Source organism: Podarcis vaucheri, assembly GCF_965113315.1.
Source record: "Podarcis vaucheri genome assembly, chromosome: 1".
Lineage (NCBI taxonomy): Eukaryota > Metazoa > Chordata > Lepidosauria > Squamata > Lacertidae > Podarcis > Podarcis vaucheri.
The window spans coordinates 48339604-48476945 of record NC_138759.1 but is presented as its reverse complement, the minus strand read 5'-3'; the positions used below and the strand labels follow the sequence as shown (position 1 = coordinate 48476945).

Sequence of the window (137342 nt, the reverse complement as noted above, 5' to 3'; positions counted from 1 at the left end):
GTTTGCCATCGCCTTTCTCCCAAGGAGCAGGCGTCTTTTAATTTCGTGACTGCTGTCACCATCTGCACTGATCATGGAGCCCAAGAAAGTAAAATCTTTCACTGCCTCCATTTCTTCCCCATCTATTTGCCAGGAGGTGATGGGCCCAGTGGCCATGATCTTCGTTTTTTTGATGTTGAGCTTCAGACCATATTTTGCGCTCTCCTCTTTCACCCTCATTAAAAGGTTCTTTAATTCCTCTTCACTTTCTGCCATCAAGGTTGTGTCATCTGCATATCTGAGGTTGTTGATATTTCTTCCGGCAATCTTAATTCCGGCTTGGGATTCATCCAGCCCAGCCTTTCGCATGATGAATTCTGCATATAAGTTAAATAAGCAGGGAGACAATATACAACCTTGCCGTACTCCTTTCCCAATTTGGAACCAATCAGTTGTTCCATATCCAGTTCTAACTGTAGCTTCTTGTCCCACATAGAGATTTCACAGGAGACAGATGAGGTGATCAGGCACTCCCATTTCGAACTTGCCATAGTTTGCTGTGGTCAACACAGTCAAAGGCTTTTGCATAGTCAATGAAGCAGAAGTAAATGTCTTTCTGGAACTCTCTAGCTTTCTCCATAATCGAGCGCATGTTTGCAATTTGGTCTCTGGTTCCTCTGCCTCTTCTAAATCCAGCTTGCACTTCTGGGAGTTCTCGGTCCACATACTGCTTGAGCCTTCCTTGTAGAATTTTAAGCATAACCTTGCTAGCATGTGAAATGAGTGAAATTGTGCGGTAGTTGGAGCATTCTTTGGCACTGCCTTTCTTTGGAATTGGGATGTATACTGATCTTCTCCAATCCTCTGGCCACTGCTGAGTTTTCCAAACTTGCTGGCATATTGAGTGTAGCACCTTAACAGCATCATCTTTTAAAATTTTAAACAGTTCAGCTGGAATACCATCACTTCCACTGGCCTTGTTATTTGCAGTGCTTTCTAAGGCCCATTTGACTTCACTCTCCAGGATGTCTGGCTCAAGGTCAGCAACCACACTACCTGGGGTGTACGAGACATCCATATCTTTCTGGTATAATTCCTCTGTGTATTCTTGCCACCTCTTCCTGATGTCTTCTGCTTCAGTTAGATCTTTACCACTTTTGTCCTTTATTATGGTAATCTTTGTACGAAATGTTCCTTTCATATTTCCGATTTTCTTGAACAGATCTCTGGTTCTTCCCATTCTGTTGCTTTCCTCTATTTCTTTGCATTGCTCGTTTAAGAAGGCCTTCTTGTCTCTCCTTGCTATTCTTTGGAAATCTGCATTCAATTTCCTGTATCTTTCACTATCTCCCTCACATTTTGCTTGCCTTCTCTCCCCCGCTATTTGTAAGGCCTCGTTGGACAGCCACTTTGCTTTCTTGCATTTCTTTTTCATTGGGATGGTTTTAGTTGCTGCCTCCTGTATAATGTTGCGAGCCTCCACCCATAGTTCTTCAGGCACTCTGTCCAGCAAATCTAAATCCTTAAACCTGTTCCTCACTTCCACTGTGTATTCATAAGGGATTTGGTTTAGATTGTATCTTACCTGTCCAGTGGTTTTTCCTACTTTCTTCAGTTTAAGCTTGAATTTTGCTATAAGGAGCTGATGATCTGAGCCACAGTCAGCTCCAGGTCTTGTTTTTGCTGACTGTATAGAGCTTCTCCATCTTTGGCTGCAGAGAATATAATCAATCTGATTTCGACGTTGCCCATCTGGGGATGTCCATGTGTAGAGTCGTCTCTTGTGTTGTTGGAAAAGCGTGTTTGTGATGACCAGCTTGTTCTCTTGACAGAACTCTATTAGCCTTTGCCCTGCTTCGTTTTGATCTCCAAGGCCAAACTTGCCAGTTGTTCCTTTTATCTCTTGATTCCCTACTTTAGCATTCCAATCCCCTATAATGAGCAGAACATCCTTCTTTGGTGTCACTTCTATAAGGTCTTGTAAGTCTTCATAGAATTGGTCAATTTCAGTTTCTTCAGCACCAGTAGTTGGTGCATAAACTTGGATTACTGTGATGTTAAAAGGTCTGCCTTGGATTCGTATCGAGATCATTCTATCATTTTTGAGACTGCATCCCAGTACAGCTTTCTCCACTCTTTTGTTGACTATGAGGGCTACTCCATTTCTCTTACAGGTTTCTTGCCCACAGTAGTAGATATGATAGTCACCCGAACTGAATTCGCCCATTCCCGTCCATTTTAGCTCACTGATGCCCAGGATGTCAATATTTATTCTTGCCATCTCATTTTTGACCACATCCAACTTACCCAGGTTCATGGTTCTTACATTCCAGGTTCCTATGCAATATTTTTCTTTACAGCATTGGACTTTCCTTTTGCTTCCATGCATATCCACAACTGAGCGTCCTTTCGGCTTTGGCCCAGCCGCTTCATCAGCTCTGGATCTACTTGTACATAGTTGCATAGTTGGTTGCAAATCTAACCCGCCAAAAAACAAAAGGCTAACATATGCTTCTAACAGCACATTTGATTTACACTACAGAAACCAGGTTTGGGGGCATGGAAATAAGGACCAGGGGGTGATGGCGTTTCTCATGTCTGCTATATTTCAAATATGGTACTGTTGAAGAAGGGGGGGAAAAGCAGAAACTCATGAACAACAAAAAATGGCAACCTTAATTACAGAGGTGGATTGAGGAGGCACGACCGATTCGGTTGCACTGGGCACGGTGCCACTACTACGATGAATGAAAGGTGGGGCTGAAATTTGAGGCCCCAAGGTCTGCCACTCTAACTACAAGCTATTTAATCTTGAGCCCAATACTCTACAAAAATGTGCTATGGAGCCCATTGAAATCATTCCTCCTAAACTACTAGTTGGCTGGGCTTAGTTGCTTGTGATCTGACCTCTGTTCTTTTAGGGTACATTCTTGAGAGGTATTACAGTGAGATGTCTTCTCAAAAATAAGTTCCACTGAGTTAAGTTGGGTACATTCCAATATAAGTGGATATAGGACTGCAGCCTTAGAATGGATTGTCTGCTGCTTAACACCTGTAACCACTATTTTTTTCTCAAAAGTTGCACACACACTTTCCCCAGACCCAAATGCATTTCATCAAGTGTTTATAGGTTAAGGTTTCCTAATTCGTATTCATGATTATCATTCTACAGTCCAGACCCATGTTACTGAGTCAGTGTTTTTTCAGCTGTGCTTCCAGAATGGAAGGAGGTAAGCATGTGTGACACCTGCAGAGGAACAACAAGATGTAGGGGATTGCTCAGAATCTACATCAGAATTATTGGGTATGCAAATCACATCCAGTGCAGAGATAGGACTACTGATCTATGGTAGGCAGTGGTACAGTTAGGTAATTTCAGACTCTAGGTTTAATAGTCTTGGGGGTGGGAGGAAGCTTTTTAGATGGCACTGTGTCATCTCTTACTTCTGACACCAGTGTCCCATGCCATACCAATCTCTGAGCAGCAAGAGATTCCCGGGGTCCAGGTGGTTGCCCAGGGTTCCTGTTTCCTTTTGGAAATGAGGCACAGCAGAGACTGTGGTGTCTTTATGATATATGGCTTATTTGCGCGTGTGCTCACATACACACAAACACACAGCCTGAGCCTGTGATGGAGGGGCTCCCAGCATTACACTCTGGCTTCTTCCATAGCTGAAGCCTTGGATTCAAACAGACTTCAAACATGATATAAAACATTCTAAACTCTCCACTCTGTTCCATAAAGTCTCCTTTTGTCTTCTACCTGACACAAAGCTGGAAGAGAGGCCCCCTCCCATTTTTATTCTGGCACAGAGCCTTTGCCCTTTGTCGCCTTTTAATGCCCATCTCCACAGCGAATTATTTAATCAGGAAGCATAGCTGTCAACGTTTTCCCTTTTTTAAGGGAAATTCACTTATTACGAATAGAATTCCTCACAAGAAAAGGGAAAAGTTGACAGCTATGTCAGGAAGCCAGCCTGGCTTATATTTTAACATTTGCTGAGTCCAGGGGTTAAAAGATCTGGCACCTATAAGCTTATAACAATATTATAGGCCAGCCCTGCTGAGTTTGGTGGTCGTCCTGCTAATTCTGCTGACCAGGGCCCTGGGATTTTGTCCAAAGTCCTGTCCTAATTGCATCCCAACCCAGAAGAGGCTAATTGGAAGTAGGTATTACCATATCAGTGAATTATACAGGCACAGCGGGCAAGCCCATTGGTCGGTGAATACTTTGAATTCACAGAAGCCTTTCATTATTTTTAAATTTTATTTGTCATGACAGATTGTAGTTTCCTCATGGCACATAGTTTGTATTTACTGGCATAGGAAGAATACTTAGGAATGCTGCCTTCCAAACTTCAAAAGTATTTTGTAAATCATTGACCAACAAAGCTGATAGTCTAGTTCTACTTCATGATGGCAGATGAGAACGACAAAAGGGCTGGTCATTCTCAAAAACTGTCCTATCCATGTTGTCAGGGAACTGCCATCGGAGAAACAGGTGGTGGAGGGGCTCAGGGAGGAAGGAAGAGACTCAACAGCCGAAGCAGGGACCAGCAGGGGGAGGAGTGGATCTCTGAGGGAATGCGAGCAGGAGGGAGGGCTCAGAGACGCTTCCAGCGAGAACAGTGGGGAGGTATCTGAAGCTCCCATAGGGAGACCCACGCCTCGCCGGAAACTGTCACGCCGTGAGTCCAGAAGGCGGGTTTCCGTTAAGGAACTCTTATGCTGGAAACGATTCCGAAAACAACCACTGTCGGAATCTGCAAGCGATTAGAGCAGACATGTTTGAGGAGCTCTGTCACACACAGAGGTTTGTGGAGTTGCACAAACTCTGAGGGATTACAATTTTACGCACAAGCAGCTCATCATCCCATCACAGCATTCCGACAGTCTTTGTACGCTGCCTGTGCAGGAGAAGGCATCATGAGCGACCCAGCCGGAACCGAAGGAGCAGGGGTTGGAGCTGGTCCAAGCTTGGAAGAAAGGTACCGAGCGTTGGAAATCCAACTGGCGCTGCAGACGGCGAGGCTTGAGGAGAGAAGGGCTCAGGATGCAGACAAGAAGGGGAGAGCCACCCAGTTCACCAGAAAGGTACCAGGATTGGTGCAGAAGTTTGGGGGGGACCCCAAGGACTACCATGCCTTTAGGACAGAGATGCAATATGCCCTCAATGTGCAGTTTGATGAATTCCCTGACGAGGAATCGCGAGTGGCTTTCGTGATTGGGCATCTTGAGAGGGGGGCGAGGGACTGGGTTAGACCCCTGATGGCAACGCATAATGACATCCTAAAGGACACCATGAAGTTCTTTCGTGCAATGGATATCATGTTTTCCAGCGATATTGAGGAGGGAGTGGTGCGCAGACAGCTAATGGCTTGCAAGCAGGGAAGCCGATCTGTCCGTGAGTAGTGGACTGAGTTTACCATGCTGGTTCACAGATTGGGGTGGGATTTATCGGCGGCACCCATTCAGATGCTATTTGAAGAAGGTCTTTCTTCGGCTGTGAAAGACGAATTGTCCCGGAGCCCCAGGGCGGTTTCTATGGATCAGCTGACCAAATCTGCGCTGACCATAGGAGCGCGCCAGGAGGCGAGAGCCTTGGAGAGGCGGGAAGGTAAGGGGGAACGTTGGAAGGAGTTACGCATTCCAGACATTCCTGAGCCAGCTTTCCCGCCGGCAGAGCCGATGGAAATCGGAACAGCGCGCGCGCGCGCAGTTTCAAAGCCCAGCGAAGGGGGTAGGAAGGAGGGAAAAGGCGCCCGGAAATGCTATCTCTGCCAACAGTCAGGTCACTTTGTCAGAGTCTGCCCCCAGAGGAAGGAATGGCAAGGAATGGTGGGAGCTGTTGAGGGAGGAGTGGAAGAGATATCGGAGCAAGTAAAAGCCAACGCCTGGCTGCCACCGTTGGGGCACAGCAGCCAGGCCAAAGAGCAGTGAAAGTGCCCGCGCCAGAATCTCCCAAACCTGCCCTAGTGATAGAGGTGTCACTAGAGTTGCAAAACGGATACCCTCTGAAGATTAAGGCGCTGTTGGACTCAGGCAGCTCCTGCAATTTCATGAGCAAGGAGTTTGCAGCTGAACACCAGATACAGACGATCCCTTTAAGCAACCCCCTACAGGTGACCACGATCGATGGCAGGGAGCTGTTGGGAGGGGAAGTCAGCTTGCAGACCATACCAATGACAATGAAGGTGGCAAGGCACACAGAACTGATAGCGTTTAATGTGGCCACCTTGGGAGGGGCTCCCATTATTTTGGGGATGAGCTGGCTGGCGTTACATGATCCACTGGTGGGCTGGCATCAGAGAGTGGTTTCCTTCGGTTCCGCACATTGCTTAGAACACTGCAGGGAGGGAAAGGGTTCAGCAGGAGCCCAAGCTACCCTAGCAGGAACGGAAGTAACGGAGAAGGTGAAGGTACCACGACAATACGCAGATCTCAGCGACGTGTTCAGCGAAAGGGAAGCTGACCAACTACCCCCGCATAGACCCTTTGATTGTCAAATCAATTTACTGCCTGGGGCGCAGCTCCCCGCAGGCAAGTTGTATGCCATGTCAGACAGAGAAATGCAGGAGTTACGAGAATTCATTGACAAGAACCTGAAGAGGGGTTTCATCAGAGAGTCAAGGGCAGTGGGAGGTAGTCCAGTGTTTTTTGTGGATAAAAAAAACACGGACAAGCCGAGACTTGTGTGTGACTTTCGGGCCTTAAACGCAGTGTCAGAACCATTGGCCTTTCCCATGCCTAGAATAGATGACATTTTGAACAGGGTGCGGAAGGGAAAGATTTTTACCAAGCTGGACCTAAGGGGGGCGTACAATCTGATACGTATAAGGAAAGGGGACGAATGGAAAACCACCATGTTCACCCCTTTGGGGGCCTTTGAATATCTCGTTATGCCATTTGGATTACAAGCAGGCTCAGCGTGCTTTCAATCGCTGATGAACCATGTACTAGGGCCTTTGCTTTACAAGAATTGTGTGGCCTTCCTGGATGACGTGTTGGTGTATTCTGAGAATGAGGAGCAGCATGTGAGAGACGTCAGAGAAGTGTTGCGCAGGCTGCTAGACAACCGGCTGTGGGTGAAACTGGAGAAGTGTCAGTTTCATACCAAGGAGGTAGAGTTCCTGGGGTACCGCCTGTCAGACAAGGGATTGGCTATGGATCCCGGCAAGGTCCAGGCAGTGCTGGAATGGAAAACTCCCAAAACAAAGAAGGATGTGCAGAGGTTCCTAGGGTTTGGGAACTTTTACCGTAAGTTCATCCGAAACTTTGCCCACCTGACGGCGCCCATAACGGACTGTCTCAGCAGTAAGAAGAAATTTGTTTGGACTGAGGAGGCGGAGCGAGCTTTTGAGGAGCTAAAAAGGGCCTTCGCCTCTGAAGAACAACTTCTGCATGTGGATTTACAAAAAAAGATGAGAGTCGAAACAGACGCATCAGACAGAGCCATTGGGGCGGTGCTTCTCCTGCAGCCAGGGGGGGAGGAGTCAGAGTGTAGACCGTGTGCTTTTTTTTCGCGAAAACTGAACAAATCCGAGAGGAACTACACGGTGTACGATCGAGAACTTCTCGCTATTCATGAGGCTTTTCGGAGATGGAGGCACCTGCTAATTGGCGCACAACATAAGGTGCAAGTGTGCACTGACCACAAGAACCTAGAGTATTGGAGAACGGCATGAGTGCTCAACCAACGGCAGTTGAGATGGGCCCAGGAGTTCTCCAGATTTAACTTTGAGATTTGTTATGTGCCAGGCCCAGAGAACGTTAGGGCGGACGCTCTCTCACGTAAACCTGAATATTTGGAGGGGGAGGGAGCACCCGAAGAGAGACATGTCATTCCAGAGGACCGCTGGGTGTGTGGGGCGGCATTGGTGGGGCAAAGAGAACTGGTGGAGGGAACGGAGAACGATGAATACGCACAGGACAAACTCAGGGGACTCAGGAGGGAGGGAGATAAACCCGGAGGTTTTGAGGAGAGAAACGGGGCGTTGTACTACAAGGGAGCGTTATATATACCTGAAGGAGAGTTGAGGGGAAAGGTACTCAAGCAGCTGCACGATAGCCCCACAGCGGGGCATTTTGGGCAACACAGAACCATGTGGCTGGTGACCAGGGAATTTTGGTGGCCTAAGGACGTGCGGGAGTATGTGAGGAGTTGTGACCAATGCCAGCGAGCCAAAGGGGAAAGGCGGGCGCCGGCAGGGTTATTAGAACCGCTACCCACACCAGAAAGACCATGGGAAGCAGTGGCCATAGATTTCATGACTGATCTGCCAAGGTCCAGAGGGAAAACAGCCATCATGGTTGTGGTAGACCTGTTAACCAAAATGGCACACTTTATAGCCTGCTCACATGCGGTCACGGCAGAAGAAACCGCTAAATTGTTTGTAGAAAATGTGTTTAGGTTGCATGGCGCCCCCTTGAGGGTGGTTTCAGACCGGGGAAAACAATTTACTTCCAGGTTCTGGAGGAAGCTCATGAGCTTACTGCATGTGGAGGTAAATTTCTCGACTGCCCGGCATCCTGAAACCAATGGGCAGGCGGAAAGAGCCAATGGCATCCTCCAACAATATTTGAGGTGTTACGTCAATGACAGAGAGAATGATTGGGTGGAGAAGTTGGCATTGGCGGAATTTGCCTACAACAATGCGGAGAACGTGTCCACGGGGATGAGCCCCTTTTTGGCAAATTACGGGTGCCATCCCAGGGCTTTCCCAGGGGGGGAAGGGGAGAGATGGAGCGTTCCAGCTGCCGAACAGTTCGTAGAAGAAATGGAAGCTATCCATCGCCAGCTCCAACTTAACTTGGACAGGGCCAAGGAGGAATATAAGAGGCAGGCAGACAAACACAGGAGGGAAGGTGAAACCATTAGGGTGGGGGACCAAGTGTGGCTGTCAACCCAAGGGTTACCCTTCAAAGGGGGTTGTAAGAAGTTAAGACCCAAAAGACTGGGCCCATTTGAAATCACACAACAGGTCAATCCAGTGGCTTTCAGACTCCGGTTACCGAACCACAGGAAGCTGCATCCAGTTTTCCACAGGTCATTGCTGTCACTGTATAAAGGGGACAGAGAAGGGAGGGTCACTCGGGGACCAGCAATGGAGGAAAGGGAGCAAAGCTACAATGTGGCGGAGATCCTCGATTCCAGGTGGAAGGGAGATCAAGTAGAGTATTTGGTAATGTGGGAAGGGGAACCGGAGTCGGAAAACACCTGGGTCAGGGCAGAGGATGTCAATGACGAGGTTTTAATAGAAGCTTTTCATCAGAGGTTCCCACGTAAACCTCAGCCTGTAGCGAGGTTCCGGAGGGAATACTTTGCCACCACCGACGAAGAAGAGGGGTTGGAGGGGTTCACAGATTCCGAGGAGGAGGAGGATTCAGCGAGCCAGGACGGCGATCGATGGAGGGAATTGTTCGAGACGTCTGAAGATGAAGAAGATTCTTTTCGGGGTTTTACCTCCTCACCTCCCAGAGGAGAGGAAATGGGAGGGGTGAGGGGGGCCCTGGAGGGGAGGTGGATGTCAGGGAACTGCCATCGGAGAAACAGGTGGTGGAGGGGCTCAGGGAGGAAGGAAGAGACTCAACAGCCGAAGCAGGGACCAGCAGGGGGAGGAGTGGATCTCTGAGGGAATGCGAGCAGGAGGGAGGGCTCAGAGACGCTTCCAGCGAGAACAGTGGGGAGGTATCTGAAGCTCCCATAGGGAGACCCACGCCTCGCCGGAAACTGTCACGCCGTGAGTCCAGAAGGCGGGTTTCCGTTAAGGAACTCTTATGCTGGAAACGATTCCGAAAACAACCACTGTCGGAATCTGCAAGCGATTAGAGCAGACATGTTTGAGGAGCTCTGTCACACACAGAGGTTTGTGGAGTTGCACAAACTCTGAGGGATTACAATTTTACGCACAAGCAGCTCATCATCCCATCACACATGTCTACTAAGAAGTAAGTCCTGTTGAATTCAATGGGTCATGCTCTTCGGTGGAGGTGAGTAGGGATTAATCAGTGCTCATGTTTTATATTGCTTTCAAAGTGCATTGCTAGCAAAGTTTAAATTACAGGCCTCAAAAGCTACAGAAGCACCTGTAACACCTGGGCATCATCGGGAAAAACAATGTCCACCAAAGACTAATTAGAAACATCCTGGGAAGCAACACTTACTATACCTCTATGATTCTCTATGTCTGGCAACAGATCTTGGTGACTTTCTAGTTTCTGCTGATACTGATTGGAGGAAGGGGGGAAATGGTTATATCTATAGTATGTTGTCTTCTTTATTAACTTCTCTCATTCTTACCTTAAATTAAACTATACAAATATGGGGGGGGGGACTTGAGAGGAACACTCTTCTTCCCTGTATTATTTTGGCTCTCTGTCATTCTCTGTTGTGAATGGCAAGAGCACCGTATTGCATCAGAGTGGCCATATGTTACCTGCCCCAGCCCACCCATTTATCTGTAGGGATGGGAGTTGTAGTTTGACGGGCCCCAGTCTACAGCAACAGATACTAACAGTGGACTTGTGTTACAGAGTTGTTGCAAGTCATTCCCTGGTCATTTCAGTAGATAATGAGTTTCAAACAACTGCAGGGTAATTTAGTGCCTATGCATAGTAGAGGCTGTCAGACAGAAGTGCATTTAGACATAAAGGAGATGTGCCAGGGTGTTTCTGCTTTTCCATCTGGTGGCCTCAAGAAACAGCAATCTGGAGATTGCTATAGTGGTCTGCACTGCAAGGCTGTCTTTGGCCATTCTCTCTCAGCCTCAGCTCCTTGTTCTCAAATGTAGGGGAATTAGACCTTTAAAAATAGGGCACAAGCATTTCAGCATGTTTTATGACTGATTTTCATTTTATAGTATGGCCTTGCTGGCTTTTATTGGTATTATGACTACTAGTTCTATGCCTTTTATTTGTTTGTATGCTTTTTTATTGTAAGCAACTATACACTGCCCTGGGAATACTGAAGGGGGACTCTAGAAATTACTTAAATAAACCCCATCTCTCAGAATGCCCCACCCCATGATCTGCAAAAGCAGATAATAATATTGGACCGTTTATTTCTACCCAGTTTAGTAAAGGGAACATATACAGCCAAGGCTTCAAACAAACAAACAAACAAACAAACAATCAAACAGGAAATCCTTTTGTTAATCAGGAATCCCCAGCCAGAAAGACCCAGAAATGGGACTCATAAAAGGTTCGTTCAAATTTGCAATAGCAGGCCAGAGCTGGAAGATGCTACTTTAAAGGATAGTCCCCAAGATGACCTAAATGGCAGAGAAATGCAAATATATAATATAGAAATCCTTCCCCTCACCTGCACCTGGGATTTGATGTTATAATGCATTATGATATGTGGCTATGTTATGTAGTTGTGTGTATGCAGTATATGTTATTTTAGAATATTACTTGCTTCTTAAAATAAAAGCTGATGGAAGCTGGAGCTCAACAACCTCTGGATGTTCCCATCTATGTTCTGTGAAGCAGCAAAACTGCCCCCGCCCTCTGCTTAACTTTCATCTTGGTTTGTGCCCTGTTGGTCCATTTATTTCCATGGTCCTCAGTACCAGTGATATATTTTCAACGGATTTCCTAACCTTCTATGGAATATGACAAATGAATTAATCACTTTTTCCAGAAATCTAATTTGCTCCGCCAGTTCTTTGCTTTGAAGCCTTCCTCCCTGCTGTCCTTTCATGTTATTCTTTACTAGTTCTGGTTGCCTGGTAACCCCAACCTCTATCTTTCTCTCTCACTAATTTCCTTTCCTCCTCCACCCCCTGCTCCCCTCCCTGTAATACATGATAACATTCATACGCACTGTAATATGTTTCTTCACCATCTGCGCCTCTTTGACGCTATCTCTTCCAAGACTGCCAAGTGACCAGCATATGGAGCTCAGCCTGTTGTTTTGCTTTTGCAAGAGATTAGAAGCCGTTTAATGACCTTTTTTCCCACTGAGGGGAAGAAAAATTTACACAGCTGAGAAGGCAGAAGGTTTCACCCTCATGTCTTTGAGCATCACACGACATCACCCTCATGCTTCCATTTCCAAAAGGCTGTGCCTTGCAGTTTGTAGTGAGGGCCTTTCCTCACATCATGCTTCCCCTCTGTGTTTGCTCCCACACAGACAGCCTCCACACCAGGCGTAATAAGCATGTCCTTTGTTTTGAGTGTGCCCCTGTATATTCTATATCCATATGCACAGAAAAAGCATGGGGGTGGGCAGGTTGTACTGGGAGAACAAGCAGCCATAGCTTGTGGCAGAAGAGACATTGTGTCCCTGGGCTGAATCTAGACACAACAAAGAAGTGTTTCATTTTAAATTTGTAAATTTTCAGTTGTAAATTTAAACAGGGAAAACGGGTAGATAAAAATGGAACACCATGTTGCCATCTGGTGGCACAATGTTATATTACACATATGATGCATGTAAATCGCTTTTTCTTTACCAGTCTAGCCAAGTCCCTGGTTTCCATATACCTTTGTACTTCCCTTTCCCCCATTGTTATTGCATGTGGCAAGGACTGGGGGCAGACCTAACTTTTCCCTCAGGGTTTCCAGTGGCTATTTAATTGGGTTCTCCCTCCTGCTGCAATTAGTGAGAAATGGCCAGAGAAAACTGTTCCTAATTAACCCCTCCCAGCGACACTAGTCTACTACATCAAAGTGAAATTGACATTAACTGTCTTCCCTACATTTGCCTCTGGCTCTGCCATGTGAACCCGATAAAACACTCTGGTAATTTTGTGTGTAACCCTAAGGTCAGGCCAAGGCATTTTGGTGCCTGAGGAAGACAATAGAGATGCCCCTCCCCCTTTCACACCAATGAACTTGGGACACGATCCTAGCAGGATGCTATCCTGCACAAGACTTGACGAAATGTAGAATAGCACTTCTTTTTCCATTGGGGCTTCTGCAGAAGAACTTCCCTGTGGATTCTGCCTCATAGCTAGGTCTTGGAAAGGTCCCTATCTGAAACCCTGGCAAGTTGCTGCCAGTCAGTGTAGGCAGTATGGAGCTCTGCGAGTGCGGCTTTCTCCCAATTGAAGTGCAGAGTGAGGACCGGGACATTCACAGGGAAACCAAAATGCTTGTTTACAAAGCTATTGTACTACCAACCTTACTGTATGCTTGTGAAACATGGACCACTTACAAACGCCATCTCCAGCTTCTTGAAAGATTCCATCAACGGTGTCTCCGAAAAATCTTACACATCACTTGGGAAGACAGATGAACTAATATCAGTGTACTGGATGAAGCAAAGTTCACCAGTGTTGAAGCAATGATTCTTCAACATCAACTTCGTTGGACTGGTCATGTTGAGCAGATGCCTGATTATCGTCTTCCAAAGCAACTACTCTATTCCAAACTTAAAAATGGAAAGCATAATGCTGGTGGTCAACAAAAGAGGTTTAAAGACTGTCTCAAGGCAAATCTAAAAAAATGTAGTATAAACACCGACAACTGGGAAGCACTGGCCTGCAAGTGCGCCAGTTGAAGAACAGCCTTTACCAAAGGTGTCATGGACTTTGAAGACGCTCAAACTCAGAACACAAGGGAGAAACATGCTAAGACGAAGGCACGTTTGGCAATTCCACACTGTGACCAACTCCCGTCCGGAAACCAATGTCCCCACTGTGGAAGGACGTGTGGATCCAGAATTGGCCTCCACAGTCACTTACGGACTCATTGTTAAAACCGTGTTTATGGAAGACAATCTTACTCAGCTACGAGTGGTTGCCAAAGAAGAAGAAGAAGAGATGGACCAATGGTCTGGCTCATTATAAGGTAGCTTTCTATATATATATTAACCAGTTCGCATAGCATGGTCATCTCAAGCTGGGTTTGTTCTCCTCAGCAATGCAACACTGGAGTCGAAGGCATCCCTCCCAGTCAGTCTTTTTCCGCTGCTTTTTCTTCCCAGCACATCTTCCTCTAAAGACTCTTTTCCTGTCACTTCACACCCAGTTACCCTGGCAACCTTCTGTTTTGCCAGGCCCAAGAATTCCTCTCAGATGGGCTATCAATACCTTTTGTTATGTTGATCCCAGGTGAGGCCCTGGCTTAGAAAGAAAGCTGAGCCCCTCCTTTCCACCGGCCTGCAGTCTTCCTTTCAGTATTCCAAATAATCAAAATCCTACCAATTATTAATTGTTAGAACAATCTATAGCAATATAAATTCAAAAGTCAGGGATATTGTGCAGTCTTTGTTCAGTGAGGCATGATACAATACAGGGTATCCTTCAAAACCAGTGTTTCCCCAAACCTGGGTCTCCAGCTGTGTTTTTTTGGACTACAATTCCTATCATCCCTACCCACTGGTCCTGGTAGCTAGGAATGATGGGAGTTGTACTCCAAAAACATCTGGAGTCCAAAGTTTGGGAAACAAAGCCTCCAGGGCAACCTCCTTGGGACTAAGCCATAAACTAGCATAGAGGCACAAAGGCCTGGCCATATTCTATTGGGGTGGGGGAAGATACAAATATACCTGATATTCCAACAAAGAAACAATGTTCTGCACATCCTACTGAAGTACCGTACTTTTCAGTAGGTCCCCCGTCCCCTTTAAAACCATGCTTAAAAGTGGGAGTCATCTTATACATGGGTAGTGCCAGTGGCATAGCGTGGGGGATGCAAGGGGGGCCGGCCGCACCGGGCGCAACATCTGGGGGGCGCACTCGCTGCCTCCGGAGTCGCTGAAGAGCCTCGGGCGCAGGCTGTAGCAGAGCCGCATGTCTTGCGGAACCGACGAGCTGTGCACGCGTCCAGGCTGAAGGCGTCCGGCAGGCAGCAGCTCTCAGCGCTCGCGGCGGTCCCCGCGCGTCAGGGCCACGGAGGACGCGCCAGGCAGCCCCTCCTCACAGCCCCGCCTCCGCCGCTGCTGCAGCTGCTGGGCCATGTTGCATTTTCCTCGCCTCTCTGCCCCCCCCTCCTCCGGGCAAGCGGCGTCGTTTGGGCGGCAGTGCCAGCAGCAACTCGCCTAAGATCACCTGACGCGGCAGGTTAGGGGTTAGGGGGGGGCGCAAATTACTTGCCTTGCCCCGGGTTAGGGGGCGAGAATTACTTGCCTTGCCCCGGGTGCTGACAACTCACGCTATGCCGCTGGGTAGTGCATAGAGTGGACATTTGATTGGTTGCTGCTGCGGCTGTCAGCAGCAATTGTGCGTGTTATTGGTTGCTGCATCAATGGCTGGTGTCGATTGGCCGATGCTGCGGCAATTGGGCGGGCAATTGGCAGCTTCTGCTGGCGAGGAGACAGACGGGAGGCGGATTTTGCAATGCATGTAGCGCTTTTCCTTAAAAAAGCTCAACAGCTCTCAGTAATCCTCCCCCCAAAAAGCTCAACAACTTTTTGCCATCCCCTCCCCCCAATTTCTGAAATTTCAGTACCCCAAAATAGGGGGTGTCTTATATATGGGGGCGTCTTATAGATGGAAAAGTACGATAACTCGAACTCAGAATTTGTAAATCGCCTGGAAAAGGGCATGTGATTTGAAACAGGCATTTCTCTATTCTGCCCATACTGTGGAAGGCAGCTGATCCACCAAATGCAGAGCTGGTAACAATCCAGTATGAGAGGTGAGGGAAAGGCCCCTGAGATGCAGATGGGTGCTTTCCAATGCTTTGCACACATCAGTGAATTTCCATGTGGTGGAATTCTCTCTGCAGGGCCAGATGGGGCCGGTTGCTTAGCATTTAGAATAGGAATAATTCGGGGCGGGGGTGCGCGTAATTAATTAGCCTCACAGTACACGGAAAAGAAATGCGTTCCAAGTATATAACTAACCTGCTCTTATGCAAAGAGCCTAATTTGTATAATTAAAGTTCCATAGTGGCTTCCTGCTTTCCATACCAGATTAAGACTCATCCTTCTCTGTGCAATGCAATTGTTCTGCAACCTGCAGAGAATCAGTGTTTTTCTAGGAGGACGGAAGCAACGTAGCACAGAACATTACTTATTTATATAGGCAAACAACTCTCATACAGGTCAGGGTTCTCACTTCCCTATTTAAGAAACAGGAAAAAAGGGAAGGCAGAAGAAAATGGTAATTATGTTAATTAGCATCTATAAGACATCAAAGACTTAGTGCAGGCAACTCATTTGTAGAAAGCCCTCCCCAGAGAGGTTCATCTGGTCCTTTTAACACAAGGTGAAGACCTTTTTATTCCCCCCAAGCCTTTGAATTTTAGTGCATTTTAAATCCGTGACATTTACTATTTTCTCCTTTCTTGTTTTTTTATGATGGTTTTGGGTGTCTTGGGTTGGTTTCATAGCTATTTCTGTTTATTTTATGTTGCTACAGATATTATATTAACATTGCTTTAGTTTATTTTTATTGCATTCTTTATTTTTCATGGGGTTTCTTTTTGTAAAGTAACCACGGGATTTGCTTCATAGATGTATAAAATGCCATAAATAAAAATAATGCATTAGCACATTGACACTGTTTCATGTATCTCCTAAAAACAAAAGAAGAGGCTACTGGATCAGACCAGTGACCTTTTTTAGTCGAGCGTCCTGTTCACACCATGGTCAAGCAAATACTTCAGGAAAGCCCACAATCAGGACCTGAGCCCAGCAGCACTCCCCCTACCTGCAGATTCCAGCAACTGTCATTCAGAGACATACTGCAAGTCAGTACAGGGAGGTGGCGCTGTGGTCTAAACCACTGAGCCTCTTGGGCTTGCTGATCAGAAGGTCGGCGGTTCAAATCCCCGTGACGGGGTGAGCTCCCATTGGCTCTATCCCAGCTCCTGCCAACCTAGCAGTTTGAAAGCATACCAGTGCAAGTAGATAAACAGGTACTGCTGTGGCGGGAGGTTAAGCAGTATTTCCGTGAGCTCTGGTTTCCATCACGGTGTTCCATTGCGCCAGAAGCACTTTAGTCATGCTGGTCACATGACCCGGAAAGCTGTCTGTGGACAAACGCCAGCTCCCTCAACCTGAAAGCGAGATGAGCGCCGCAACCCCATAGTCGCCTTTGACTGGACTTAACCACCCAGGGACCTTTTATTATCCCTACATTGCTAATAAGACCTGAGGCAGAGAGCACCAAGCTAAGATCACCAAGTGAACTCATGGTAAAAGTGAAGTTATAACAATGGCTACCTGGTTCACAGCTTACTTTCTGAGTGACTGTGCTACACTAATTCACAACATGTTCATTATATCTTGACAATGGCATTTGGAGCTTAATAGTACTAAATTTGCAGTGCCACCTTCCAGTTTATACAATATCTCACCTCCCTCCATAGAAATCAGGGTGACATAAGTGGAAATTCCTCCCATTTCAACCTCACAACAATACCCTGTGAGGTTAGGTCCAAAGTCACCCAATGAGTTTCATTTGTGAGCCAGCATTTGAATCCAGGTCTCCGATGCCAGCAGGGCTTTCTGGGAGTGCTAATCAGTTGATCAGTGAACCCCACTGAGTAGGGATTGGCTGCGCTAGGGAGCTTCCTCTGCTGGCATCAGGGGGTGGGGCAGGGGGGCAGGGTTTGGTGGAAACTGCCAAATAGGGATCCCTGCCTTTCGGCATTTTAGCACCGCGGAACATCTGTGGCATGCATGCTCATCACTGAAGGCTGCAAAAGAGCGTTGAAATGACAAATGGCCAGATAATTTTGTAAGATTACTCACAGTGTTTCACTATTCCCAGAAATACATTATTGGCACTTTTCTCGTCTTCACGGATGCAGCCAAAGCACTCAGTCATGTCAAGCAGTTTTTGTATCCCAAGCTATAAAAAGATCTGGAGGTGAGGACATCTTTGGAAATTAGCCAAAGCAATTGGACAGGCACTAAGACACCAGAGTGGTTCAAAACACTGGACTGGAGAGTTGCATGGTGTGAGTCTCATGGAGAATTGTCTGGGTGGGAGAGAAGTACTCAACTCTTGCTCTGCCCACACTTTCCCCTCTGCACAAACTGTGAGTCTAGTTTAAAGATAAAGATAAACTGTGAGTCTAGTTTAAAAATAAAGAACTATAAGCACAAGCCTTGAAGTTGATCATCTGAGGAAGCATGAGCGCCTGGTTATTGTCTTCTCCAATATTTCTTTAGAGAGAGAGAGATTTTTACAAATAATTTCCAAAAATCATATCATATACTTTCTTATCTTATACAATGTTTTGGCCTTCTATCAACCACATCTGAAGATTTTTCAACCTTTATCACTTAATCTACATTTCTTAATTTCTCTATTATTTTTAATTATCCTTAATTATCTCTTCATAATCTTCTCTGCAATACTTTGCATAATCCTCCTTACAAAACTTCCTGAAGTCCTACTAGCGTAATCTGTTTATTACCATTGCTTTTCAAATAGTTCAGATATTTACTCCAGTCTTCTGAGAATCTCTGGTCCCACAGACCAGATCTTTCCTGTCAACTTGTCTAATTCTGCATAGTCCATTAATTTCATCTGCCATTCTTCTTTTGTTGGTAGTTCTTCTTGTTTCTATTTATGTGCCAGTAATATTCTTGCTGCCATTATTGCATATAAAAACAGTTTATTATCCTGTTTGTTAATATCCTCCCCTATAATACCAAGTAAAAATGCTATTGGTTTTTTTATAAGTGTATATATCAACATCTTTTTCATCTCATTATATATCATTTCCCAGAAGCTTTTCACTGCCTTCTCCAATATTTCTAGATTCACATCTATACATCTAAATCAGCATGTTACACAAACTCATGTGTGATTCATCTCCCTCCTTACTTTGTAGATGTGTGAGTGCCACGCTGGTGAGCTCTCTTTCTGTACTGCTCCATGTCTCTGAATCTCAGTCACTCACACATTTTGCTGTGGGGAAGCAAATTTGATGCTGTTAAGAGCTCTGAGGACCCACTTGGACAGCCCACAGCCAGGAGAACCCTCCCATTGCATTCCTTTCAATGCGCTACACCCCCCTGGAGGTTTTTATGCTCGACTTCCAGTGTGTCCTTATCCCTTTGGGGAGAGGAAGTCCAGTGTGACCGATACTTATGCTTCATTATTCATTACTTGGCACCTTTTCAGCTGCAAAGCAGGCACATCCCTCCCTTGAAGAACTTGTCTAAAAGCCTCACATGAGAATTTAAATAGAATCTGTGCGTGTTGCTATTACAGAAATCATGTGATGGAGTTGGCCGCTTGAGAAGTCCTTCCAGAACATAATTTCCAGGCATGCAGTTCAAGCTGTCAAAATACAGATCTATGCTGCTTTTCCCTGCAATATGTTTTAATAATTTGACTGCAGTGAGAGGGCAAGAGTCAGCAGAGGGACCACAAATGTGTGCTGGGGAAGGTGCAGACAAGAGCAACAATGGGAAAGATTATGATAGGGCAGAGTTCGGCTTCAGTTGTACCAACTGAACCTTGGGCCCTCCAGAACTCCAGTTGGCCATGAGTGATGGTGCTGATGGGAGCTAGCGTCTGAGACATCCAGAGGGCCACAGGTTCCCCATCTGTGATTTAAGATGTGTACATCTGGAGCTGGTACAGGTTTTTTTCGTATTGTTGCAGGAGACACTCGTGCTGTGACATATGCACCTAACTCTGTTCAGAAGTTTGAATAATGAACACATAGCAATCAGATTCAGTAGCCATGATCCTCTTCTTCCACACATTCATATCAACATGAATGAGCATGTGAATAGGGCTAAATACAGCAACACATCTTTGCAACTTACGAAGTGGATGGTTCTGTAAGACTGTTTAAAGTGTGAGATTGAATTCCTCTTGCTCTCTTTTTTACATCTTTAAAAAAGAAATAAAATTCTTTCCATATGAACCTACCCAGACCCTGAGATAATCTTCTGAGGCCCTCCTTTGTGTGTCTCCTCCTTGAGAGGTCCAGAGGGTGGCAACACGAGAACGGGGCCTTCTCTGCAGTGGCTCTCTGTCTATGAAATGCTCTCCCCAGAGAGGTTTGCCTGGCACCTTCATTAACACACCTTTAGGCGCCAGGCAAAACCGTTCCTTTGGTTGACCTGATTGACATCCTATACCCTTTTAAAATGTGGCTCTTTTTGGGGGGGTGTTATTGGGTTATTGTTCTTATTTTGATTTTATATATTGTGATCTTTTTCTGTGAACCGCCCTGAAACCTCTCGGTATAGAGTGGTATATACAGTGGTACCTTGGTTTAAGAACAGCTTAATTTATGAACTTGGATTAAGAATGCTGCAAACCTGGAAGTAGGTGTTTTGGTTTGTGAACTTTGCCTTGGAATAAGAACATGTTCTTCTTCCTGTTGAGTGTGTTCCATTTGTAAATTGAGTCCCCCGCTGCTATGGGGAAGCACGCCTTGGTTTAAGAACACTTTGGTTTAAGAACGACTTCCAAAATAGATTAAGTTCATAAACCAAGGTACCACTGTAAATTCAATAAATAAATAAAAAAATTTAAAAAAATGCATGGACATGGTAAGAATACAAAAGAAAAACAACATAAATATAAATCTTGTAGTATGTTTACAGTATACGTTTAGAGGAAAAACCAATGAATGAGCATTAACATCTAACTGTAAGGAAAAAATAAGAGGGGAAATAGGCAAGCAACCCAAGTCATAAATGGGAAAAGCAAACTGGGGAAGCGCAAATTATAGCTACTTCCAAATGAATTCATACTTTACGGGAACTATATTGAGATAGGGTTGGTTAATAAGAAACATCACAAGGGTTCACCAAATGTCCATGTAATCCTCAGGCTCCGCAATTCCCCACAGCGTTGCCTTCCTAGCTGGTCAGATCTTCTGGCAGCACAGGACTTGGTGGCAATCCCAAAAGAATTATTTGAAAGTACAAAAGAACGCACGAAACAGGGTAATAATTTGCTGATATTTTTATTGTAAAGAATGCAGGGTGCGGGAGATGTGGGGAAGTCCGGTTGGTTATGAAAAATGTTTTGAAAAGATGGATTTCTTTTTCTTTCTTTTTTCTTTTTCTGTTATCTCTTTTATATATCTGATTTATCATCTGTACCTGGAAAAAAAAGCAATAAAAATATTTTTAACAAAAAACAAAAGAATCGGCCTGAAGAACTGAATTGGGAGGAAAACATCACAGGGAGTGCCAAGGCATCTAGCCTTTCTAGTCCCTATTCCTTGGGGAGTGGGAGGTTTGTGTCAGTATTATTTTACCATCTTATTTTGAAGACGACTACGCCTGTGGGTGGAGTGGAAAGACTCCCACTTCTTGTGGGTTAAGAGATTGAAAGAAAACTTGGGTGTATCTGAATTCATACCGAGAGGATTTCCAGGTATTGTTGTGGCACTCCTTAACTAATCAAATGTCACCTTCCACAAATGACAGGACACTATGGTATGCAGAACATATCATCCTAGTCATAGGGACAGGTTGCTGGAGAAGGGAGCATAGTTGGTGTGCCTTATGGCCCACAAGGGAGGGAACCCAAGGTGAATAAAAGGTAGGCAATGCATAAGCCAAAGAGAAAATAGATTGTGTCACATAAAGGCCACAGTCCAGAGGTAATTGTGTGTGACCCTGGCAAGCAGACTGCGATACATGAAGGAAATCATGCAATATGAATGCCGGCTTGGCAATGTGCTTCTATTTCTATCCCAGTTCACTTAGTTGCAAGCACACACACACACAAATCAACCCTAATAATAGCAAAATTTTGCAACACTTCTGCAAAGAATTCAGAGATACTGTAAATTCTGACAAATCTCCAGAAGGAGGGAGCACAACTATCATAGAACAGCCATTGCAAATATCTCTGTGTGCTCCTGATATTTGAACTTGATGCTAAGAGGGTGTTCTTGGCTAATCACAGGGTTCCAATAATATTATCCATATCTATTTTGGGGAGAGTGCTCTTGAGCCCGGTCCCGTTTGTGGGTTTCCCACAGGCATCTGACCACTGTGAAAAGATGCTGGACTAGATGTGTCATTGGTCTAATCCAGCAAGCTCTTCTTATGTTCTTTTATTCTTAAGTAAGGATGCTGGAATCGTATGCTACTAAAGAGAGATCCAAGCTTGTTAAGAGGAAGGCGATGCATTCCACTGAACTGTTGAAACTTCAAGGGAAGCCCCATCCATGAGTGCCTTGCAGGAATCTGTATATTTGTCAGGGACTGGGCAGAGGATGAAACCAGCTTGACCCTTCCAGGGAGGAGGAAGATAGTTTAGATTTACAACAGGGGTTTGAGGGAGGTCACAGCTCAGAGGCAGATAAGGGGAGAAAGTTGGGAAATAATGGGAGGGGAGGAGGAAGAGGAAGCACCAGGGGAGCGACAGCTGGTGGATACAGCGTCTTTAGAAAGCACTCCAGACCCCACCCCATCCATCCCCCAGAACCCAGAGAGCCTTGAAAGTAGGAGAGCAAAGAGCTCAAAGGCAGAGGGCACGTAGCAGCCCCCGTAGGAGTGACAATGCGAATGACGAATGAGGAAGTGGGAGAGATGGGGGGGGGAGATTCACTCGGAGCAACGCCATTATCCAAGAGGCTGGATTCCATAGCCTCCTTCTGTAAATTCTGACTAAAAAGTGGACGGTAAGAAACAATACCTTGTCTTTGTCCATTCCTTGCAACCAGCTGGGAGTTGCTGGCAGCAGCCTGACAATATTAGTATATTGTATTGTATTGTATTGTATTGTGTATATATATATGTTTGTGTTTATTAGTATGTACTGGTAAATGATGTTTCCATGCGCTCTGGTTTCTGTCACAGTGTTCCATTGCGCCAGAGGTGGTTTAGTCATGCTGGCCACATGACCCAGAAAGCTATCTGTGGACAAATGCCGGCTCCCTCGGCCTGAAAGCGAGATCAGCGCCACACCCCATAGTCACCTTTGACTGGACTTAACCATCCAAGGGTCCTTTACCTTACTTTATTAGTATAAGCTATAATAAAAATTTCTGAGTTTAAAATATTCCAGCAGTCCATCCTTGAGGGTAAAATATAGCATACTGTTGTCACACTGCAACACAGATTAAATGAGAAGACAGAAAGAAAAGCATCCAGTTGAAATTGAGAGATTAAAATATGAGACGGGAAGCCACAAGAGGTGGCAAATTCAAACCATGTGTTGCCTGATTTCTTGGCACCGGGAACCTATGAGTGGCAGGTTTTAAAGACATCAAAAATGTCTTTAAATGTTTTCACAGACACCCCGTGAAGCTTAGGAGAGATATGAAAGCAATGGAATCTTGTTCTCTGCGCATCAAGAACAAGTTCTGCAAGATCTGTGATTCTAGTCTTCTATGAAGATGGGTTAGATGGGCGGCAAAGGCAGAGCACCACCGAAAGAAAAACAATGAAGGAAGCAGGGGGATATGCTGTAACAATACAAGCTCAATACACAAATTCTTGACATTGTTAATTAGATGGCTGCCATGCATCCCAGTGAGGAAGCAAGGTGAATTTCAAGTATTTGATTGTCGACTGCAGACAATGCTGTATTGTATTAATTAGATTTTGCCAGTATCAGATCTTTCTAGTAGGAACAGTGAACTTATAAAGCCTGATCTAAAAAACAACAACAAAACAACTGATCCTATCTATTCCCAGTATGAATTTAAAAAGTGGAATCTTTCTTGGAATATAAGGTAAACAGCATGACAAACTATTAATTAAAACATGAAATGAATGGTGAGAGTAGCTGATCTTAAAGTGGGGGCAATGGAGGATCCAGTCGCAACCTTCATTTTAAACAGACAAAAATGCCAAAACATTACCAGACAACCCAAAATAAGCTGTACATTGTTCAGACTGCAGCCTTCATCATTTAGAAACCAGTGTTTCTAAAGAGTTTAGTGTTTAGGCAATTGTTTAGAAATATGTATATCACATACAAAAGATTCCACTTATTTAATGCAAAATCAGCCTCCTTGTAGAGTGGTGAAATGTTGTGCTTTTTTAAATGTTACACTGGCAAATGCAGTGGCTGGGATTTGCCCCCTCTTACCTCTCTGCCCAAAGCATTGGAGTGGATCTGATACTGACCTGGGTAAATCTATACAGTACTCTTCATAGACTGGATGATGATGCCATAATGCGTAATGTATTGTGTGCATGTCTAATATTTCTCTGAATCAGGATGTCTCATTCTGAAATTGCACTGCAAGCATTCAGATGACCTAGGCAACCACTCCTTTGACAGAAACCAGGTTGCCCCCAGGTCAGAGTGAGTTGTCTCTCTCATTTAATGTGTACTTTCTAACCTACCAGTCCAAAAATATTTAGCTTAAACTTTCAGCCACAAACGCCTTCTCAGGTCTCTGCTCAAATAAACATCTACTCCACGGACTAGACTCCCCTGCTTGGTAATCTATATGCTACTTGAGTTTCAAAACCAGTGGTAACCTTAAAAAAAAGTCTCAGCCATGCCCTGGAATGTGCCTATCTCTACAATAAATACCTTGATGGACGTTTCCATTCATGTTTGGACATGGACAGACTTTTCGTCCCATTTGCATTGTGTCCTTAAAACTCTTAAAGTCAACAAACACTGTCTTTTGTGGCCATAAACATGCTGACTAAGTAGATAGTCACAGACAAGGAAAGGCTGAATATATCCTTGTCCTAGTCATCACCCAACCCCCTCAGACGTCGTCTTCTTCTTCTTCTTCTTCTTCTTCTTCTTCTTCTGTTTTGCTTTAGGAGATGTACCAATCTGTTAATTCTTTAAAACTAAGTACCGTATTTTTCGTTCTATAACACGCACCCGACCATAACATGCACATAGTTTTTAGAGGAGGAAAATCCGTAGGCATGCCACCCGTAGGCATTCCCTCCATAACACGCACAGACATTTCCCCTTACTTTTTAGGAGGAAAAAAGTGAGTGTTATGGTGCAAAAAATACGGTAATTGCAAGAAAACAACACGCTTACATGAAACTGCCTGTGCTCCCATTCATCCCTTGATACCTTTGCTTCACCCCTCCCTTTGTTCTCACCCCGGCTCCACCAGACTTTAGATTTAGGAGGAATGGTGGAGACTGCCTCCCCACCCTGACCCTTCCAGGGAGGAGGAGGAAGAAGACAGTATAAACTTACAACAGGGGTTTGAGGGAGGTCACGGGGACGCGGGTGGCGCTGTGGGTAAAACCTCAGTGCCTAGGACTTGCCGATCGTAAGGTCGGCGGTTCGAATCCCCGCGGCGGGGTGAGCTTCCGTCGTTCAGTCCCGGCTCCTGCCAACCTAGCAGTTCGAAAGCACCCTTAGGTGCAAGTAGATAAACAGGGACTGCTTTATAGCGGGAAGGTAACGGCGTTTCCGTGTGCGGTGCTGGTGCTGGCTCGCCAGACGCAGCTTCGTCACGCTGGCCACATGACCCGGAAGTGTCTCCGGACAGCGCCAGCTCCCAGCCTCTTGAGCGAGATGAGCACGCAACCCCAGAGCCGGTCACGACTGGCCTTCGGGCAGGGGTACCTTTACCTTTACCTTGAGGGAGGTCACAGCTCAGAGGCAGATGAGGGGAAAAGTTGGGAAATCATGGAAGAGCCGGAACAACACCCAGCTGACACGTTGTCATTAGAGAGCATTCCAGACCCTCCATCTCCCAGAACCTGGCGAGCCTTAAAAATAGGAGAGCTAAGAGCTCAAAGACAAAGGGCACGTAGCAGCACCTGTAGAAGTGACGAATGAGGAAGTGGGAGAGACGGGGTGGAGATTCACTCACGACAACACCATTATCCAAGAGGCTGGGTTCTGTAAAGATTGAAATTAAAAAGGACTGTACTAAACTTTCCTTTGTCTTTATACTTTCCTAGGCGACCAGCTAGGAGCCGCTGACAGCATCCTGACAGCTCCCTGAGGAAGTGGCCTGACTACTTTCTAATTATTCTCATGCTGCAAAACTCCTTGCGTGTGCATTGTTGGGTTTAAACAACAAATAAACAAAAGATCTGGATGAAGGGACTAAGGCCCTGGTGGTCAAAGAGCAACAGACAGGTTGCAATCATGTTTAAAAGAGAGTGCACATAGTGTAACGGTTAGAGTATCGGACTAGGATCTGGAGGCCAGGGTTCAAATCCCTGCTCAGCTATGAAACTCACTGGGTGACCTTGGGCCAGTCACAGTCTCCCGGCCTAACCTACCTCACAGAGTTGTTGTGAGAAAACAAACATTTTAAGTGAAGAATATTATCCCAGTCTGTAATAGATTTGAAATTATTTTTATATATAGGATTGTGTAGAGACAACGCCAGGCTAGGACAGACAAACGGTCTAACATGGAATAAGGCTCCCTCCCATCCCCATCTCTGCTAGATCCATTTTACCAACAGGAAACTAAGAGCAACTTGCCAATGGTGGATATCATGTGACTTCATGGCTGAGCCTGACTTTGGAAGCAGGGTCTCAGGTCCAAGATCAACACTTTGTTCGTTGGTCCGGCCATCATACAAAAGGAAGATACTCTACATAGTAAAACTGATGTTCTTCAGCAGCTTTTTGAGCAGAGAAAATGTTTGCTCAGTTAGACAGTACATTGTAAGACTAGCTGTGACTAACCAGAGTAGTGTGTGTGTGTGTGTGTGTGTGTGTGTTGGATGTGACATTTGTAACGAGTCTATAATGCAAAATACAGAGACTTTTATCTGGATGGTCTCTAGCCCTGCTATGCTGATGCTAAAATTCTTTATCTGTTGTTTAAGTGCTTCCACTCGCTTATTTTATCTCCTTCTCCAGGCTTTATCTGTCTAGCTTTTTCTGCACTAGTAAATCCTGCCATGTTTGAGAAAGTCTGCCTGGCACTACCATCTTCCCCTTAAGCCTTTGTAGGAACTGCTTGCCTTGTTTGTTGTGGACAATGTCAGATAAGTGTTGACACCTATTATAATGAAAGTATCGCTAACTCCCTGGGACAATTTCCTTTTCCTCCTTAGGCAAAGAGAATACTTTAAAATACAGCACTGTGCATTTTAGTGCATGGAATTCATCAAAATGCAATTAAATGCCATCAACAAAGAGACTGATTGAGTCTTTTATACCTGAACTGGAGATAATTGCCAAAAGATGACTAACGGCAGTCTAGTAGGATTTTCGTCTCTTTTACTTCTATGACACACCCACACACCATATCAGTAATTTATATGATTAAAGCTCACAGGTCCTGTCTCTGGTTTCTACCACACACACCATTATTTGTTGCAGAAACACACACGCAAACACCCCTCAAGCCTTTACTTTTTTTCAATTAACCTATATTTTCAAACAATCTATCTCACGTGTCCATGTATGCACACATATGCATATGGAAGTCCTTCATATCATTTTTGTTGTTGTTGTAGTTTGGGGACACTGCTAATCTTGAAGGGAGGGGGACAAAATTTTTCCAGCTGGGCAGTTGGGCTTTGGTAGTAGTTAATAACCATGGCATAATGAAGGGGGAAAGAAAGACATCTACTTCTGCTTCATTGACTATGCAAAAGCCTTTGACTGTGTTGACCACAGCAAACTATGGCAAGTTCTTAAAGAAATGGGAGTGCCTGATCACCTCATCTGTCTCCTGAGAAATCTCTATGTGGGACAAGAAGCTACAGTTAGAACTGGATATGGAACAACTGATTGGTTCAAAATTGGGAAAGGAGTATGACAAGGCTGTATATTGTCTCCCTGCTTATTTAACTTATATGCAGAATTCATCATGCAAAGGCTGGACTGGATGAATCCCAAGCTGGAATTAAGATCACCGGAAGAAATATCAACAACCTCAGATATGCAGATGACACAACCTTGATGGCAGAAAGTGAGGAGGAATTAAAGAACCTTTTAATGAGGGTGAAAGAGGAGAGCGCAAAATATGGTCTGAAGCTCAACATCAAAAAAACCCAAGATCATGGCCACTGGTCCCATCACCTCCTGGCAAATAGAAGGGGGAGAAATGGAGGCAGTGAGAGATTTTACTTTCTTGGGCTCCATGATCACTGCAGATGGTGACAGCAGTCACGAAATTAAAAGACGCCTGCTCCTTGGGAGAAAGGCGATGGCAAACCGAGACAGCGTCTTAAAAAGCAGAGACATCACCCTGCCAACAAAGGTCCGTATAGTTAAAGCCATGGTTTTCCCAGTAGTGATGTATGGAAGTGAGAGCTGGACCATCAAGAAGGCTGATCGCTGAAGAATTGATGCTTTTGAATTATGGTGCTGGAGGAGACTCTTGAGAGTCCCATGGACTGCAAGAAGATCAAACGTATCCATTCTTAAGGAAATCAGCCCTGAGTGCTCACTGGAAGGACAGATCGTGAAGCTGAGGCTCCAATACTTTGGCCACCTTATGAGAAGAGAAGACTCCCTGGAAAAGACCCTGATGTTGGGAAAGATTGAGGGCACAAGAAGAAGGGGACGACAGAGGACGAGATGGTTGGACAGTGTTCTCGAAGATACAGACATGAGTCTGACCAAACTGCGGGAGGCAGTGGAAGACAGGAGTGCCTGGCGTGCTCTGGTCCATGGGGTCACGAAGAGCCGGACACGACTAAACGACTAAACAACAACAACAACAAAGGGGGAACACAGGGGAGCAGAACTTTGGTACATTTTCAGAGTAGGTGCAATGACATCACCAGTTGGGAGCACAGGGATGTTTATGGAGCCTCCTTGGTCTGGCAAGGGAAAGAGGTGATAATGAGGCTTTCAAGTACGATTGTACTAAGGAATACGCTTTCAGCAGAGACTGTGTTGTTGAGCTCAGGACCTGCTTATAGGTTTCCCACAGGCCACCATGAGAACAAAATTGCAGAGCGCTTAAGCATTCATCCTGACCTGTTTGCACAAAGTCTGCATAGAGATTATAAGGCACCAGCTGATTAGTGAGCATTCAATCCAAGTTGTTTGTGGAGGGGTTATACCACCATGCCATGTCAAGCCACAAATGTTACCCCACATTTCCCAGTGCAGTTCGCCACTTTATTTACCACAAGAAACAACTAATTATGGGGGGGGGGGGAGTGGTTCATTGCACAACAGCTCCAAATCCACTAATTGGGCGACTTGAATCCAGTCACAATGGAAATAGGGGAAAGGTGCCATCTGGACACAGCCTTAAGCAGAAGTTAATATGGCCAAGGACCTGGGCAGAGTGGGAGCATGTGGGAACTTGTAGGACTGGGAGAGGCTTGTGACTCTGTTCTGAGGGGGTTGTGGGTAAGCATGGGAGAGTGTGTACAACTGGGCCAGCAAAAGGGATGGTCAAATGCATTGAGGAAAAGGCTATCAGGGGCTAGTAGTCATGATGGCTATGATCTCCATGATGTTGGCCATGGTGGCAGTGGGAACAGGAAGGAGATTATCGGACACTAAGGTCCACTTCTGAGGGTCTTCTGGAGGTTCCCTCACTGTGAGAAGTGAAGTTACAGGGAACCAGGCAGAGGGTCTTCTTGGCTGTGGCACCCTCCCTGTGGAACGCCCTCTCATCACTTGTCAAAGAGAAAAAGAACTACACAAATTTTAGAAGACACCTGAAGGCAGCCCTGTAGCATGAATTTTTTTAATGTTTGACTTTTTTATTTTTAATACAGTGGTGCCCCGCAAGACGGAAAACTCACTAGACGAAAGGGTTTTCCGTTTTTGAGCTGCTTCGCAAGACGAATTTCCCTATGGGCTTGCTTCGCAAGACGAAAACGTCTTGCAAGTTTGTTTCCTTTTTCTTAGCACCGTTAATACAGTTGCGACTTGACTTCGAGGAGCAACTCATAGAACGCAGTGTAGATAGTAGCCTTTTTTGAGGTTTTTAAAGACTTTGTTGATTTTTGAAGCTTTCCCAAAACTTCTTTTGCAGCCATTTGGTAAGTTAAGCTTTTAAAACTTTTTTGGGGGGTTTTGGATTTTGGGTTGGGGTGTTTGGAATTCAAGGACTTGGTGTTGGGAAGGGGTTTGCAAGAATCTGGAAGCTTGTGGTTTTTTCTGCATTTTTATGATTTTCTGTGACCATTGGGCCACTCTGCTGTTTTTTAAAAAAAAATTCTGGATTTGAATTTCTGTGTGCTGGGTGGCTGGGGGAACAGTTGGGGAGGGGTTTGCAAGAATCTGGAAGCTTGTGTTTTTTTTCTGCATTTTTATGATTTTCTGTGACCATTGGGCCACTCTGCTGTTTTTTTAAAAAAAATTCTGGGTTTGAATTTCGAAATGCTCTTTACAGTATGTGTGACTTTAAAGAGCACTTAATAAACTCTTGTTGTACCAAATTTGGCTTTTTTTGGACTTTTTTTGACCATAGGAACGCATTAATTAATTTTCAATGCATTCCTATGGGAAACCGTGCTTCTCAATTCGCTAGACGAAAAAATTCGCGGAACGAATTAATTTTGTCTTGCGAGGCACCACTGTATTTTTCTGGAAGCCACCCGTGGCTGGGGAAACCCAGCCACATGAGCAGGGTATAAATAAAATAACAACAACAACTACTACAGGGGTTGTACTAGATGACCCTTGCAGACTCTTCCAACACTATAATTCTTTGATTCAATGACACGAAGGACAGACCTTCCAAAGACCCAGAGCCATTTGAGGATGAAAGAAAAAGGCTCTGCATGCAAAAAGCCCCAGGTTGGATCCATGGACATAGACAGGATTTTAGTTTGGGGGGGCAGGCTTTTGTTGGGAGGGCAGAACCTCAGATTTGTATTGATTCTTTTTATTTTATTTTATTTTATTTTATTTTATTTTATTTTATTGGGAGGAGCAGCTGCCCTCCTGCCCCTGGTGGCTGGATTCCCCCAGCAGCTCCTGGTAGGGCCGGGAATGTCCTCTGAAAAGCAGCTGCTGCCACTCAATGTGGACAATAACGACGAGACTCCGCGCAAAGCAGCTCTTGGACTCTGAAACCAAGTGGGCCGATCAAACCCTCCAACTTTTGGACTTCAACGGTCCCGCCACTGCCCCCCTGAGCTTTGTGTCCTCGCGCCCGCGCTCCATTCGCTCCGCGCAGCTCCCATTTTGCGGGAACCCCGCGCGTTTTACGCCGAGGTCCCCCTCGTGCCAGAGGCAGGCGCCGCCCGCTCCTCTCCCACAGCCAAGCGCAGGCGCCGGAGAGCCCCCACCTCCCCGGTTCCTGCCCCTAATCAGAAAGCGCCGCCTGCGCCTTTAAGAGCTCGCGTACCTAGGCTGTAAACAGCGAGGAAGGTGGGTCGTCGCGGCGCGCGCGTGGCTCGGCGTCCGTCCCCCCGATTTGCCGCGCTCTCCTTTGCCTACTCTTCCCCTGCCTACGTCGCCTCCTCAGATTTTCTCGTTGCCCCTGAGTTTTGGAGCGCCCATTTCTCCTGGCGGCGGTGAATGAGTTAGTGCTCGGGGAGTGAGCTGAGCTGATCCTCGCGCCCCCCCCGCCTCCCCTCCCGCGTGCGAAGCCAGAAGCTCCTTCCGGGTTAGCAAGCATTGCCCCCCTCGCCATCCTCGCCCCAACATAACACGACGCGGGAGGCGGCAGCAGCCAGACACCCGGCGCGCGCGGGGAGGAGCAGGAGCGGCGGCGGCGTCTCCCTCCTGGCCGCGGGAGGATGGGAGCGAGCAGCCGAGCCCAGCCGAGAGGTGGCACCACCAGCCGCAGCCAGACGGGAGGCTGTGGCGCCGCCTGAGTGTCCGGGCGGGCAGGCAGGCAGGGCGAAAGGCGGCGGCGAGGAGCGAGGCAGCGGCGGGCATGGAGCGGCAGTACTCCGGCGCGGTCGGGAAGCCCAGCGCGGGCAGCCGGACGGCCCCGGACGGCGCGCGGGGCGCAGGGCCGTCGTCGTCGGTGGGCGCCCTGCAGCGCGGGGGCAGCCAGAGCGCCGAGCCGGACGAGCTGATCCGCAGGGCTCTGGATTTCAAGAGCCAAGGCGCGCAGTGCTACAAGGAGAAGAAATTCCGCGAGGCCATCGGCAAGTACCACCGCGCGCTGCTGGAGCTCAAGGGGCTGCTGCTGGCCCAGGAGGAGGAGGACGACGACGTCGGGGACGGAGACGCCGCCGCCGCCGCGCCCTCGTCCTCCTCATCCGGCGGCGGCGGCGGCTTGGGCAGAAGCCTCACGGGCGAGCAGAGCCAGCTGCTGGAGAGCATCGAGATCGACTGTTACAACAGCTTGGCAGGTCAGCAAAGGGGCTCTTTCCTTCCTTCTGGCGGGAGATATACTCGAGGGGGGCGCGCCGTTCCGCTGCTCTCGCCCCGACGGCACCTGGAAATAAACTTTGCCCGGAGAGCAGAGCGTGAGGGGCGCCGGGGAACGAGGGAGGGATCATGGGGAAATGTGCCCAGTCTAGCCCCCTGCTTGCGCCGACGACAGGTGCCGTTTCCCTCCCACCCCATGGCCGGAATTCCGGACTTGGGTGCAGATGGAGGCCGCCCTCCGGTTTCCCCAGGGTCAGGAGAGGCCGCCTCTCCAAGGCATTTCAGGAGCCCCCCCCCCCTCCAGCGAGGCAGCAGATTAAACGCTCCTGGCTCAGGATGGCAGGCGGCTCTCTCAGGTCTCCGTTGCATGTTGCCTCCTAGTCTTATTTATTAGGAAGAGCCAGCAGGCGATAGAACTACTGCCAGGAGCCCCAATATCTAATGCTCGAGTGTGCAAACGCGCGGGTCAATACACCAGGGAACTTTCTCAAAGTAAAATAATCATGGAGGTAGGTCTCTGCCCCAGAAGGTTGCCATTTATATTTTAGCATTAGAAAGGAGGAGGAAATGTCTGTCTTGTGGCATCGTAAAGACCACATTTTTCTCCTGGCATAGGCTTTCATGGACAAGAGCCAGCTTTGTCAAGGGAAAGCCTAGCTCAGCAGTAGAGCATCTGCTTTCCATGCCTCGAGTCGCAGGTTCAATCCCCGGCATTGCCAGGTAGGGATGAGAGAAACCCTGGGGAGCATCTGCCAGTCAGTGTGGACAATACTGAGCTAGATGGCCGAATGATTTGACTCCGTGTAAGGCAGTATCCTGTGAGACGCATGATGTGTTGTCCCTAGTTGACAGATAGAAATAGGTATCTGTTGACTGTGAGTAACACTTCATGCATCTGCCAAAGCGGGCCCTGCTCCAGGAAAGCTGAAGCCACAATAAATCTGTCAGGGCCCCTCCAGACGGGTGTTTTTCTGCAACATGTCATCGAGGCAATAACAGGGCATTTGTGGTGGATTTATACCGGGCTGTCCACACATCATTCTGCTTTATTAATCGCTCTGCGATGCTTCCCGAATGATACTGCATTATTGCCTTCCGGGGGTGCGCTCTTGAGCACAGACCTGCAAAAGCAGAGCAAAAACAGCCCTGGAACATGGGGGGTATGAAGAGTCACAGGATTTTGTCAGGAAGTTACAGGACGTTCCCTGGCTGGATGATATGAAAAGTCACAGGATTTCATCAGGAAGTGACAGGACATTCCCTGTCTGGAAACAAAGTAGTCTGTCTACCCCAAAACTCTTGCAGGTGTTGGCAGGATTGAAAATGGGATTGCATATAAATGTCCTTATACAATCTTTTACAAATAACCATAAGATGTGCAATAAGGGGGACACCAGGAGAGGTCCTTCATCTTTAAGGTCTGCGGGTTCTTTCTGCTGTTTTTCGTTGCAGCCAAATAACACAGCTCAGTGTAGGTCCCGTGACAGCAGATCTCTCTCTCTCTCTCTCTCTCTCTCTCACACACACACACACACGGAGAGGAGGGAGCACAACAGCAGTGATGTGTGTTTGGAGAGAGTAGGGAAGCAACAGCAAAGTTCTTAGGTCATGGTGTATAATTTGTGTTAGGAGACCAAGAGGGTAAGCCAGAGGCTCCACTAAAGAAGAGATAAATTGGAAGAAATCCAGTGGTGGCGGGAGGAATATTTCTCTAACTGTGTGGTGAAGAGAGGGGGACAAGAACAGAGGGACAGCACCCAGCAGATCTCTCTTGGAAGTTGGAGCAGTCGACAAAACAAGCAAAGCCAACTATGGTGTCTAGCAATGTTCTAACTCTTAAAACCCGTCATGCAGTGGGGTTAACGTCTCTGTTCTTTATGTCTTTCAAGAGCTGTGTAAATAGGAACCTGCAGTTCTGTGGGGCAGCTGCTCTGATGTCGGGGGACTTGAAAGTGCTTTCCGTCCTCCGAGCTAATACACCAGCTTTTTCCTCCTGCCTGTTTCCTGCAATTGTTTTTACCATGGCTTCAATTCAGTCATTTGGTATGAGGAGTGTTGCAGTGGGGAGTACTTGTCTGTCCTAGGATCAGTCACCATCACATATGTCGGGTGTTTTTGATTTAATTGTAGATATCAAATAGGTCAGTTAAATTTTAATTTGTGCCAGCTGTGGGGAACCAACAGGAACTTGTGGCCAAGCCTGGATGTGCAACTTACAAACAGTTGTATTCTGTTCCTGCAGTATTTACTCCAACCAAAACTGACTTTAGCTGTGTGTGTGTGTGTGTGTGTGTGTGTGTGTGAGAGAGAGAGAGAGAGAGAGAGAGAGAGAGAGAGAGATGATACAGTGGGAATCATATGCAAGTTTCTTTCTTGTCCTGCCCTCTTTCTCAAGCTTTTGAATACACATTTTATTAACTATATGCTATGAATGTATAAGAAGCCTAAAGCACTTTGGTGTAGAGAAGAGTGCGACAGCCCCATGAAAAGGATGGCAGTTGTTCTATACTGGCAGATTTGTTTCTGTGCTTTTTGTAAGGCATGCAATTATTAATAACAAAAAATGTTGACTGTGACCTACGAGATGGCAAAGACTGGCCAATCCAGTCTTTGCACTTTGGAAACACTTTGAGTAGGGCAAAGACAAATGGAAAACCCTGTCAAGAGAGGGTCAGCTGAACGAGAGAGCTCTGGCCTGCTCCCGTGAGCTATGATGGCTGAGAGTGGCTCCAAAGGTCTGGCAATGAGATTCCTACCTTGGGACGACAAGGCAGCTGATTGCTTTGTTGTGCTGGCAGAGCTATCCAGCCCTGCTCGGTGCAGCAGCATCCTTTGCGCTGCTGGGTGCCAATTCTCCTTCTCCAGCTCTTAGGAAGAAACAGTGGCCAGTAGGTTGCTCTGACATGGGTGGGGAAAGGAGCAGGGCACAGTAGCCTTTTTGTGCCCACAGGAGCTCTGGAAAAGGGTTCAATTTCTCATAGAAAAGGATCTTTCTATGAATTGCACTTTGCATTCACAGAACAGAGGCATGAGAAACCAAGAATTCAGAAAGCTCTCTTGCTCCTTTCCTGTCTACCTTTTGCATGTTTCTCAGGTCTGCTGGATCTCCATACCCCTAGGAACCGTTTAACATGTGCCTGTAAATCAGTTGATGCTCACTGCCGAACATGTGAATTGCCTCCTTTGAGAAGGTTGGCATTTGAATGTTGTCAGAGGCAATGCAAGGTCTCTTTATGGTGTTTGATCTGCAGTAGCTTTTTCTTGCATTCAACCCCTCCTGGGATGTTGCAGTCAAGGAACGATAAACATATATGTGTGAACTCCCCCTGAAGCTATAAGGCTGAAACTCTTTCACTTGCAAGTCAAAGCAGCAATTAGCTTCTCTCAAAACACATTTGATGATTTTGTGAAATGTCGTCCCTTCTTTTCATCCAACATGCAATTTTTCTTTTTGCTGTAGTGGAACATTTTGGAGAGAGAACATCAAATGACTTTGGGTTGTCCTCACCCCCCCCCCCCAATTCATTCTTGTATATGTATAAATGCTGCAACATTGCTATCCTTATCCAAGGCTAATTCTTCCTCTTTTGTGAAAAGAAGCAACACTACACACATTGATTTGTTTCCCTCTCCTATTGCACTTTGTGCTTGCAAGGTACTATATACATTATCAGGGCTGCGGCATTAATAATTCAGCAAATGCTGAAGTGCTCCCTAGTTTTGAAAAATAGATATTGTTAACTGGAAAACATCTGCATGATCGTCAGTACAGAGATGCCAATCAAACAGATCTGAAATGGCTTTGGGTGACGTTTTGGCAGTGCTGGTAGCCTTTCCGCTGAGCCTGCAAGTTCCCTTGCTGAAAATGTCTACCCGGGTGCTCGGAACTGTTTTGCATCACAATAGCGGCGTATGATACGACGTGCTTTTTCTAATTCCTTGTACGGCTTTGTTATTGTTCCTTCCACATTTTACTACAACAGAGGGGAGAGCGCATTTCTTGCACTTTCCCTCGATGTTCCCACAGGGCTTTTTGCCTTGGAGTGGCAAGGATGCCCACTGACAGTTACCAGCCCATCGCTTTGTGTACCATGCAAGTGAGACAAGTTTGTGTGCCGTCCTTTCCGAATGAATCCCGCAGTAGTACACACTGCTGTAGATCAGGTGTATAGGTCTGTGTAGACCTACATGATTTCCTAAGGGTCAGAATGCTTTCAGAATGGCATAAAAGATGCCTTTTGCTCTGACCTGCTTTGTCCTATCCAGGGCAACTCCATTGATCCATCTCCTCCTATTTCTGACATCTTAGTACACCTGCCGGCCATGGCTCCTCTGAATGCACCCAGCTTCCCTTCTGCATAGCTTGACATCCCAAGTCACCTTGCCATGTCAGTGCAAGACAACTGGCCTGTTAGAGGACAGCATAATTAACCTTAGCAGCAAGGATAGTCTCATCCACAAATCACTGAAATACAGATACGCATTGACACTAATGGGACTAAATTAGCTGACATCCAAACAACCTGGCATAGTTTATTGGTGGGTCAAGCCAACAGGGTTTCCCTGGCGACCGTTCCATACCTTATAAAAAATTGACTGTAACGCGTGATCTCCTGCCCCTCCGATGTCTCCAGCTACAAAAGGGAGCACAGCTGTAGTGACTTCAGCGCTGTGTTTCAAGTTGGGGGGTGTCACAGTGTATTTGAAGGATGCTTGGCATATCAAAATGGAATGCCCATCACCAAACAAAACAGGGCAGGCTAAAACCTTCATCACTAGAAGCCTATTTTGTGTATGTGTGTGGCAGAGTTGATGTACCAGAAGAAGGGATAATGTGTGAGGAGGTGGCTGTTATGGCTAAAGATGCTTCTTAGGATGCATTCCCATCTACCCATCCTTGGAGCAGGTGACATTGCAGACACACACAGTTCATTAAAAAGGATGAGGGGAGCAGAAGGTCTGTGGAACTCTTTAGGCTGGCAGAAGCAGGCACCCATTTTCTCCTGCTGCTTTTCCGCTGTGAGTGCCTGCCTGCAGATCTGGGGTGCGTGGGGACTTCAGCAAGATGCTCTCAGTGGTGCCCCCTCCATCAGTAGGCCTGCCTCCTCACTGCTCTCACCACTGCCTGTTTGTTGATTGTCCTAGGAAGCGAAGTTCCTTGGCTACACCTGTATTACTCTTAAAAGACGCTTGACTATGTTCTTCTGAACAAGTTCCCCATTTGATCTGCTAAATAGAGTACGTGGACCTGGGAGAGAACAGGATTCAAAGCCCAAGCTAGTTTACTGATCACTATCACCACATAAGCAAGGCAGCTGCTTCCTGAAACGGTTAGGGCAGGTCCTACGAAACCTAAAAAATCCCTCCTTCAAAACTAAATCCCATCATGTCGGCATATGATTACAAGGCAAACAGAGCTCCAAGCAACCATTTGGTTATGACTCATTGCCTGTCTGTGACTTTGAGCAAGGGAAGGACTTGACCTTCTTTTGCCTCTGTCAGAATGAAACCACAAACAACAGGGGGAAGGGGCGGGAACGATGTCTTGATGTTGCCACAAAAGTGAGATTAGCTGGGTCAGTAGGTTAGATTCTAATGGCGCTCTCCCAGTCAGTAACAAATAACCAAATAACGGCTCAAGTGAATAATTGCTCATTTCCACTGTTTTGCCTGCACTTTTTATCCATTATTGAATCACAGGTGACCCTTCCATCTATTTCTGTTCTTGAGCTGTCCTTAACCTCTTGTTGGCGGTATTGAAGGCACACTGTTCACCATTTGCTGCTTTCCATCTCCTGCCCACCTTGCTTCTGATGCAGAAAGTATTATCTCCTGTAAACATATCAGAACAATAAACATTGATGAAGCGGAAAACAAGAGAGGGGAGTTTCAGAGGAGTTCCCTCGCATGTTAATAGCAGGCATAAAGGGACCGACATTGCACAAACAAGCGTTTTGCTGGGCCTGCTGGCTGCATCGTCCTCTAAGCATATCTTCAGTGAACACGAGAGGGGCCTTAGGCATGTATGAATGGATCTGCATAAGAATATTAAGAAGAGTCCTGCAGGATTAGGCCTGTGTCCCATCTGGTCCAGCCTCTTGTTCTCATAGCAGCCAACCAGATGCCTATGCGAGGCTGGCAAGCCGGGCATGAGCACAATGGCTCTCTCCCCAACTGTGATTGCCAGCAGCTGGTATTCGGAGGCATGCTGCCTCGGACAGTAGAGGTAAACTCCAGATTGTCCTAGGTTATCCACTTACATCTACATGTGCACATTCATGTATGCATAGGGTCCCTTCTTACAGTTGCTGAATGTATGACTGGCAGGTGAGGTCTGGTTGGTGGGTGTGGCAGGGGCAGGGCTAGGCTGCTCTGCAATCCCCTCCTGAGTGGTTTTCATGCAGGGATGGAGCGTGTGATCATCCTTAGGGACTGTCCATGGTCTGTATACATCCGTAAAGTGGGACTATTGCTGATCCTAATATTCTCCCACTCCCCATTATAAGACTCTTTGGGAATGAATAAGGTAAGGACATTTTGTTGCATTTCCTGAACTTAGCAGTTACTAGCAGCTTTTCCGTTAGCACCAAAGTTTGTTTAGGTACTGTATCTGTTAAATATCTTAACTGTATTTTTAGAATACTTAACAGTTTTAACTGTTTTTCATTATTTTAACTGTTTTTAATTATGAATTTTAAATTCTTGTAACCGGTCCTGAGACCTATTGGTGAAAGGTGAGTAGTAGTAGTAATATCCAAAGGGAAATTATAATCCACTATATCCCTTATCACTTTTATTACAGCTTTTTTAAAAAAATGGTACCGTTATTCCACAAGCACCATGTGATATTTTGATGATTCAAAAGCATCTGAACTGGCTGCCTATATGCTGAACCCAGTTCATGGTGTTAATGCTATTCTATAAAGCCCTAAATGATTTAGGACAAAGATACCACTCCCTATACCAGGCTGCCTGGTGGTGTTGCTACACCAGCTTTGGTTTCAAATGGATTCTTGTGCTTTGGACTTTGGAGGTCTTGTCATCTGGGTAGCCTAGAACCTCCATACGGACTGCCCAGGCTTGTACCCAGAGGAGGTCACTTTGGGGCTGCTAACGCAGCTGTTTGACTTCACCCCCAGAGGCGCACTCCATTGTCTATCGAGACAGATGGGTGCCAGCAACAACATGTCCTGGGATCATTCATTGTATCAAGTGTGGACTAGAAATACAAATCAATCAATCATCAGTAAATAAAATACCTTCCATGCAGAAACATGACCTTAGGGCTAAAACCAACCCTGACTTGGCAGAACCCAATAGCCCATTCATTTGTCCATTTCCCAATGCTCAGAGAAATGCAAGAGCCAAAAGGGAGAAAAGAACAAAGATGTTTATTGTGCATATTAAGTACAGAGTTGTGAATCAACAGCTTTGGGTTTTATTCCTGACTCACAGGCTTTGTGATCTTGAGCTGGCACTATCAAAAGGAGATAATGAAGCTTACTTACTATCTCAGTGGGGGGGGGGGTGTTTGCAAGGTTTAATTAATTAATTACACCCATTCCAATTTTCATCTTAATTAACAGAATAAATGTTTTTTTTTAATCTAAAGAGTTTGAAGAGGGCCATTAGGCACCGTGGCTGAAGGTGCTGCTTGTGTTTAACTGCAAAGGCTTACGGTTATGGTTAGCATTAGCATATGGTTAGATTAGCATTCAACAATCAGAAGACCAAAATTAGCAACTTTGGGATTTAAATATATTCTCCGATTGTCCTCTCAAATGGAGGATGGGATGGGGAGTAACCAATACAGAATGATGGGCTGCCTTCACAGCCTATTGAAATTGGGGAGGTGTGCAATAAATTGGCATGTTATATAGGTGCCCAGAGGAAAGATGATGGCAGCTCTGGTCCTGCTGTGCTTACCTAGAGCTAAGCTATGGTTTGGTTCAGCATGTCATCCAAACCAAGACTCACAATCTGTCATCTAGACAAAGCACAAGTGGTAAGCCAAGAATAAACACTGGCTTAAGCGCATGGCTTCATTAGAGCTACACGGACTGTAACATTATGGTTTGGCTCAACATTATGTTCAGACATAATGCTGAGCCAAACCATAGCTTAGCTCCAGGTAGTGTACATTGGGGAAGGAGCAAAGTGGCAGCCATTTTCCCTTTGAGCACCTGCAGGTCTGCTGCTTCACCCTCAGCCACGGTTTGGCTCAGCATTATGTCTGAACCAAGCCTATGAGTAGGGGTCAGGGACTTGTATTCTCCCTTTGGATTCAGTATCACAGTCTCCAAGGGCAAATGGTTCTTGGTGTGTTCTTTCTCTTTTGTAACAACTGTAGCTCAAATCCAAGGCTGCTCTGTCCTTTAACAATTGAACCGTTCAAGTTGGTTTTGTGTGAGTATCCTCTAGGGAAGTCAGAGTAACACAGCAACACCACGCCAGCCATCCTGGAGCCTTGTGGATAAGCATCCTTTGTATGTGCAAGCAAACCAGTCCTACCCATTGTGGCATTAAAGGATTTCGGTCCACTTGGCATGAAGGCTAGGAACTATTCTGTTCCTAGGACTAGTCATTTTTAACAGATACTATGGGCACATTAACCCTGAAGCTTTACACCAATGTGCCATACTAGTCACAATCCCGTGCTCTCCCAGAAGCAAAGTTCAAAGCACAAGAATCCATTGGATACCAAAGCTAATGTAGCAACACCCCCAGCTGCTCCCACAGTGCCTCTGGTCATTCCTTTGACCCTCACCCATCCTCATGATTTTTGCTGATGATGCTCCCATGGTACCAGTGGCATCGCATGAGGAGAGCCAGAGGGGCGGTGGCCCCAAGCACATTTCAGGGACGCATTTTACTCCTCGCCAGCCATACGCTGTGCTGCGCCTCTGCCTGCCCATGGCCCTTGGTGGGTGCAACAACCACTACCACCCCACACTGCTTTGCGAGGGCTGCATGAGGAGGACGCAACAGGGAAGTCCCTAACTCACCAAGAGTTTGAAACCCATCGGCTACCCTCACCTGGTTTAGCTGGCCTGTCAAAGCCATTTCCAGGGTGTGACTGCTGAGTGCAGGGTGGACAAACTACCCCAGAAGGAGCTGCTGGGTGACCTTGGGTCACACTTCTCTGAAGTCTCTCAGCCCCACTCACCCCACAGAGTGTTTGTTGTGGGGGAGGAAGGGAAAGGAGAATGTTAGCCGTTTTGAGACTCCTTCAGGTAGTGATAAAGCGGGATATCAAACCAAAACTCTTCTTCTTTTTCTTATTCTTCTTCCTAACACCTCACACACCCCATACATACACCTTTAAGGCACTAAAATCCTAAATGCATTACATGGAAGTGAGAACCATCAAAACCAGACTTTCTGTGGCTATATCTGCCACTTGGCTGTCCATTCTTTTGCAAACAACAGCAATGTGGTCAGCCACTTACTAGAGAGGTTCATTCAGACAGAGCATACAAAATAGCCAGAGAACCATGACTGGACTGCTTCAAGGAGCCTCGGTGAGCCTCTGAGGCATCATGAGTTTTGTCCTGTCTTTTTCTGTCATGATTGTTGTAATGCAGGTAATGAAGCTCTCAGCTTCTCCATAGGGTTCAGTCAGCAAAGACATTCACAAGAGACTAGCATCCCTTAGGGATAATACGATCATCTGCTGCAGTAAAAACAACAGTGTATTCTGGCACCTTGGAGATGATCACAGTATTATGGCATAAATGGACAAGACTAGAGCCTGCTTTGTCAGGTGTGTGAAATGTGTATGTGTACACCAGCCGGAGCAGGGAATGAGATTTCAAAACAAGTGAACATAGATCTTGAAATCAGAGCAGTCAAATTACACTCCAATGGTTTTCTTTAAATAGTCTCACAGTTGGTTCCAAGAGAAAGGAGAAGGAAAGGACAGAACGATGCAAGGGATCTTTCTGGGAAAGAGCAGCAAGGAAGGAAAAGAAAGGGGTTCTTCAGCCAGTCTTCTGGTGCTTCCAGGCAGGAACTTAGTTTGTAAATAGGTCACTGAGATATTGCAAATGGGAAATTGGCAACAGGTGGTTTTTTTAAAAAGCTTGCTTGGTTTCCTCCAGATAAGGAAGCTCTTTTTTGGTGGGGAGGAATAGGGGCTGGTATTTTGATGCCAACAACATTGCATGGATGCTGCCCAAAAGCCTGCATGCATGATGAGAACATGAGAAGAGCCTGCTGGATGAGGCCAAGGGCCCATCTAGTCCAGCATCCTGTTCTCACAGTGGCCAACCAGATGCCTGTGGGGAACCTGCAAGCAGGATTCAAGCAGGAGAGCACACTCTCCCCTCCTGTGGTTCCCAGCCATTGGTATTCTGCTGTGGAGGCAGAGCTTCGCCATTGTGAGCCCCAATCCCCCAATCCAGACCCACCTCAGAGTCTGCTTCCTGACAGGCCTTGCAAAAGGAGGAAAAGTAAGTCAGGAAATGAAAAGGAAGAGCCTCAGCAGGCTCTACAAGATGAATATTGATTCTGAAAGATAAAAGCGAGGGCAGAGATGATTGGGGTAATTAAAAAACACACACAACAGGAACAGAGATGAAGAAACTCCCCGGGGCATTTAACCTGCTTAATCAACAGTAACAAAAAAAATGAAAAATCCACAACCAGAATCAAAAGGAACAGTAGAAACTGGCCAGAAAGCAGAGGAGGTTGGATGGGTGGGGGGCGGGGGGGGATATTCATCAAAGCAACATAAGCTGGTTAATACAGAGAACTGGGTCTTGCCTCTACTGAGTTCCTATTATTTATATGGTTTCAGCTTTTTTAACAATGTGAGCAGTAAGGCTAAAAGTCACAGTGAAACTGCAACCTGCAGAAACCCTGGAGAAGGCACTGTGTGCATGTGATGAAAGATGAAAACTTCCTCTAAGCTGGGTAGCCTTTGAAGTTGCATCCAAGCCCATGCTTTTCCTATGCCATACTTTCTTTCCTTGAACTTGCTTTCTCATTTGCCTTTCCATAAGCCTGGGCTGAATGGAATGGACTTGACTGCCCTTTTAAATGAATCTTACCACAAATCACCTGTTTGCTTCAATTGACAAATGGTTCTCATTAAGACTTACTTTAGTCAAGTTTTCATGATTCTGGAGCCTCTCGGAGAACAAAGTAGGGCACATGGCATAAAGCGGACAACCCAGGGCCTGACCTGCGACATGCAGTGGTCCAGTTGCACCCAGAGGCAGTCCCATAGTTGTCACAGCGGCAAAGAAACCCTCATCTATCCTAGACAAGAAGGCCTCGCAAGGATGCTGATGTCCCTTACTACCAGCAGAGTCAGGGTCCTCAAAATTGAGCCTGAAACAGCTTTTGTCAACTTAGGTTTTCCTTCTACCAGCCATGATGGCTCTGTTTTACCTCCACTGCCAGAGACATGATGCCTCTGAATACCAGTTGCTGTGAATCACAGGTGGAAAGGATGCTCAGGTCCAGCTTGCAAGCATCTTGTAACGGGCATCTGGTTGGCCACTGTGAAAAGTGTGATGCTTGGCTATTGGCCATTGGTCTGTTCCAGCAGTCTCTTCTTACGTGTTTCTGTTGGGTGGTGGGCTGTTTGATCCACTAGCTGAATCCCTGTTCTGTCTCCCAGATCCAGAACTGGGCACAAGGAGACAACATAGGTCACCTTTCCCCATGCAAAAGCTGATGGTGGAGAGTCATCCCTGCACTGTCCGCTGTCTCCCACACTCTTTCCCTAGGCTGCTGCAGACATGAGAACTCAATGGGAGACAGCAGAGATAAAGTAGGTTTTTCTCCTGCTTCATCCAACCATATCTTAGTAAAGCATGCCAGGCTGGTGGCTTCAACCCATCACTGACCTATCTTTGCACATCAGACGCTATAGCCTCAAAAGCCTTTATCTCCCAGAAATCCCACGATTGCAGGGAAATTCAGAATTTAGGGTCCCAGCTACATTAGTATTAATTTCCGTTCCCTGGCCTGTAGTTTTATTTATTCAAGACATTTCGGGATATCTATGCCACCCCTTTACCAAAAGGCCGCAGGGTGGTTTGCAAATTTAAAATGCTACAAATGCACCAGCTCCTTCCCCATTCCGAGCCTGTTCTTCCAAACACATCTCTCAGCAGAGAAGAAACAGTTGAAAACCTTCCACCCTGTTGTTGCTGTTGCCTCCACCCACCCCATACCCCCAAATTGCTAAGTCTACCTTTGGGCCCCTGAATCTTGCCTGGTGCAGCACAAATCGATTCTGGCTAGATTTTCAGGCTCACACACATTCTGCTGCACTTAGCGCCACATTGTATGAACACTGAAGGGCATAGCTAACATAATTTTAATAAACTAATAGGAAACTTAAATGAATCAGCTGCTAGTTGGAAAGTGGCACTTAGTTTTTTAAATTTTCCCATTTACCACAGTATGTCTGCCAAGCAGTAGTATAGCCAACGGATCTAATTAATGCCAAACACGATCAAGGAGGCTGTAAGTAGCATGTCATTTGTGAGGCAGTCGAAAAACCCTCTTTGTTTGCAAGCTGATAGCAATGAGAAACCTCTTAAAGAGACGTGCTTTGGAGTCCTTAGTAATATGGACAGCTATGCAAAGGATCTTTTTAAGGAATGCTGACAGCAGTGGGTCAATGTGGGAAAGGATGCCTATAGGGTTAACTCAGGGGTGAGGAACCTCAGACCTTGGGGGCCTCATGTGGCCTTCAGGGCCTTATCAGTGTGGCCCCTGGGACTCTTCTTAAGCCATTCTCCCTTCCAAACTACACCTTGCACCGGATATGCTCTACATTCACTTTGACTGTTTTTGCTTGGCTGGAATGGGTCCTTGTGATACTGCTTCTTGCTTGCCTGGATAGAGAAGGGTGTCTCTGTGTGTATGTGATTTATGTGTGACTGGAATGTAGCCTACCCTGTAAAGTCACATCCATTGGACTTCCGGGGTGGCGCCATTGGTAATGGCCGCTTCCCTCTGATTCGGAGGGACAGAGCTCCGCGGAAATCGGGTCATTTTCGCAACGGTGCAGCGGGGACCCTTCAAAAATCACAGGCGGGTGAAGCCTGTGAACCTGGGACTCAGCGGGCACCGTTTGCACCCCCACAACTGTTAAAGGAGCTTGGCAACGGGCTCTGGACCTCTGGCCCTTCCAGCCCCTGGCATGTGGCCCCTGAAAGGTTCCCCATGGCAGAATAAAGCACCTCAAGCTGGGAAAGATTCCCTAGCTATGGCTGAAGTGTGATACAGCTATCAGATGAACACTGGGAGCTGCCTTATGCTAAAGTCAGACCATTGAGACACGTAGCCCTGCCCTCTTGACTCTCAGTTGCATTTCCAAAAAGTAGCCTTCCTGCTTGGGCCTCTCACACCCAAAATCAGAATGGTGATGTGGGATCAATAAGCTTGGCCTGTCTCCTCTCTAACACTGAAGCCCAGTCTCTCTTCAGGGGAACTGGCAAATCCTCACCAGTGAAGATCTGACAGAGTTGCTAGACAGGGGTAGGTCTGCCAGATGTCGTTGGGCTACAGCTCCCATCATCCTCTACTGGCTTGATGGGATTTGTAGTTTAACAACATCTGGAAGGCTGAAGGTCTTTGCTGTAAGGGAAGGGGTGTAGCTCATTGGCAGAGCATGACATTTGCATGCAAACACTCACAGGTTCAACCCCAGCCATCTCCAGGTAGGACTGGAGAAAACTGTTGTCTGAAACCCTGGACAGCTGCTGTCCATGAGCTGCGGGTGAGGGACCTGCAGATGTTGTTGGGACTCTAACTCCCCTCAGCCCCAGCCAGGATGGCCAGTGGCAGGGGTGGTGGGAGTTGCCTCCCAGCCACATCTGGAGGCCACCAGGTTCTGCATCCTAAATGTTGACAACCCTGAGCTCAATGGACTGATGTCTTCACTTGGTGCAAAGCAAGCTCCCTGTTAGATAATTAAAGCTGAACGTGTTGATGCCCGGAGCACTGCCTTTCTTCACCTTTCACACTTTGTATAAGTTTGCTTTCTCCGGACCCTTCTGAGACTATCCCATGCTGAGGGATTGCTCTCCAGTGCTGTTGGATGGGCCTCTTGGATACCTCAAGGGCAGCTGCTGCCAAGGCTGTACCTGTTATTCGACACATAAATATAGAACAGCAGTCGCCAAGCTGTCAAGGGCTCTAGCATGAAATTCACACTTTAAACGCAAAAGTGTTGAGAGAGGGAGGGGGGAGAGGAAGCCTAGGCAGATCATTTCAAGCTCTGTTAGAAGTGAGGACAGGAAATCAGCATTTGACAAGCAGGAGAGAATAGTAGTGAATAAAAGAAGCATTTTGCACATCATTTTTGAGGCTGCACCGCAACATAGTTTGCTATGGAAATCTGCTGTGTGTGCCCTTCTCTGATGACAGCCACCATTTTACAGGTTTACATCTCGCCACAACCACCACAGGGATACAGTCTGTAAATCTCATTTCTCTGAGATGTAACTAGTCCAGACAGCTGCTTCCTGCCCTGCTGGCTTCATGATTGGCTGCACTGAACTGGAAGCGAAGGACACAAGGCGAGCAAGAGAAGAGAGGGTTAAAGCTGCATGGGAAGCTTGCAAAACAATTCCTTGGCAGTCCTTGTCGGGAATCCCAGGCGGCAAGGGTGCTCTTGCCCTCAGGTCCTGTGTGCATGGACTTCCTGCGAGCAGGTGGTTGGCCACTACAGGAACAGGATGCTAGACTAGATGGGTCACTGGCCTGATCCTGCAGGCACTGATGTTCTTCATTTGGACTGTGTCACCCCTGCTGGTCCCCTGCTCTGCACAGGCTTCTGCTGCTTGGATCAGCTCAGGGGCCAAACGAAGGCAGGACCTTTAAATATGCATTTGCAATGCAATGCAGCGTGCTCTAGCACTGAACCGCAGCCCCACCAATGAGTCCTGCCCACAAAGCCTGAAAACAGCCTCCTGCTATGCAATTGCCACTTTGTGTACGCAGTGGGTTTGCTTCTTCAGCAGTTGTTAAGTAGCTCTTAGTGACTCAGAGGCTGAGCTGGGAGTGCCCAGGAGAAATCTTGTCTCTCCCATGAACTCTTAGGCAATTCAGTCCGCTCCTCATTTGCAATATGGGGGGATGTTATATACTGACCCGGCAACTTGGATAAAGGATACTAAGATAATGTATGAGAAAAGCTTTACTTTAACGTGCTATGTAGTAGTATTATTAGAGGGGTATAGAGAGTTGGGTGAGTCTGCAGGTGCAGTCCATGAATAAGACCTGCCCAAAGCAAACTTTGACCAATGAACAAATTTTGGGTTCCTATCCTCATCCTTTTAGAAATCCCCTTTGCCTTGTAACATAAGGAAGCAGCATTGCTAGTGCATGTGTTATGTCATCCTTTTAATTCGCTCTAGTCATAACTCACAACATCAAAAGAGAAATCACAAGAGTGAGAAAGATTAGGAATAATGTGTATCTTTGTACTCAGTAACCTATTATGTTCAGGTTTTTTTTTAAAGTCCTCACTGCTTTGAAACTGCTGGTCACAATTCACTGCCCACATTCACTTTTCCTTTGCTAATTCAAAGCCACCTACCTGTTTTTCTAATGTTTGCTTCCTAGCCCACAGAGAATCCCTGCCTCTTTTACAAGGAAAACAACACCTACCAATGTATGTTTACTGAAATATCTAATAATAGGCCATTTCTCTTGAGATTAAGGACTGACAAACTGGATTTGATGCTCAGGCTAAATGGCCGTGCCATTTCCTGAGTCATCAGCATCACCTCTCGCTCGCTGTTTCCCCAGCAGTGGTGAAGAAGGGGAAAGAGCAGCTCTCTAAACAGCCTCACGTTGTCATTCATTTCCTCTTCTCTCGTAGCCTGCCTCCTTCAAGCTGAGCTGGTGAATTACGAGAGAGTCAAGGAATATTGCCTGAAAGTACTGAAGAAGGAAGGAGAGAACTTCAAGGCACTCTATCGGTCAGGCGTAGCGTTCTACCACCTGGGAGACTACAACAAGGCACTTTACTACTTGAAAGAAGCAAGGTCCCGACAGCCAACAGGTACTGGTGGTGAGGAGGAAGCACTGTCAGGTTGCACCTGAATTTGTGCTCTCTTCTGCTCCTTTCACATTTGTCATCCACAGAGAGCACACACAAAAGTCAGGAGGAGGTATTAAACTTGGGATGGAGTTGCCACTTCAATGTGATGCCTTCTCCTCCCTCTCCCCGTTTACCCATGTCATAACATCATCGCATGCAGCATTTCCCTGCACCATTTCAGCAACGAATTATGATAGAAGCAGGGAAACACATAACATAATGGTGCCTCCGCACAGATAGGCTATGATGGATAGGCCTCCTGTGCTGATTCAAGAGACAGCTGGGAGCACTCACAGTTCACAAAGGGAATTGCTAGCAGGAAGGGCTTTCACCTGCCTCATGGAGCACTTTCTCCAAAGCTGATCCTCAGAAGCAGAAACCCAACTCTAACCCATCCAGCTCTGAGAGGCATCAGATAGAGGGTCTTTCCCAGCCCTGGTACTGGAGGACTTTAAAAGTGAGGCTTGCGAGGAATGGACCTGGGAACTTCATCTATGCATGTCATGGGGACCACGAAGCTGTGGCACATGTTTTAAAAATAATTGGCTTTCTGCCAGAATAAATCCTCTCCACACCAAGGATAGTACATGCATCGGCCCTTGCTGCATTACAGGCACATCACCTAAATACTGCTGGCAGAGTCCATTTTGGTAATAATAATAATAATAATTTATTTATACCCCGCCCACCTGGCTGGCTTTCCCAACCACTCTGGGCAGCTCCCAACAGAATATTAAAAACATGATAAAACATTAAACATTAAAAAACTTCCCTAAACAGGGCTGCCTTCAGATGTCTTCTAAAAGTCAGATAGTTGTTTATTTCCTTGACATCTGATGGGAGGGCGTTCCACAGGGACCTCTTTTGGGCAGAGGTGCTGAGTCACCTTCATGATGCCACCTCCACCAGTTATCAGCGCAATCAAAACAGCCACCAGCAAGCATCTGACTGGCAAATGAATGGAGCAGGGGCGGGATCTGCTCATAAGGACCCATGGATTGGGACTCTAATATCCAGATGGGTTGAGGTCAAGGTCTCTACTTTAGTCAAAGAAATGCAAGATGCATGGTGTTCCGTTTTCCGCAAGACATGCAACAAATTTAGGCTCGTTCTGTCCTCTTAATATCCCATGTGAAGCATTTTGTTTCCATCTGTCGTGTTTGGGCAGCATTCTGCCTGAAGCGGTTTCCATTTGGCTTGAGCAGCTGCACACCCTATACATACTCAGTCAGTGTGTTTATACACCCTTTCAACTAGCCTGGCTAGATTAGAGGCTACCATCCCTCCTCTGCCTTTCAGTTAGTTCCAGGAAATGCCTCGTGAAGATGACAACTAATGAGAGGAGGGAATTGAATTACGCTCAATTCTTCTTCTTGAGGTCCACGTAAAGTTCAGATACAGGTCAGTTTTTCCGGCCATTGTACATTGCATCAGAATTATAACCCCTCTACACATCTGTTTCCCTTTTATGGCATACAATCTGCTTTTATTCATTTATATAATAGATGTTTGTTTACTTTTTAAAAATAAGTTGCCTCTAAACCACATTTTTTGAGAAGAATGTTTAAAGACTAGAGTGAGTTCCTGTTTATGTAAAAAGAGAAAGAGAACTGATCTGAAACTGCCAACAAACCATGGTGGTCCACCTCTTTGTTTTCAAAAAAATCAGGACCAGTTGCCACAGGTTAGCCACCCTTAATTTAGGTGCTTCGTTGACCTCAAGGCTTTTATTTAGCTTCCATTATTGCTGTGAGTTTGCCCTGGGAGCTGTCCCTGGTCCTGCCCTGCTTGACCCAACTTTAGCTATTTGGGTCCTGGATCTCTGGCTACAGGGATGCCTCCTGTCCTCCAGCCCTTGTTCAGTTGCCCCTCATGGCTTTGCCAGAGGAAGTATCTCCTGGATCTCTGCATTTTGAGGAGAGAGTGGTGCAGCCAAGAAGAACTGAGACAGCTCTTTTTTAGAAAAATAAAAAGGCTGGAGCGGTGATATAAGAAACTTGGAGCACTTTCAACAGTAATGTGTTATATAAATGTTTATTATGACTCTAACTACCATTCTAGCCTTCCTTGCCCCCAGTTTTTCTGTCTGTGAAATGGTGGCATTTATTTCTCTTTAGCTTTTTGTGAGGCCTCACGCTTGAAGTATCCCAAGAGTGTGCTGTCTGAGTATATCTATTTAATAAGGATGCATTAGGACAAGCCGGTGGAAAATTACTTCCCCGAACAAAAGAATTTCTTAAATGGCCAGCAGGAGTTTGCTTCACAGAAGGCTCCTCTGTTCTGAAAGCCTGCTGGTGGTGAAGCAAATCTCTTAAAGCTATTTATTTTCCTGCCAAAGGCTTACAGAGCTGAAAACTAACCTGCCCAAATTGCTTTTCTCCCTGCCCTTTAACCTCAACCCACAAAACAAGCTGAGAGGGATCTGAGGTAATTCTGCAGTTCCCTCATTAAACAAGGCAATCTGAAGGAGGACCGGAGGCCATTAAAAAGTTGTGGTAGCTTCTCATACTCCTGATATGAGCTGGGCTGTTGGTACAGCTGAAACTTTTGACTCTTCTTCTTCTGCAAGGATCTCCCTGTCTAGAGAGCCTCAGCATACCTAACAAGAAACTAATTTCTGGCAATTTCCTCTCTGGAAAGGTAGGCAGAGGCTGGCCCTAACCATCATCAGTCCTACCTTTACAGAAAAGAGGAAAGGCCTTCTCTTTATGTTGCTCCCACCATCCCTGACCACCAGTCAGGCAGAAGGGACTTGGAATCCAAGAACTTATGGGAGAGGGGCAGAATAGAGGATATTATTACTAGAACTGGGATGGTGATAATGTCTTCTTCTTACTCCTCTTCTTCTTGTCGCCGGCAGAGTACAAGGCACTTTTCAACATACCAGAGGATCGGGTCCCTGCCTCAGGGAGTTAACAGTTCAAAATTTGACATATGGGAAACAACAGAGGGAAGGGGAGGAAGGGGCAAACAAGGGAGTCATAGGCAGCTATTTCAGTGGCGTGTGCTTAGCCTTAGTTACAGGCTGGGTCGCAGAAGTTCATGAAAACTAGGAGGTTGTACCAAAAGCTTCACAAAAAGGTGGTATGGAGGAGGAACTGAAGGAACTAAGAGATGTTGCATCACGCAGGTATTCAAGGAGGCAGTATCAAGCATGTGGGGCAGCAACAGAGAAAGGGTAGAACTATTGTCAGTTTAGCAATGTACTGTTTACTTGCATTCTTTATTTCCCAAGTATGTCAGCTCCTTTAGAATATAAGACCTGCAGACCAAAGGCACATCTAGTCTAGCACCCTCTTCGCAGAGCGGTCAGACAGAGATCCCAGGGAAACCCACAAGTGGGACAGGAGCACAGAAGCAACTCTCCCCACTGGTGTTTCTCCAATAACTGGTGTTCGGAAACATGTTGGAGATAGTACACAACCCGAAAGACTAGCAGCCATTGGTGGCCTTATCATGAAGAAATCTGTCTATCACTTTCAAAGCTGTCCCAAGTCGGTGGCCATCACAAAATATTGTAGCAGTGATGTGGGCTGTGACCACTTTGCCGTACTTGCAGTCATGCTTGGTGCCTTTGCAGTACACATTCCCAGACCAACAAACACTTTTGTGGGTGCCCCAGCACACACATAAAATGGTACAAATTTTCTGATGAAAAAATGTAGCATTGCAAGACATTAACCAAATGGAAAAGAGGTAAGGGATGTTAAGTTGCAGTATTATCAACTCCAACTGAATGCAAAGCCATTCGTACTCAACTCCTATGAAGAGAAGAGGGCCTATTATCAATGGAAATGTTTGCAAAAAGATCTTGGATCAAAATTTCAGTGAAGAGTTTCTTTTCGCGGGGATCTGGGCTTGCAGGTGGCTGGGGAAGGACTAGGCCCTGCAGCATCCTCCAGACTTTGCTTCTGAGAATATAAGTGGTTTGTTTGTTTTTTAAAAAAGTCTGAGATTCTGTGCTAAGACTTGCCTGAGAGACTTTAGTGTCTTCTGGCATGTTAACTTGCTTCTATTCTGCCCCTAGCTCTTGAAAACAGAATGTCTTTGATAAATTATCCACGAGGATGGATATGTGCTGTGGTGGGTCACTGCTTCTCTTTTTTGTGGTGCTGATGGTCTCCAATTGGCACATTACTGGGCTGAACCTTCATCTATTCCCCCTTCTCCCTCCACTTTTAGGTATCTGGTTGCTGCAAGCTTCAGCATGTGTGATTTCCTAGCATGCCTAGGCAATTAATGCTCGCTATGTTCACTTGGCATGCATTCAAGATGTAAATGTATGTCATGAGGAAATTTACAGAGGATAAGAGAGGAAGCTACATTCATTACTTTGGTTCCATTTGGGGGTTAAGATCCATTAGGAGTATAATGACTTACATTGTAGTTCCACGTATTTGAAATTTTCAGCAAGGAGTCAAATCCGGTTTTCTTTCCTTAATATGAAGGGTGCTGAAGGGATCTGATTAGCCACAAAGCTAGTAAAGCATGCCCATGATGTTATTTATTTTGATGCTGCTGTTTCATCCAAGGACTCTCAAAAGTGGTGTGCAGATAATTAAAACAATAAAATTTGAAAACAGCAATACAAAAATAGGAAATGGTACCAACAGCAATACCCACATTAAAACAAAAACAAAAGAACTGGGACACTTAAGATAGGAAAAAGATGTACTCATTATGTGCACAAGTCTTTTTGGCTACAACTTCCTCACCCCTGTTGTATCAAGTTGGCAAAGACTGCACTATGGGCCCAACTAATGATACCTCTTATCTGTTTGAACTGAGGATATAGCATTTAAACAGAGAAAATAGCTCCAAAGATCCAGCTGACAAGATGATGGTGGTCACCAGGGGAGGCTAGGAGAGAATTAGATAGACAGACCATAGAATTGTAGAATTGTAGAGTTCGAAGGGACCCCAAGGGTCATTTAGGAATCCTGCCCTGAGTGAGCCCAAACTGCCAACTTTCTGGTTAACATTGACCCATATTGCCACTCTTCTCAGGCTACACCTCAGTACCAGTAGACAGAGGGAGACGGTGCATTAAAGAGAAACAACAGTGAAGTCCTGAAATATATACAGTCATACCTTGGTTGTCGAATACCTTAGTTGTCAAACAAATCGGCTTCCAAACAATCGAAACCCAAAAGTGAATATTCCAGTTTTTGAACTTTTTTTGAAAGCTGAATGTATAATGCAGCTTCCGTGGCTTCCGATTGCCTGCAGATCAGAAGCTGCGCTTTGGTTTCCGAGCATTTTGGAAGTCGAATGGACTTCTGGAACAGATTCCGTTCGACTTCCGAGGTACAATTGTACTGAGACTGGAAAGGTCATCAGATGTTTTTTGAAGGTGATTGGGGATATGTAGCCCAAGATCTTTTAGGACCTTGTAAGGGATCCCTGGGTACAGTTCTTTGATCATGCAGTATTGTCACTTCGGACTGCAAAATGTCACGGGCGCTCACCTTGAGTGCAGGTGGAGAATCAGATTTCTTGTTCTCTTCTGTCTCCCCCCCCCCAAGGTTAGCTGCTAGTATCTCAGTTTTCATATTTCTTAGGCAATGAATCTGCGCACACTTGACTTCAGTAATTAAAACCACCCTTCCTGTATGCATGATCACGTTACAGGGCACAGTTTGCCAGGAACACTGCAAGGTTGCAGCAGCATCGGCATAGTATCATAACTTCCTGAGCATTTAACATTTACCTAGCAAGATGGGTGGGGGAAATTGAGAAGGGAGATGAAGAAGGGCATGGGTAGAGGAAAAGAAAAGATATGCAACAGAGGCCACAATTTCAAACAGTTCCAGAGACAGAGAAAGCAATTTTTGCCCTATTCTCTGAAGCAAGTACTAGAACCCAAGAACCCTGTTAGGCTGTCAAGTCTAAAAGTCCACCAAGAATCCTGTTTCCAACAGTTAATCAGCCAGAAGCTTCCAGAAGGCCCGCAAGCAAGGTGCAAAGGCAGCACCCCTCTTGTACCCAGAGGCATAGCCTGACCATGGCTAGGAGGCATTTGATAGTGCATTTTGGTGTTGCATTTGAAGTGCAAGGATTCATCACGACAGTGCCCTCCAAGATGTGCCCCAAGCGAAATCTAAAAATTCAGGTAGTCGCATTAATCCATGCTTACACACAATGCGGCCCACAAAAAAACCAGTACATAGCATAATGATCAGTTTATTAGGCTCACTATGACTGCACCTTGTGTCTCAGAAGCAGGTGCAAGAAGACAAGGGCTATTGTGCGCAGGACCTGCTTGTGGGCATCTCGTTGGCCACTGTGAAGACAAGTTACTGACCTTTGCTCTTATTCAGTGCTATTTTTCTAGAAAAAGAGGTGCCAGAACTCTCCAGGAATGCCTCCCTTGTTCTCTTAATAACAGCAATGGCGCTCACCTGAGAGGTGCTGGAAAGAAGTTCCATCGAGTTCCGGCTGAAAAAAAGCCCTGCTTTTATCCAGCAGGTGTCTTCTTAAGTTCTAGCGTGCACAGCGACCTGAGAGTAAGGCTGACTGAACTCAGCAGTGCTTACTTCTGACTGCATAAGTTCAGCTTGTTAAACAGAGTGAGCTTTAACAAAAGACCTTCAGCCAGCTGAAATTCAACCTTGAGATTTAATTAGAAATGAAAATGATTGCAGAAAGAAGTGTTCGCATTTAAACTGCTAGCTCAAGGTAGGAAAGAAAAAGAGGCACCTAGCTTTTTCTCGATGATCTCCCTCTTCTCTGGCTCCCTCTGTGCTAACCTGTCAGATGCAAACGTTTTCACTTCACACAGCAAAGAGGGCCCATCAATTATCCTGGCTCTCTGGCAGGTGACATCATTGCTCCTGCTCTGGAAAAAGTCCCAGAGTTGTGCTCCTGTGTGTGTGTGTGTGTGTGTGTGTGTGTGTGTGTCCCCTCCCCACTGCTCTGCACCAGTGCCTCTCAGGCTGTAGTTGCTTTTCTGACATGTTCACCTGGAGTCACTTAGCAAAGTCTAGCATGTCCAAGAAACAGAACCAGGCGGAGTTATGCAGATGAAGGGGTGGGGTTATGTTGATTGGAATGGACTCACTTCTCAGCGGCTCTATGGGACAAAGCAAATAATCTGGAGGACAGAGCCTGCCACATGTCTGCCATGGTGTTGCTAGTGATCCCTGCAGCATGTAGACCAGCCTTCGCCAACCTGATGGCCTCCCGATGTCTCAATCATGCATATTTCACACTTAACAACTATGGTCTAACACAGGCATAGGCAACCTCGGCCCTCCAGATGTTTTGGGACTACATTCCCATCATCCCTAACCACTGGTCCTGTTAGCTAGGGATCATGGGAGTTGTAGTCCCAAAACATCTGGAGGGCTGAGGTTGCCTATGCCTGGTCTAACATGACTGGTGGCTGTGCTAAGCTGGTGTCTTTTGACCCTCTTCCCCCTGCAGATACCAACGTTGTGCGGTACATCCAGTTGACAGAGATGAAGCTGAGCAGATGTTCCCAGAGGGAAAAAGAAGCTTTGTGAGAAGGCGTTGGACTGCATGAGAGGATGTTTCCTCCCCTGAACGCCCCTCAGGCGGACTTTTCCTCTCTCATGGCTCCACCTTAGTTGACAGTCTCTTCCCACCAACTTCCTGCTTTACTTTTGATCCCAGCTGGAGTGGGGTGGGTTGGGGTTGCTCATTGGTATTAGAAAGAAGAGACTCAAAATCCCGGTTCTGGCTTTGGCTGCTTGACGGCACAAATCGAAGCCCTCAAAGCACAATCGATACAGCCAATGGCCTTCCGGGACTTCTATCCAAAGGTTCAAAGGGAGCAATGGAAGGCCATCTCCTCCACCTTGTGCTTTTACCATTCGCTGCTGCTGTCACACTCACCAGCAAACAGAAGGATCATCAGCCTGCCTTCTCAAATTCAGAGGCAACAAGGAGGGCTGAGAGTCTGCAGCCGCCTCACCAGAACCAGACCCCCGTTGGGCAGCTTTCTACACCTGCAGATTTTTAAGTTGCAGCAAGAAGCGGCCTCCCATCCCACAGAGGCTTATTTGGCAATACATTCTGATGAAAGCACACTGGGGAGAAATGTACTTTAAGCAAGTACTTTATAGAGTCCAAAAACTGGGTGGGGCTTTAGGGACATGGAAGAACCTGAAACAGAATGTGAAAGGACACTGTATTGTTTGGGGAATGAAACTGTGGAATGGTTAACTAATATCAAATACATGTTGTTTAACAGGCAGCAACCCCATATATTATAATAATAATATTTTTCAGAGGGTGCACCTGGTCCCTTTGACCTAAAGAGGCAGCATGACCATGTAACTAGTCTCAGCTCAGACAGTGCAAACTGGAGCACCAAATTATGATTTTGCCATCATCTCGATAACCACCTGTGGGCAAGTCACTTACCCTTTCTGTGCCTCAGTTTCTCCATCTGTACAGTGGGGACTATAATGCCTCCCTACCTCACAGGGGGTGTTGTGAGGATTTGTTTAGTTGATGTTTGTACAGTGCTAAATATTATTATTGGTACGCTGGACTGAGTCTGCAATCCTTCCGTCTCGTATTAGTGCCTCTCTGAATCATCTCTCATTCGTACGGGGAATGCTGATGCCAGGAAACGGTTATGCAGGGAAGACGCCTTAATCCAAAGAGCCAAACAGGAGGGATGGAGCAGGAAGACTTCGTTCAAGCCTCCCCTCCAAATCCCTCTCCTGGCCTAAGCCATTAATAATATTATTATTTATTAAAATTCTATATTACCCTTCATCCAAGGACTACAGGGCAGTTTACAGTATTAAGCGAACGTGCTTTTTAGGCTCACTTATTTCATTGGGAAACTATAAACATTTTCTGAATGTTCTCTCTCATAGAAACCAGCTTTAAAAATGTAGCTCTTCACTCAGAGGCACATTTATTATTGCCGAGTGGAATGCTGCTGTGTGTCATAATCACCCAGCTCTCAGACATTTTCTGCAGTGTGAATGGTAGAAACACACTTCTCTTCCTTGTAGCACTTTGTCATTTAAAAAAATGCTTTTGGTGGCACAGCCCAGCACTCTTACACAGCTCCCTGTGGAGCAGCAGACGGAAACCTATCGTTCTAAGTGTTAATAACGGTCCTGTTTTATGGGCAAGAGTCCCTGTCACATCTTACCATGCAAGTACCTTCTCACAGGTATACCAGGTTTTACATCCAACACACTGAAATTGGCCTAAACAGTACTTATAGGCTGCAGGCCAGTCAAAATCCTCATGCTGTCTTTGCATCCTGATGATGAAACAGTATTTTGTAGGTCATGTTTTTCAGTCTTCTGTAAGCTGTGGGCTATTTATTTTTCTCGAGGTTTGTGCAGTGCCCCTTGTTCTGTAGTAGCACATCTCCATCATCCTGAGAAAACTCCTTCATCCTGATTTTATTTTATTCTTTGTTAGATTTACAAAAAGAAAAACACACACCAGTAAATAAATTTTAGAAACAGAGAAGATTAGAAAGCATTTTTTAAATTAAAAAAATTGAGACTCCTTGCACTCCGCCCTGCTCCTCTTTTCTTCCCACCCAGTATGTCATGTGGGGTTGGGTCTGTTGGGATGCGTCCGGGGAGACATGGGCATTTGGCAGGCCCCCAGTTGGCTCCAGCCACCGGCGGCAGCCGGGCGAACTCCGGTTCTTGGAACAGCATCAATCAACGACTCAAGCCTCAGAAACCTTTAGATACTGAGCACACTCTAATCAGCAAAGTGAATAACTTTTCACAACGGAAGTAGCAGACAGAGGCATAAGTAAGCATATTTACAGCATTTTATTCAGCAGCAGGACAAAGGAAAAACATGTCTGCTTCCCTTCGTGTCCAAGCAAACAGCAGTATAGCAAAAGCTATATACAACGGAAGTTCCCAGCAGACTGTGCTGAAAGTAAACAGACATGTGACATACAACAACTCCACACGCCTGTTCTAAAGGTGGAATGGAACTATATCCTAACAGGGCCCCGGGGGCAGCAGCCTCTCCTCCTCCTCCTCACCTGCTCTCCAGCAGCTGTTATGAGCTGCCCAAGAGAGGAGGCCAGCAGCAGTGGCCATAGAGAGGGCATGGAATGCTCCTTTGCTGCCACTGCTCAAGAGCAGCGCCAGCTCATCCTGCTCCTTGAGCTTGGTGGCAACAGCACTTGTAGGAAAAACAAAGACATTGCGGGATCCAATCAGAAGTCAGGATGGCTTTCATAATTCCAGGACTGTCCCTTGAAAATCAGGGCACTTGGAGGGTATGGTAGTGGTATGGACCTGGGACCTCACTTTTGGTGAGCAAGGGTAGGATTTTTCTCTTTTTAGCAACACGTATTGCAGAAATTGTGTTAGCTTTGTGAATCAGTGAGCCACAAGGAACCTTGTTTCCTTTCCTTCATGTATCAGAGAGCAGAGAGCTGTCAGTGGGAAGTCAAGGCAGAAGTGAGTGGCAGGCTGGATGGAGGCTGAAATCCCTTCAGGATTCCACACAACTTCAGACTTTTCCTGGTCTGGAGCCGGCCATTGGTTTCCTCATTCCAGCTTTAGGGGAAAAGAGAGACCTTTCAGCAGTAATCTTCTTTTACCATTTCCATAATTGCATGAAATCAACTGGTTTATAACCATATGTGATTGAGGCCTTGCTTGTCACATTAATTTGCAGTGCATTATTAAGGCCATTATGGGGGCGGGGGCGGTCTTTATATCATGCCTTCCTGCATCCCCGTGTGATAAATAATATGCCTCCATGTGTGTGTTTTTTAAGTATGCCAGAATCCATTTCAGTTTTCAAAGTTTCCCCTTGACACGGTGAAAACACACAAGAGTGCCTTCAAGTATAATATTGACTACACAAACCTGATACAGTGAAACACACACGTAGCAACTCCTCCCACCCTTAAAAAAGGGGGGGGGTCACAGGTGATGTTTGGTGAAATTACTACAGCCGTTGGACAACTTTTTCACCACACATATGCTTGCATTTGAAGAGACCAAAGACATACAGAGAAAGAAGCAAGCCATTGCCAAGACAAGAGTAGAACAAAACATGATTGGAACGGGCCCTGAGTGAAGGCAATGTAGATGCACAGAGACTGGCTCCCCTTGCCTATCCATTAAAAACAACAATACTCACATTGCACAGAGACTTCTAACTGTTATCAGATGGAATTGCCCTTTAAAAGTTTCTAAATGGCTACCTTCATAAAGTTCTTAGCTTGACTTCATTCACTTGCTCAGAAGGATGCCCAGCTGAACAAAGATCCAGGTCTTGACAAGCCTTCTAAAGAAAAGAAGCGAACTACAGGAAAGTTACTCGCTTTGAAGTGGAAGATGATTGCGTGACTTGATGCTTTTTCTATTAATATTTACCGTAGGTGGAAATGAAAGAACACCTGCAGATGTAATGATACCACTCACTTCACATTTGCTATTGGGCAGGCATAAATTTCTGTCAACCATTATATATGTGTGGGTGGCTGCTTGGCTGTGTGTGTGTGTGTGTGTGCGCGCGCGCGCGCGCGCGCATTCAAGCACACAGGTTTTCGTTTTGTTTCTTAAGCCACAGCAAATGAAGAAGACTCAATTGAAAAATTAGTTTGATGAGAAAAGTAACAGGGTGCGTCAAAGACAGAGCATGAGAGGAATAAGAACTTGATTGGCTTTCAACCAAACTAAGGACGTGGCCCATGCAGGAAGGAATACCCAACCCTTTCCATGCATTTAAATCTGGCAATTGCAGGAGTGCTTGACTAGTCTTAAAACTAAGGTGCATGTGGGGTCAATTTTACCATGTGCATGTTTGTGCTCTGCTGTCCACACAAGTGCTTTCAGTTTTATGTCTCCAAAATAGTGGATGAACAGTGGACAGTGCTTTAATTTTTGGTGTGTGTGTTCATGCTGTGCACTGTTGTCCCCTCCCCGCGGTACTTCTCCAACTTCTGTGAGTTCCCCAAACCTGAGGTCAGTTGTGAGCATGCACACTGGTATCTGTTTACCTGTGCGTGTGTACACCTTTTGAAATTAAAAAAGAATGTATGTGGAATTGTGCAACAACAAACTTCCACCAAAGCCAATGCAGACGAAATAGTCATTCTTTTAAAATAAAAATAAAAAGAATATACATTTTTTTATCTACCAGATCAGTTCCAAAGAGCAGGTTAAAATAATAATAATAATAATAATAATAAGTATAAGTATAAGTGTACGTTCTACCCAGCCACACCAGCAGCCCACCCAGAAGTGCCTTGCAAGGGCAAAGAATAGCCAGACAGGTGGGGGCCTGGGCACCTCTGATCCACAAGGGAGAGAAAAGGGGAGCTCCTGCTTTGTCTCGGGGTTCTGCAATTGACTAATTGAAAACTGCTCACATTTCTGAAGGCTGTATAATCATCCCCCGCTGCCCCACACTCCATTCATGTGCTGCACTTGCCTTTTCGCATGCAGGAAGCAATTTTCATTTTTTAATACAGCTGTTTTTGAGCTAGAGCAAGTCTAAAAAAGCAAAAAAGCTGTTTTAATTCATTCATTTTTTAATCCACAAATGCAGCCTCCTTTCCTCTGGGGTGATGGGAGCAAGGAGTGTGGCAGTAGACGGCACCCGGCGAAACGTCACCACACACACCAATGAAGCCCCTGGCCAAACAAGGCGTGTCAGTGCCTCCACAGCTGGGCAACACACAATTTTATATTGGATTCACTTCTCTGATTGGATTGTCTCTGGATCAGGAAGATCCAGATTGAACAAGGGGAAAGTGCAGGCTGCCCTTTGGGTCAGGGGGATGTTCATGTGGGTGACACTAAAAAAATGAGGCACAAGTAGCTTCAAATCCACATTAAACTCCCATGTGGATGATGTAGGAATAGTCAAGCCTGGATTAGACAAGAGGGCAATGCAGCTAAAAAGGGAATTTGGAAGGTACACCAAGGGAAGACTTAGGTAATATGGTGCCTTGAGGGAGGACAACATTTGACTGCCCCACCCTAAATAGTTCTTTTTTACATGCCCTCCTCCCTCTTGCCTTCCACCCTGTGCCCCTTTCTTGGCACCTCCTCAGCTGGGCACCCTGTGCAGGGGAACTGCCTGCCCCACCCTCAATCCAGCACCGGGTGCATCCTCATCATTTGGGCTTCGGAGAAATGAAGATTGTTATGCATTACAATGTGATAGACTCTCTCTAATTTTTAAAACAACGGAAGCTTTCTTCATATGTTACTAGCCTGAAGGAACACAGACAACAGAGGGCTGTGGAGCTGCACATTTAGACTTGGCCTTGAGGTTTAGTGGCTCCTTCCAGCCCATCACATGCTGAGGGATAACCTCTGCAGCCAAAGAAGTAGGCGTATATAAGCAACCTTTCTAATAATAATATTAATTCCCCCCAAGGCAAAGTGTGAAAAAGAGATAATAAAAAAATAGACGAAAACCTCCATCAACATTAAAATTATGAAACAGGGAACAATAATTCAAAGCAGTGAAAATGCAATAACGTCATTTCAATTTAGCCAGTCAGTTTAGCGTCAAATTTAAACAGCCGTGAGAAAAACATAATACAAGCCTGACTTTGGTGATGGTTGGTGCACACTGGGACTGGTAGGGTGGAAAGCAAGGAGATCAACAGCCAGAGCCAATGACAGGCACAGCCAACTCATTCTGGTTTTGTTCCCATCCTCTTCCCTGCTGAGATTTACAAGTGCAATACTGAGACTAAGAGGGAAACTGTCAGGCAGCTCCACCTCCTGGGCTGGTTGTAAGAAGGCAGGCCAGTAGGGGCTGACTTGAAGGCAGGCAGAGATTGATGGGGCAGTGTCTCATGGACACTGATGGACCAGTCTCAACTGCCTAACCTACTCTCTTCCTTAAAGCACTGCAAAACAGAAGTATTTTCAAGACTCATGTATCTCCTTAGGAAGAGAATTCTGTAACTGCCCGAAATCTTTTCTGCCTGGCAACCTAACCATCCCCTCCGTGGCTGTTCTTTATATCTGGGCAGGTTCATATGGGCGCAGACAATTCTTTGAGTAGCTTGGCCCCAAATTGTTCAGGGCTTGAAAAATGAGAAGATGGGGGGCTTTGCAGCAGTAAAAGGGTCTTGCTTCTTCCACAGCCACAGCCTTGGATCCCAGCAGAAATCAAGCATGGGTCTCTCTCTGCCTTGCCATCCTCCCGCTCTCTCATCTAGCTTCTAGCTCAACTCTCAACTCTCTGGCCATTTGTATTTCTAACTAGCAGACAGTGAGGGAACTGTCTCTGGAACAGAGGCACTTCCTTTGTTCCTTAAGGATCCATACTTAGGGGGCGATTAACAGGCTGGCCTGGCTATTCCAAGAATTAGAAGGTGGGCCCAAGCATTATAAGGATCTGGGCCTGCCCCCCTCCAAACTCATAACAATACAAGGGGCGGGGCAGTTTCCATGGATGATTCAAGTTTCTCTCCTTTTCTGTTACTTGATAGAGATGACAATGTGTCCTTAGCAGTGGTATAACCTTGCTTCAGCCAACTTCAGACTTCTCTGTTAGCTATTTTCTGCTCTGAACAACTTCTTATTTATAAATCCATGCATTCTCAGCAACCCCTACTCAAATGTTGGCATTAAACACGCAGTTTAAATGTATTGTAATTGCTGACAGAACTTTTAATGTTTGGCTTACCCAGAAGGAAACATATGGACAAATGTCTCTCCCGATTTTGCTTAGCAAAGGCAGCTGGGGATTTGAAGCTGGAGGTAGATGCTGATCACAAAGGGTTTTTCCCCCTCCTCCCCCATGCCATCTTTCAAGCAACAATGGCTCACAAGGGTAACTGATTTGTCAGCCATTTTCATTCCTTTCTAGGTTTTGACAACCTGAGACAGACAGCTTGGAACGAACTTGGGGAGAGTCAGCTTCCTGGGCAAATTGTAGGAGTCAGCTTGTCAGCTTGTTCAGAGAACCTTGCAGAAATAATACAGAGCCATTTTGCAGCACTGCATTAATCAGTAAAAACTATTCCTGGGGTGTTTTGAAGTGAACAACTGCTATAGGAAGAAGGCTAACTACTTCCTTAAAGTTTATCTTGTGAAAGGAAGAAAAAGAGCATTTTATAGGTGTGTTTTCATAGAATCATAGAATCATAGAGTTGGAAGAGACCACAAGGGCCATCGAGTCCAACCCCCTGCCAAGCAGGAAACACCATCAAGCACTCCTGACATATGGCTGTCAAGCCTCTGCTTAAAGACCTCCAAAGAAGGAGACTCCACCACACTCCTTGGCAGCAAATTCCACTGTCAAACAGCTCTTACTGTCAGGAAGTTCTTCCTAATGTTTAGGTGGAATCTTCTTTCTTGTAGTTTGGATCCATTGCTCCGTGTCCGCTTCTCTGGAGCAGCAGAAAACAACCTTTCTCCCTCTATGTGACATCCTTTTATGTAACATTTTTTTCACAACATTATAGCTCTAGGAAAAGGGAACAAAATCAGGACTTTGTCTTTGTCTCTCTCACCCAAACCTTTGAGCAAAGATGGGCTCCGGGGAAGAAGCTCCCTCGTGTATTTGGTTGCCTGGAGAGATGTCAGCATGGCTCAGTTTTTCCATGGGGTGATGACGGCGTACAATAAGAATCATAGTAAAACAGCAGAACTTTTTGTGACACAAATGGCACAAAGTAGGCTTTGTATCTTGGCAGCGCTCCTTTCAGGCGACGGAAAGCAGAAGAGAGACATTTGAAAATCAAGGGGCCATTGCAGCCAATGCACACTTATATTACAGGCATAGGAAATGCAAAGACTGCACTGGAGTGTCACATGAAGTGAAACCCGCAGTCTCCGCTGCTGGCAGATACATTTCAGCATAATGTTGTGAGTTTGGGGTAGGGTAGGCTGTATGCCTGAGTCCCTTCTAATTCCTAAATCCAACATGGATTCAATTGCTGGACTAGCAAGGCAAGTTTCATGGAAATGGCCTCAATATGGGTAATTAAGGCAACAAAGAAAGTGGCTCTGTGCCAGAGATCAAAGTGGTTGGCCCCCTTCCCTCAACTGTCTGTCAGAAAGACAAAAGCCAGAACTGAGGTGTGTGAGCTAGAAGCAGGAAGCAGGCTAGGCAGCTGAGAGACAGAGCCACACCTGATTATGGGAGAAGCAAGACCCTCTTGGGGTGTTAATGCTGTGAGCCCCTCCATCATAGACTCAGGCTGTATGTGTGTGTAAATAAACCATACTTTATAAAAACACAACAGTCTCTGCTGTTCCTCATTATGAGGAAACCAAATCCTGGGAACCCCTGGAATCTCACACCACTCAGAGATTGGGGTGGCATGCAACAATTACAAGTGAAAACAATAACCCCCAATTTTATTTTGTATTCATATTCTTTGCCACTGTATTGTATTTCATTTAAGCTGTTAGCAGTTCTGGGTGCTCCATGAGTAGAAAAGATGGGGTAAAAGCAATCACAGAATAACTCTGCAAATTCTCATATTTGCTCATTTTATACCATTAGCGTAATTCATGTAAATTGTAAAATTAAGATTTTCTTGGGAGAACATTTATTCAATTTTGGGTCCCCCTACAAATTGGAAGTTTGGTTACAGCACCATCTAAGCCGCAAACTCATGAGAGAGTTCCATTGCTTGACAGTTACTCTATTTCAGACTGCCAGTATAGTTCCTCCTTTCCTTCTAGCAGACAACTGACAATCTCACTAAGTGGGGAAAGAACAAGTGGGCTTTGAACAGCAGATAGTATTTCTGTGCTAACATCAGCAGATATGATTTAGCTCTCAGAACAGGGAGATATTGCTATTTCTCAGGAGCCTCTGTCCCGGGAATATAATTAGAAGACTTTCTTAATTGGACTGTGAATATGAGTTCTGTATTTCCTTTTGCTTGTTCAGCTTATTGTATGGTCGATCAAGACATTAACTTTAAAAGAAGGGATTGCAGACTTTAAAGAGGCAAAAGCAACTGTCAGGTCAACGTGCCTTGTCAGAATCTGAACAGCTATGATTTCACAAGGCTGAGGAATCCCTCTGTCCTCTATTTAGAAACATATCATGGGAAATATTCAAAAGAAGAAAGATGATTAATCTCCAGGGGTGGCTGTGCAGTGGATGAATATTAACATCATAAACTCTGCCTGGACTGCTTGACTACTCTGTATTCACAAAGGCTTTTGTTTCTGCAGTTTCCAAAATGAAGACAACACATTAACTAGAGTTCAGATGAAACACTCAAGTGACATAGAAGCCACACCTGCAGGAACAAGAAATATAAATGGGTAAGGGCATCTGAGCCAATCCCTACAGTTGGAGTGGCTTTAGATCAGATGTGGTTCATGTGTTGTCCCCCAGATGTTGGTGGGACTCCAGCTCTCATCAGCCCCAGGCATTATTGCAAATTTGTATTATGATGTTTTGAATGTTTGTTGTAAGCCACTTTGGGCACAGCTGATGGTGGAAAAGTGGCATATAAGTAATCTTAATCAATCAATCAATCAAATCATCAGAAGCGATGATGAGAGAGGTAGCCCACAGAAAACTTTTGGACCCTTAACTGAAGCTGTCATATCACTGTCCTGTCAACACAGGTGGCAAGATTGACACGCTGTGCACATTTTTTATATGATCACACAACACAGACTAAATCAGAATGCCTCAGTTATGAGATATCTGGGAATCTTTTATCTCCATTCCAATTGAATTGCTGAGAAAACTGCAATGATTTCCACAAAATCCTTTGAGCATGCTGGTAGCCACCTATTCCATGGCATTTGCTTTATTTTGTATACTTAGTCAGGGTAGTTAAGAGAAATGAAAGGGGGAAAGATCAGTCCAAATGTTCCACTGCATTCTTACAGAGAGAATGGAATCCTAATCTTCATTAGACGTGGTAAATACAAAACAAAACCTAGGGAGTTTGGTGCAAAATGATATGAGCTTGTGCATATAGCACAATTGAATTACTTGTCCCTGCTATTCTACCAGAGCTTTTCCCAAAGATGCTGCATTTGTTTCAGCAGATGTGTGAAATCCCAAAACGTATTACACAAACAGTCCAGAAAAACTAAAAACTAAAAACATAAAGGTCTTTGTTGCCACTTTGCAAACAGTACAAGACTCTGAAAATGGGCTCTTGGATCATTGCATATACAGACTTTTTCAATATGGCATCACCTACAAGGTCCACTGGGAATGGCGGCCCATGAGAGCTCCTGATCAGAGTTCCCTTGGACAGGTGATCTCTGCCTCCAGCTGGGCTTGCTTTTGGCACTGCATTTAGCATCAAATGCAAGACCTGCCCCAGATTCTTCTTTTTACAGTAAGGGCTGGAATGGGAGACTTGGGAGTGCATGCTCAGTGTGCTCCCAATTCTTCCTTTGAAGCATAATCACCTGATGACAAATGACATCAGGTGATTGGCAGGTGGGTGCCTCTGCTCTTATGTCAAAACTGGGCGACAGAAGTTTGGATGTAGTCTGACTGCAACTTCCACTTCATCCCTCCTGCTCTACATAGATGGTTGTTTGAGGAACTGAGCATGCAAATCCTTGAGCAGTCCCCTAATAGGATGGGACAGATATACCATTGCTGAGGTTTTTTGCCACTGCAGGCAGCTTTTTAATTGGAAGAGAATATACACATTTATACCAGTCATTAAAAGGCACCTGTAGCAAGGGAAGCAAAAGCAGAGATAGATGGTGGTGTGCTAGAGTGTCTTAATAAACATGTGTGCTCCTGTTTCTTCAATAGGAACATGCAGAGCTTCTGTAGTCAGAAACACCTCTTGCCAAAAAGATAAAATGTCAAAGTGTTTCATCGTGTAGCAACGGTGAGTAAAGACCCTGTGAATTGCTTTCAGTCACATTTAAAACTAGCTGGAAGGAGCCGCAGAAACTCAAGCTACGATTGTTGCTGAATACAAGAACAGCTTCCGATGCTGAATAATTCATCTGAAGCCAGGAACAGCCAATGAGTCAACGAACAAAAGCAGTGTACAATGCAACATAATTATGAAGTGGCGGCAGCAAGTGGAACACACAGATGGAGCTTTCAGATCCACTGATTATGACATCAGACACCAGGCAATAATACCAGATGAGCACCCAAGTCGGTTTTCATTTTTAATAATGGTGCTTTGTTCTTGTAAGATGAGCCTCTTAAAACTGCTTTTAATCCTTGATTACACTTCACAGGATCACTGTGAGACACCCAAGCAGCAACCTTTGCAATCACAGGGAGAGAAATTATTTTTAAATGGTTTCCCCACCTTTAAAGGTCTCTGCTGGGTACTGATGCTTTGCTGTTGACTGAAGAGTGAATACAGCTGCACAGGAAACACTGGTGTGTGATGCCAAACAATTTACACCTCAGTGATAAAGTGCAAGCTATAAACCCTGGGTATCTGAATTGCTAAAGTAGTTCTATACTAGGGGTTGCCATACATCTGGAATTTCCTGTCTGGATTTTCACTTTTTGAAATATGGCAACCCTACCCTATCCATAGCTGTCAAATTTCCCTTTTCTTGCAAGGAATCCTATTTGGAATAAGGGAATTTCCCTTAAAAAAAAGGGGAAAGTTGACAGCTATGACCCTATACCATAATGGCATATAGATAAAAGGATTTTTATTATGTTTGGTTTAGCAGTTTACATTGAAACCAGAGTAAGGAAAACACCAGCTACTGGGAAGCTACGCGGGTAGTTTGATGTTGTGCTGTTCAGAATGTACAGGGATTCTAGGAAGAAGCAATAGACATGTTAGGGTCAAAAACCACCTGTCTGCGAATAATGCAGCTCTTCCCTTTATAACCTCCTGCCAGAAGGATTTCAATGATGAGCATAATGGTGCCAAAAGAGCCACTCTCATTATTATTTCTTCAGCACAAGACACTACAAGAGCATTGGATGAGAGCCATAAACTATTGTGTAAAACCAATGGTGAATTAAGAGAGTTTTCCTGAATATAAGCTGGCACAAAGGTAAATGGTTTTGTGGACCATTATCCATCTGGCGAATTGAGCTATAGCCAGGTCAGCTCCCACATCTCTCAGACTGCCTTCAAACCCATAAAATGAGAGAACGAGGCTTCCAAAATGATAGAATAAATCAAAGAGACCACGTCCTTCTGGTGACCTCACCGCCAAGCTTTCAAAATCTATCAGGGACCTCTTTGCTTGACCTTTAATGGTGACATCTGATAGAAAATAGCTGGACTAATGAAGTTTTAACCCATTTTAACTTGAACCCTTAAATCTCCTTGAGTGCTGTAGTTTAGTCACTGGGGAATTGCTCAGAAAATTTTAAGGCATGCACTTAAAACTGTAACAATGAAAGAGAGATCAGTGATGCTTCAAATCAGACATTTGTCCTACATGAGATCCTGTACACATGTACAGTTGTATGTCTACTTTGTCCAGTCAGATTATATGGAAGCAGCTGCTTGTTGTTTTTTTTAAAATGAAAATCCATATCAGATTTTTTAACTTTGAACCATTCAATCTTTTTTCATGAACAAGGAAGAGAAAGGAAACCCACGATGCAGAGCATAGGGCACACAACTTGCAGCACTTATTGGCAAGATGTGCTGCAATTTAACTAACTTGGCATACTGGCAGTAGCCAGCGCAAAGGCTGATGCTAGCACAATGGTGCTTCCTTGCACTTCTCCCACAATGCCTCCCCCAAATCTACTCTGGAGGGTCAGGAATATCGCCCAGAACAGGGCACTGAGGGATCTTGTGCAGATGGAACGATCAGAAGACTGTTACATTGAATTCCCCTCCTAATTTCGCAGTATGTCCTTTTAGGGTGGTCTTCAACCACGTTTTACTCCAAGTACACCCATTAAAATTCATGAACATGACCAAGTTAGGCCCATTAATTTCAAGGGTACAATTTAGCTGAATACCAATCCTGATGTTTTAATCTAGTTATCAGAGCGTTTAGTTTATTGTGCTAAGGTTTTGGTTATGGGGGAGGGATGGTTTTTACTTGAAGTAACAGAGCTTCATGTGAGATAAACAGGAGTTACTTACCAGGGACTAAGGAAGGTGGCGGCTGAGTGGGGGGTTAAGAACAAAACACCTATCTGTAATGTTGTCAGTTGATGCCCAAGTATACCACAGAGTATAATCTCTTGTGCTTCTAAATCTCAGAGGATTTAGGCATTTTTCTGATATAAGTTAGTCCTTCCATATATTTTTCCTTGAGCAAATTTGTACTTTAGATATTCTGTCGTTGATCCTAAAGGCAAGTGATGGTCTGCTGCACTCAGTCACTCTGAATAAATTTCCTGGCTACAAAAGGCCTTCAAGATGAGACTGATCTAAAAATGTGGGATTTTCTTCTGATGCTCACTCATCTATTGCACACAATAATAGGTTGCCTGCTGAAAAACTGTCTTGACATTAGAACTAATGAACAGGATATTTTTTTGTGTTCATAACTTACCAGAATGCTGTAACCCATGGCCTCAAAAGCAGTGAGTAGAAAATGGATCATATCTCAAGCGACTGGTCATTCACAAACAAATGTTTAAGATATTCTCAAATCTTTTCCTACAGTGTCATAAAACCCCTATGAGACAAAACCCTGTGGGCGTTTTATCTTCCATTTCCTTACACACAGTCACTACGTCCCTCAGGAAATTAAAGGCATTTCTCGACCGGATGCCACCAACAGATTAATTAAGATAGTTTCTGAAGTCTCATTTAATTATCTAAATTGATGACAAATTTGGCAATTAAGGAATTTATCTAGGTTTCACTTTGTTGAGCAGGGAGGGAGAGAAGGGATAGGGGGGCATGTCTAGCAACTGCTTCTACTACATAATACAGCTTTAAAATTGTGTGGTTTAGTAGTAGTAGTAGTAGTAGTAGTAGTAGTAGTAGTAATTTATTATTTCTACCCTGCCCATCTGGCTTGGTTTCCCCAGCCACTCTGGGCGGCTTCCAACAAAAGATTAAAAATACATAGAACTAGGAAGGGCTGGGATCCAATCCTTGTTCTGCTAGGTGGTCTCAGAACACTATTTCTCAGTCTAACATTCCTAACTTAACTCACAGGGATGTTCTTTGAGGATAAAATCCCAGCAAGGCTGTCACGAACTTCTTGGGGAAAACAGAAGGATTCAAATAATACTGTTATGAGTTTGTGAGTGCCAGGCCCCTTTCCCCTGAATACAGCAAGTGTTAAAATCTAATGAAGCCTTCTGATCCCTACATCCATCAAGTGTTAAAATATAAGCCAGGCTAGTTTCCTGTTGTGCCATTAATTACAAATGAAAGGGGGCTCTGTGCCAGATGGCAACTAGGTGGGGTCCCTCTTTCAACTCTGAGACAGGCAAAAGCCTGGGTTTAGGGTTGAAAGGGGCTGTGATGTGAACTAGAAGCAAAGCAGCAAGCTGCAAAGCGTGGTCAGACAGCAATGTTTGATTTCTATTTGAATCCAAAGCTGTGGCTATGGAAGAAGCAAGACTCTTCTGGGTTGCTGATGCTGTGGACCCCTCCATCGTAGGTTCACGTTCTATATACCGGTATGTGTATGTGTAAACAATATATCATAAAGACACCACAGATTCCACTGTGCCTCATTCCAAAAAGAAACATGAACTCTGGCTAAGTGCTCAGAACCCTTGAAATCTCACACCTCTTAGAGATAGGAGTGGCATACAACAATACAGTGGTACCTCGGGTTAAGTACTTAATTCGTTCCAGAGGTCCGTTCTTAACCTGAAACTGTTCTTAACCTGAAGCACCACTTTAGCTAATAGGGCCTCCTGCAGCTGCTGCGCCGCAGGAGAACAATTTCTGTTCTCATCCTGAAGCAAAGTTCTTAACCTGAAGCACTATTTCTGGGTTAGCGGAGTCTGTAACCTGAAGCGTATGTAACCTGAAGCGCATGTAACCATACATATGTATGTACTGGAACACAAAGCCCTGGTTCCAAGGGACAAAGCCAGAATACCTCAACTCTATTCCTCTAATTTCTTTTGGAACTTACCCAAACAACTGGTACACCCATGCCCCAGCAACACGTCACCTTCCAAATTGGGGTGGGGAAGGCAGAAGCTGCAGAGCTATTGCATGGAGATAATATCAAACACACATGTAATGGACTGTGTATGTGGCATGTGGAAGCAGGTTAGCTTTGCTACAAAACTATGGCTCATTCGTGGGTGTGTTTTTTTAAAAAAAAAGTATCAAGGGAGATAAACAACATGAGCAATGGAGCATCTAGTCTTCAAAGCTCTAAAATAAAAAAAAATTAAAGTTCACAAAATGTCAAGCCATTGCTTGCTTTTTAAAGGTACCAATTAAAAACAGCAAACAAATTCAAGTCTTCCTACTTTTCACCACCCCTTCCTAGAACTTCTGGTGCTTGCTCACTTCCCTAATATACTAAAGGCAAAGTATCCATTATCTTCTGCAAAGCAAAGCACCAGTTTTACCAGGGCCATATTCAAGGATGCTGTTGCTCTCCAGAGATGCTCAGTTTGCAACGTCAGTCTAGCAGTTGGATCTCAACCTAAAGCAATCGCTTTACATAAATAATAAGTGTGTATTAGTTGAAATATGCCTGTATTCTGATTCATGAAACTGATTTATTCCCAAGGAGTAGTTGTGGAAAAATAGTTTAGGTTCAAAAGTAAGGAAGTTCCATACGCCCACCAAATTCACATTGTTTGCAAACCTAATCGAGGAGGATTGTAACCACTGGGAATTAAAAGACTAGCTCCTCAGAGAAATTAGATTTCCACATGACTTGTTCAAGCTAAGGCAGCAACAGTTCACCTCCAGTCCCTGGAAAAGCTTATAGATATTCCCTACACACCTGATATCTTCAATTCCTTTAACATCTCAGTAGAATAATCCTAGTTGCTAGGTATAATCTAGTGAAAAGTCTAATGGAGCTGAATAATCAATGGACACAATCTCTTCAAAATGTATTACTGCAGAATCTAAATCCTTGCAGATTCATCAGCTATAGCTGGAGATCCTGAATACTCTCTGCGATCCCTTCCATCTAAAACACATTTTTGCCACCTTTGGGCTGCCTGAACATACTGTAGATAAACGTTCCTTTATCAGCAGTCACTGTGAAACAGCAAACAGCAGCAGAGCTTCATTTTTTGCTTATCAGACTGTACAGAACTGCAGAAACCCTGAACAGCTGACTACAGAGGCTACCTAAGTCCAAATGATGCAGAGTTCAGTGTATTTCAAACTTTGTTATCAACAGATCAAAGTAAACCTCTCCAGCTGTAGTATTTGGTCTCAGATATAAGTATGGGGGACCACCAAGGAGGAGGGTCAACCCTGAAAAATGACCACTCTAGTAAAAAAAGAAGAGGGAAAAGTTGGCCTGTGTGCTTACTGGGGCTTGACTGGCATTGCTCTAGAGCAGGGTGGTTCAACATGCAGCTTGGGGGTTGCATGTGGTCTTTGAGGCTGTTTTTGTCAGCTCTCAGCAACATTTGATGCCCTCCTTCATAGTCCTCAAGCTGCCTTCCCAAAGCCAAGTACAGTGGTACCTCGGGTTAAGAACTTCATTTGTTCTGGAGGTCCGTTCTTAACCTGAAACTGTTCTTAACCTGAGGTACCACTTTAGCTAATGGGGCCTCCTGCTGCCACTTCGCCACCGGAGCACAATTTCTGTTCTCATCCTGAAGCAAAGTTCTTAACCCGAGGTACTATTTCTGGGTTAGTGGAGTTTGTAACCTGAAGCGTCTGTAACCTGAAGCGTATGTAACCCGAGGTACCACTGTAAAGGAGGTCAAAATTTGGGTCAAATGACTTACATCCCATCCTTCAGGTGAATTTAGATCCTTCAAACTATGTGGTGGAATGCATCTTCAGTTTAAGGACTGGGGGGAGAAGTCTGCTTCTATGGCTATGCGTCAATTGAGGATAATTCTATACCAACAGCCCCAAGGCATTTTCATTCCCATGTGAAAGTTTTTACCATATATTATGTCACAGAGTTAGAACAGATTAATTCCAGGATACTTGCATGCTGGATACATGCATCACGCTTAATCCATTCTTCCTGATCTCCAAGACTAATTTCATCATCATCTTGAGTTCATCCATTCTCTTTCCCCTTCAGTGCTTTTAAAATCAGTTTATAGGACTGCTTTATTTCCCCTCCCGAGAATATGTGGATTTTTATCAAGTTATCAGAGTCCACTCATCCATGCTTCTCTCTTCTGTCTCCTACATCAACATATTTTTAAAAATAGGCTTAAAATGAGAAAGACCTCCACAATCCGAGCTCACACAGTTTAAAATGGCATCAGCTCCCCTACAGCTTCCAATTAGTCCAACCCTCAGCACTTAGGGTTCTCGAAAGGAGAAACTCACTGGCAATTGACTGCTGTTCTAAGCTGCTCCTGACCCACAAATGTAGTGGACAGAACTAGTCTGCATTTTATAGAATGAATACGTTATCTCATAGTTAAATGCAATGCACCATTTGCAAAGACAGAGGGAAGGGAAGCATTTCCAGAAGAGCAGCTGTGTTGATCTGTCACAGAAAAAAAAGCAACACAAAGTATTGTGGAACCTTACAGACTAAAAAAAACAATCTCAAGCATTTGTGGGTGCTGCAGTTCATTTCCTGCCCAACATCATTTCATTATTTTCAGTTCACCAAATGCACAGTTTATTAGAGTTGCTATTTTGAATAAACTAAAAGCCTTTCATCAGACTAAAAAAAAAATGCCCATGAATCAATCAAATTTATCAGAAATCAAAATAATTCATTTTTTACAAAGTTATTTAAAACCTGCAGGTGGTGGGTGCCCTTTTGAAAGTGGCACCCCCTCACTCTCACCCACAGAGAGGGGCTCCTAAGGCACTGCCTGCTGTTACACATGTGTGTTCACATTTCGAACCCTACTTTTGTGCAGTGGAGCTTTACTGGTTGTGTAAATTTTCACAGAGATAATAGACAGAACTGCAAGTCCTCCCAAATCTGCAATTGTACACCTCCTCAGCAGGCTTTACTGCACAGAAAGTAGAACCCTGCCCCAAAAACTAATTCGGCTTTTCTTCAAGACAGTGAGTGTCATTCTCCCATCTCTAAAGAGGCTTATATCTGTCGGATTTTCATTAGAAATGAAGGGGAATCAATGCTCATTAGTATTAGCTGTGTCAGATGGAGAAGTGTGAATTTTCCTTCCTTAATCAGATTATATTAGGGAAGCTACTAGGAGATTCTGAAAAGAATGAGTTAGTGCTCAGACCACCTTGGTTCACAGGAGAATAAAATGGTTTCTACAGTGCAGTGAGCGCCATCTTCTGGCCACTGTGAACTTTTTAAATTTAAGAGATGGCAAGAAATATTAACGTTTAGGCTGCTGTCCTAACCATGTCTATTTAGGATTAAATCTTAATCAATTCAGTAGGGATTATTCATAGGTAGGTGAGGGTTAGGATTACAGCCTTTCGGACTTCCGGGTTAGCGCCATCGCCGAATGGCGGACTCCCTCCGAGCTCCGGAGGGAGTCGGCTCGGCAGGGGTCGGGTCCTACCGCGCCGGCGACGCGGGGACCCTTAAAAACCACGGGAACGGATCCCGTGGACATGGTGACTCGGCTGGCACCGTTATCGCCCTCCCGGCTTGTGAAGGAGCCTTTTTAAAGGCTACGGATCGGGCGCCGGGGAGTGGCGTGGTGCTTTGAGTCCTCCGCTTCCCCTGCCGGGCGCAGCCGCATGCCATCCGGCGGAGAGCGCTGGCTTCTTCCAAAGGAAATTCGGACAATTAACAACAACCCGTGAGTAATTGGGCAACCGGGTATAAAAGGAGGAAAAAAGAAAATTTTTTCCGGATTTGGCACGAGCGGGAGGGGATCCAAAAAGGAAGTCAGTCCCCTCCCTGATTGTAAACATGCTAAAACAAGGACTGAGAAACCAAGATCGATTTAGAAGTTTATTGATGACAAAAATTACTAACTCCACGATGTGAATTATAAGAACTGTGCTGGAGGAGAAGAGTCGAGGGTGAGAGGAAAAAGGCAACCCCCCCCCTGGGAACCGGGGCGATTCGGAGAACCTGGCGAAGAGAGATGGAGAATTTGACAGCTGTCAAAGGAGCTGTCAAAGCTGGAAAATATAAAGAGGACTTTGCTACAAGTTTTTTGCTGGTTAACTTTGTTACAATTTGATATAAATATGGATATAAACTGTCGGGGAAAAAGAAACAACAAATTGACTTTTGGACTAGAGGATACAAAGTTATTGAAATCCCCCTAGAGGGGTTTCGGGACATTACAAGTGTCGTATGTGGAAAACTATTCTGGGATGTGCATAGGTCTTATCTCCTGGGAAAGCTGCAGAACTGAAATATTATTTTGTCTACAGAGGTGACCATAATACAATAGAATCTTCTATTGAAGCAAGAAAGGAACTGGACGTAAGTCTTTGTCCCTGAATAACAAACCTCTGTAGAGACACTAAGTTTTGAAACAAGAATGTTTTGACAGCTGAACAAGACAGAAACCTGAGAAACCAAGAAATAAAAGAGTAAATGACTAAATACGACACGGAAAGAACAACGGGAGGAGCAACAAAAGATTTAGGAAAATTAAAGGCCTCTATTAGACTGGATTTATGAAGTTAAATATTATTAAAACAACCAAATCTGAAGAAACCGGCAAGATGGACTGAGAAAAATTTGGCTGTGGACTTAAGATCTCCAGGCCGACAACATACAGACAAATGGACATGGGGAATCAAAACCGGGGAAGGGAGGGGGAATCCTAGAATCCAAAGGCTTTGTAACCAATTTTTTGAACTTTTCTATATATTCTATCTTATATTTTTTATAACTTTGATCCTATATGTTTTCGTTTTTTCCTTTTTTAGAAAGGGGGAACTCGTGGAAGGAATGAGAGCTGATCTTGGGGGGAAAATTTTGTTTTATTATAAGACGAGGAGTGATGTTAAGATTGTGTAAGTTTAAATTGGTTTATGAGTAAAATATATTAGGCTTAAATTTGGGGATGAGAACTTGTGGAACCAACTTAGGGAAAGGGGAATACAGTCGGGAGGGGAAGGAGGAAGTCCCAGAAAGAAGGCTATGAAAAGAAGGGTCTAAACTAGTCTCTCTTTTTCTTTCTTTTCTTTATCTTTTTTATCTTTTCTATTTTGTTATTATTGGAAATTTTAATAAATATGATTATAAAAAAAAAAGGATTACAGCCTTTCTCTTCTAAATTAATCCAAGAGATGACAGGTTAAATTAGCAAATTATGCAGCCTGGGTCTCATGGAATTAATAAAAGAAAATTATTTGTTCTGGATTCAATTTGAGGTGGGTGGGGATTCAATTTGAGGTGGATGGGGGAGAATGTTAAGCCGCATGGAGTGGAAGGAGAAGAAAAGTATAGAATAAAAATGAATCACATCAAAGAGTATGGAAGGGGGGGGGAAGGAAAGAAACAAACTTCTGACCAAGTCTGGGAAAGCATGTTGTATGGTGGGGAGAAGAAATGGCTAGCAGGTGGAGCGAAGACAATATTTCATGTCTATGCCACTTGAAGTGCAGTGTGGGCCATATTTATCCATTGCCTCTACTTAAAATGCTAAAAGCTGCTTACTAAACACACATAAGAATAAAATCACTAGGGCAACAGAAAATATATAGCCTACCTCACCAGGAAACTTTAAAAGATGGAGAGAAAAAATGATTCTCCTTACTATATTTGTTGTTCTGTCTGCAGTTTGTTTCTGTTGCTATTGATGCTGTCTGCCCTTTGACCTTAGGGGGGAAGGTTGATACAAATCCTAAAAATAGATAAATAAATCCTGCGACTATTTACCTGGAAACGAGCCCCACTTGGTTCAATGGGACTTCCATAGGCATAGATCTGCAACTTTTCCCTTCAAGTAATCAATTTTGCTTAGTACCCTTGCATGTGTATGGAGAGCTAAACAGTCAAACAGAAATATAGTAGCTTGTCTATAAATGGGCAATCTACTGTGTATGAGGCACATCAGCTGCACAGTAAAAAGTTTTTGATTATGCTTCTAGCTGTATAAAGCCTCTGATTAGCAGCAAAGTAGTATGTTTTAATTGATAAAGCAGTGCTTGTTCAAGAAATATATGCTTTGCAAAACGGGAAAACTTATTTCAAAATCTATGATTGAAATAGTCTTGACTGAAATCAATCCACGGCACTCAGGCTCAAGACCAAAGAGAACACACAAAGGGTGCTCTTCATCAGAAATTACCTGCATTGACAAAGCAGGTTAGGATATGATAGAAAGCGAGCACAAGGATATAACATACACACAACATCATTAAAGCCCAACATTTCTAGGTAACATTTGCAAAAAAGAGAAAATGAAGCTCTCACTACAGAATTGGTGTTTATAACGGTTTTATTCAAGTTTGTGTGCTCTAATCTTGAGACAAGGCCTAGAATAGCATTACACTGTAATACAATAATAAATGTAGCCATTGAACCAAGCCTGCTTGGAATCCTTGTTTTAATTTCCCATCCCCCACCCTACATCCAGGGAGGGGAAGCCAAGAGAAAAGCAAACATATATTACCAACTTCAATTACCTCCATTTTAATTTAGTTATTATTCTCTAGCATAAATTAAAAATGTATCAAAGGTATACACATAACACATTGACAAAGAACAGAGATACAGTAGATTATGCAAAAGTATAACCTGTAGATGTGTTAGCTACAGTGAAACAAACCAGTCACTGATGCCATTTAATTACCATTTTTAAGCCCCAAAGGGTAAGAGGCAACAGGTTGTGTCGCAAAGCTTGGTTTTTTTTTGGGGGGGGGGTCAGTCATTCCCACTGCCAGCTTACAGCTGAGCCGAAGTTAAAAGGCAGGCTCCAACATCACTTAACCACCATCACAAAACAAAGCACACAGTAGCATTTATGTAGTAAACAGACTGTAATATTAATTTTGGGACTGGGTTGGGGAGTGCTTTCTAATGCTACTGCGTTAGAGATACTTTTGTGAACATGGCAATTGGGACAAAAGCCCTGAGGGGGGTTCAGCACAGTAGACTGAATCAGCAGATATCAAGAACCAAACTCTCTCTACAAGGTGCCTTACAAAACATTTGTCACATTGCACCTACACAAACATCAGACGTGAGAGTATGCTACACCTGGGCATGCAAGATCACAGGGACTAGCCTATGAGAAACATCCTACATGCGGAATTACTCCACATGAACACAGCCTTTCAACAAAACATAAATCAGACCCAAGCAAATCACCTTAAGTAGTTAAGTGCTGGCAAACATGAGCTCTTCAAGAAAGTTGATTTTGCAAGCCAAAAATAAATAAATAATAATAGTTGTTTTGGATTTGGCATCCTGATCAAAAACAGAAACACAGATATTAAATTGTTATTAATGTTAAAGTGGTCATCTGCAGAGTTATACAAATGGGATCTCCAGGTATGCACAGCAACCTCCAGAACCACAAGAATTTGGGCTGACAACCTAGGATGCCTGCCTTCTCCTCTCAGGAAGAGCTTGGGAGAAGAGGAGTGAGCGCCTTTCACTCAGCTGTTGTGGAAGTAGTGAAGAAACTGCAAGAAACTCTTGCAGCAGAAAATGCAGGGGGGTGTTGTATGATTGCACAGAGGACCATGCAAAGAACAGTTACAAGTAGGAAACTTGCATACTGTGGGCTTATAGAAGAGATTATATACTAGGAAACTGATGTTCCTGAAGGACAATTTCGTGTCCTAAAAGGCAACAGCTTTAAAGAAATGGTGTACTGAAAGCTGCATTTGATGCAGAATGTACATCAGATGCAAAGCTGGATAGCTCAGTTGGTAGAGCATGAGACTCTTAACCCCAGGGTGATGGGTTCAAGCCCCACGTTGGGCAAAAGATTCCTGCACTGCAGGTTGTTGGACTATGATTATTTAAATCCTAATGGTAATCACACAGTTTTAGTAATGGGCCTGAATTCTTTAAAAAGGTATAGTGCCTAAACATCACCATGAAGTAGGAACAGGGAACCTGTGGCCTTTTGGCCTTTTGGGCTCCAACTCCCATCAGCCCCAGTCCTCATGGCCAATGGTCAGGAGTTATGGAAGCTGTAGCCCATCAGTATCTTGGGGGCCACGGGTTCCCCAACCCCTTTCCTAAAGTTCAGAGTTCAAGGGCAAGGGCAAGACCCTGCCAGGGCTCATCTTATTTTTTTTTAATGGATGCAATCTAGAATAAGGAAAGTTGCTGACTTCAAATTACCAGTACCAGAGTTAGGAATGAACCACTCTTGACTTGCAGGTGCTTATAACTGCAGTAAGTTAAATGCTAAGCAGGGCTTGACTCTCATGGAGTGAGCCAATTAGACAGTCTACATGTCTTCAAGAAAATATAGTTTATATTGGCTCATCTGGACTGGCATAGAGCACAAACTCACCTTGAACTAGCAGATCACTTACATAGCACTAAAACTGCCAGAGGGGGACTGCTTCCTCAGCATACAGAACTCAATAAAGTTACAAAGTTGTATAGCCCCACTTCTATTTAAGGTGCACTGATATGGTTCAACTTGCACAATAAGACTACACTTCTGCTGCATGAGGTAGCTCTTGGTACAGATGGAGAAACTGAGGCACATATGGCAAAAGTGATTTGCCCAATGTCATACAGCAAGCTGGTGGCAGAACCAAAATTAAACCTGAACTAGCACAGATTTTCAGATTTTTATTATTTAGATGCTAGACAACAATATTTCTACAAGTTTACACGATACCCCTTAAAGGTGACCACTTTTGATTTCTAGTAATGATCTATACCCACTTTTTCAACAGAGATAAGGAGTAAACCGCTATAGATACAATTCATGACATGTCAGGAACATAGGCAAAAGGGATTTACGGCCTAGGAATAAAAAAAGGAAACGTACATGAGAGAGGTTTTAAACACCTTTTTCAAAACTTCAGATAGGTCTTTATTTTAATATGGCAACAATAATTTAAAATCAGATGGGATAAATAGATCTAATCATAAAAGAGTGTGATAGCAGCAGGGGTCCAGGGATTTTGGCTAGCCTCAGTAGCTTGCCAAAATTCATGCACACAAAAGGTCCTGGAAGGGGCCTTAAATGACAAAATGCTGAACTTTGGAGGCACAGTGTAGTCCTCCTGAAATCTGAGGTGGTGGGGAAGGAGATTGCAGAGGGCGGGGTAATAAGCTCTGTTATGCTCTGAGCACTATTTGATACTAGACCAGTGGGATTGCATGTGCTCTTCAGTTCCTGCTGAGACCTGGAGACAAGTATCCCCAAGCATTGTCATTAAGGTCAAGTGTGCAAACTGTTTCTCTCCACCAGAATCTCTGTAATGCTCACTGTGATTTTTCTTTTCGGAATAGCCATGTACATGGTATTGGGGGTAGGCTATTTGTCAACACAACATTGATGAGACAAATTGATTATTAAATCTGGAAATTACTTACCTAAATGAAGTAAGATTCAGGGGGGAAAGGGCATATCCTGACTGGCAGTTTTTCATGCAATGTACTACCAAAATTTATGAAAGAATGCAACGTTTCATATCAAATTACAAGACTGATCATTGTGTTTCACCACTTCCTGGTTGTGTCTCATTAAACTTCATATTTATGTATGATGGGTCCGAGCCAAAATCTCAGAGTCCCACCTCTATTTCTCCACTATCAGAGCTCCACCCTGTTGCCGCAATCCTTTTGCACCACTGCGACCTGAGACATCCCATTTAGTTTCAGAAACTAAGAAACAGGTGGCTCTGCCTTTGTTCCGCATGATGCATAAAAAGTATAGAGGTGGGTGCTATGGGTCATTGGCAAGATCCTGAACGCCCCCCCCCCCAGCAGCCAGTTCTAGTAGGAGGAACTGTATGCATACCACAAATGAGCATTTGTTCTGGGACGTCAAGGGAGAAAAGCTCAATCAAATGCAACAAGAATGCTGGTTCAGACACACTTAAACCTTTATATATATTCCTGCATTGTAACAGTGTAGACAAACACTGCTTATCATTGCATTTAAAAGGTAGGAGTTGAGGTTATTACAAAACCCATACCAACAGAGGGTATCTGAGTTCTTGACGGTTAAGAATGGAGGCTTACTTGCCCACATTACTTGTTGCAGTTTAACACTGTAATGAAAATACAAGGAAGACCACAGGAAACCCCACAAGAAGAGTCAGCAGCTCTGTGTAGCATAGCTACATGTACTTACAAAAGGCCAGGTACCCCAGTACCATATCTGTTAGTGGAAACAGCACTGTGATATGACCTCAGCAGCATCTCTCTACTTCACCTGTCTTCAAAGTGCATTCTTAGTGCAAGAAGTAGAACTGAATCTAAAGGAGCTTACCAATCCCTTGTGGATTTCATGCTAGGACCAGAACTCTTGCTTGAGTTCATATGCTGCAGGTTTGCGTGTTCTGAGTTCAGTTCTGCATAGCGGCACGGTGCTGTCCTGGCTCTGCCCTTCAACATCCATGTCCAACAGTGTCCGCTCCTCTTCAGGCAATCTGACACGGAAAGAAAGCAGTGCAGGCCTCTCTTCAACAGTGCTGCTACTGCTGGCAAAGCAGGAGTCCAGGTTACTGGGAGTTTCAGTACTGGAGCTATTAGCAGAGGACTCGCCCCTAGCATTACTGGGGGATGCAAACCACCAGGGGTCAACCCGCTGCCTGTTAGCTGAAGGGCGTGGCCTAGGTAGGAATTCCAAGGTCTTGGGTCTCTCCAGCATGGAGTCTTGCTGAGCATTATAGCGCCTGGGGGTTGGAGGAAAGATGAGGTTGGGGTCTGGCAGTCGAGGGACTTCATTTGGACCCTGACTTGGACTGGGAGTTTTTAATACACCTATTCCCCCACCAGAAGGAGGAAAAGGGGGGAAAACACAATGAACACAGGAAAGGAAGGGGAGGAAGGGAGAGAAGAAAGAGAAACCAACTGGTTAGACAACACTGATGAAGAAGACACCGGGCTCATTAAGTAAACAAAGGGTGATGTCAGACAAAGGATTGATTCAGTTCACCTGATGCATGCAAACCACATGGGAGCTGCAATGATCTTCATGCTGATCCCTGCAAGCTAAAATGGTAGATGTTGGTGGTAGCAAGGCAGCAAGGCTGACAGTGTCCAGATATGTAACTGTCTAAGGATTGTTGTGTGAACGCACAATATGCATCTCTGTACCTCCTTTTTCCTTGATTTTTCTTCCCACACCAGCATCTTAGTGCCAAAGTGCAACCAGCAGTATGGATGCAGCCACAGACAGGGAAGAGAACAGCATACTTAACGTTGAAAATATGTTGGATGCTCATAGTGAAACATGAATCTTATGAAGCTAATTTGCTTTTTTACTACAGAAATGTTACAATTACATTTTATTTACCAACTGTTCACAGCTCTTAGGTAGCTGTGTCTACCACTGGCAAACATATCCCAGGGCCAGAGAAAACCGATGAAGGTTCTGAAGTTTCTCCCCATAACCACTGCTGTCTCTAGATAATACATACATATTTTCAGGGGAGGGTATAGGTTTTATAATTAGGAAGTGTTAACTTGTGCCCAGAAGCTCCCGTTTTAGAACCAATTTTGCAATTCAAAAAAGGAAAATGGAGAAGGAAAAGACTCAGCTTGGAATAGATATCTCCCATTTTTAAAGGATGGTATTGCCATTTCTACTTGCTGAGGAAATTTCACAATTCTTCCCAGAGGGAGTTGTGCAAGTGGCTGGGTCAGTACCAGATATCTTGCACCCACTTCAGTTTGCTTATTATAGTTGGAGCTGTACAGCACTGAAACAGAATGTTAAGGCAGAATGAAGTGGTAGGAATGGTTAATCCCAAGAGATGACAAGTTGATGTTAACTGATTAAAGATTTATTTCCTTGACTGTCTGGATTTCAATCAAATTTATCAGTTAATTTATAGAATTCAAATGAATCTTTGTATTGCAAAGCCTAAAAGGTGGAAGAGAAGGTGAGTTTCCCTTAAACTGTAACTGTAGTTACACCTTTAACCAACACTACCATTCACTGTTTGAAGTAAAACGAATGTTCAATTTCCCCCCATTGAAATAGGGAACAAAGCACTCCTATTACAGTTAACACATCTAGACCAAACGGACTTCAAACTAGAGTCACATTCAAGTTATTCTTAGGAGTGTTACTGAAGTTTCATGCTTAAGCTGCTAGTTATGGGTGACAACTGGAATTAAAAAGTAATCTTATGAGACAAGAAATGTAATTTTATTTTGCCATTCTTACTGTGTTTCATTGTATTAATTTTATACTGTAAGCTGCCAAATCCAAACCAGATCAGTATATGAATGCTAAATAAAGAAATTAGGCACAGGGGCTGATACAATATAATTTATATGGCTACAGGCTTTCTCAACAATGTAAGAGTATTTACTTTGCTTTAGAAATTAATTTTATAATCCACCAGACCCTGTGTCTAAAAGGTTTCTTATGACAATAGCTAATATTCAGTTTAGGGAAGAAATGCCTATATTGGACTATTTTGCTTTGATAGTCCAAGCCTGTGTTGAAAATAAATCCCCCATTGAATGTCTATTACACTGTTAGTAAAGGGAATAGATTAGGATTTTATGTTGCAGCAGTGCTGTTCTACCCAAAGTAGTATTTCTTTTGAAATACGGCAGAGGGGATGCTCAGTGACTTGTCATTTACCAATAAGACAATAAATCAAGAAGCAGAAATTCCTACTGGCATGAAATTTAAGCACATTCAAACAATTACGGTGAGAGACTCTGAATCACTTCCAATGCCAAATCTGATGTTATTACATGCACCAGATAGGGTTAATTCAAGACATTTTTAAAATGGGAGAGGAACTGGGTTTGAGGAAGAGAAGGAAGCAATCATTAGGGTGGCAAGAATTCTTGAGAGGAAGAAAACACTTGAGGAGAACTTGGATACGTGCAATTTGTGTGGCATGGGAAAAATGTGTTTAAGGAGGGAAACCATATTAAGGGAAATAGAGGAGGAGGGGAAGCTGGAACTAGCAGCCACACAGAAGGCTGCAAAGTATGAGGAAAGATGACTGAAGACCACACAAAAGCAGCCTTCATTACTCCAGTGGTTGGGGGATTCTTCTCTACTGTCCACCCTACCCATACATGGAGGACACCTCCATCCTCAAAGAATGCTCTGTTGTTGTAAGCATCTGTCTGTCTCGAGAGACAATGGACTGTGCCTCTGGGGGTGAAGTCAAACCACTGTGTTAGCAGCACCAAAGTGACCTCCTCAGAGTGCAAGCCTGGGCAGTGTGTATGGAAGACCTGGGCTGCCCAGATGACAAGACCCCACTCCCTGCCTCACTGATGTGGTCCAAAGGAAAGCAGAACAATACATTTGGCACCAGCTTGGCTGCAGGAGTTGCCAGAAGTAGGCATGCAAGGCACTTTCCAACCATCTTAGGGACTCCAGAATTGTTTAGGGTTTACTCATTAGTCTTATGGCTAAGACACAAGGCCGCAGAGGTTCAGGATCAGAGTTTTCCTTCTCCTAGATTGGCTACTTTCCCAGGTTGATGAGCCCCACCTACCCCTCACTTCCCTCTACATCATGTGCAGAAACCGCCCTCTTGACTGCTGAATCCACTATTGGTCTCATCCGCTCAGTCCACAGAGTTTGTATTCGCATGCAGGGGAAATCCCTAACTCACTGAGGGTTTGAGACCCTCAAAGTACAGAAGTAAAAATTATACATAGTGCCTCTCGTTTCCGTCAGCTATTGCCTTCCTTCAATCTTACCTCAGAGGCAACATCTGCAGGAAGTGCAATGGCAAGAGCATTCACTTTCTGGAGTGCAAGGATGGAAAAGAGTAACGTACCTGATCCTAATGCTGCTGCAGGAGAATTCCTGGAAGGGGATCCATTGGCAAGCGGACCAGTCACATTTATGGCACCATCAGAGGGAGTCCGTCTGTGCCCCCTTTGCCGGGCTTCAAAAGAGAGAGTCATATGTGTGGGAGTCAAGGACTGGTTGGGATCTCGCTTGAACCTTTCAACACAGATATTAACTAGGGGGTTACTAACTACTGGCAAGGGAGCCTTCACTGTCACGGGGCTGACTGGCATCTCATAGACCACAATCTCATCACTGTCTGAGCGTAACAGGGAACGGGTTGAGTTACACTCAGAAATGGAAGACAAAGAGAGAAGGGTCAGGGAGTTGGATGGCTCGCCCAGCAACAATGTGGGCTCCTCTTTTTTGAAGAGCTTTCTTGAAGGTGGGCTGGTGCTCCGACGGGAACGTCCAGCCCGCTGGAAAATACTATCACGTTTCTTCTTCTCTTCCTTGGGGGCATCCAGCTCATCTTGGCTTAGCAGCTGGCACTTGCCAGCCTCCAAAAGATCAAAGCCCAGGCCAGCAGCAGCTAATACAGCCCCACAGCCCAGAAAGGCAAGCTCGCATCGTTTGTGCTGGGAACCTCCACGTTTCAGGCTGTTAGTGGGGGTGAGCTGAGGGGTGCTTGTGGTAGAGTTCATAGGAGTGGTTTCCTCATTGGCATCACTGGACTGGCCATCCCAGTCCTCACTTCTCTGAAATGGGATGCAGAGGTATGATTGGTTAGACCCAGGTGATTGCTGCATCTTGGTCTCTCCGTTTTTCAAAGAATCACTGTCTTCATTCTCTGCAAAAGAGATACACACACACACACACACACACAAAAGAGTAGGGCTTTAACATTTTGACTATGAGTAAGAATGGGTTATGCTTCATCTTGTGTGTAAAAGTAGAAACACACTGCTACCATGGAAAAAACACGTTTGCATTTTGAACAAAGAATATGGAAACTCCGCCCCTTTCAAATGATGGCAGCTGTCAAATATACATGCCACATGCAGTTTATTGGATTCCAATAAGAGTTCCAATAAGGAGTTGAGATTTGAAATAATGCACAGCTAAAGCAGAAATGAGCCACTTGTTGCTCAAAGCAGCCACACATGTTTCTAAGGACAGCTCCCTTCAGCCTAGCCGCTGAAGCAACACAAACAGAACAGAGGGAGGAAAAAGGAACCCTCCGATATAAAAATCTTGCATGGTTTGTGTGAGAGGGTGTGTGTACACACACACACATAGCAACTTCTCTCAAAATAGTCCACCACTTCAATGGCTCATATATATCATGGAGAAAACACCTGAAGGTGAATGACAGCACACACATCTACCCAGCGAACTGTCTGAGGAATCACATTTTATAACACTGGAATTTAAGTTTTTATTTTGCCATTTAATCACTATTTTAATAGTGTGTTGTGCTGACTGTATAGTTCTTTATTGTTTTAAATAACCATGTACCATATTTTTCCCTCTATAACACGCAGATTTTTTCTCCTAAAAAGTAAGGGGAAATGTCTATGCGTGTTATTGAGCGAATGTGTGGTCCCTGGAGCCGACTGGCCCGAGTGCATCACACATTTTCTTCGAGGGTCGTCTTCGTTGCGGTCAGCAGAAGCCAGGGAAGTGCTTGCTATGAGGTTTGGCCACTCTGCAGCGTGACTGTGTGTTTGCTAGTGTGTGTGCTTTGTGAGTGTGTGGTTGCCTGTGTGTTTGTTCGCTAGTGTGGGTGCTTGGAGGGAGTGAGAGAGTGACTGACTGCTACATCTTCTCCTGCAATTTGCCTTTTAAAAAATTGGAAGCAGTGGGGCAGTAAAAACCACCTCCGAAAGCCCCATTCTTCCCTTCTAAGGCTGCAGCTCGGCTTTGGGAGCCCTGAACCCCTGCCTTGTTCTTGAGGGATCTTTGAGGTTTTCCCTTTAGCTTTAACCCAGCCCCCTTATTTTACCAGTTTATCTTCATTCTCGGTGTGGTAAACTGATTGCAGGCAGCCACACGTGCGTTGGAGCCTCCCGAGAGAGAAAGCTGTTGCTTTCCTGCATTCTGCCTCAGGGTCTTACTGCCCACCCTCTTCTGCTTCGTTAACTGTGTTTGCTCAAACGGAACAAAGAGCAGAGAAAACCCCTCCCTCCAGGCAAGCAGAGGGGAAAGCAGAGCGTCCTTCCTTCTACCGTAATTCCTCTCCATGCTCCGGTGCTGCTGCTGCTGCATCTAGGGACTCGCAGGCAACATGCAGGTGGGGGGCGGGAGAGAGAGAGAGAGAGAGAGCGCTAGCTGGCTGGCTGGCTTGGGTGGGTGGGTGGCTGGGGGAACTTTCGCCTTCCTTTCCTCCCTCCAGTAAAACCCCTCTCCTGCATTCTTAGCCAGCTGCTTCTCCACACACCCCTCTCGGTGCTCCTTGTCCCTTCTATGTTTTTCCTTCCCTCCCCACTTAAAACGTGGTTACAAAGCACGGATCCACATGGATCCTCAGGATCTTTGCATTGGGTCACCCCAAATTCACCATCAGATCACATAGTATATCCATGGCTACAGCCTGCACCAAAAAAATCACGCACCCACTGTTGCCTGGGGCTGCAATGGTACAAAAACGTGGTTACAAAGCATGGATTCACATGGATTCTCAGGATTTTTGCATTGGGCTACCCCAAACTCACCGTCAAATCACATGTCTGTGGCCACAGCATGAAGCACAAAAATGATACAGCCACTGTTTCATTCAGAATTTTTTTTTCTTGTTTTCCTCCTCTAAAAACTATGTGTGTGTTATGGTCAGGTGCGTGTTATCGAGCGAAAAATACAGTACTTAAAAGCCATAAATGGCTTTGGACTCAGGTAGCCTTTCCCCACATGTACTTGACTATGCATTAAGTTAATTGTTGGACATCTTTATCTGAGTGTTCCCAGTTTCTGAAGTGACCTGATAAATCTGGGAGGGGAGGAGCAGAATTGCATTTGGTCCCAACCAGGCCAATGGTGTGAACAAAACTTTCATGATACTGTACATCTTTTTTTTAAAAAAATGTGCAAGTCTTGAAATTTAAGATTACCGAAGCAGATTTTGAGGTTTGCTTTTTTGTAAGAGGTAAGTGTTGGTGGACAGAAACAAACATGAGATTGAATACAGTGCATTTAAGAAATTCATTTAACAGGTACTTACCCATCTCTGTTAGGCTTGTAAATCCTGGGAAAATGACTGGTGTTCTCTGAACTTTTCCTAGATTTGGCGCACTAGATGACCACTGTTTGGATCCATCCAAACACTTTAGACTAAAATAAAGAGAAGAGAAGACACATTTAAATGCAGATACTTTATTTCCTCTGTCTGCTTTTATGACCAACATTTATCTTCTCATTCTTAACTATTCTAATTATCACAAATATTAGTTTATTTAGAAAAATAAGCTACCATGGCGACATATAGTTAAAAAAACCAAATTCAGTGATATATAAAAATACAGAAAAACAGCAGCATCACATTCAATAACCCATATAAAACAAAGATAATTATTATGCATGCAAGAACATGTGGATGTTAAAAAAAAACTCCCTGGACTCAAAAAGACACAGCATACATCACACTAGCTTTTCTAGCATTTTTTCAAAATGTAGCATTTTGTCACCACCCCCCTAACTGCAGATGGTAGTGGGACTCTTGAGGGGGACTTCTGAGAGCCAAGCCTCTAGTCATTTAGGGCTTTGCGTATAACCATCAGCACTTTGAAATGTGTCTGGGAACAGACCATCAATCAACTGTTTATACAGCATATCTTGCCAGCTCTTCTAGCAGATCCTAGTTAGTAACTTAACAATCATATTCTATACCAAGTGAAGTCAAGCCTATAAAAGCTTGTTTAAAATGTATGGAGGCAGTCCAGTCTTAAGGTTACTAGGGTAACCTTACCCCCAGAGCATATGGTTACCCTTTGATGCATTTTCCATCACACCAGTAAGGCCTAGGGTCAGGTTAGAACATGCCTTTTAGCACACAGCTTTCCAAACTGTCTGTTGCAACACATTAGTGTGTTGGCTGCAGTGTGTAGGTGTGTTGTGCGAATGCTACCCATGTTCCTCCCAGGGATGGAAAGGGGTTAGTTTAACCTCTGGTTTGCTAGTAAAACTGAATTACTGTGTCACAAAAAGATGCATGTCTAAAAAGTGTGTCACCAACACAAAAAGTTTAGAAAGCTCTGCTTTAGCATATTGTACCCTCACAATGAGCCTGTGAGATAAGCCTAGAAAAGTCCAGTGAATTTATGTCAGTTTTAGTTATAACCATATACTCAAAAACTTATTTTCCTTGCAGACCAACCTATTACTGAAGGAATCAGCCTAACAGAAGATGTTCATGTATTGAATATTTGCAATAAAAATTATATTTTATGAATTTGCAAGTGCATTATTCTCTATGTTTCATTCATCCTTAGAGATATAAAATTATAGGAAAAGCATACTTGCAACATTATTTATCATCTCATTTATACTCTGCTGTTTCTCTGAAGAGCTCAGAAAACCTTTGATATGATTCATAGTTGGTTTCTTATCTAGGCAGTTCATAGGGTTAAATCTGTGTACCTTTAGCATTTGAACTGCAACATAAACCTTACATTCAGAGCATTATATAAGGAGGACAGCAATTTAAGTACCTAGATAAACTAGATAAACATCACTAAGCAGGCGACACATACAAAAGTGGAGTTAGCATGCTCACTTCAAAAATAAGAAGAGCCAAGGTAAAGTATGTAATTTGGTAGAAGGCTGTATTCTTATCCTCCACTCAGAAGGTTTGTGTTGCATTTCTTGGTTTTGCCTACTACAGGCAAAAAACCCTCTCATATATAGAGACAAAGTGTAGCCTTCATCTTGGTCTTAAGTGTTACACAATGTTCTGGGTTGTCCTTTGTAGCATGGCAGAGCAAATATTGCTTCCTTCATATATGAAAACAGAGGACGACAATTCTTTGGCAAGCCTTAGCTGAGGAACAAAACCTGTGAGTTAAAAAATATATATTTTTTTCTTATTCTGGAAAAGGTATTCTATTTTCCTGGGTTGTAAAAAACCAAGGTGGTCACTAGAGGGTGCTAAAAACAATTCAGTCTCTTCCCTACATAAAGGTAAAGGTAAAGGTACCCCTGCCCGAACGGGCCAGTCTTGACAGACTCTGGGGTTTGTGCGCCCATCTCACATCTATAGGCCGGGGGCCAGCGCTGTCCGGAGACACTTCCGGGTCACGTGGCCAGCGTGACAAATCTGCATCTGGTGAGCCAGCGCAGCACACGGAACGCCGTTTACCTTCCCGCTGGTAAGCGGTACCTATTTGTCTACTTGCGCCCGGGGGTGCTTTCGAACTGCTAGGTTGGCAGGCGCTGGGACCGAGCAGCGGGAGCGCACCCCGCCGCGGGGATTCGAACCGCCGACCTTTCGATCGGCAAGCCCTAGGCGCTGAGGCTTTTACCCACAGCGTCCCCTACATAGCACAGCAATTAATTTACAATAAAGTAGATTGTACTTTATACCTTGATTCCATAGTGCCCTGGAATAGGACTTACTCTGAGGCATACTGAAAACGAGGGCCTATTTGAGCAGTGTGGTCAAGTATAAATTCCAAAGTATATAAAAATATGTGGCAACAGTGCCCTTCCTGCCAATTCCATCATTGCTGCACTCTTTAAAGGAATCTCTCCCTGCCTGCTCATCACCCTCCCACGTGGTCTTCCAGCACCTAGTGCTTCTTTCCCAGACAGAATAGCATGTTGTTGGTCTGCTCTATTTCTTTCAAAGAGATGCTCCTTTCAGACCATCATAGCAGGACGTCTGAACTATCACAGCTCTCCCCAGGCTTAAAGAGCCAGGAGAGGGAATATATTCCCATAAAATCCATTTTTTGTGCTGTGAGTGTTCATTATTTCTTATTTAGGGAGCAAAGTCCAAAAATCTTTGAAGACTTTATTGTCTAAAGACCTCTCCCTCCCTTTACATTAGGGTTGACATACGGCTAGAATTTCCCAAACATAGCCAGGATTTAGCTGTCGGAAACAGTGCCTGGGCAGAAAATGCTGAAATGTCCGGAAAATCCAGACATATGACAAGTCATTTTGGAAGTGTCGATTTTGGTGAATTTCCTTAAATAGCAGAAAAACTGGTTTTTTCGGGGGGGGGGGACTCAACAAATTTTGTGTCTGGATTTTCTCTTTTTTAAATGTCAACCCTACATTACATGAAGATGGAATACTGCACTATTGCACTGAAAAATCTGAATGTCTAAAATGTAATTATAGAACACTTGACATGATTATGTGGAGAGACTTTGGTTTTGATGCCTGACATAAGAAACCAAGTAATTCTTGATTGGAAAGACCAACTAGCACTACTGCTAGTAACTGCTACTTAACACCACAATCCCAAAGGAAAGCATGTGAGCCATCTCTCAAATTTGATGGGAGTTTTACTTGCAGAACCTGTTTCATCCACATCCCCCATTTTCTGACCACATATACCAACTGTGTATCCAATTCAGCAATAAGCATCTTCTAGATTTCACTCTTACATATTTATGAAGGATGCGATCAGCTTTTGGGAGGATAGCCCAAAAGATATAGAGAACTGATTACATTAACAGCTGTCACTTTTCGCAGTGGTGCAGTGCTCCTGAGGGTCCTTGTAGTAATCACAATTTTGCCAACAGAAGGCTTAAAGATGAAGTTTGGCTGCTTTATTCTGAGCAAATGAGTCTGAATCATAAAATATTCCTCCGTCATCTTCCCTCCTCAAGGTAATCCTACAAACTGGTTGCAAACGTTACAGGCTGATAAACCACAAAACAGTAATCTGGGAGAATCCACTGCCCGAGGAGCCTCCACTGGATATAAGTCAATTGCACAGACTGAAGGAGTCCTTCTGTTTGTTGAACAGGGCTGAATCCACCCAATATGGTTCTTCCATTAGTCCCACCTACCACAACAGCCATTTGTATCAATAGATTTAGGTTCTTGACTCATGTATACTTTATTACATAATGTAATCCAAAGTATGAGAAATGTAACACAAAACTCAATTGAAATGTGTGTCCCTTTGTCTCCTAAGAGAAATAGGTTTGTCCAAATCAAAGATGATACTACTGTATTAATAGGACAGATATTGCAAATATGGCCAAAGCCCAAAGCACTCAAGAAGAGCTGGATGTTCTGCTTGGGGTTTTTGTTTTTCCCCCAGGACAATTAAATGCCCAATTCTCTCCCAGCCAATTAACAGAAGCGACTTCTGCCTTTCTCATTTCAGGAAAATGCCAAAAGTCCGTCTATTTTCTTCTGAAGGACAGCAGGAGGGTCATGGTGAAAATTTTGGCTAGTTACCAAAGCAAGCCAAGATTCGTTGAACCTTGTTTTGAAAGTAAGCTGCCATGAACACACTGTTTTTGGCTTCATGGAATATTTGATTGCTGTCAAATAGACAACTGCCATTATTTGGCTGGTCAAATGACCAGATGGCCAAGCCTATGACAATGAAAGAATAATTTATAGCTTGAGTTAGCCAAATTCTCCCTGTCTGCATTCACCTAAGTGCCAGACTACAGGACAGGAAAGAAAGGCATTTCTATACCTAGAAACTGAGTAATAAACATAATTCTGATTAAATGGGGTGGGCAAGGGAGCATGGAAATACTAAGATTACAGAACAATCTTTGAAGTAGCAGAGATGTTACTAGGAAATCAGACTGGCTAAGAGGAGATGGGATTTTGAACATGAATCTCTTGCAGATGAGATGGCTGATTTTGTATGTTTTATGCCTCTAATCTAAAAAAAATAGGAGGCAATCCTCTCCCCATGCGTTAACGATCAACTAAAGAAATGATGCTTCAAACACCATCAGATTACATTGTTAAAACTGAGAGCAAAGAATGCCAACACCTTCTCTGAGACAGTTGCACCTTTGTGGAATAACCTCTACACAGATCCCCATGAGACCACATTGTTGTAGTATTTAAGGGGACATTTTTTTGTTTCAGGTTTGAGTTGGGAAAGTTTCAAGTATTAACAGTCAAGAATGTTCTGTTTTATTTTTAACAAGTAGGCAGTGGTGTGAGCCTTCTTTCTTTCTCTCTCTTTTTGCTATCTGCAGTGAAGTATAAATATTATTATTTATTAAATTTATATACCACCCTATACCTGCAGGTCTCAGGACGATTCACAAGATAAAATCACAATATAAAAACACAAAACACATAATCAAAATAAAAACAAAAACAATCCAATGCCCCCCAACACATTTTAAAAGGGCATATTATTATTTATTAAATGTATAATTTATTATTGGAATAAATAACATGAATGTAAACTGCTTTGGCAAACAATTATACCAGCTAAAGTATGGCAGGTTGGTGGAGAAAAAAGGAAGCTGGACTGAGGCTTTATGGCACAGTGGCAGCTAAGATTACGCTTCTCACCCATCCTCGCCTGCTGCTAGCTCCTTATGACAAAGAGAACTTGGGCCCCAAGTGCGACCTTTCTTCTTCTGGCCTCTTTTTTCTTCTTCTTCACCTTCCTCTTCCTTCTGGCATACAGAGTTGCGCCCCCATGTTTTGCAGCTTTCACTGGGAGTTACTGGGAGGGGGACAATAGTACACAAAAACATGAGCATGCATTTATGCCATTATTTTGTATTACTGCAAGCAAATAATCAGACGCCCATAGATTTTATTCTTCACCCTATGTTCTTACCCAGCACTGATCAGTACCATACTGACTGCCCATATAATGAAAATAGACTACAGGGGAGGGGAAGGGGTATCCAGTGTGGTGTAGTGGTTAAGAGTGGTAGTCTCGTAATCTGGGGATCCGGGTTCGCATCTCCACTCCTCCACATGCAGCTGCTGGGTGACCTTGGGCTAGTCACACTTCTCTGAAGTCTCTCAGCCCCATTCACCTCACAGCGTGTTTGTTGTGGGGGAGGAAGGGAAAGGAGAATGTTAGCCGCTTTGAGACTCCTTAAAGGGAGTGAAAGGCGGGATATCAAATCCAAACTCTTCTTCTTCTTCTTCTACTGTGGAAAAGATGGCCACTTTTGATCTTGATTTTTTAAACGGTATTAATCTAATGGTTTTTTATTTTATTTTAATGTTCTTATGTGGGTTTTTATTAATTTGGTGGGTTTTTTAGCTGTAAGTCATTTTGAGTTGAGACCAATAAATTCAATAAAGTATTATTATTATTATTATTATTATTATTATTTGGAAGGGGGTTTGTGGGGAGAAAATTTTGCTTGGGGGCCAGATCAGGACCTCTAATTGGGCATCAGCCACCCTGCTATACAGGAAGCATTGTGGAATCCTGTCCTAAACAGAAACCATAACCTATTGGCACTTGGCCAAATTTTATAGCAAACTACTTACACTGGATGGCCCTGAGCCTGGGAATGATGGTAGGGCTGGCAGGAGGGCTGGAGCAGCTACTGATCAAACTTTTCCTTTTATCCATCGTTGGAGAAGCCTGTACAGTGAACTTGTGTTGGAAATCTGTTAATAAAACAAGACCTGATATACTCATTTGTCACTTCACTATGACATCACCTAAGGAAATGAATTCCTTCTTTCTGCTATAGCATTTTAGCAGCATTGTAATATGAATTTAAATTTAAATCCCCAGTGAGATGTACATTTTTCACTAAATGATCCAGTATGTATTTTTAGTGAATGCACTTTTTTCACACAAGCCCAAGAGGTGGTAATAATCAATATGTCTTTCTTTGTCAACAGTTGCAAAGAGTGTTTTGGCAGGCATGGCTAAAATTCTGTTTTCTACTCAGTTATAATGGGCACAGGAACCAGTGCCCAATACCCTGCCTGCTCCCAAACAAGAAGGTGACAATTAAACAAACAATTAAACTGTAGCCTGTAGACAAATCACAATGCATTTTCAGGTAATCTGCAAAAGTAAGATGAAAATGTTAGCGGTCTCTTGCAGAGTACACAGTGAAGAACGAAGAATTTATAAAAATGCATTATAGTTACAATGAAAAGCATGGGAAGAGGTGGCTTAGTGGAAAAATGTTTGTTAACTTTGCACATACCCCATGTGATGATACATTTGCCAGTCAGATATGTATACTAAAAATGTGTTTGTAGTAGTCCTTTTTAGATATTTCAACCACTGTTACCAAGGTCACACAGAGAATATTCTATATACAGGTCTAGAAGGAAGCTACAGCAAACGATTACCGTACTTTTCCATGTATACGACTATGCTTTTTTACTCTAAAATAACGTTCAAAATCTGGGCTCATCTTATACATGGACAATATCTCCTCCCATTTTCTTAAATGGGAGTCCCCCCATATAGGGGGTGTTTTACATGCAGGTGTCTTATAGACGGAAAAATACGGTATAGGAGTGCAAGACAGAACTTTGTTTAGCCCTGTTATACTGGAACGTACCAGAAGGGAGGCTGATGCGATTGCCATCTTTCAACTTGAGCCGGTTTTTCCTGAACTTGCCCATACGTTTTTTCACACGCGGCTTCTCCTGACACAGTTGGTGGATAATTATGTTGAGTTCCCTTTCCAATATGTCAATCTCCCGCTCTGCCAGCTCCTGCTCCCGTCGCCGCAGAAACTCCTCATGGTTCTTTTGCTCAACAGCAGCTCTGGTTAATTCTTCTTCCCATGTCCGCAGTTCCTGCAAGGAAACAAGGCAATATTCCAAATTAGAAGTATAATATATTATCTCAGTTGCCCACTGAAAAATGGCAGCAATTATGATTGGTAATCTTCTGCTCTTTAGTTCTAAGGCCTAAGAATGAAAACACTGGAAAAGGTTTACACTAGAGGTGAGGAAATGCATCTGGCTGGATCCTTAACTCTCCCACCTCATAGGCCAAATTTATCAACCACCTAGTGTCACCATGACATGACGTGACCTGTTTTCCTCCTGTGTGGTGCACAGCACTTTGAAGCCCTGATAATCAGCTGTGTGGTACACAGCTCTCTGCAGGCACCAACCATCAGCTCTATCTGCTGATGGATGGCCACACCGACTCGGTCCCGGACACACTGACCAGATGCTTGGAAGCTGTGGCTGGATAGTTTCGTGGGAGCCGACTGAAACTAAATCCTTCGAAGACAGAGGTCCTATGGCTGGGTCAGGATGGCATGGGGATGAGGGGCAACTCCCTTCTCTTAAGGGGGCCTAGTTAGTGCCATTGCCTTTCGTTAAGAGTTTGGGTGTAATCCTTCATGTCTCCCTTTCCATGGAGGCGCAGGTTACAGCAACAGCCAAGCTGACATTTTTCCACCTTCACTGCATCAAGCAGTTGGTCCCTTAACTTTCCCGCCCACAGTGATCCATGCGAGGGTCACCTCCAGGCTTGACTACTGTAATTCGCTCTATGTGGGGCTGCACTTGAAGCTGTCCCAGAAACTCCAGCGGGTGCAGAATGCTGCAGTGAGGCTCCATAGTCTCTGCCATGGGAGCGTATTCACCCAGTGCTTTTCCAGCTGCACTGGCTCCCGGTGGAGTACAGGGTCAGATTTAAGGTGCTGATTTTGACCTTTAAAGCCCTTCACAGGAGGACCCACGTACCTACGGGACCGCCTCTCCCGGTATGCCCCACGGAGGACCTTAAGGTCCATAAATAGCAACACCTTAGTGGTCCCGGGCCCTAAGGAAGTTAGATTAGCTTCAACCAGAGCCAGGGCCTTTTCAACTCTGGCTCCGGCCTGGTGGAACGCTCTGTCTCAGGAGACCAGGGCCCTGCAGGATCTGATTTCTTTTCGCAGGGCCTGTAAGACAGAGTTGTTCCACCTGGCCTTCGGCTTGGAGCCAATTTGATTCCCTCCCCCTCTTTCTTTTTCCTTTCTCCTCCTGTGATGAGGATGCATTTTAATGTTTCAATATTTTAATGTTCTATTTTAATCTTGTTTTTAAGTTGTATTCATTCAACTTGTTTTTATTATTGCTTGTTAGCCGCCCTGAGCCTGCCCTTGGCTGGGGAGGGCGGGGTATAAATAAAAATTATGATTATTATTATTAACAGTCAAATGCTGCTACTTGCAAAGACACACGTAGCACACAATACACAACGCTTTGCAGGTGCCACTGATCAGCTGATTGGTGGTGTCTGCAAACTCCTTCTTGGTCCAGCCACATCTTCAACTTCTCCATGTTTAATTTCCCAGGGATAAATGGGGAGGCCTGGTGAGCCTAATTGGACTCACAGGTCCTCATCACTGTGCTGTCAAACACTGCAGAGAAATGGTAATCAGTGTGCTGTAGCTTCTGACGGTGGTTTAGTTGCGTATACGTATCATCTGAATAATAAGTCTAATTTATTTTTAAAAATAAAAGTCATCATATTGATCAGACTTTAAATATAGTACTACTGGATTATGCCTGTCTACTTCAGTACAGTGGTGCCTTGCAAGACGAAATTAATCCGTTCCGCGAGTCTCTTCGTCTAGCGGTTTTTTCGTCTTGCGAAGCAACCCTATTAGCGGCTTAGCGCTATTAGTGGTTTAGTAGCTATTCAAGGCTTAGCGGCTATTAAAGGCTTAGCGGATTAGCGGATTAGCGGCTAAAAGCCTATTAGCGGCTTAGCGGCTTAGAAAAAGGGGGGGAAGCGGGGAAAAATCGGAACACTCGCAAGACGTTTTCGTCTTGCAAAGCAAGCCCATAGGGAAAATCGTCTTGCGAAGCAGCTCAGAAACGGAAAACCCTTTCGTCTAGCGGGTTTTCCATCTTGCGAGGCATTCGTCTTGCGGGGCACCACTGTATTCCACTTCTACCAGCAGACTGAGGAAGAAATCTGGAGGAATCACCTTTTTTACAACCTTCCTATGTTCTTTTGACAAGTGCTCAGTCTTCAGGTAGAATGAGATCTTTCATGTAGCCAAATAGCACATAGTGTTACACAATATCTCATATTGATAATATCCTTAATTTTAACAAGAATTTGCTTTCAAAATTGAATATTCACTGGACATTTCCAAAAGATGTGAATATTGGCAGTTTCTGCTCGATAAATTTGTGAGTATACATTCACGCAAACCACTGACCCAAGATTTTATTTTATTTTTAATTTATTTATATCCCGCCCTCCCCAGCCGAAGCCGGGCTCAGGGCGACTAACAACAATAAAACAGTACAAAAGTACAGCATAAACAACACTCTAAAATCATTCATTATAAAATTAATTCGTATCAAGCCACTGGCAACCATTGGGCCAGAGCTCCGCGAAGATTGCCGAGGGAGGGAGTCAGGCTGTGCCCTGGCCAAAGGCGTGTGGAACAGCTCTGTCTTGTAGGCCCTGCAGAAAGATGTCAAGTCCCGCAGGGCCCTAGTCTCTTGTGACAGAGTGTTCCACCAGATCGGAGCCACAGCCGAAAAAGCCCTGGCTCTAGTTGAGGCCAGCCTAACTTCTCTGTGGCCTGGGACCTTCAAGATGTTTTTATTTGAAGACCGTAAGCTTCTCTGTGAGGCATACCAGGAGAGACAGTCCCGTAGGTACGAGGGTCCTAGGCCGTATAGGGCTTTAAAGGTTAAAACCAGCACCTTAAACCTGGTCCTGTACTCCACCGGGAGCCAGTGCAGCTGGTATAGCACCGGGTGAATGTGATCTCGCAGCGAAGACCCAGTAAGGAGTCTCGCTGCAGCATTCTGCACCCGCTGGAGTTTCTGGGTCAGTCTCAAGGGCAGCCCCACATAGAGCGAGTTACAATAATCCAGTCTGGAGGGGACCGTTGCGTGGATCACAGTGGCTAGGTCAGGGCGAGAGAGATAAGGGGCCAACTGCTTAGCTTGGCGGAGATGAAAAAATGCCGCCTTTGTTATAGCTGTAATCTGTGCCTCCATAGAGAGGGAGGTATCGAAGATTACACCCAAACTCTTAATGGACGGTGCTGGCACTAATTGTGCCCCCGCAAGAGATGGGAGTTGCCCCCCCAATCCCATATCGCCCCGTCCCAGCCAGAGGACCTCTGTCTTCGAAGGGTTTAGCTTCAACCGGCTCCCACGTAACCATCCAGCCACAGCTTCCAAGCATCTGATCAGTGTGTCTGGGGCCGAGTCAGGATGGCCATCCATCAACAGATAGAGTTGGGTGTCATCAGCATACTGATGGGAGCCCAGCCCAAAACTCCGGACAAGCTGGGCGAGGGGGCGCATAAAGATGTTGAAAAGCATCAGAGAGAGTATCGCACCCTGAGGTACTCCACACACCAAGGAGTGGCGCGATGACAATTCCCCCCCCAAGCGCCACCCTCTGTCCCCGACCAGAGAGAAACGAGCGCAGCCATTGAAGGACTGTGGCCTGGATCCCCACGTCGGCAAGGCAGTGGTCCAGGAGTTCATGATCGACCATGTCGTAAGCTGCTGACAGATCTAAAAGAATCAGCAGTCCCGACCCGCCTCGATCCAGCTGTCTACAAAGATCATCTGTTAGGGCAACCAGAGCCGTCTCGGTCCCATGACCAGCACGGAAGCCAGACTGGAATGGATCCAGAGCCGATGTTTCATCCAGAAACCCACCAAGCTGTTCAGCAACCGCTCTCTCAATCACCTTACCCAGGAATGGAAGATTCGAAACCGGGCGGTAACTGGATAGATCTAAAGGATCTAATGATGTTTTCCTTAAGAGCGGGCACACCACTGCCTCCTTCAGTTCCCCTGGGAATGTCCCCGTGCCAAGGGACAAATTGATGATATCCCCCAGGAGGGCCCGCACCTCGTCTGGACACGCTCTAATCAGCCAAGACGGGCACGGGTCGTGAGGACAGGTGGTGGGCTTTCCAGCTCGGAGGAGTCTGTCCACATCGGCTGGGGATATCCGGTCGAAGTGGTCCAATACTGGACCCGAGGACAGTCGAGGGGCCTCCAGTTCCTTTATTGTATTCAAATTGGGAGGGAGGTCATGGCGGAGCAACAAGACCTTCTCCGCAAAAAAGCTCGCAAATGCCTCACAGCTGTGTGTCAAATTGTTATTTAAATTTGGCTGTCCCTCAAGGGACGTTAAAGACCTGATTATACTAAATAATTGCGCCGGGCGAGAGCTAGCGAATGCAATGGAGGCCGAGAAGTAAGACTTCTTAGCAGCCTTCACGCCATCTCGTAGGTTTTCATGTTCTTGAGGCTCCGTCACGGGCACTCCGCCATACTCGCTCTAGCCGTCTGAGGTCCCGCTTCATTTTCCGGAGCTCCTCGGTAAACCAAGGAGCCCGGTTTCTGCGGGGTCGCAGAGGGCGCTTAGGTGCGATCTCATCGATGGCTGCCAGGAGCTGGATATTCCAGTCCTCAACAAGCTCAGTCAATGAGTTGCCAGGGGGAGCAAGGTCCCGCAAGGCTTGGCGGAATCTCTCAGGGTCCATCAGCCTCTACGGGCGAGCCCAAATCGGCTTGCCACCTAAGCAGGGTGGGGGTGGAAAGTCAATCCAGGCTTTCAGAGCGTAGTGATCAGACCATGGCATCTTCATTGAAGGAGACATGATCACATCTATACCTAAGCCAAAGATCAAATCCAGCATGTGGCCTGCTTGATGCATTATTTCTACCAGCATTGCAAGATCAGCTCTGATTAAAATAAAATCACTTAATTAATATAAAATACAATAACAACATGCTTAGTATAAAATCAATATCCAGTGCCATTTACGTTTTCTTTGGCCCTGAGTTGGTCGAACATCTCCTGGATCTCAATCTTCCAATCTTCTTGCAAGGAATGGAATGAGTCCTTTGGCATTTCAAAGAAACCAGACTCCTCTATGTTGGTTAGATGGTTTAAAATATTGGCAAAGGAGGGCCTTGAATGAGGGTCAGCATTCCAACAATCTAAACAGATAAAGACAAGACAGAACAACAATCTACTTCAAAAGTTGCAAGGTTGCAAGAGTATTTCTGGGCCATGCCAATAACCTGTACTCTCTCAGTTGTTGATATCTTTAACCGTCTGGTCTACCACTCTTGAATTCATATGATTATACCCCATTTGCCAACTTTTTCTACACAACAGAATCCTAAATAATCTAAATTCTACACCAGAAACTAGCGCATTAGCATTATTACAACCATCTCTAAACAAAATGTCTTGTCATAGATCTCTCACATCATACCTACTTTGGCCCCATATTACAAAGCTTTCCAGAAATGCTAATTAATGCACACCATTCTACATCAATTACTCACTTACAGGTTCTTAATGCCTAATTCAGAAAAGTAAATAATATACTCACCATAGTTTGCCCCATCATTCTTAACAGTAAGAAGTTTCACAAAAAAATACGTTGAATTTAATAAGGATCTACCTACACCTCTGACTTTATACATTTCCTTACACAAATTTGAAATTACCTAAACCAGGGTAGTCCAATGCATGGCCCTAGGCCTTTTTTGGTTCCCCTCAGCAACATTTGCCCATGAGTTTAGTCATGATTTTTGTTAGGGGGAAGGCTTTTTGGGGGGGCAGAACCTCAGATTTTATTGATTTGTATTGATTTAGGGGGGCAGCTGTCCCCTACCCTCCCACCCTTAGCTACGCCCTTAGCTACGCCCATGCATTTGACTCCTGCAGACCTTTTAAAAAAAATTATTAATTTTTCAACAGTTTAAACACAACACTACAGAAAACAAAAAAATACAATAACATACAATACAATACAATACAAAAAACACTACAAAACACTAACACAAACAACTAACAAAACAAAACAAAACAAAAACCATTTAAAACACAATCCAATTTCAGTATCTTATCTTTCATTCACTTATTTCCACGACCTCCTCACACCTCCCTTTTTGTATTCCACTTCTATTAATTGTTTCAGCAATTCCTTTCCATCTTCCTCTGTTTTCTATCCTATAATTATCTTAACATATTCTAACCTTATTTTTCCCTTTAATACTCTATTACTCTATCTATACTTAATTCCTTATAACATTTATACTAAAGCCATATAACTTCATTCCAACATTTTTCTAACATTCATTAATTTTACAGTATTTCTGTAAATAGTCTTTAAACTTTTTCCAGTCTTCTTCCACCGATTCTTCTCCCTGGTCTCGGATTCTGCCAGTCATTTCCGCCAGTTCCATATAGTCCATCAACTTCATCTGCCATTCTTCCTGGGTGGGTAAATCTTGTGTCTTCCAATACTTCGCGATGAGTATTCTTGCTGCTGTTGTTGCATACATTAAAAAAGTTCTATCCTTCTTTGGCACCAATTGGCCGACCATGCCCAGGAGAAAGGCCTCTGGTTTCTTCAGAAAAGTATATTTAAATATCTTTTTCATTTCTTTATAAATCATCTCCCAGAATGTCTTAATCCTTGGGCATGTCCACCAAAGGTGAAAGAATGTACCTTCAGTCTCATTACATTTCCAACATTTATTGTCGGGCAAATGGTAAATTTTTGCAAGCTTGACTGGTGTCATGTACCGCCTATAAATCATTTTCATTAAATTTTCTCTTAAGGCATTACATGCCGTGAATTTCATACCTGTGGTCCATAACTGTTCCCAGTCAGCCATCATTATGTTATGTCCAACATCTTGTGCCCATTTAATCATAGCTGATTTCTCCGTTTCATCCTGAGTATTCCATTTCAACAGCAAGTTATACATTCTTGACAAATTCTTAATTTTTGGATCCAACAATTCTGTTTCCAATTTTGATTTTTCCACCTGGAAGCCAACTATTTTGTCAAAATTGTAAGCCTCCATTATTTGGTAATAATGGAGCCAATCTCGCACTTTGTTTTTCAATTTTTCAAAGCTCTGCAATTTTATTCTGTCTCCATCTTGTTCCAAAATTTCCCAATATTTCGGCCATTTGGCATCCATATTGAGTTTTTTCTGTGCCTTCGCTTCCATTGGTGACAGCCATCTTGGAGTTCTCTTTTCTAACAAATCCTTATATCTTATCCAAACATTAAACAGTGCTTTTCTTACAATATGGTTTTTAAACGCTTTATGTGCTTTTACCTTATCGTACCACAAATATGCATGCCAGCCAAATGCATTATTAAAACATTCTAAATCCAACACACCTGTGTTTTCAAGAAGCAGCCATTCTCGCAGCCAGCAAAAAGCAGCTGATTCATAATAAAGTTTAAGGTCTGGCAGGGCAAATCCACCTCTTTCTTTAGCATCAGTTAATATCTTAAATTTTATTTGAGGCTTCTTGCCCTGCCAAACAAATCTGGAAATATCTTTCTGCCACTTCTTGAAACAATCCATCTTATCCAAAATTTGCAATGTTTGAAACAAAAACAACATCCTTGGCAGCACGTTCATTTTTATCACAGCAATTTGACCTAACAATGATCACTTCAAATTTGTCCCTATTTCTAAATCCTTTTTCACTTCAGTCCAACATTTTTCATAATTATCCTTAAATAAATTCACATTTTTTGCAGTCATGTTAACCCCTAAGTATTTCACTTTCCTAACCAATGTTAGTCCTGTCTCCTCCTGAAATTTCTCTCTCTCATTCACAGTTAAGTTTTTCTCCTGCAGACCTTGTGCTTCCTTCCCAAAGCCAGGTAAGCGAGGCATTGGGCTCTGGGAAGGACATGTGTGGGCTCTGACAGGGCCATAGAGTTCTCCCGCCTCCTTCCCAAAGTCTAGTTAGTGCTTTCCCAACTTGTCTCGTGCCTTGCCTAATTACGCTTTAGGAAAGCAGTACAAGGGATGTGCAGGGTCAAATTTTGGCCTTGGTCCCCCATCACCTGTGCAACAAGGCAGTATGAGGCCCACAGGTTCTATGTCAAAGCACTCTTGCGGCCAACTTGGTATGAAAAGTTGGGCCGCCCTGATTTAAATACAGCTGAGTTCTTACTTAATATCTTACTTGATTTCTAGTAAACATCCATGTTATTAAACGCACTGATTTCCATACGGTTGTGCTTATAAAACTTCTGAAAGAATACTTGTTAAAGCAGAATCCCAGTAGTTATGTGAGTTTGTTACCTATCCTACAGAATATGCAAAAACTATGAAAATGAATGGTTTTTGGCGTCTCAGTTACAGTTGTCATCAGTAACAATTTAGCTTGTTTTTATTTCTACTTCAGTTGTTAACTGGTCCCTGAACAGTACAGTAAAACAAGATGAGAGAAAGGAAACAAGGCCCTGCATTATTATGGTTCTTTTGGCTCACTTCATTTTTATTTCAATATATTCAATAGTGTAACAAAGCAGCATGGTTGTTGTTATTTGAGAGTCATGCAATGCAGAACAGAGAACTACTAATGATCCACACAAACATACCTACATTTAAAAGCCATTTAAATTGGATGGTCCCATGGACCAAGTCCCCATTTCGCTTTGGTTTTTCTTCACTGGGTTTTGTTTTCCACTATTGTGTCATAATTTAAAAAGCACCAGGAACTTCAAGGGCCTCATTTTGGACATTCAGATAGAAATATTTATACAAACCATTAATTAAGAAAAATAATGGTTAAAGATGCAATCATAACCCCACTTATCTAGGAATAAGCCACATTGAATTCAATAGGACTTATTAACAGGAGTAGACATAGTTAGGATTGCACTGTTAATTGGATCAAAAGTGCCACAGAAAGGGGGGGTGCTACTCATAGCTGTCAACGTTTCCCTTTTTTAAAGGGAAATTCCCTTATTCCGAATAGGATTCCTTGCAAGAAAGGGGGAAAGTTGACAGCTATGGTGCTACTTTTTTGCAATTTTTCCTATTCTTTTCTCCCCTGTTATTAACCAGTTACTGGTAATCAGCAAAACAGACATATCCTGAAGCAGCATTGTGCCTGCCTCTTTGCATCAGGATTATGACAAGAAAGGAAACATGGCATACTGTAAAACGAAGTGCTGCTGCCAACAAAATGCATGAGTGAGTAAGCAGGATAACTACAATGCAGGTGGCCTGTGCCTTTTCAGTTCCCCAGGCTTGAAACTGTCACAGTATTTGCACTAATGAGGACTGCAGTGATATCCAAAAACCTCTTTAGGGACAAGAAGGCATGTTTGGTATTGTTAGCTTAGTGAAGCCCACCAGCGTAGTTAATGGAAGAACAAAATAAAAACTGAAGTTACACAGTGAGAGAATTAATGGGTTTGAGCAGCACTTTATAAAAGGTCTGAAGTTATAAACAAGGTCTTCATCTAGTTTTATTATTTAAAAATCTTGAAATAACTGCAATGCATCCCTCAGTTCTAGTATAAACCACAAGAAGCCCTTTTGTATTTAAAGAAATAATGTCATCTCTATTCTCAACTAATTTTGGTTTTAAAATTAAGACTACTGGCCTATTGCTATAAACTTAAAATGTTCAATATTTTCTTTGGTTCTCAAAAGTGAACACAATGCATTATATAAACTGTGTAATAAAACAAACAAGTGGGACCTGCAACAAAACATTACACTGTGGAGTGCTTCCATTCAGGGCTCCAGTCAGCCACTAACAACTTCTTAAAGCACACTCCATGCCACCTCCAATTTTCTATCTCTTGCTCTCATCAAATCAATGTTCTGTGCCCACTGAGTATGCTCAGGCTTTATTGAATGGTTTGGGGTGTTTCCCCCTCACCTTCATTTTTTTCTTCCCCCCCCCACCCGAACTTCTGGAAACCTTGGGTTCCTCAAGCCAGTCGACAAAAGTCTTACAGTGCAATGCTGTTTATGTTTAGTCAGAAGTAAGTTAAACTGTTCAGTGAGATTTACAAGTATACCGAAATATTTTTCTGGGCACTGTTGGGGGGAAAATGTACTCATGTCAAAATTCACAACAAAGATAGTAATTCAAAAGCCGTATAAATGTAATTGCTTTCATGACAGTATAACTTGCCAACGGAGAATTGTAGGTTTATATATGCAGCCTTTAGGAGGCAATAATGGATTACATCGAGTGCAACTGAAATCCTGGCACAATCTTTACTAGGTGCAAAAGCTTCATCCATATAGCAATCTGCTATTGCAGCAGAATACATACAGTAGAAGAATAGCTTAAGAACATAACAGACTCCTGGATCAGGCCAATGGTCTATCTTTTCCAGCATCCTATTCTCACAGTGGCCAACCAGAGGCCTGTGGGAAGCCTGCAGACAAGAGCACAACAGTATTCTGCCCACCTGTCATTTCTGGAAACTGGTATTTTAGTAGTCAAAGTAAACAACATATTACCTACTTGGCTGAAAAACTACAGAAGCCAAATTGTTTTGCATCTTCATAAAATCAGTACTGTACTGAACTGTGTCCCAATAGTAGCATGTATCTTGTCAGGTCCAATGCAGTCAACACTTACCTTCCATCAGTCTGGCAAAAGGTTCCGGGCAGGTTGAAGGGATAGGAAGGGCAAGTTTATTCATGGCAACACCATATGCTACTGCTAGGCCATCAATTCCTCGAAATGGTACTTCCCCAGTTAGTAGTTCCCAAAGCAACACACCATAGCTATGAAAAGAAAAGTTTAATAATGTAATTCTCCCTTAAAACCAGCCAATTCTCCTAGAAGTGACAGCAGCAATTAAATACACATGGATGTAATGAATGAGTTCTGTGGAGATGTCACAGAGGGGATGGTCAGATCCTGAGTTGTTTGGGGAGCTGGATGAACTGGTAAGGGTCCTAGGGGAATGGGGGAGGCGAAACCGGGACTCCAGGAAGTGTCTGAACCTAGGTAGAGGGCCTGTATTCTGGAAGATAGACAGGTACATCCAAGCAGGTTGGTGAAGGAAATGTTCCACCCCTGTGACGTCAAACATCCCTGCCCAGATACCTCTGCCTCTTTTTGTCTAGGGAGGGAGGAGCCTCCCCTCCTTCTAGGGAGGCAACTGAGAGTAAATCAGATGCTGAGCTGCACCAACACCACCTTCCTTGACAAAGAGACACCTCGGAGACAAAATCTGTTTACTTGCCCAGTGTCCAGATTATGGCTACTGTGCCTGCCACGATATTCAAAAGGAAGATGCTAGCGGCATGGCACTGCTGGATCAACATCCTAGTTTGAATCAGCCTTGTGTCTACACCTCATATGTATCTGCTTCACCTTATAACCTGTGCCATGACCATGTACCAATCCTATTTATGAACTGAAGCCTTTGGCAGAAACAGAACTGGGATTTTTTAGTTCTTTGCCCAGGAATGAGGGCCAAGATAATGGACAAAAGGTTAACACTATAAATATAATACCTACACTATAAATATAAAGACAATACTTGGAACAAAACTGGAACATCGGGTTTTTTAAAAAGGGCATTTTGGCATTTTACTGATTTGGTGATTCCAAGTTTTATCACCTTTGACAAAAAATGTATGAGTCAGCAAGTCTCATGCTAGAAAGAAGGGTATCTATTTTAAGTAACTGACGTGAACCTGTGCCTGTTGGTAGTTTGTCTATTCTTAATACAGAAAACTAATGTATAAGCCAATGTACATCTAAATAAATGTGTAAGAATTTAGAACAAAGCAGTCAGAAGCACAGAAAAAAAACAGTATCAAAACAAGATGTGGGGGGAGCGATGCTCTGGTAAATCAACTGTTTAGGAATTCTCTTCAACAAGTAAACATAATTTCAAGCACAGAAAGTTACATTAGGTATCCAGGAGCTACAAGTTAACATTCCAATGTGTTTAGTGCCAATATACTTACCTCCACACATCACTGCCTTTAGAAAACATGGAGGAACGGATGACCTCAGGAGCCATCCAAGCATACGTCCCAGCAGCACTCATTTTAGTTGTCCTATGCCATTCTCTGGCTAAGCCAAAATCTGTGATCTTCAAGTTCTTGTTGTTTAGTTCTCCATTTTCCACTTTCTCAAGTATCAATACTGGCACACAGGGAGGAAAAAGGTTAATGTTTAGTGAACATACAATTTATACTTAATGCTTCCTCCAAAAAAAAAGTCAATTTTTAGATCTTGTCCATAGGGGCAGAGTTGGGTGGGGTGAAGAAGTAACAGAAGCTCTGCTACTGCACATGTCACACTGAATGTGTCTAAAGTATAAGGGTGGAGGAGAATTTCATTTGCTCAGCATTTTTATTTAAGGTTATTTTTAAATTGCTTGATATATAAAATCTCTAAGTAGTGTACACCAAATTATGAACACAAATATTACAAAAATATACCATAAAACAATCAATACAAGCTACTGATAAATATGCTATTATCTGTACCATCATTAAATCATAATCAATACCATTCTTAAGCAAATCAACCTAATTCACATCTCCCCTAATGGGAATGTAACAGACAAGAAATGCACTTATATTACAACTCTATGATTCTATGAGATAGCAATGAGAAATATATCTGGCCTGTATGAGATATCCATCTCTACTAAAGAGGCTCTCTGGAACACAGACAAAGTGGGTAGAAAGTGTCATTCCTGGCAAGCAAAAAGCCAGGCTGAGAACTAAGACACCAGCAAAGCAGCAGGCTGTACTCCTATGAACTTCCCACTATACTATAAGGACAAATACCCAATATCAAGACACTGTATGGTAAAACATTTGAATATTGCAAACTTACTGGGAATTTTTAATAACTTTGAAGATTAAGATGATGATTAAATCACCCTTTATCCAAAGATCACAGGGTGGTTCACAACATACACAAAATAAGAATACAAAATACATAATAAAACAAAAACAGCCCCAAAGACATTTAAAATGCCATAGAATGTTAATCAGTCAAAGGTCTGGTTGAAGAGAAACATTTTTGTGGTAACTCCTGCAAATCGTTGGATATCTTATTTATAAAGTCTGAAAAATTTCATTTTTTAATTAGATTTGTCAAACAGTCATCTGTTAAGTACACTTTTTAAATACCTTTCTATAGAGGTAAGATGGAGGGGATAGAAACAAAGTTTTCACTTTAAAATAGTTAATTTTAAAAATAAAATAAAAACTGATTTAAATTGGGGGGGGCAGGATTGAAAACATTATGCTTTGCTTTTAAGATACAAAGCCTGAGATTGAGAGAGCCCTAAATCTATTTGCTTTTTCTACAAATTTCATCCACCAACTCAAGGCATTCTCAGGCTGTCAGTCTTAGTAACAGCAACAGAACTTGAGGGAAAAGAAGCTCTTTGGGTATACAAGGCCCAAGTCATTAAGAGCTGCATAGATTTGAAGAGTGTGTCTTGAGTTGTACCCAGGAAAGCTATAGGAATTTGAAGCAGACACTGCAGCACTGATGTAACCTGCTCCTTACAAACCACTCTCTGGCAGGATGCCAAGCTATGTATACCTCAGCCCAGTGTACCTGAAGGAGCGTCTCCACCCCCATCGTTCAGCCTGGCTACTGAGATCCAGTTCTGAGGGCCTTCTGGAGGTTCCCTCACTGCGAGAAGTGAAATGAATGAATGAATCTTTATTTGCATCAGCCATCGGCCATAGCAATAAAACAACAATACAGTATACTAAGAATAGAAATAAAAAGTCAATTATATAAAATACATTTTAGGGTTTTGAAACTGCGAGAAGTGAGGTTACAGGGAACCAGGCCTTCTTGGTAGAGGCACCTGCCTTGTGGAATGCCATTCCATCAGATGTCAAGGAAATAAACAACTATCTGACTTTTAGAAGGCATCTGAAGGCAGCCCTGTTTAGGCTAGTTTTTAACGTTTGATGTTTTATCGTGTTTTTATTGTTCTGTTGAAAGACACCCAGAGTGGCTGGGGAAACCCAGCCAGATGGGCAGGGTATAAATAATATTTATTTATTTTTTAATGTACCAGTTGAAGCCAGTAAATGGCGCCTTGGGGACAACACTCTACAGCAGCCAACCTGGAATTTTCCAAAGGCTCCAACTCCCATCAACCTGAGTGCCAGCCTAGCCAGTGGTAAGGAATGTTTGGAGGTGCAATCCAAAGCATCTGGAAAATGCCAGGTTGGGAAACGTTACGCTACAGTAGTCCAACAGGACTTCAAGGTTACAAAAGAAACAAATGAAATCCCTACTAAATATTTCCCTGTGGTGCAGTTCTGTTATCCCCAACCTACGCTTTTAGGATTGCTCAGTTTCCAGAGTCCAATTATGGCCACTTTGGCTGCTTTCAGTTTCTGGCCCCTGGGCATTATTTTGGTTAAAGTACTGCACTTGAATTAGAAAATGCTGGGGATGCCATGCACAAAATGGCTCCCATGGAAGCATGACATAGCATGAATTAGAGAGACAACAACCCCAATAGCTGACTTCCCATGGTAAGCATAAGCTTATGCGCTGCTAGCCCGGATTATGGCTCTCTCTCACTTTCATATGCAAACATACACAAACACAAACAAACACACGCCACACAAAAAGAAAAGCTGTGAGACTGGAACACCTGCCCAGAGTGCCAACAGAAGCCTTCATAGGCACCATGGTGCCCACAGGCACTGGATTGGTGACCCTTGGTTTAGAACCTAAAATGGTTGAAGACAACTGATCTAGGCCACTAGGACCACACATAGAATTGTAGAGTTGGAAGGGACGCCGAGGGTTATCTAGTTTAACCCCCTGCAATTCAGGAATCTCAACTAGATCATACATGGAAGATGGCCATTATATCTCCTCTCAATCTCCTCTTTATCAGGCTAAACATACCCAATTCCCTCAACTGTTCCTCATAAGGCTTGGTTTCCACACCCTTATCATCTTGGTCACCTTCTGCACACATTCCAGCTTGTCATATTCTTCTTAAATTGAGGAATGAGGACATGATGGGACCTTATGGAATAATGAATACCCATTAATGAAAGTCCTTTCCGTAAGATCCTGTTCAAACTTAACTTTAGTGAAAAGCTGAGATAAAGCGATATTCTGTTCTCTTTAACCTGAAATGCTTCCATTTACACCAACAAAATGCCAATGTAACTGCACACTGACACAGATATGTGACTGCAGATATTTTGGATAGATGCAGCTAAACAAAAGCAGATTCAAAGCCAAAGCTCCATCTACAAACTTCCCATCTAAAAGGCATCTTACCCAAGAGGGATCACAGTGATCCTGCAAAAGAATCCTTTGGCAAAATAATCCTTTGGCAACTTGCATTTCACTGCACTTTAGCTGCCTGTGCTGCTTCATAGTTATCCATTTTTCATCTGCCTCTCCTATTGCTGAAACACAACACCAAAATGAATTGTGATAGATAGTAAATTGCATGCAGTGATGTCAGCAGAATCCATGGAGTAAGACAGAGAGAGGATACTGAGTAGCAGTAAGTTCAATGCAGTTTCAATGAAGCATATTTGCTCCTTTAAAAATGATATGAAGCTGTTAGAAAAACTAGCAGAGCCAGTTAGAAAATATCATCATAGGAGGACCAACTAAAATATTATAGAGTAGAAAACAGCCTCTGTCTCAGTTTTCATGGCTGAGGCACTTGGAGAAGGATGCCAATTATTTCAGCAGAATGGCAATATATGGAAAGCAAGCATTTCTTCAGGTATGCTTGTAACCATAAGCATCAGGACTCTGGATAACTTAATCCTTCCTCCTGGGTGGAACCAATAAAAATCACTTTTTAAAAAGATAATATATATATATATATATATTCAAAATGGCGAAGTCACTTCTGGTAGAAACAATGTTGAGACTAGGGCAGGCGGGGAAAGGATTCATTTCATTGTTTTATATCCCACCTTTCCTTCAAAGAGCTCAAGGCAACATACATGCACCCTCATCCAAATTTCATCCTAAAACCCTGTGAAATTAGTCCACATCTCTCAGCCTAATTTACCATTTAGTAATCTCCATGGCTGAGTAGAAAACTGAATCAGGATCTCCCTAGTCTACTATGACATTCTAATCACTACATCAAGCTGCCTCTACAATGATTAAACTCTTACTCCCTATTTCCTGATGCTGCTTATGCTACCCACAAAGGCTATTATTTACATTTTTTATGCTTGCAAATGTTTAATGAATTCACACAATTAGCATCATATTAACTTGGGTAATTAGGCTCCAAATTCATTCAATATAATACAAGGTAGGGCTCCAGACACCTTCCTAAACTTTGCTACAGAACTATCTGTCACCAAGTAGAAATGGATATGAGTAATTTTATCCTCAAAATCTTTAGCAAACATGTCACAGCATACTTCTGAGGGTTCTTTCACCTTGACAATCCATCTGTGAGACTGTTAAACCACAGAGAAAAGTTCCAATGGATAATGCCCTGAGAATACGCACGTAGTGGAGAAAAACTGTTTTTCAACTCTATTATTGCCACAAAGTAGGTTAAAAATGAAAACTCTGTTTGGTTGCATCCTCACTGAGTTTTGGGCTGGTTCATAGCCCCCAGTTCACTGGTAAAGTAGGGTGCCAATCAGACTTTGTACATGTCTGCATTATAAGCTGTGTTTTAAGCTGTATTTTAAGCCGTATTTTAATTAACTGTTTGTTTGTTTGTTGTTTTCTATTACGTTTTATTGTAATTCATATTTCGTGTTAGCAGCTCTGAGCCGAGCCCTGGCCGGGTATAAATAAATTATTATTATTATTATTATTATTATTATTATTATTATTATTATTATTTCTTGAATAATATGAGGAACTAAAACAATAACAGGAACTGAGAACTGTTATACTTAAGCTGTTTTAGGGCAGGTGCTACCAATTTGTCAAATTCTACCTGTGCTTATCAGGTATGCATTTCATTTTACAACTAAGGAAGTTCACAACTGTTCTATTGCAATACTTAAGTCTGTAGCCCTAAAAATTTTACATCAACATTCTTACTCTACCAGCCTGCCAATATGAAACATAAAGTTGTCAACATATTAAAAGACATGCACTCTAATTATCATGTATAGAAGGTCCTCAACTATCCTATTTCAGAAATGGCAATTCAAACATTAAGATTTTGTGCAACAATATGAAAGCATTAGAGGTTGAGGAGTCTTCCCAAAGCAGTATGCAAAGAAATTAGAGCTCCTATTCACCTGTTCTTAAACAGATGGAATTACTTTGGTAGAACAATTTCTGATTACTCCTATGGAGATTAATCATACACTTCAAAGAGGAAAATAATGCTTAATATATAGGTTAAATTCCAGTTTGTCAGCCACTTTACACAGTAAACCTACAACTTACACTCTTTTAACCTGTGCACATTCAGCTTTACACGCCTAGCAAAAAATAATGTATTTTTTTAAGGGATGGACGTCCAGGAAAAAAAGACTTTGGCAATCCCACCCACCACTGCACCCAATGTGTTTGACTATATGCAATTTTAACTTTATGTGCTAGCCCCCGAACGTAACCACAGCATAAGTTGTGGGTCTACTGTACAGTACTGGAGACATACTTGTTCTAAATTAGAACAAGCCCACATTTAACCAATTATGAACTAAGAACAGGAATATGCCAGTTTTGCAAGTGAGTTCACAGAAGTAACTCTTGCTCACTTACCTACCAAGTGTATCCCCATTGTAACTTAATGACAATCCTTACCTACTGCAGGTGACCACACAAGTGGTTGTTTAAAAGCCTGAACCCCATCTTCAGAAACAAATTTGGGATGAAAATCCCAGCAGCTAATTTGTTATTGCAAAGCAGAACAGAGTTATTTGCAGGTGAGAAGTAGCAAACAAGTGCCTAAACTTTTTCCTGTACACTTCTTCCCAACCAGACTACCTGGTACTCCAAGATTCACATCAGTTGCCAGAAAAAGCTAATGATATTATTTTTCCTAAAGTGTTGCCCTTAAGATACTTTTACTCCTATATCCAGATTCATGTACTGTGGAGAAATAAATGAAGACAGAGAACTTTGAAAAAATGTATGATGTCTGCTTTGCAACTATGAGGGACAGAAACTGAATTTAAACAAAAAATTGTGGCCACTTTGTTACACACTATGGATAAGGACATGTCACAGCTTCTTGCTTGTAGTGGAATTTGTCACATTCACTTCATGTAATATGGCAAAAATAATGCTACTGAGCACAACTGTTGTAGCCCTACTATACTTTGCTAGAAAACCTATTTGGTCATGTTTTGTAGTTTGATATTGAATTTCACAGAAATTTAACTAACTAGTTTTACAGAAAAAAGGTTATTTAGTCACATCTCTTATCCAAAGTTGTGAAAATGTGAACACATCTTATGAATCACTTATCTGAGCACTGAACTAACTAGTTCATGTAGATCTCTCCTTAAGACAAGGAGCAACAAATACCTAAATGGTTCTAAGACAAAATTATTTCCAAGGTCAAAGAGATTTAACACACATTGACAGCTAGCATCCTGCTAATTGTATTGGAAACTGACAGAGGAGCTTTGCTAAGAGGTTTATTTTTAATTAGTTACACATCGGCTGCCAAGAGTGTCTGTTTTCTCCACAGTTAACAAACTTCACTTCTAACCAGTTTAATAGAACTCCTCACAAATTTAAGTGAGAAGCTGGTGTTGCACACACAAATGACAGGAGGGTTCTAACAAAATCAATTTTATCATCCTAGATATACTATACCAAAGAGGAGGAAAAAAGGAATCAAAATTAAGTTTGTTTGCTTTCTCCTCCACATCTAGGATACCTGCTCACCAAGAGTCTCACAAGGCTATCCCAATTTGTGTTATACTCTGAATGTTACACATTCCCTCTCATCCACATGCTTGATTCCATCTTTCTAATGTGGAAGGAACAGTTACTTATTAATGCTGCTATACTGACCCATATTGAAAACTATCCAGATAGCGTATGCATGAAGTTCTAAGATAGATAATTTAATCAGAGTAACTCTCCTGTGAAACCGTTACTTAACAAAACATGTGGAACTGCTTCAAATGTTATACTTTTAGTCTATACATAATTCAGGTCCATAATATAGATAACATTAATCTCCTTTCTACATCATTTATTTCAAGAGTAATTTGCTAAGATGCTTTTTACAAATCAGATTTATTCAGATATGAGAGAAAAAGCTTAAGTAACTACCCAGAGTTGCTGCCCAACCATTCTACTGTTGCCAGTCTCACTCCACCTTCTGGAAATATCCTATGGGCTAGACTGGCAGCAGGAGTAGACCAGTATAGTGGTACCTCTGGTTAAGAACTTAATTCATTCCAGAGGTCCATTCTTAACCTGAAACTGTTCTTAACGTGAGGTACCACTTTAGCTAATGGGGCCTCCCATTGCTGCCACCGCACGATTTCTGTTTGTCATCCTGAAGCAAAGTTCTTAACCCGAGGTACTATTTCTGGGTTAGCGGAGTCTGTAACCTGAAGCATCTGTAACCCGAGGTACCACTGTACTTGCAGCTTTCATACGGCAGCCCAGTGTTATAGGAAACTGCATATATGACTGTGTTGTCAAAGTAAGGGAAGTCATTCTTTCTTGATCCAAGTGACAAGAAAAGTGGTAAATTACAGAACTGTCTTCAAGGTTCAAAGACTTCATAGGTAATAGAAGTCTTGAAGTCTGGACTCCCAGACTGCTGATATGCTTCATGCTCATAGAAACGGGGCAGAAGGAGAAAAGACAGAAGAGGGGGAAATCAATCTACATCACAATGTTCTTGCCACTACCATTTTTGACATCCAAACAAGCAAGGGCAATTAACCTTCCATCACCTTCACAACTCTGTTCTAAGTGTCACAAGTTTCTCTTAACATACCAGAGATGACAACTGGCAACAGTGCCTTAAAAGAAAGAGCGAGAAAATCTTCAATACAAAAAATAAACGTCTAGGAGAAGGCTGTTCTCTAAACCAGGGGAAAGGAACCATTAGGCCAGAAGCGTCATAGAATCATAGAACTGTAGAGTTGGACGGGACCCTGCAGAACATCTAGACCGACCCTCTGCAATGTAGAAATATGCAGGTGTCCCATATGGGAATCGTACCCGCAACCTTGGCGTTATCAGAAGAAGAAGAAGAGGAGGAGGAGTTTGGATTTGATATCCCGCTTTATCACTACCCAAAGGAGTCTCAAAGCGGCTAACATTCTCCTTTCCCTTCCTCCCCCACAACAAACACTATGTGAGGTGAGTGGGGCTGAGAGACTTCAGGGAAGTGTGACTGGCCCAAGGTCACCCAGCAGCTGCATGTGGAGGAGCGGAGACGTGAACCCCGTTCCCCAGATTATGAGACTACCGCTCTTAACCACTACACCACACTGGCATGCACTGTGTCATGAAATACCTTAGGAATTATCCTATAGCCTCCCCATCTCAGCTCCCTTCCCTAGCCCCAATTAGCAGTTGGGCTTAAGTTAACCTTCACATGAGTGGCAAAGTATTTTATCTAAGCCTAATTACAGTGAATGAGGATTTTCAGATGCTAGGTAAGAGGAGAAAGGGAAGAAGAGAAAGACAAAAAATACATGGCTCATCACCAGTTCTGGCCAAACCCACTTTATCTATGACCTCGCCAATTGCTGACTCCAACCCCATCCATTATAACTCCCAAGAGTTCTCCTCTGGGGAGACAACCCTCATAATCAGAAAGGTTCCCCATCCTTCCTCTAAAGAAGAAGAGGAGCTTGGATTTGATATCCCACTTTATCACTACCCGAAGGAGTCTCAAAGCAGCTAACATTCTCCTTTCCCTTCCTCCCCCACAACAAACACTCTGTGAGGTGAGTGGGGCTGAGAGACTTCAGAGAAGTCTGACTAGCCCAAGGTCACCCAGCAGCTGCATGTGGAGGAGCGGAGACGCGAACCCGGTTCCCCAGATTAAGAATCTACTGCTCCTAACCACTACACCACACTGTTTTCTTGCCATTCTCTTTTTGTTCATTAGCAGTTCCTTATTTGTTTATTATATCCCACCATTTCTCCAATTAGCTCGCATAGTCTGGCATACATAGTTCTCTGTGCTTTAACTTAACTCCTCTGTGAGGTAGTTCAGGCCACGACACAATGACTGGTCCAATACCATACAGTAGGATTAATGGCTGAATGGGGATTTGAATCTGGGCCTCCCCAATCCATCTGTCTAGCCACTACACCACTGGCTCTCTTAAGAGTAAGTCTCATGGGAAACTTTCATGCCCCTGCCTTTCATTCTAGCCTACTCATCAATTTTGTCCTCAAGCTTATGTGGCTGGAATATATTTCAAGTTACTAACATTTTATCTATGCTGTCCACTTCTCTGTAAGTCCCAACATCACACCCGCTATACTCCCCACTTACTGTTGCTGGACTTCAGATCCCGGTGTATAATAGGAACAATTGCTTCATCATGCAGATAGTTCATTCCTCCAGCAATCTGGACAGCCCAATTCACTAGTATGTCTGGTGGGATTCTTTTACCAGACAGCACCCTATTCAGTGACCCTCCACGGGCAAACTCCATGATTAAGCAAAGGTTAGGTTCCTTTAGGCATACGCCTTTAAGTGCAATTATGTTGGGGTGTTTTAGCATGGCAAAGAGCTTGGCTTCTTGATGAACATTCTCAATAGCCTCACTGATGTCTTCATCTGGATCATACCGAGCTGCCTTGACGGCAACTTCTTCTCCAAGCCAAATTGCACGATAGACCTTCCCAAAGCCTCCAATTCCAATGATTTCCTCCAGAACCAGCTCAGAGAAGTCAATCTCCCGTACTATAAATGGAGAAACAAAGAAATAAAAGTTATTTTACAAGATTAAATATTGTCAGTAGATAGCTTCAACATTATTCCTTGCCTTAAATAATATTATTCTGCCATTTAAATGTAACAGTTTAGGCTTGTGTCAACAAATTCTTAAACTCTTATTGCTATCAGAACTTGTATGGAAAAATTGTACCAAGGTAGTATCATTAAAATGCCCTACGCAATTTTGTTGTAAGCAACAATTCTATATACCTATTTTAGGTCATTTTATAATAAAGTTTTATTGGTGGCTTGAATTATAAAGTTGGATATATTCAGCAAAAATACAATGTTTCGTTGCTAAAAAGATACACACATGTTTTACAGGTAGCTACAAATATATAAAAGAAAACAAAATGTATTTCAACTTTTCTTTGCTTGTGCTTAACATGTAGTTATTTCCATCAATATAAACAATTGTTATAGCAATGAAGTTTTTTGTAAAGGCAGACATCTCCCTTTACTATTCTTTACTACTTTAGTTTACCCTGTACTACTCTTTTCATATGAGAAGCATCGGCTATAAAAATGTATAGCTGCCAGCAGCCTAATTCAAGTGTGCCAAATAAACAGAACATTTTACATTTTCATTAACTGAGCAAGTGCCACACGTCAGTACTCATATTTAATGGCACTTTAAGGTTGCAACATGATATAGTACATATACTGCAATAAAACTATGACCAGTATGGTAAGACCTCCCCAGAAAAGGCAGCAGTATTATGAATAATTTGTTTATATTTTAACTCGCCTCCCACCTGAGGTTCAAGACTGGTTATTTTCAGGTTAGACTACTGCAATGAATTTTATGAAGTGCTGCCCTTGGAGCCTGGTACTATTACACCAGTGTTGTATCAACTGCATTAATTCCCAATTTGTTTCTAGCCACAATTCAGACTACCTCTAATGTTTTAATAGTTTGGGGCCTTTATGCTTGAAGGATCAACTCCCCTTGCATGAATCTATCCACATGCTGAAGTCTACATCTACCTCCACCCTGTAAGATGTGGAGGACAGAACACAGGCCTTAAGGCCATAGCACCCAGACTACACAGAACTAATACACATCTCTTCTGATGGTTGGTCAATTACATGAAGCCTATTGTAGCCCATCTGACTAGGAGTCATACTACTGAAGACTCACTAAAAGAGTTCTGAAACTTAAAATACAAAGCCACTCAGGAAATTTATGTTGAGAGAAAAACAGGAAATCTGCATGCCAGTACCAGGAAACATTATTGCCAACTCGCATACTTTCTTCACTTAGGGAAAAGGAAGTCGAAGTGTGTCATAATGCCTGACAGACAGCAGGAAATACAGCTCTGAATTCCCTACTTAAAAGTGCTTGAAATTACATTAAGTCCTTTGGTGAGCTATTTCAGGAGTAGTAAAAAGCTCTATTACATTGAGTAATACTTTGATGTGACATACCATGGGAGAATTTCTCAAACTGTAGGCCAAGGACCACTACTGGCCCTCAGCAGTATGACCTACCCCCATCATGCAGTAGTCTTTTCTACTGTCTTGGGAGTTTGAGCCATTTGGCTGTGCAGATGCTAGCAGCATCAGCTATAAAAGTAGTAGTGTAGTAATCTGGGAAATAGAGAGGAAGGGAATGAGAGGAAAGATGTCATAGGAGAAAGTATTGAAAAGAGGAGGAAGGCTGAAAGAAATTGGCAATTTGGAAGTGGGTACAGGATACAAGTTTGAAAGGAAAATATGGAAGAAATAAAATGTTTTTAGAGATATACAGAGGGTTGGGGAATGGATGAATTATTCACTACTTGAAACTTCTGGATCAGCAACTTCTGGCTAAAAGGGGAAGAGTGAGTCATGATACCTCCAGAGCCAAAGCCTGTGCTTAGCTTGAGGAAAGCTGAACTATGGAACTCCCTATAGCAAGGAAAATGCTGTAGTAAAGAATTTAGCAATTTCCAAAGAGAAATGAGGCATAATGAAGCATTAATAGAAAATGGTATCAGTGATTGACATGATCAGCTGACAATCTCCACCTCCACTTTCTTATTGGCTCCGCCCCTGTACCCCTATTTTGGGACTGGTGGGCCTCCATAATTTGGGCCCTGGGAGTGGAATGTCTGCTGTAAGATGCACACTAAACATCTCTTGAGCATTCTTAGAGGGAAACTGAGGATCTAAACCAAACAGTGCTGAAGGGACAGCTCCTTTAATGCTACAAATGGTTGTTAACACGGCAGCCGGTATTCTTAACGTTCTAATGTAACCTTGCTGTTTTTGTGTTCTGAAGTGCCCTCTAACTACTAATGCATGATTTTAGGTCTCAAATGCAAATAGAGTCTGAAAATAAAACATGCTGCTTTTTTGCGGGGGGAATGTAGGTACAAAAAGCCTAGCACACACCATCTCAGTTACTTTGCAAAATAGTATGTATAAAAAAATAGTTTAAATACATATTAAGTCAGTAAGAATGTAATGTTTAAGAGACACTATGCCCTCATAACTTGCCTTTCACAGTTACTTGCAAACAAGTACTCAAATGACAAACCAATTCAAGCCCTTGTCTCTAAAGTAAAGACCAAGGTATATAACCAGGTCAACTTTTAACAGGTGAGCACTGAGCAGATTGCATGTACAAGTCAAGAGAGATGGGCCTCTGAACCATTAGGTAAGGCTGTGTTATATGTTTTCCCTCTCTAACATCTACTGGCCTTCTAAGACAGAAAAAGTCTCATATGCAGTTTGTGATAGCAGTTACAGGAACTATGCTGCTGCTAATTGCCTGGTTTCCTGATCCTAATACATCAGTGATAATCTATCCTATTCCTTTCCTACCTCCTAGAAAGAAGCACCAATCCCTGGCCATGAATAATTTATAGATTAAACCCCAAAAGGAAGATACAAAGTTTTACAATCCATTGCTCACAATATATTTATAATGAAATACTAATATTTCAAATATAATTTCATACAATAGAATAAAAGTCACAATCCTGCATAAGTTTATGCTTCAGTTCCTTTACATCTGCTTGCATTCAAGGAGAGCAGTGCAACATCAACATTGACAGAAGGAAGACATCCTCAAAACAAGCCCACTCGAAGGCAGCTGATGCAGAAGAACTGTGAGCAATGGGTTAGATTTAGAAGTATATCCATGTGTAGGGGTGAGAAAAAAGGAAGGCCTACAAGACAGGACATACCCAAAGATACAGGAAGTTGCAGTCTCTTTGCAGCTTCATTGTAAGAAGTAATGTATCTTCCTCATCAACTCTCAAAATGTGTTTTCTCTGACTTCTCCTAGCACTGAACTTTAGGCTATGCATTTCTTAACTCCTTCAGAACAAGTTACTTTAAAAATATGTAATTAGCAAAAGTAAGAGTAGATTGTGGAGAATGAATCACATTGTGATGGATTTGAAAATGGAGAAACACACCCTGGACATAACAAAATGTCTGACAATGAAGAAGAATAGTCAGATGGACAGATGGAAAATGCAGCTATATTCTATAGTTTTCATCTCTACTGAGAGGAAGGACAACTTTTGTTTTCAAGAACTATAAGGTAAGCACACATATACACTCATTCAGTAACAGATGACAGTACTGAAAGCTGTCCTGGTTCTATCACCAGGTAGTTACAGTGAAAATACCATCAGACTGAATAACATTCATCTGACCTGAAGCAGCCTGGCATTTAATTAGCTTATTAAGAAACCCAGATGAGAAGGGGCAGAACAGAAGAGCTCTTCACTGGTGTTGAGAGCAAAGCTGAGACAGAAAAAGCAGTGGCAGGATAAATATAACCCAGCGCCCAGTGCCACGCCCCTTCCTTCCCTACCTCTCGAAGCAGCAAGGTATATAGGCAAGTTCACATCCTTGCAGTTTCGTTAAACGGGGAGAGGTAAAAAAAAGTAGGTACAGGGACAACTGCCACCTCTTGGTAAAGATCCCACAATCGATCAAAATGAGCTAAAAATCCCACTTAATTGACCAACATGCGGCTTATATAGACGGCACGGGTCGAAAACTCCAGCCACCTCGTCCTGCCTAGAAGTAAATACTGTAACGCCGAAGGGTCGTCTGCAGCAGGGAGTCCCTGGAGCTGGGAGTCCAGCCTCTCCCAGGAAACAGGGGCCTAAAGTAATTAAGGGATAAGCACTGTTGGCTTCTCCGCGCCCCCCCCCCACCATGCCCTCCTCTTCTCCTCCCGCCTTCCCTCTCCTACACTGTATGGCGGGCGTCTGCGAGTAGCGGGACTGGAGCTCGGCGGCGCCCCCCTGGCGGAGGCAGAGGCGACTGCTGCTGCTGCAGCTGCTGGTCACGTAGTTGCTGGGGAAGATGCCGACGCGCTGGTCGAGCTGGCCGGTCCACCAGCCTTCGTCTCCGGACACCTGCGAGTCCTGCGAGAGCACCTGCACCACGTCGCCCGGGCGGAGGCTCAGCTCGTCCTCGCCGCACGCCTCGTACTCGAACACGGCCGTCCACAGCAGGCCGCCGCCATCGCACGAGGCCGCTCCCGACGCCGCCGTCCTCCAGCTGGCCGTAGCCGCCGCCGCCGCGCCCTCATCCTCTTCGCCGTCCGCGCCGTCCGCCGGCAGCGGCGGGTGAGCGGGGCGGCGCGGGCTGCGGGCTGCGAAAGGCTCCATGCGGGGAGAGGAGGAGGAGGGCGACGAGGGAGCGGCTCCTCCATAAGGGGGGAGGCGCTGCCCGCGGGAGGAGCCGCCGAGAGCTCATGCGGCTGCCGGCGGCAGGTATGACCCTGAGGGGGCGCCTGGGCCCGGAGCGGAGAAGACGCGCCTCCTCAGCCCGCGGTGACGAGGCGGCGGCGACACCCGGCCTTCCCGCCAGAGCCGCGTCTCTCTCAGCCGCCGTCGGCTCCACCACAGGCTGAAGCACCAACCGCGCATCCTGAGGCACCTGACTGACCGGCAAGCCGGGGGAGGAGGGGGGAGGGGCGGCCTGTAAGGCCCGCCTACTCGTCGTTCAGATCTCCATCCCCGTTCGCGGTTGCAGCAGTCCTTCAAGCTCCTCCCTTTACCTGATTGAACACCGGCTGCCCAGACCCCGCCCCCTGCTTAGCCGCAGTCCACTCAGCCGCTTACAATCCCCGCCCCATAGACTCTTACTCGCACTCCCCCCCTCGCACGCGCTCCAAAGTTGCCCTTCCCATTGGTCCGTTCCGCGCCGACGGTGGCTTCCCCTATTGGCTGGGATCTCGCCTTCTCCGCGCAAGGAACTAAGATTGCATCTTGGTTAAATTATCCTTTCCTTCAGCACTACTCAGATAGAGTTACTGGAGCTTTCATTGGGCTGCGAATGAAAGCGCGTGGCTCAGAAAATGAAATAGAGGGAGGGAGACGGGGTGGGGTGGGGAGACACGTTCTATTTGGACGGCTCACAGGAACAACGCTTCTTCGTTTGCCATTGGTTCATTACGGGAAAGTATGTCCAATGGTTGGTCTATAATTCTATATTTCATCCGGCAAGGCTGTGTGGCACCTGCTAGGAAAGCTGAAAGGACTGCAGTTCTCTTACCTCTCTTGACAGCAGACGAGATAGAGAGAGAGACTGCCACGAGAATAATTGTGATAATGTTTTTTATTAGTTTTCAATTACAATAATCCAATAATAGCCTCATTATATCAGTGTCAAAGGACAATACAATTCCCAATGTCAATCATTCAAATACCAAATTACATAATTTAGGTGGCACCCCACATGCTAGAATTGATGGTTTGATGATTTACTTTATTTCTGCAGTCCAAAATCTTATTTCAATTACATTCCAGTCACAATAGTAATCCCTTATACAACAGCTGCAATATTTATAACTTTTACTCGTATTGAGGCAATTAATGATTTATAAGTACAAGTGAAGATCTCATACTGTATCCTTGTTCTTCCTGTGAATGACATTTATTCTGTCCATATTGTTTCTTCCTGCCCTTGTGATATATTTTGTCTGTCTTGGTTTTTGCTCCTATCCGTCATGCCTTGCGTGGAGCTGGTGTCCCAATGCTATTTCAAAAGTTTCTCCCTCACTGCCACAAGATAATTGGTGCCTTAGTTCCTTGTTTTCAGGCAGCATATGATACATGTTGGAATACAATTTAAATCCCTTTGCACAAGGGTTATCTTTACAAGAACAGTCTCTTAAATCAGTGTTTCCCAACCGGTGTTCCGTGGCACACTAGTGTGCCGCGAGACGTTGCCTGGTGTGCCGTGGGAGGGAGGCGGGCGAGTCGGGCAGCGAGAGGCGGGGCGGCGGCGAGGAGAGGCCGCCCAGCGCGGGGCTCTCGCCGTCTGCCTGCCTGGGGCTGTAACGGGCGAGCGAGCTCCCTCCCACATCCCATTGCCGGCTCTGCACCAGGCGGTAGAGCTCGGCGAAGTCGCCGCGCTGGAAGGCCAGCAGCGTGCGCGCCTTGGCCAGGCTCTCGCCCGCCTGCGCCTCCAGGCACGGCGCCTCGGCGTCGGGCGGCAGCGAGCCCAGGAAGCGGCCCAGCCGGCCGGGGTCGCCCGCCTGCAGCAGCGCCTCGCACATGCACGAGACCTGCTCCACCGAGAAGCGTGGCGAGCGCGGAGGATCGGGTGCGGCGGAGGCCAGCCCCGCGCTTGGAGAGGACGCAGCAGCCGTCGCCAAACCCGATCCTCCTCCTCCTGCTCCACCGCCGTCCTCTGGCTCTCGGCCGGGAGGAGCCTGCGGCGATGGGGCGGGCGCCGAAGTTGGCAGAAGTTGGCGCGCCTCCTCGGCAGCGCCTTCGTCCTCCTCCTCCTGCCTCTGCTCTCCTCCGGCGGCGGGGGCGCGCCGCCCTCCCCGGCCGGGGGGCACGGCGGGGCCCGCGGGGAAGGAGGCCATGTTCGCGGCGCACGGGATCGCGGCCCCCCTCGCCCGCCTCCGGCCCGCTCCCCTCCCCCTGCGCGCTGCCCTAGCCGTGCGGGTCTCCTCCCCCTGCGCCGCCGTCCCCTTTCCACATCCTAGGAGCCGCGGTCCGCCTTCCGCCCCCGGGCCGCGGCGCGGCTCCCAGCCCGGGCTGGCCTCCGCCTCCTGGGATGCGCGCCCACCCCCGCGGCCCCCCAAACTTCGGAGCAAGTCTCCAGACGCTTCTCCCCCGCCTCGGTCTCCCTCCTTTCCACTTCTCTTCCCCCCTTCCTTCCCTCTTTCTTTCTCTTTCTCTCCCACCCGCCTTTCCTTCTATTAACTTTCCTTTCCCCTTCCCATGTAGAATAGTCCCTGCAAATAAAAACCTAGCATATTCGGAAGAGGGATGCTAGCCTAACCATTACCTTCTATGCTGTTACTATTTTTTTATTTTATTTTTTACATGAGTAAAAAGTGACCTTTCCCCATCTGGCATTGTGGTGTGCCTCGAGATTTTTTTCATGAAACAAGTGTGCCTTTGCCCAAAAAAGGTTGGGAAACACTGTCTTAAATGCATGTATCTTAAATGCATGGAATCTTCAGGCTGATTCATGGGAAACAAAATATATGTGCTGGGTTTTTTAAAGAGATGTATACAAATATAGAGGAACACCATCAATCTCTTGCTCATGTCTGCTGTTGAATTGATCTTTCAAAATATGTGATGTCCTCCTGTATGGGTTATTTTAGTATGCAGAATACATGTACACCAAAAACATAATATGAAGTTGCTATCATTTACTACTAGAATGACAAAACCACTAATCTAAATCATGCATTTAACTAAAGAAGGAAATGCTTTGAGGATGTAGTAACTTCCAAAGCATCCCTACACAACAATGATCAGCAATCTGTTTCTCCAATTCCTCTAGTCTAGCAAAATACTGTACTTTAATAACTTAAAAAATAAGCAGCACTGCCTTCTTGTGGTTGACATTGCAATAGCTTTTCAAACCTGATGTAAGATTTGTTTTTCTTGGCAAAGCAGAAAAAGACTGCAGTCCTCAAGTGGGCATCAATGCAAGCACAGTTCATATTAGTGGAACTTTTCTTGTGCAGCACTGGAAACTATTCTTAATTAAATTGTACTTACAAATAGACAAACAAGGACATTAAATCTAGAATTGCTTTCCACACCTTCTCAAGTTAGAAATACTGTCCTAGGAGCAGGCTGCAGAAGATCCCATTGCTCAGTGACAGTTTAGGGGCCTAACTGAGGTTTGATGGGAAGGGAGCGAGGACTTAGAGGCACAAGTGCCATAGCTCAGCAGTAAAGCATTGGGTTTCTATGCAGAAGATCACAGGTTCAATCTCCAGCATCTCCAGGCAGGACTGGGAATATCCCTACTCTGAAACCCTAGAGCAAATATCCTCAAACTTTTTTCTCTAAGCCACACTTTCAGAATAAAAATTTGCTTGCGCCACACCTATTTCTGTATTAATAAGACATACATTGGAAAACAAAACTGGTTGCTGAAGTTACTGGAGGCAAAGCTGATATAATGGACTGGAAGAAAACTCATTGCTGACATTTATTAATAATAATAATTAGACAACCTGTTTTGGAATTTTTGGAAAAAATAAAATGAGTTAATTTGAGACATTTGGGTCTGAAGAAATATTGCTTAACAGAAAGTAGAGCAGTTGGATTCATCCTAGAGCAGGGGTCAGCAAACTTTTTCAGCAGCGGGTGGTCCACTGTCCCTCAGACCTTGTTGGGGGCCAGACTATATTTTGAAGAAAGAAAAAAATGAACAAATTCCTATGTCCCACAAATAACCCAGAGATGCATTTTAAATAAAAGGACACATTCTACTCATGTAAAAACATGCTGATTCCCACTGTCCGTGGGCCGGATATAGAAGGCGATTGGGCCGGATCCAGCCCCCGGTCCTTAGTTTGCCTATCCATGTAGTGATTGTTTTGAATAATTTCTTTTATGTAACCAATTCTTCCTTCTATTCTTTCCTTATTCCTTCTTTTTTATTTTGTTTTTCTTTGGTATCCCCTGCTCTGGGCCATTATTAAGGTCCAAGGATTACACACAGATGAAGGTGGTGGATGGATCCTGAGTGAGAAGCAGGGAAGGGAAGACCTCCCAGAGTGAGAGCCTGGGAGAGGAAGGGAAAGCTCTCAGGTAAGAGCTGGGAGTGTCCATCTCATTCTGTGAGAGACAAGAGTTAAGATTTATCTATGAGAGAGGATTCTGTGTTTTCTTTTTATTTCCCTTTTTTGTTGTTATTGCATTCTGAACAAGCTTTAATAAAATCTTATTTTAAAAAAGGAAAACAAAAAGAAACAACACCTAGCAGTGCCTGAATTATATAACATAGAACACAACCGCTTTATAATATGATCATGTGACACCCAGAAAGTATAAAACAATGCAGCTACTTAAGAACAGGAATCATTCCTAAAATTTAATTGCAGTCGTATCTTGGTTCTTGAACGCCTTGTGACTCGAATGTTTTGGCTCCCAAATGCCGCAAACCCGGAAGTGAGTGTTCCAGTTTGCGAATGTTTTTTGGAAGCCGAACGTCCGACACAGCTTCCACGGCTTCCAATGAATTGCAGCAAGCTCCTCTTTTTTCAAGTTGTGTTTTATACAGATCAGTTTCGTTTGTTGTGAGACATTAGTGTTGCACGCAGTATTAGGAAGGAAAGGGGTAAGGAGGGGGGAGGGGGATGGTGAGTGGGGTGGGGTGGGGTGGTTATGCTTCTATTCTTCTACTTAGTATATGTGTGGGTTTTTGTATCAGCATCACTTACTGATCTCTACAGGTTCTCTGACTATTTGCTTGTTGCATTTCCTTATGCATCACATGTTTTTATGTTGTAGCTCCAGCTCTGGGATTGATTTTGATGATTATAAATCACATAAGTAAATATAACTGAAGATTCTGCAGTACACTCTTCATTCACATGGAGAGCCCTGATACATGCATCAACCTGGGTTTTTGTACTACTTCCAATGTAAACTCAGAATTTACCCCCGTTTTTTGAAATATCCTAGACATAAGAGAGATCTGGGGCACCCACTCAGTTTGCAGGAAGACCCACAGCCATGTTAAAAAAACCATGTTAAACCAGCCCTGACTTCAGCAAAAAAAGAAGTTGGAAGTTCCTTAGTTGATTATAATGTACACTAGCAGAATTCCTGACCTGGAAACGAAAGCAAGAGCGGTCTCATCAAAGCAGGAATCCTGAAGCAAGCAGAATCCAGACGCCTCTAGCACATTTCACAGTCTTTTCTGATAAAATTAATTTGCACTCATTTGGGTAAGAAAGCATAAATAATTTAAGAACCATTACTGTAGGTCATGGTAGAGTTTTATGTGGGCTGCAGAACATGTAATGACAACTGTATTTAGTAGCACCAATGCAAGAAAAACACTGTTAGAAGTATTTATACATTTCTTTACTGGCTCAGGCCCATATGGAACAAGAGAGCTTGACCAAAAGTTGTCTCCCGCCCCTGTTTCATCATTTTGACTTTTTATAATGTTTATGTTACCAAATTTTATTCACTCTGCATTCCAGATCTCCCTTATGCCAAGCTGTGTGGGGTTTCCATTGAGCAGAGGCGACTCTGCTCACTTCTGCTGGCTCAGCCAGCCTCCTGTCAGTACAGACCTCCCCCATGCACTCACCAAACAGGTGGTCAGGAGGCTTGCCAGCAGTATCCCTGTCAGGGGACCCTGAGGGAAGGCCTTGAAATGGGGCATTCTGAGGGCAGAGTGGGGTTGGTTGGCATCCGTCTGTCTTGGGAGACCATGGAAGAGTGCGCCTCCGGGGGTGAAGTCAAGCCGTTGGAGAGTTACAGCGCCTGCCAAGGCTGTAGAGACCGATACAGGAGAGACAGCTTTTGTTGCAGATGAAGTTGGGGCAGATGAAGGGGTCCGTCTGTGCTGATTCAGGGGTAGCATGGTGTTTTTTCTCTCTGCACTCCTGCCAGCAGCTGTTTCTCCTCTGGCCACTGCTGTGGACACACAACCAGTCTCTCTCCAGGTGCTGCGGTCATCTGCAAGGCATTCTTTGCAGGGAGGAGACGGGGCTGAAAATGAGCACAATGGCCCTCTTCCCACTTGTGATTCTTGACAAATGGTCTTCAGAGGCATAGCACCTCAAATACGGAAGCATTATTCTTGTCAGGCTTCGGGCAATCTGATTCCCCTCCCTCAGGGCAGACTGCCAGTAATGGAAAGACAAGATACTCTTACCAAGATATTTTATTCAATACTCACAGAGAGAGATGTAGAAATGCCACCTCTCGGATAATGGCATTGCTTCGAGTAAGGTCCCACCCCCTCCATCTCTTCTATTATACGTCATCCCTACATTGGCTGATCGGTGCTTTCTGCCTCTGAGCTTCCAATGCACGCCAGGACCTGGGAGCAGGGATGAAGGAAGGGGGTGGTGGGGATGGCCCTCCCTGGGGGTCAACACTGAGAGGGTGACAAAATGGCGGGCAGCACTCACCGCGGGGCCTGCAGCACCCCCGAGCCACGTGTCTCTCCTGGGAGTGACATGGTGGCTTGGGCACCCGCAGGCTCCGTGCTACTCCAAACGGTTTGCCTGCCACCTCCCCCTTAGTTGTAGGGCGGCTGAGTGGGAGGAGGCAGGCAGACTCCTCGGAGGCCTCACGGAGCATCCTGCCCCACCCCCACAGGCGGCTGGCCCCACCCCAGGTGCCCAATCAGCTTGCTCCACCGCTGCCTGGGAGACGGGGAGTTCTGGCTTGCTTTCCAATGACAGCATCGTCAGCAATGTCTAGGCAACATGATGAACATGTACATACGCAATAGACAATCTTTTATAGAATTCCTTCAAACTATCACAAGTCCAAAATGAAATCTTTAGTCTCAAAGTCTCTGAAAATCTTTAAATGAAGCGAGGTACCAGACTTTGTACGATGAAAGACAAGCTGTGAAGCTTTGTGTATTCAGCAAATATAATGTTCAACACTGAACAGTGGTTCCGGATATTGACTACTGTTTCGTAGAATTCTTCGTCTTGTTTCGAATGAACATTGCTCATGTAATGGAACAGTGCTCATGTAATAATGTAGTCACTGCTCATTATTACATGAGCCCTGTTCCACAGCATTTGATATTTTCATTTACATACATTCATTCGAAATACGATGGGTTTATGAAGCAATTCTATATCCTCCCACCACGTGTTGCCTAGACATTGCTGACGTTCTCTTTGCAACACAGGGGTTTGTTTGGTTACTTATTGTTGTACCATGCTTTCCAATGACACTGAGTCTGTCAGCTGTCTCTCCCTTGATGCTTTCTCTTTCTCCTCTCCTCTCCCAATCTTTCCCAGCTTCTCCCCTCTGCAGCCTCTGAACTGTGACCTTCTGCAAACCACTGTTGTAGATCTATACCAGGCATAGGGAAACATGGCCCTCCAGATGTTTTGAGACTACAGTTCCCATCATCCCTGACCACTGGTCCTGCTAGCTAGGGATCATGGTAGTCCCAAAACATCTGGAGGGCCGAGTTTGCCTATGCCTGATCTATAGTCTCCCTCTTCTCTAGGAAGTGCAGGAGGAGGGGGGCGGACTCCACCATTCTTCCCCTGACAATTCTGCATGGGTTGTGTTCAACTTACCTTTATTCAGAGTGGACACATTGAAATTAATAACCATGATTAACATGTCTCTTCAATCACAAATTACTCATTCCTTGGTGCATGCATTGAAATGTAAATTGAATGCGAGAAGGGGCTGTTGCTGTGGGATCCAGCACCCAACACTGGTGGATAAGTTCCTTTGTCCTTTTAAGAGACACCCTAATCCTGGAGACAGTTCAGTGATTTGTATGCTGTATGGTAGTCATCTGCTCTGGAGACTCTCAAGGAGCCTAATATGGATCCTTGGGCTTAGGCATGCTATCCAAGGCTTATGAACTTCAAATAAATGCTTATGTTTTGCAGTAGATCTAATCATTCTTAAGCATGGTATAGGTCTGGAGCCAAACTATAAGACACCAACTTTACACAATTATCTATTTTAAAAATGAGAAACTACTACCTGAGAGAAGAGGATATTTGAAAATTATATTCCATTTTAAAAATAGAATGTAAGTGGATTAACTTACTGCTCAGGATAATAAACATTGGACTACAACAATAAAGCGGTAGTCTAATAGTCATAATAGTTATTTTTCAGTTATTGTAAATAAGCAGTTAGCATTCGCCTGCTGTCTTTTTTAATATGGAAATACCAGCTGAAATTGTTTGCACTGTTAATTAAAGGTTGCTATCCAATTATATGACTCTTCTAAGCTCCCCCCGCCATAAACGTGAGTTTTATGTTATGTTTGCCTAGCAACTAAAATCCAACATAGTCTGTTATCCCTTTTACCTTCTACATGGTTCTAACTACTGAGAGACTGTATTAGGGAATTTATTTCACCCCATTTTAGTTAAGACATAGTCTATAGCAGCTTTTGATAGCAAAATAATCACATAACAGTATTTTCTGCATAGGTCTAGTCATATATTTCAGTTTAGATGGAATAATGAAATAAATTTATAGTTACGTTATGAGTTCTTTTATGTTTATTTTTTATGTTCTACAAACAATGCCCTAATGTTACCAGCATTATTTCAGTCTTTTCTTATCTGAAAAGAAAATAAGCCAGGGATCCAATGGATCATTAGTAATATTCCTCAAGCTTGATGACAACTGCTCACACAGCAATTGACTTCCCCTCACAGAGAAGGGTGGAAATGTAAAAATGTTATTTGCTGGATTAAGCCCCTTACTCATAAATCATGGACTTGTAAGCTATTCCTGTGTAGATGTTGCATACAGAGTAGTCACAGGCTTGTTGCTTGCCCAATCTGTCTTTTCTTAAACTTTGCTTTCAAGAAGATAAGTGCACAACATGACATTTCCAGTAACCTTTCAGAATTCATTTTTGGCTATTGTTCTCAGTGGAAGTGGAAATCTTCTAACCAGCAGGAGTTTTCATTAATTGGCTATTCTAGTCTTAAAGGACCTCAATTAACCCAGCAGAAGACTGAAACTCTGTGTGTGAAGACATGTAAAGGAAAGAAAACAGTTGACAGGTAGCTGCATAAAGGGCTAATCCTTTGCCCTCCTGGAAGCATAGCAACATGACATTCTGATCTGTTCAGCCCTGCAGTGAGTTCCGCCAGTGCTCATCTAGGTTGTTTTTCAGTGTGCTGGATCAACATGTAATTCCACTTTGGGTTCCACATTTCCCCTTCATCTTTGTATTGTGAGAATCCCTTGTCTTTTTCTGTAAGACCTATTGCAGTCGTTAAGAGTCATCAACAGGCTCATCTCAGCTATCTGCCAATCTCCCATTCCCACCACCCTTCTGAGTAATACCCCTCCCCACCTTCTCACTATATAGAAAGATCTGGCAACTTCTGTTTCAGTGTATCTGAAGAAGTGTGCATGCACACAAAAGCTCATACCAAGAACTAACTTAGTTGGTCTTTAAGGTGCTACTGGAAGGAATTTTTTTATTTTGACTATGGCAGACCAACACGGCTACCTATCTGTAACTGGAACTATGTAATAATACTATTGTGAGTTGGGGGGATTCTATTGTTGAATTAGCCAGGCTAGCTTATTGGTGATGGCCCCAATTACTGGGTCGTGGTGAGAAAGACAAAGGCCAGACTAGTGTGTAAGAGAACTGGGCTAGAAGGCGGCAGAAGTCTGAGAGTGAGAGCCATGCTTGATTACTGCTTGAATCCAAGGCTGTGGCAAGACTATTGGCAAATCCTATTGGTGTTTCTCAACTTTCTGACTAGTTGCAGGACCTTAGCAAGACCTAGCAGAGTAAACGCAGAGTTCACGAAAGCAATTGGCAACTTGGCTGCAGACAGGATGGACGAAGCAGGAACCAGGAACTTGTAGTTAGGTGTTTATTATATGCACTGGACTATTTACAGGAACAGAACAGAACACAGAACTTTAGCTAACTCTCTCATACATGACTCACAACTCTCAACTTCCAACTCCTACACTGACACACTGAACCACTGAACTAACAGTTAGTAGGCCATTAATTATCACGCCCTTGAGAGAGATTGACCAATCATGGAGCTGTCTCCATGCCTCTGTATCACCAGGCAGACTTACTCCTTCACATGACCTTTTGGTTATCTGCCAAACCTTAATTGACTCTGTGTGAATAGCTGCACATATTCAGATTCCCAACAAAGACTTTATGAGGTGTTAATGCTGTGAGCCCCCCCACCGTTGGCTCAGGTGTATATACATGTAAATAAACCATATATCACAGTCTCCACTGCCCCGGATTCCAAGGAAACGGACCCTGAATAAGCACTTGGAACCCCTGGAATCTTAGACGGCTCAAAGATTCCCGTGGCATGCAACAATACATTTGCCAGCCTTTAAAGCACTGTTCTCCCCACCCCTGCTGTAAACACAATTAACTGGCTACCTCTTTGAGTGAAAGCATACCAGAGTAATATGCCCAATACTGCCTAATAAGCCTGCAACAGTGAGGAGGAATTATAAATTAGGTCTCCAGATCTTTTGGTGCAGCTGCCTTAAAAAAAAAGAAGGATGTAAATGCAAGACTTTTGCCAATTGCCTTAAAGAGAAGGAAAATGTACTGACATTATTAGGAATGAGCTTCAGAAATAAATGACGTTAGTATGCACAGGGTGCACCTTTTTCACCAATATGGTCTCTGTTTGTTTTTAGTAGGATGATTCCACAACTGCCACTGCTGGTCAAAAAAATAAAATAAATGCATCCCAGCATAAAGTTTTGCTGCTTCAGGATTAGCAAACACATTTTCAAAACACACAGGGTAAGTCCTCCAAATATCCCCATTCATAAAAGCAAATTGTCTTAGTAAAAAAAAAACCATTTGATTTTACAAACAAGACACTTGCAGTGTGTCCAGTGGGGGTCACTCATTCAGAAAGGCAGTGAGAGAAAAAGAAGCAGGCAGGGAACAAACACTCTTGAGGCTGGCTGCAATAGGTGTGGTCTTCCAAGGAAGCAGCTCTGAGCATCCTCAGAACACAAGTCAAATTGGCTCCTGTGTCTACCTACTAGCAGACTTGGTAGGGTTAGAATCTGTGGCTGGATTGTCAGCACAAAATCAGGAGGGAGGGGGAAACTGCTCAACCAGAGCTAAGAGCCAGTAGCTCTGATAAAAAAAAATTGACGGTCACATAGTTTTTCCTGCCTGGAGACAGATGGGTGGGACATCCTGGCTACAGCAATACTCTTGGATTGAGATTGGCTGAGTGGTGCAGAGAGCTGATAGGCCAGAGCATGGGAAACTGACAAAAATAGCCCCTCTCAGTTAAAATGGATTACAGAAGGATGTGTGGGATAAGAGTACAGCTTTGAGATCTTTTGCGGGGAGGGGGACAAAAAGAATTTTACTTTGTAGGGCTGAGCCCTGTTTTTTAAAAAACATATTTTTTATTAAAGATTTATTGGTTTACAAAAGTATGTGCAATGTCTCTTTTTTCAAGTTACATTTTCTACAGAACAGTTTCATTTGTTGAGACATTAGTGTTACATTAGGAAGAAAAGGGGGAAAGAGGTGGAGGGGAGCATGGTGGGTGGGGTTAGGGTTGCTTCTATTTTACTTAGTGTGTGTGTGCAGTTTTGTGTCAGCGTCACTTGTGCGGGTTCTCTTTACTATTTGCTTGTGTTTCTTTGGTTGTGAGAGAAGTTGGGGTTGGCCTAGGGTGTGGCTGTTTGTTTGTGATTGGCTGTGATGAACTTTGTTTTCATGTGTGAGTGGGTGTTTTTGGATCAGGTTAGCCATATTGATCCGCTTTCACAGAATTACGATTCCAATCGATGCCCTCGGCAGTGTTGGATGGATGCTACGGCAAAGTACATTATGAAGACAGACTTTGTCTGTGTAACCCTGTAACCCTGTGTGGAGGACCTGTGCCACTATTTATGGGTGTGCCCGTTATATATAGACCCAAGAGACCGATTCATAAAACCCCTGTTTCTGAATGGAACTCACTTGAATAGGGTGGAATGGGTGAAATAGCTGCTGAGCAATACTGATGACTTTGTAACTTATAAAGTAGCACTCTATACATTAGCAGCTAAGAAGATCAGGAGGAAAGAACTAGATAAAATAGCGGTCAACTGCAAAGAGGATTCAGATATATAATTTGGCACATTTTACTAGAGAATCTTCTGCTATTCTATTTTATGCAACAAACCATCTTAGTAGTTGTGACCATGGTTTATATTGTATGTGTGGTGCCTGATGATTTTTATGGTTATTGCTGTTTTTCCTTTTGTTATTTTTCTGAATGATGCCATGGTCTATGGCTAGTGCAATAAAAGTTTATGATGATGATTCGTATGCTGTTGGCGGATTCTTGTCGTTGTCTTGTTGGGCTGTGTATGTGATAAAGGGGAGCCATACTGGGGCGAAGGCATCTTCTCCTATTTGTCCCCATGTCAGTTTCAGTTTATTGGCTAGTTTTTCCACTAAGGTTGTTTCCCATAATATTTGATACCATGGGCTGAGCCCTGGTTGTCTTACCATACCAGTGCCCATAAGTACTTCCTGCATTTGAGGGGTGTGTGTCCCTGCCTCTCCTATATATTTCCTAGGGAAATTATAACTCATGTAACAAACAGTAAGTGTAGTGACTAAGAGGCTGAGCAATGAACAAGGAATTTAGTAATCCGAGTATCCCCTCTTGCATGAAAACTCAACAGCTGCCCTTAGGCAAACCACTTTCTCTGCTCCTCAGCTTGTCATCTGCAATATGGAGATAATAATACTGACCTATCCTACTGGGCTATTGTAGTAAGTACAATATAATTTATGTGGAGTACTCGGAACACACACACACACTGTATATACGCTAAGTCTTATTAACAGTATTATCACCAACGGTATACTAACAACAGCACTTGCATCAATTACATTATTCCCCCAGCTGAAGTGCATCAGCTGTTATGGTGGCTGGGGCTCCATACAGGTGAGACGCCTGCGGCAATTATCCACCTCATTGCTCGCCCACCCACAAAGCTTGCCAAAGTGACATATGCTTAAAAGAAATGCAAAGGAATGATTTAGGGCTCCTGAACTTGGGGATACAGTCTAGGTTCAAAGCTTTTCCTCCAAGAAGTAAGGAGCAGAAGGGACTAAAGATGGAGTCAGGCTGTTAGCAAAGGTGCCAGAGCAACTCACAGAAACCACTGATCTTTGTTGCAAACATGCTTCCTTATAGGAATAACACACTTGAGCTGGTCTACGGAGGGTATTCCCTTACCTGAGCTTTTGCCCATGGGTACACTGTCCCAACACTCACAATTAATTCTATAACAGGAAACTCTGTCCAGTTATCATTTGCACCAGGCAAAAACACTCCTCTCCTCCCGACCTTTGGCTAATTAGGCAATCTATAGCCTTTTAAAATGTGTTGGGGCAGGGAGTGTTATCATTTTGTTTGTTACTATGTCTTTTTATAATGCCCTGTGATCCTTGGATGAAGGGCAGTATAGAAAGTTAATAATAAATCCTGTTTGCATTAAGCTGCCGTTTGTAGGATAATGTCCCTACATCTTCCCAGCATGGTGATCCTTGATTAAAGAACTATACAGTGGTACCTCAGGTTAAGAACTTAATTTGTTCTGGAGGTCTGTTCTTAACCTGAAACTGTTCTTAACCTGAAGCACCACTTTAGCCACTGGGGCCTCCCACTGCCAATGCGCCGCTGGCACACAATTTCTGTTCTCATCCTGAAGCAAAGTTCTTAACCCGAGGTGCTATTTCTGGGTTAGCCGGGTCTGTAGCCTGAAGCATCTGTAACCTAAGGTACAAGAGTAAGCACCCCTTGTCACAAAATGGACTACAACTCTCATCATCCAGACTGGCTGGGGCAGATGGGATTTGGAGTCCACGCACAGCTACAGGGCCACAGGTGCCTCATCCCTGCAAAAAGAAAAAAGGGGGAAAAGTGATTGAGATACATAGGAATGTGGCAAGCAGATGCCCGAGGCTGGAAGACAGACCATCGTCCGGGGTGGCTCACCGCCCCGAAGAAAGTTTCGAAAGGCGGGGCGGGCGCTCATCAGTCACTGCCGGGAAGAGCAGCAGCTCAGCGGCCGGACTTTTCAGCGGGACTACCCGGAGCAAGTATACGCAGGGCTGCCCTGTCGCCATGGCAACAGAGACGCTTCCCTGTGTTCTCGCAGGAGCACGCAACCTCGCGAGATGAGGGAGGGAGGCTTCGGGCGTCTGCAGCCTCTCTCCGAAAATATAACCGAGTTCGTTCATTCCTTCTAGTCTGATGAATCCAGTTCCGAGTGGAAACCCACGTTAGTCTTCAAAAAAAAATAAATTCTGCAGGCTTCGGAAACACTCCCCTTCGGGGGCCTGGGGAAGTGGGGTGCCTCTGAGAGGGTCACTTTCGGCACAGGTGTAAAATCAACAGGGGATGTAGCCTCAGAAGCCCCGTTTTGCAGCCTCCGGGGAGAACGGGAGTGCAATCCCAACCGTCTCTGTTGGGATTGCACCCCCACATCTCCCAGCTTCTGGATCTGCTTCAACTAAGGAGTGACTATGAAAGTGCGGTTTTGTCCATCACACTATAACCCTCAATGTTTGTTCAGCGTTGGCAGCTAAAACTCTGCGGTTGCACTGATCAAAAGACCCGTTTCAGCGGCCCATGCGAGGCCCATGGCAACTAAGTTGCAATCCTAACACCTCTTACTCCTGAGTAAGTCTCATAGATGTGGTTAGGATCTCAGCCGTGTGTGTGTGTTCCGTATTTCGACCCCCAACTTTGGGGCAAAGCGGCAAAATAATTAAAAACCAAAAAATGGCCGAAACTCAAAACATTGCTTTATTTAACAAATTAAAAAAAAAGACATTCCTCTGGGAGGTATTCCCTTGGTGGCCTTTTTCCGGTAGGAACTTCTGTCGTCTCACGGATGAAACCTTTCCCAGCTTTAGCCCACCACTGCTGTGCATCGGGGCCAACAAC

General features: G+C 44.2%; 2 protein-coding genes and 1 long non-coding RNA gene across 7 annotated transcripts; 2 read left to right on the top strand and 1 right to left on the bottom strand.

Annotated features, from left to right (window-relative positions):
* Positions 1–31105: 31105 nt before the first annotated feature.
* TTC9 (tetratricopeptide repeat domain 9) lies at positions 31106–56608 on the top strand. The gene is made up of 3 exons (XM_082227004.1): positions 31106–32001; positions 47871–48053; positions 55518–56608. The coding sequence occupies exons 1-3, from the start codon at positions 31578–31580 to the stop codon at positions 55595–55597; spliced, it is 687 nt and encodes a 228-aa protein (XP_082083130.1). The 5' UTR covers positions 31106–31577; the 3' UTR covers positions 55598–56608.
* On the bottom strand, positions 37830–122763 carry MAP3K9 (mitogen-activated protein kinase kinase kinase 9). Of its 5 annotated transcripts, none has more exons than XM_082224275.1 (12): positions 121641–122763; positions 116996–117409; positions 107517–107697; positions 106171–106319; positions 100552–100727; positions 95345–95585; positions 94305–94427; positions 93360–93516; positions 88075–88184; positions 84904–85707; positions 81408–81618; positions 37830–37852 (listed from the first exon to the last, which is right to left on the bottom strand). In XM_082224275.1, exons 1-12 carry the CDS (start codon positions 122059–122061, stop codon positions 37846–37848), a joined length of 2994 nt encoding a protein of 997 aa, XP_082080401.1. In that variant the 5' UTR covers positions 122062–122763; the 3' UTR covers positions 37830–37845. The 5 variants fall into 5 exon arrangements, with proteins under 5 accessions (XP_082080401.1, XP_082080403.1, XP_082080404.1 ...); XM_082224277.1 differs by having other exon boundaries at positions 81408–81615; XM_082224278.1 differs by having other exon boundaries at positions 81408–81567.
* Positions 66619–94807, top strand: LOC309535032. The gene is made up of 5 exons (XR_014220985.1): positions 66619–67391; positions 69299–69530; positions 89821–89905; positions 92194–92304; positions 94668–94807. It is a non-coding gene; the product is annotated as an uncharacterized lncRNA (long non-coding RNA).
* Positions 122764–137342: the final 14579 nt, after the last annotated feature.

Coding starts and splice junctions, on each gene's coding strand:
- TTC9 (XM_082227004.1), top strand. CDS start 31,578: ATGGAGCGGCAGTACTCCGGCGCGGTCGGGAAGCCCAGCGCGGGCAGC. Junction 32,002..47,870: donor CTGTTACAACAGCTTGGCAG/GTCAGCAAAGGG, acceptor CTTCTCTCGTAG/CCTGCCTCCTTCAAGCTGAG. Junction 48,054..55,517: donor AAGGTCCCGACAGCCAACAG/GTACTGGTGGTG, acceptor TTCCCCCTGCAG/ATACCAACGTTGTGCGGTAC.
- MAP3K9 (XM_082224274.1), bottom strand. CDS start 122,061: ATGGAGCCTTTCGCAGCCCGCAGCCCGCGCCGCCCCGCTCACCCGCCG. Junction 95,586..100,551: donor AACTCAGGGCCAAAGAAAAC/GTAAATGGCACT, acceptor GTTTCCTTGCAG/GAACTGCGGACATGGGAAGA. Junction 94,428..95,344: donor TCGCATCAGCCTCCCTTCTG/GTACGTTCCAGT, acceptor TTTTATTAACAG/ATTTCCAACACAAGTTCACT.